Source organism: Patella vulgata, chromosome 5 (assembly GCF_932274485.2).
Source record: "Patella vulgata chromosome 5, xgPatVulg1.2, whole genome shotgun sequence".
NCBI lineage: Eukaryota > Metazoa > Mollusca > Gastropoda > Patellidae > Patella > Patella vulgata.
The window spans coordinates 54,111,106-54,255,284 of record NC_065883.2 but is presented as its reverse complement, the minus strand read 5'-3'; the positions used below and the strand labels follow the sequence as shown (position 1 = coordinate 54,255,284).

The 144,179-nt window shown below is 36.1% G+C and overlaps 1 protein-coding gene across 1 annotated transcript; it reads left to right on the top strand.

Moving 5' to 3' along the window:
• The first annotated feature begins 82,013 nt into the window (after positions 1-82,013).
• LOC126821277 (neuropeptide prohormone-4) lies at positions 82,014-143,639 on the top strand. The gene is made up of 5 exons (XM_050549674.2): positions 82,014-82,332; positions 130,184-130,328; positions 139,007-139,138; positions 140,443-140,556; positions 142,250-143,639. Exons 2-5 carry the CDS (start codon positions 130,184-130,186, stop codon positions 142,441-142,443), a joined length of 585 nt encoding a protein of 194 aa, XP_050405631.1. The 5' UTR covers positions 82,014-82,332; the 3' UTR covers positions 142,444-143,639.
• The last annotated feature ends 540 nt before the right edge of the window (positions 143,640-144,179 follow it).

Here is a 144,179-nt window from a genome sequence, read left to right as displayed (position 1 = left end):
GCCAAATAGAAAACCTAGGGTTAATTCACTATATGTTGCACGTAATGTTTTGCTATCACAACTTATTGACAGGCTTATCACTGAGCTAATGGATTTGTAAACAAAATCTCACTTGCAGCCCCCTATATGTATCGTATGGAACCTAAATTAGAAGCACTGTGTAGAGCATGTAGGCTAATTCGGCGCCCAAGTTCAATTGACTCCACACCATTAAATAGTGAACCGCTGATTAAATTTCGAGATTAGTATTTTAAAACATCTTCTTTTATAACAAATCTGTGAATCTTTAAGAATATGAGATTTTTGTTACATAAATGCAATATTGATGTAGAATGACAAGAGTTCAAACTTTCTAATGACCCAACGCGAATGATCCGATAATTATTGTTCTCTAATCGCTGATTTGTGACAATGTTTCCGTAATAAGTATGCATATTATTATTTTCAAAGAATGTATATCCATTTTATCTGCAATATATTACTTTGATAGAGTAAATCCCCATATTATCTGCAATAAATGTTAAGTTTCCATATATTTGTAGTGGTTAAGTGTTTGCAATTGTCTTTTATGAAACCCTCTGGTCGTGACGTGGTAATGCGTCGCAAACAATCACGGATCAGTAGTTCTTGTAACAATCCAGTGTAGAACCAAACACTTTTATAGCCCATATGCTAATTCATTGACGATTGAAAAATACTATCTTTTTGAACAGATACGCCATATTTGAAAGGATACGCAATTACAACAACGATTACGTCAGACAGGCAGATTGAATGGAAATGCGTTACATGAGATACAAACAAGTCGCAGATATACAATTTTATCTGCAATTTTATTTTATACGACCACAGTTCAGTGAGGGCATATTATATCGTCACCCTGCCCGTCGGTTACTCTCAACAAGTAGATCTATATGCGATAGGGGCTAGTGTTTTGTTTGTTTTATCAAATAATGTGTGAAGCATTGGGGTCATGGGAGCACGAGTCCTGTTGATATTCAGCGTTCTACAACCTGTTCCAGAGTTACTTTATATACTACACAAACATGGTTATTTTAAAATTATGTCTGGAATCAGTTTAACCTATAGTATTGCATAAAATAGGTTGAGGGCAACGTTGTCCTTTAAACTGGTTTTCCGTGTTATAGTTCGCTTGAAATGTTTACACAAAGACACACGCATGATCAATCTAACTTTGTTTAACAATCCCATTCACGTAAATTATTATTACTATACACTGTTCTATAATAAGCACAGGCATTACTACATGTAAACTGTAGTATAAAATTAACAGTTTAAAATAAATATAGCAATAGTTCATCTATTTTTGCCATTCTAAATATATATATACACCTGTCATGAAATAATAAATGTTTCTATAACCAAATCCCGAACATAAGCCATTGTCTCATTTTGAATTACTGGGAATACGAATCCTCCAATAATATATAGGGGGGCAACAAACAGACAGTGGATGGGCGTTGGGTGAAGTGTAAAAAGATGTTATTTGCCCAAGTTGCGGGGGCGAAAACAGATACAAATTGGCAGTGGGAGTGGTTCCTGGTCATTAACACTATGGGAGATAAAAATATTTCTTCATCTGTTCATAATCTTCTGGAAATGAAGTTTATGGCAGCGTGGCCCACACAACCCGAATTGACTCTGATAATAATTGAACTTACTACTGTAAATGATAGTCCCCCAAGTGACCATACGACAAAGACGCAGCACGTGGATAATCTGCAGCGCGGGATATTATCTACACAACTATGAAATAACAAAAGCCCCAATATAAAAATTCTTCATGTTAACGATTACGAATATGTTTGTTACACAGGCACTTGAAGGGATTAAAATAAAAATTCTTACTACTGTATACTACAATAACAACAAAGTCCATCACCCGCCAAATTGTTTTTCTTCGTTTAAGAGATTTCGTCTGCTATCATCTCACAATACTCACTAATTCTAACACTTGCCGTCATTTTGATTGCCAACAAGACTGTTTGATTATTATACACCTTACAATGTAATTAAATTAGTCATTTTACAGCGTTATTAATTACAAATCACTTGGCGATAATCAGCTTAGTCGGACCGGAAGTAACACGAAATGAGGTCAAAAGAATTCAGTTTTGTTTTTGTTAGTAACAGTCTGTATCACCCAGTCCCTTCATTAACATATCCGTTATGCAAAATTTGCCTAGGGACTGGATGATCCGAACAGCACTAAACACAACCACGCGTGTTTGTCGGGTGAAAATGAAAATGTCCCTAGTATTAACTCCAGAGCAAAGTCAGGCTTTTGAAGTTATAAAAACGGGACACAATAGGTCACGAAACATAACTAAAACCCGAAAGGGCTGTTTAAAAGGGAAATAAAAGCATGTTGAATTTAAACGATTTCTGACCCAAAAGGGCTGTTTAAAAAGGGAAATAAAAGCACGTTGAATTTAAACGATTTCTGACCTAGTTTTTAGCGTTATGTCACTATTACATATTTTTTTTAAATGGTCATATCATTTTAAAGGCAGGGTTATCTAAACTTGGTAACATTATAGTGACACATTGTTACAAAACTGGGTTAACACTTTAGATGCTACAATCAAAATTCGATGTTGTGTTGGCTGGTAGATAAGGAGAAACATAAAGCGCTGTGATTTATATCGATTTTGGGGGGGGGGGGGTAACGTCTAGAGTTATGACCCTTTGTTATGAGACATTGTTTCAAAGCTGTGTTAACACTTTATTATATAGCTGCTACAATCATAATTCCTTATGTTGTATAGGTTGGTAGATAAGGAGAAAAATGAAGCTCTGGTATTTATAATTTATATCGATTTTTCTTTTGGGGGGGGGGGGGTAACTTCTAGAGTTATGATCCTTTGTTCTAGATCACAGCATTATATGATATTTCAAAACTTTCTTAGTTTGCTTAGTCACAGAATAAAAAGTCGATTTGCAGATTTAAACCAATTACCTTTGTGTATACGTCATATAAGATATGATCACTATTTTTAAGCACAAAACTATTTATTTATTCATTGGTTACGTTTGACCATAAACAGATACTAATATTGCGTAGTCCTGTATATAACACGATTTTAAGGTCGATCTCTTAAAACCAATAGATATTATATATATTTTAATTATGTTAACAATACTATTTGATGTATGCAATTTAAAAAGTAAAATAGATTATCTAAATCGAGTTGATGGATATACATTCTATATACGCATTTCTACAACAATGGTTCTTACAGTGAAATATTTAACATTTTAAACAATGTACAGTTATACAGACAAAAGTCTTATTCCTACTTGTCAATTTAAATCATAATGAGAATTTGCTGTCAACATCTAACTATAGATCTCGAAGAATATTTTACATGAAATTTTTTTTCTTTTTCTTTGGAAAAAAGATTCAATTTCAGAAAGGGGAATGGCGTTTCTTCTTCACAAAACACTGCATTCATTGTGAATTGAACACTTGTCATTGTATCTGCCGTCTTATTATTTACAATTATGATGGTACAGATTTCGTACCTTGGGTATCTCCTACGTTTAGAATGGTTAAAGAACTTGATAGTTTGAATTATGAAGTATTTTGTACTGAAAATGACAATGAAAATAATCATTAGTTATATATATATATATAAAGCTAATGATTAGTACCAAAGCGATTCTTTAATAATTTCTATCAAAGGTAAATTTGGTACACAAAAGGTTGTACCGCTGGTTGTTTCTTTTATTGACGTTTATAGACCACAAAGTATGGAAGCGTATACGGGCTATAGTGCGACAAATATTGCGATATTAAAAAAGTAATGTCTACATATTGTGATTGATGCGATGATTTTAACCCTCAAACGAAGTTTTTGACTAATTAATTGGATGTACGTGCTATGATGTATGTCGCCATTTCGTTATAGATGCGCACGTTTGCGTTAAGAGATTGCTATTCTGAAGCTTTGTCAGATATTCTATTTCGCTCGAGTATAAGTTGAAAGCTTCAGGATAGCAATATTAAATAGCATTTAAAATGGAATGACTACATACACCATGAACACGTCTATGTTATACAAGAGTTATTTTAATTTCTAGTCAACTGTAATACAAATTACAAATAATATAATTATAATATTCCTTATAATACTGTTTTGTAATAAAAACCTTGTTGGTGTATAATTGTGTGATAGAAGTATTTACTGTTTTTACTAGCACTTAAACAATAAGGTGATTCCATTAAATATTTACATACTCGTTCAACGGGTGGGTGTTTTAAAAGATTATTGCTAACATGATCTAGATAATTTGTCGATTTAAATTAAATGACAAACACTATTGTGACATGGAGATATATTTCATATCTCATTGGGGCGTGGGGTTGAACTTCTTCTTGTAATATTGCTAAATTGATATTGACAACTTTTATATAAAAAAAACATTAGCATTAAGCCTTTTAGCGGCGGCATATCGTAAATCGTCATAAAGTAACCCACGGATCAGATATGGAATACTTTCACTTGACAATATATACACTATTTCTGAAAGTGATAATGGACTCATGATGATAAGAATAATAAACTGTGATTTATTGGGGGTTTTTAAGCTTTGTCAGAAATTGTTCAATTGTCATTTTTGCTAAATTTGATTACACTGGAAAAATATCAACGGTCAAAACTCCCAAATCCACCAGACCTCAATTAGTCTATATACATAGAACTAGTTGACTATATAAACAGAACTGCTTTCTAGGAATGAATGTATTGGAGACGTCAATTCCGATTATCTTTAAAGGAATTCAGTAATTTGATTCTGATAATTGAATGAAATGGAAAATCAAAAAAATATGGTGAAGATCTTTGTCCGAATAATTACATTTTGTACATGATTTTTAATTCTAATACGAAGAGGTGAAAAGCGGGATTTTTGAGATTGCTATAAAGATTTATTTTGAAAAAGGGTGATAGTTTCCTAACGAGTTTCGCAAAGAAAGTAATTCGACTTATTTAGAATGGTATTTTTATATTAAAGATACATTATGGGAGATTCGATAACGAGTTGGCAGTTCTCACTGTCATAGTTAAAAACTTGATAATGTAAAGGCAATTTGCTGAATATTTCATTCAAAGTTGATCCACTATGAACCGAGAAATAAGCGATTGAAATTTCGGCCTAGCCTCGATCATCTTTACTTAAGTCAGTGCGATAAACAGCATGGTCTCGATTATCCAATTAATCGTGAAGCAAAGTTATGCAGTAAATCGGCTCATAATCCACTAAAGATCACAGGCTAGCGATGCCATTTAGAGTTGATTATGGTCTGGATGATAGGTTAATTAATGTCTAATTAATAATTTAGATAACATTTCAGGCCTTAAGAAAGACCTGCAATAGACAGATTTAGTTCTTGCATAATGTATGTTTAAGTTGTGGCATTTTCTAAGTATGATTTCAAAGTCATTTCGGGTGTATTGTAATTGGAACAACGTTTAGATACTGAGGACTATAGTTATTAAGGAATTTACAAAAATAAACAAAATAATGTCTGCGTTTGAATAGTGGTTGCCAACCTAGCTCGACATATTTTCTTGGAGGATTTCGACATAGACCCACAGACCTGTTGTAAGTCTTCCTGGTTCTGTTTGGATATTCTCTAATAAACAAGTATCTTTGTAAATACATTTATTCCAGTTATTTTTTCACCATTATCAATTATAAAACTATAAATGAGGCAGCACGTCCCAGTAAAAAGGCCGTTGTTTCCCATTGTCGGTGGTGCAGTGCAGATGGCATTAAGGGAGTTATGACTAAATTACAAGAACTATGTTTCTGTTAAATTTTCAGAATCACAGTGGACATGTTTTGTTATGTGCATGAAAAACACTGAAAATTTTTCAGTTTACAAATGGCTATTGTTTTAAGACCCACTTTTGATCAATGTTTGAAATATTGTAGCATCATGGCAGTCATGAATCACATGTTAAAAGTTAGGGCATTAAAAAGCTCAAAAGGGCAAGATGACTAATCTGTAGTTTTTAATTTACAATAAAAAATGTGATCTTCAGTAATATTATACTTTTGAATGTGCAATTTTAAAATCTTAAAAGTTGATTTTTTTTCACTTTTTAAAGGTTACTGACACTACATTTATTGTTACCCTGTTGTTGTGTCCGTAACAATACGGTGATTAAAAAGCTTCACGAACGTGTATTTTTAACAGCCGCTGAAGCGAAAAAAGTATAAATTTTAATGACGAAAACATTGACCTATTGATACTTAGAATTGCAAGTAAATTTATTTTTTTACCCTGTTGAGTGATGAGACACTTTTGTCCACAAATACTGTGATTTAGCCGATAGTAATTTACACGACTTATTTCTTAATTATTGAAGTTTGAATTTTCGCAACCGAAAGTAGTGTAACTCCAAAACCGGATGTGGTAGTCTATCGCCACAAGACCTATGTTACTCCCGGTCCGAGCTACCCCTATACACTAAATGTCAGCCCCAGGACTTATTTCTTAATTATTGAAGGTTGAATTTTCGCAACCGAAAGTAGTGTAACTCCAAAACCGGATGTGGTAGTCTATCGCCACAAGACCTATGTTATTCCCGGTCCGAGCTACCCCTATACACTAAATGTCAGCCCCAGGATAGCTCCAGTGTAGCCGCCAACCCTGAACATATTAATATAGATTTAAGCAGATTAATCTATTTAGTTTCGTAAACATTTTGACATCTCACACATGGCCCAAGACGCGGTATAACAACAAAATGGATATTTTAGATAATGCCATACACAAAGCCGGATATATTTACTTTCACTTGAAATTTATGATGTATCTTACATACAGTTTTAACATAATTGATGTAATGAATAAAATTGCACGACACGACGGTTTCAATATTTTCCTGAAAGAAATAAAATCTGCTCGTAAAGGTGGTTTTCTTAAGGAACAACGCTATGCTTTCGTGACACTTCGTCCCTACGTAAACAGATGGATGGTGTAGGTCTAATAGGCTTCCCAGCCCCCATTTAAAGCTGCCGGGTGATTTTGCAAGATAAATACAAAAGACATTCCGCAAAATAATTCGTCCGCCATCATGCTTGAAGGACGACTCCTAAAAGACTGTGGTCGTATGTCCTTGACACTCTCTAAATGTCCATTCTATTCACCCCGTATGTATATGATGTAAGTGGTAGTGTAGGCCCGTAGGGTTCCAAATCCGGTGCTAAAACTCGCGGGTGATCTTACAAGACTATTGACCGACATTCGTGGTATATACCTGAAGACAATTCTACGTCCGTGACATTTCTTAAATGTCCAATGGCCTTGCTCTTATACTTTGAATGGTGGTGTCTCTGGGATTCATCAAAATACTCACAAGTGACCTTACGCAGCAACACAGGGAACTAATAAAAGCCAGTCTAAGTGCGATCTTCGCAAGACGGTTTGAAAAATCATTGTCCGACGTCCCTGGTCTACTTACACGGCAAATCCGAATGCCGAATGGGTTCGCCCCTCCTCGTAAGTACAACTTACGGCATACATTTGTCTTGGGAAACACATTCATTTGTTTTACTGACCACTCAACAATACATGTATATTCATCACAATATAATAGTTAAAATTATTTCGTTTCCGGGTGATAATATAAGATATAAGTGGAACAAGCTGCAGTTTTACACGTGTTAATAGACAGTTTACCCCCTAGTCGTTCGGATGTGACTAAACTGAGTTCTTGTGTATATCGTGTTTATCGAAATAAATGTAGACGATGCCGGCAAAATTTCACTCCTATGTTATGTTTATTGAATTTGATATAGCGCTCATTATTACATCTTTGATGTATTCAATGGCGCTTTGCATGAACTATATAATGCATACCCCCCCCCCCCACACACACACACACACACATAAATTAAATTAAATAAAAACATAATAAGAATTGTTATTTGCAGAATGTTCTTTGAAATAGATATGTTTTTAAAGTCTTCTTAAAACTTTCTAAAGAAGGACGCTCTTTTAGATTTCGCGGTAATGTATTCCATAATTTTGGTCATGCAACACTCAAGGATCTATCAGCAAAGGTTTTATATTTTGTTTTTGGAACATGTAAATCCTGGGCAGTCGATGATCGTGTGGAATATCGATTCGGGTTATATGTTAAAAGATCACAAAGGTAATCTGGAGCATTATTGTTCAAACATTTATATACCATCAGTAGGGTTTTATATTCAGCACGGACATGTATTGGAAGAAAATGGGGTTGTTTTAGAGCATCAGATGAACTGGAGAATTTGGATTGTCCAAGAATCATTTTGGCCGTAAGGTTTTGCACTCGCTGAAGGGGGACAAGTGTTGTTTTTGGTAAATTCACAAAAAGACCGTTACAGTAGTCTAAATGTGAAAATATGAGAGCGTTGGCCAGCTTTAAACACGTCGATTTGTCCAAATAGTGTCTTATTTTCATAATGTTGAATAGAGATAGCGACGCAGCACGTGTCTTGGCTGCGATATGGGACTTCAGGGTTAGATTCTGATCCATGGTTACTCCAAAAACTCTAACACATTTGGGTGCAACACATTCGGATAGAGCCCGTGAACTGCCAAATACAATGAACTCTGACTTGTCGTTGTTCATCTTGGGCCTATTCATCAGCATACACTGCTTTATGTCGTCCATTGTTGCTGAGAAATCCAAAATGGCCTGCCCCTCGGACGCATGATCACCAGCTTTAAAACAACGGTAGATGTTGTGATCACAAAGGTAATCTGGAGCATTATTGTTCAAACATTTATATACCATCAGTAGGGTTTTATATTCAGCACGGACATGTATTGGAAGAAAATGGGGTTGTTTTAGAGCATCAGATGAACTGGAGAATTTGGATTGTCCAAGAATCATTTTGGCCGTAAGGTTTTGCACTCGCTGAAGAGGGACAAGTGTTGTTTTTGGTAAATTCACAAAAAGACCGTTACAGTAGTCTAAATGTGAAAATATGAGAGCGTTGGCCAGCTTTAAACACGTCGATTTGTCCAAATAGTGTCTTATTTTCATAATGTTGAATAGAGATAGCGACGCAGCACGTGTCTTGGCTGCGATATGGGACTTCAGGGTTAGATTCTGATCCATGGTTACTCCAAAAACTCTAACACATTTGGGTGCAACACATTCGGATAGAGCCCGTGAACTGCCAAATACAATGAACTCTGACTTGTCGTTGTTCATCTTGGGCCTATTCATCAGCATACACTGCTTTATGTCGTCCATTGTTGCTGAGAAATCCAAAATGGCCTGCCCCTCGGACGCATGATCACCAGCTTTAAAACAACGGTAGATGTTGTGATCGTCAGCATAACCAACCAAAGTTAGATCGTTACCCATAAAATACTGTAAAGTGCTGGAATAGCACGTAAAGAAGATAGGGCCATTTATGCTACCCTGGGGCACGGAATAACTGATATTCACTGGATCTGAATATGTGTCTGCAATCTTGACTTTGAAGTTACGATCACTCAGATAAGAGTGTGTCCATTTTGCAGCCGTTTCGCGCATGCCAAAGCACTTTTCCAGGACATCAAGAAGTAGTTGGTGATTGACGGTGTCAAAAGCTGTACTTAAGTCAATCGCAACGAAAGGAGATAAAAGCTGATGTTCCATGTTGTGCAGAAGATCATTGTAAATCTTCAACGTAAAATTCTTGGTCCTGTAATTAGTACGATACACACTCTGATAAGGCGGGAGTAGTTGATGCTGATTCCTGTGTTGTGTAAAGCTATTCATGGACGCTTTCTCGACCAATTTAGACAAGAATGACAGGTTGCTCACTGGACGATAGTTCTTTTTTTATAAGGTCAAGATTTTGTTTTTTCAACAAAGGATTTATAATAGCTTGTTTCCTATCATTGTGGAATACACCAATCGATAGTGAAACATTTATCACGTTTTGGATTGCTGGGGCGAGGATATCACAATGTTCCTTCACCAACATGGATGGGATTGGGTCAAAGCTACAGGTAGTTGGTTTTGCATTGCGGATCAATATTAAGTCAAGTTTGTTACCAGAAATATGGGTTGGGTCGCACACAACTTGGTTTAGTGAAAATGAATCTAATAGCCCATTGAATTTCTCTGTATCAACATGGGATGCTTTATTAACATATATGTTGAAATCCCCACAAAATAAGGATCTGTTAGAATTCAACAGTACGACACTTGCATATTGTTCAAATTCAGAAAGGAATTTAGTAACAGATATTGGATGCTACTGGGAGTCTATACATGCCCACTACTGTAATAGTGAACGACATGATCTTTACTTCAACTTGCACGTATTCGAAAGACGTTGTTTCTCCAAATAAGAGGATTTTGACCAACCTATTATTACTTTCAAATTTGTTTAAGTCATAGCCATGTTGTCCCAATTCTGCTATAGTTCCTCGATCGTGACCCTTTAACCACGTCTCTGTGATTATACAAAAGTCAATAGACTCGATCTGACTGTAATGCAGGAATCGATCGACTTTATTTCGAAGTGACGGCGCATTGACTAAGCCAAATTTAAAGTGGTCAGTTTTAGTATATTCAGTTTCTGGCGATAAGCTACGCAGTAATTCTGAATGTACTCTATTATTGTAATCTCGGGAATTCTGCCATTTTTCAGTTCTTAGATGCTTTGAGAATTGACCCCGTTTCCGCCTGTACGTTTCCGGCTGGCGCACAAAATAATATGTTGACACCATTTCATTTCCGTTTTGATCTTATAGCCCGGCAGCATGTCGACAAACCTGGAAATATAGTCCACCTAATGTTTTTTGATGAATTATATATCTTCAGTATGTGTAGATTCAGAATCCGGATGATGCCACCCTGGCACCCTTGGGAAAATTTAAATATTCAAGAAGGCCGCCATGAGGCATTTTCTAGTTCTTTAGAGGGGTAAAATATGTGACAGATTCTCTCTGACTTCGGTTTGAAGATTGTTTCAATAAGAATTCGACCCACTGAATCAAATGAGCTTGGGTATTCCTCCTAAAAGTGACGGCTAATTCCGCTAGGGGGACAAATTCAAAATGGCTTATTTTGGTAGGAAACATATAAAGTTCCCTAAAAACGTGTGTAAATATATTGAAATGTAGATATTCGGTAAATTATATATGTTCAATATGTGTAGCTTCAGAATTCGGATGATGCAACCTTGGGGAAATTAAAATATTCAAGATGGCTGTCATGAGGTTTTTTCTGGTTATTTACTTTAATTAATGGGGTACAATTCGGGACAAATTCACTCGGACCTCGGTATGAAGGTGGTTTCTGTAAGAATTTAACCAACTGAATCTGTTGAGATAGGGTATACCTCCTAAAAGTGACGGCTAATTCCACAAGGCGGCCAAATTCACAATAGTGGTTCGTTTTTAGGAAACCTCATAATGCTCCCTAATACGGTGTGTGATATATTGAAATATAGGGTTTCGTTGTCAATTTCTTCAGATATAAACATAAAAACATATTCTACACGGTCAAAAACAATCAACTATCGGACCATCGTCAGTTGAAAGCAAACGTTTCTAATAAATAGCTAACTGGGGCTCACATATTTGTCTTGTGCAACCTCGGGTATTTGTCTAACTCACCCTCTCTTGAATCACTGGAATACTCGCAATCGGTAGAACAGTCTGATTCTCCCCATTCCATCGTCTCCTGCAACGAGGATGACATTTGTCTTGCAAGTTATTTGATTATTCATACGCGCCGGTAAAGCTGGGGTTTCTATCACGCTGACAAAAGTTTCCATCCATTATTCCACTGTTTTCTATCAGAGGTGACACGGGCGGGTGTCATAATTTATGCTTGACAATTCGCTCTCCGTAGCTTCGGTTCGTATGGCCCTGTAATTTGTGCTCTTAGTCCTGTGATACATAAGTTTTTACATTAACGGTTCTATTATCCTTCATGGTCTACTAAATGTAGTTATTTTGTTGAATTTAGGAACCATATTGGCGTTTCGTTCGGTCATAGCACATTTCGTCATTCCGGTATGAATTCGGCGAACCCGAAAACCTATAGTTAATACATTACTAATATCGTTATGTCTTGACAAATATGGCCAACATTTTGAATATGAGCTCAACCTGGAATACTTTTTGGTCGTAACATGTTTTTATGTTTATATCAGAAGTAATTGACGCCGAAAATCTATAATTTAATATATTGCACAGCTTTATTTGTGGACTTGATGACTTCCCCCCCCCCCCCCAACAAAAAAATGGGCCTCCATTTTGAATTTGGCCCCCTAGTGGAATTAGCCATGACGGCCATCTTGAATGTTTTAATTTCCTCAAGGATGCCAGGGTGGCATCATCCGGATTCTGTAACCACACATATTGAAGATATATAATACACCAAAAACCTCTATTACAATATATTACACACCTTTTTAGAGAACTTTATAAGTTTCCTGTCACCATTTTGAATTTGGCCCCCAAGCGGAATTAACCGTCATTTTTACGAGGAATACCCAAGCTCGTTGGGTTCAGTGGGTCGAATTCTTATGAACCCATCTTCAAACCGAGGTCCGAGAGAATCTGTCACATATTTTACCCCACAAAATAGCCAGAAAATTCCTCATGGTGGCCATCTTGAATATTTAAATTTCCCCAAGGGTGCCAGGGTGGCATCATCCGGATTCTTAATCTACACATGTTGAAGATATATAATCCACCATAAACATTAGGTGGACTATATTTCCACGTTAAGGCTTTAGATGGGGTTTGGCAACTGGACTATTACTGAACTGGAAAGGGAACTATGTTATTATGGACAATTGGTATTTTATTAATGTCGATCACGGATATGGTTATCATTACTGCACATAAAGTAATCATTTAAACATTTCAACTTACATACGTACGTGTTAAACAGATACAAAAAATAATATTTACAATAATATTACTCGTTACATTAACAGGATAGATTATGTATGTTTGTTATTATAATCATAATATGTTGTTTTTAATCTAAATCGAAAATACACAACCCATCTCTTAATAAATTAGAAGATGACATAACATTAATTCTTCATTGACTGAGACAGAGAGTTGGAGAGAGAGATGGGGTTTAAGTCAAATCGATACAAACTAGGTCATTTCGGAACTAACACATGGTTCAATTTTATTTCAATAATTTGCTTGCGCGTAGGTCTATAGAAGTGGGAGGAAACCGGAGGACCTGAAGAAAACCCACGAGGTTGGACAGGCGACCCTACTTCTTATCACGTACAACCGGGGATTCGAAACCACGCCAGTTGACTCAATGACAGGCCTTATGATACAGCGCGCATGTGCTAACCATTCGGCCATCCGACCCCCCTATAGATGAAATAATAATCCACAATGTTGTACTATGAGATCAAGTCGTGGTTTAATGTATAAGCTAAACACGATCAGTCCGAGGACGGACCCGTTGGGGTAAACCGGAAGCCACAACATAAAGGCTAGAAGTAAAGGTCTAGGGAAAAGATACAATTTCGCGGAAAAAATCTTGATTTCGCCGATTTTCGAACCTTTGTAAAAAAAACCAACTGGAATCACTTCTGTAGCTTTATAATATAATAATTAACTAGGAAACAACATTTATCACAAAAATAAAAAAAAAAATGGCACAAAACCAGACCCAACTTTTCTACAGTACTTTTTTGAGTGGTAGTCAGTCCGCCGTTGGGTGTTTTCGAGATATTTGGGGTCGAGGGTTGAAAGTGAATACGCAGCCATTCTGGTATCATGAAACATGTTGAAAATGATCAAAATAATCACTCTTTCAATAAAAATGTAAACTTGCTAAATTCACCTTTGTTCTTTGTGATCACGGGGATCAAAAGGTCAAGTTTTTTTTTAAATTTTCAAGCGAGGTAACACCCAGAAAGGTCTGGACACAGCGATGTCAGCTGGTCTCCATCAAACCACTTTTCTTTTTGTTCGGAGCATTTCGGGTTATCTGCGTACGATCGTGATCCTGCTCGATTGAAGAAACTGGGATACGAAAACCCAAGAGCGAAACTCAAGTCAGATACCGTGCCACATTGTTCCCGGGGAAAACGTTTGTTAATTTCGACAGTGTAACCGAGGTAGGTAGTCGGCCCTGGCCTAAGTACTAAAGTCCACTGACCAGTGAAATTTTAATAATATTATTATGGCGATCAAGATATAACAGTTATGTTACCTTTCTATGTTAAAACCGTGCATAGTCCTGTGGTGTGGTGAAACCGACACGCTTTCAAAATCTAGCAATAGAAATGACGGATGTAACCATAGCAACGACATATAAACAACACAGCTGGGTAGTCTATAATACTAATGTGAATTAATATCCCTTTTTTAAGCTTCTTCCGCGTCAGTAGTAGGTGTAGGGTTATATCGATAATTTTTTAGTCGATCATAGATAGTCAGGTTTAACTAGGTAAATGAGATTGATAGAATTCTTTCTCGGCGATAGGCCTATTTAATGGCTATTATACGTGACCCTCGTTTTTCAAGGGTTTAGAGGTCAGATGATTCTGTAATTTGTTGAAACTCGCCTGTCCTTTTAAATCACGGTGGGTGCACATCTTTATCAGAAATTTAGGCTTAGATCAACATATAATATATTTCATTTTCAAACCAGCGGTTGCCAGGCAAGATACGCCCACATTTTTGCAAGCGATGGATAGAGAACAGTCTAAAAAAGGCGATTTTTCGTACATCCGGGGCCATAATCCAGGAAGTTATGGTCTGAAATGCGCGAATATCGAAATGGACTGAGATATTTTGGATATAAAGATATATTTTAAGTTTCATCAAAATCGGATAAAAATTGTGACTTCGAGAGTGACATTACATACTTTTACACTATTTGCATACAAGGAGCGGCCATTTTATCTGTCAGTTTGGGGCAGATTTTTACGAAATTAGAACATAACCTTCATTGGTGTGTAACGGTGATGAATTTAAACGTTTTTTAAAATTGAATACAAATTGTGACCACAAGCTAAAAACGCAATTTGTCGTACAATCAAGGACCATAATTCAGGAAGTTACGATCCGATATGCTCGAATATTGAAAGGAACCATGATCTTTGTGCTATACACATGCATACATGCATTTTAAGTTGCATCAAAACCAGGTGAAAATTGTGACCTCTAGAGTGTCCACAAGCTAAAACCGTCATATTTCGTACAATCAGGGGCCATGCCATAATCTATGAAGTTTCGATCCCATATATGCCAATATCGAACGGAGCCGAGATCTGTTGGACATAAACCTATATTTCATGTTTCGTCAAAATCGTAAAAGACGGACAAGGGCGACAATATTATACGTCCATATGAAAATGTGGGCGTATAAAAACATATAATCATTTATGGATTCGAATCCCTTAATATTGGTCGCTCGTGTAGTCACTAACATACATTAACCTATACATGTACATGGTTAATATATTAAATTACATATTGAATATAAATATTCATACTGATCATTCTGAAATATTTATAATCGAGAAGAAATTCTCTATCGTAGGTCTATCATTATATGAAATTGGAATAAGGAGAGTTTGACACTAATCGCTTCTGTGTTCTCGATACATAAGTACTTAATGTTTGTTCCGTTTCTCAGCTGCATGATGGATAGCAACTTGTCGTTTCAATGTTCTGATCTTTTAAATAGAAGCCGTACAATATACGATTGATTACATTGAAAAGAATGCGTGTTTGTTTACCTTGTGAGAATGATCACTTCGATATGCTTAAGCATCTAATAATGATACTAGTCGGATTTTCTACTATTGTGTAACTGGACTCGCTAGCACTGAATAGTCCGAGAAAGTTCATCCAGATTTTCCGGCGTGGTTCCCCCTTGTCAGTGTTGCAAGACAGCTGCCTAGTCGTTCGTGTGGTACGAAAAACCGAGATGTAAAAGATCCCTTGAGAGTTGGAATTCGATATAGGAGTAGACCGTAGTGCCGCTAACCGGGAAAAATTTCCCTCAGACCACACCGTATGGCGTATGCCCGTCTTCATTAACCCAGTTCGGAGGCCACTTGACACAAAGTTGGACAGACGACCCTACTCCTTGTCATGTACACACTTGGGATCCAACTCACGCCCCGACGATCCGACGTGGCATACTCCTAATGAGACGTCTAAGGTCATTTTGGTCCAGATTGTCCCATTCCTGTTGCAACGCAGCAGCAAGTTCTTGGACATTGGCAGGACGTTGTTGACGTTGACGTAACCTCTGTCCAAGCATGTCCCAGACATGCTCGATGGGGGAGAGGTCGGGACTCAGTGCTGGCCAAGGTAATGTGGTGTGGTGATGTTCTGTTGTTGGAGGTAACCTGTAACGATCCTGGCCCTGTGACATCTTGCGTTGTCATCCTGGAAGATGAAACGGCGGCCATGACGTCGTGCGAACGGCACAACATGGACTGCCAAGATGTTGTCCCGGTAGTACTGGCCTGTAACACGCCCTGCAACAACATGTAAAGCCGTTCTTCCAGCAACAGTGATGCCTCCCCACACCATAACAGAACCACCCCCAAATCGATCATGTCTGATGACGTTAACGTCTTGGAAGCGCTCGTTTCGACGACGCCACACCCTCCTACGTCTGTCCAAAAAATCAACAGTGAACCTTGACTCATCTGAAAACATCACATTGCTCCAGCGTCGATTATCCCAGTGTTGACGATCCCTACACCAACGACGTCTTGCCTGAATGTGATGATCTCTAAAACAAGGGATCACGCGAGGACGTCGGGCGCGAAGGTGACCCCTATGCAGTCGATTCCGAATCGTCTGGCCACTCACTCTCACACCAGTGTCTGTTTGAAGACGAGCGCTGATCTGATTTGCTGTGATGACACGATTTCTCAAGGCCAAGGTACGGATAAATCGATCATGGGCTTGAGTTGTCCTGTACAGATTGTGTATCACGGTATCTGGACCATAGCCTGCTTATGACAGACTGAGAAACATTCATCGTCCGCGCCACAACCGCCTGTGTTGTGCCGATCTGTAGCATGCCAAGGGCACGTAACCTTTCATTTTGGGTAAGCCGACGCATATCAAAATTTGTTTTCTGGTCACTAAAACAATTAAACTGATGTTTCCACCCTGGAATTCAATGCCACAATGACTGTAACATTCAAAGTCAGAGTCGTGCAAATCTTGGGTTGGACTCCCATGATGATCCCAAGCATCACCTGCATTCCATGCGGTAGCTATTGGTGCGTTTGGGCGTCACATGTAACTGGAAATGTTTCTTCTGTTAGGTTCTATAGTGACTTTTTTCGTAGTCATTTGCATATTTTAGTATTATGCCCCCAAAATCAAATATCCCCTACTTTTTTTTAATAGTATATATACTGGGAAAATAAAGTATCAGGTGATTTTAAATTCCATCCATCTATTTCGCAGTAAAAGTTAACACATAAAAATACAATATTACACCTCCTGCAAGCACAAATTATATGAAGATTTTTTTCTTACTTTCTGTTATAAATCTTTAGAAATTTTCTCACATTGAAATCTGATTGATGATCTGTATTATTTTAAAATGTCATTTGTAGTGTTTCGTGTATAAAATTCTCGTTATGTTATGTCATGCGACCATGGGTTATACGGTATTTGTCGATTTTCAAACGAATTAAGAGGTGATCTTTTAGAGGCATTTAGTAACTGGATAGAGCAATAAACTATAACACATACTTATGGAAGAACAATTACTGATTTATTTAGGCGACGTTTCGAAGAGTATTATCTCAACGTTTTCAAGCAAGTACAGTAACAAATGTGTAGAGCAATTATATATAGACAAGCAATAACAACAATCTATATATAATTGTTTATATATAATTGCTCTGCACATTTGTTACTGTACTTGCTTGAAAACGTTGAGAGAATACTCTTCGAAACGTCGCCTAAATAAATCAGTAATTGTTCTTCCATAAGTATGTGTTATAGTTTATTGAATTAAGAGGTGGTATCAGTGTTTTTGGAGTCGTATTATATGCCCCCCCCCCCCAATTGTTTTAGTTATTTAAATTTTAAAATTGTATTAGAAGTTGTATCAGTTCTTTTGATAACGGTAGTACACCTTGCCTATAGGAACGATACCCGTTCACAACGTGGTTTTCAGACAATCCGAAACATCTGAAAGAATTTTCATGGCACTAATTTTCGATCTCAATGTAATTAAATCGTCTGTGCAGTTCAATAAACCCAGCATCTTTTTAAATTCTAGCGCAGATGTTTTACATTTTGTCATCAAGGTATAACAATTATAATATTAGAGAACAGTTCTTTAAATCATTGGAGAATTTTATAAAAGAATGTATCCAAATATTACACTCACTCTGTTCTTTCGTGCACTCTTATATTAACTCCCCAGATACTATACTTTAGTTATACAAATTAAGAGCTAAATGGCTAATATTTGGGACCTAGAAATTGACACAAATGGGTCGCAATGCATATAAAAATGTAATATGAATGAATATAAAGTGATTTACATTCAATCCTTTCCGTTTTTACTCTAATTTCAAATCAGTTATATTCGGCGAAATACGCCAGAAGTCTCAATCGAATGGCAATCTTTAGCGTCTGGTTAATCCAGTCCACACCGATATTTATTTATTGCGCATGCTCTCCAGATAAGAATATGACGTCACCGTTTGACATGACTTGTGGAATATGTCTAGCCTCGTTCTAAAATGTCCCTTGTTACAAATGGCGCTGAATATTGCGCATGCTCTCCAGATAAGAATATGACGTCACCGTTTGACATGACTTGTGGAATATGTCTAGCCTCGTTCTAAAATGTCCCTTGTTACAAATGGCGCTGAAACGCATTATGATACACGATTCGTGTACCAATAGAAAAATGTTTATTTTTTCTTAAATATTAGATATCAGAAGCTCATCTTTTCCCGGTAAGATTACAACATCAATGTTGATATATATTGACAAATATATTGGATGTTATTGAGTTAGAGACTTAGCTACTTTACCTGAAATGAAATGAAATGGGATTTAATGTCCTATTTTCTGCACCGATTGGGCTAATGAAGACGGGCCTACGCCATACAGTTTGCTATGGGGAAAATATTATTGCCCGGACAGTGGCGCGGTGGGCATTTCTTTATTGCGAATTCCAACTGTCCCGCGTTCCTTTACGGGTAACCTAATGTGTAAACGGTTTTTCGTCCCATCCGAAATCCAAACGACCATGCATTGTCCATTTCCAGATCTCTGTCCTGCACCACTGACCGGGGCACAACACAATCCCAAGGAACTTTCTCGGCCATTATTTATCTTTTTAGCAGAAGGAAATCACGCTGACGCTTTTATACTTGTATATTTATATCTCTGATATAAACATGTCATTGTCGGACAAGTTGGTGCCATGCTGTTTCTGTTGCGGGATTTTTAAAGATTATAAATGTATGTTCAATGGAGCGATAATCTCGACCTCTATATTCATTGCTTCGCCTCACACTTAACGAGCCAGGGCACAGGAGAGACTAAGATACTCATGACTCATGGGGTAGTATTTTTGTGATTACAATGTTTTGAGAGGGATTTGAAACAATATTTTGATAGATTAGTTTAAATATTTTTAGTCAAAATATATCATAAAATTACAGTGTGTACGCGAGAAGGCATATTTAAGTCGGAAACTGATCAGTCTGTTGTTTAAGGTCAACACACGAACTACTGTAGTCTACTGGAAATTTGAACCCATTTTTGGCATCTCGATGACGTAAAGCCGTATGAAAATACACCTTTAAGCACTAAATATTGATGTTGCTTTATATTTTAGCTTTTCTAGATCCTTCTTTGAAGTTTTCGTACCGGTTTTTTTTTCTTTTTTTCTTTTGTGTTCAGGAACGTGAAATCGTTTATAGAATATATCTTCTTATTCCGCCAGACAATTATCTTTAGTTATTAATGTTGTTTCTAATATCTTATTACAGCTATAATGGTGGTCCTAATGTGATACAGTTTTAGTCTGATCTCAATTATTAATGGATTACTTATAACATATTGGGCTATAACTGTATCATTGCGAAATTACAGAGTTTGAATATCAGTCTTTACAAATTGCGCCCAGTGATCTGTTTATAAACTTTATGAAGGCTCATTTATAACGGATCGGCCATGAGCGGTATAAACGGCGGACGTTATGGATAAAGCCTACGTATGTAGTATATAAAATCAAAACCATAATGACGAAACTAACCATAGATATAATTTAAATTAGATGGGGTCCAATTATTATTCTCGACATCCATAGATTTCTATATTTTAGTCATTATAATTTGAGTAGCTGTTTTTTGAAAAATGAATTATGCCATAGCGTTGTATTTGGCATTTTCATTCCTACATTGTTATATATCTTTCAGTCTCGGGACTGTATAGTGTGTATTTTTAATCCATTAGATATTAATTATCCATGTGTTTTCGGTCTAATGATTATCCATTATATAGTTAATTCGTGGTCATTTTTTTCTTGTTACCAACAAATAAGGAAACATCCTCATGTAAATTACGTTTGTGGATCTCGTAGGAATTGTAATTCGATACTATGACTTAATTCAGTTTATTAAATTAGAAACATTTTAGTTTGTTTTTACTTCAATAATGAGATTATTCAAACAAGCCGAAATCCCAAAATAAATAGATGACACATTTTAATTAATCACACATTCATTTTTTTTTCAAAAATATCGAGCAATCAAACTATACACTAAGTTCCATCACTCTCTATTAGATAGAATCAAGATTATCTTGCCCCAAACCATCGACCAATAAAATTGATTAGCTCTGCTTAGCTTTAGCCTACATCAAGTTTGAACATTCTAGCTCAATTAAAAGGAGAGTTATTATGTTCCAAAGTCTCAGACAATCAAATTGCGTATCGCTCTGCTTACCCTCAACAGAAAATATTCATTATCGAACTTAGTCAAGATATTGATGTAATAAAGCTATAGACCACTTGTCCTCACTATCATTTAATTAGAACTAAAGTTATCGTGTCCCAAATCATCAACCAATCAAATTGCTTATCTCTGCATACCAAGGCATCGACCTACCTACCCTAAGCAGAAAATGCTTATCTTCGAACTCCATCACAAAGTATCACACAGATGCCTGAATATATACACTACAAACATCAAGACTTCAAATTTTGAAAACTATCTTTGTTTTATCTCAACAATTCCATATAATCAAATTTCTTTTTAAAATATGTTCCATTTTTTTCAAGGGACTACTTTCAGTATGGAGTACCATCATAAACATCATCTGGATGAAATATTTCGGGTCTATATTGCAAATACTAAATACTGCATCAAGATTCCTTTAAACTGCTTTGGTTTTCAGCTATTTTTATAGGCCTAATGAATACACATTGCTAACATTCTTAATTCGCCCATCGAAACTTTTTGCCTGTAAACACAAATGAAATGAAATGGGGTTTAACGTCCTACTGGTCTGCTCCGAATTGGGCTAATGAAGGCGGGCATACGCCATACAGTGTGCTTTGAGGGAAATTTTGCCCGGACAGCAGCACTACGGCCTACTCTTATTTCGAATTCCAACTGAGAAGGGATCCTTTACGTGCGCGCCTATGTGTACACGGGATCTCGGTATTTCGTCCCATCCGAACGACTAGACAGATGTCCTTGCCAGGCCCTCCGTCCTGCATCACTGACAAGGGGAACCACGCCGGAAAATCTGCATGAACTTTCTCGGGCAATGCAGGGATCGAACACCTGACCCACCGCCTGGAAGCCTAAAGATACACTGACAATTAAACATTGAACATATAGATTTACCTGGAAGGATGAAGATACACGGACAATTAAACATTGGACATATGTATTTACTAAGTTTACATTAAAATATTGTGTAATACATTTTTTTCAACGTTTGTTCACGTTGTTTAATCTTGTTAAATTGTACACCAATAGTCCAGCTGAATGTAGATATGTCCAACTGAATGTTGGATAGGAACATATGATGTGTTGCAAATGGTACTCCATAGAAAAGAATTTGCTATACAAAAAATTATATTTAGGTAACAAATCCTATACCAAATCCTCAAAATGCTTATTATTCTAACATAATGAATAATAATCGATCCAAAATTTAGAAACGGTCTTTTTTGTTAACATTTACCAACACTTGACAACAGCTGACATGATAGCTTAGATTTTGTTTTTATCAATTTATAGAATGCTCCATGTGAATAATGTTGATATTAAATTATGTGACAGTTCTTGCAAATATGGCCAATAGTCTATAATATTACGACTTAACACCTGATTTATCGATAATTGTGATAGCATAAGTCAAAAAGTATTTACTGCATCTTTATTTACCTGTCTGTGTCGAATTATCGCCCAACGGAAGTGCTATATGACATAAATGACACATGTATTCAGATATGAATTAATTTTATTCCGCAATTGTTGAAATTCAAAATATAAAAATTTGTAATTAAAATTAACACTTTGCTCATTGATATTAGCAGAAGGTGTAGGATGTTAGACGTTCGGACGCGAAGGTAGAAATCGTTCATAATGTTTACTTTTATAAAACGGTGAAGTGTTTTATTACTAAACGGAATAGGGCATAATTGTGTGTATGATGGGGTAAAAAAATGAAACCTTTACATATCGATATAATTTTCCAGTAAACGCAGTCGATTTAACGAGTATTCGCATCGCTCGTTTAAAGACATGGAGGGTCATTTTCAAGATTGAAAAAAAAAATAATAGCGGACTCTAAACGCATGGAAGCAAGGACATGGAAATCTCACACTTCATGGAAACGGGAAAGCAACTCGAAAATCTAAGGTACTCCTGAAAATTTATGGGGTGGGGTCAAAAGTCACGGTTGATCAATCAGAAAGAAAAACCAGTCAATATCTCAAAAACTATCAATGTTAGACCTCATAAATGTATTATCAACATCGCATACAAAATTTCTACTATGCTAGATGAATGGACAGCGGTGTCCGATTCTCTGAACCTTGATTCTTAATTTGCGGGTCACCTTCCCATGGGAAGGGGGGGGGGTGTCTAACAAAACGTTGAAATTTCAAGTTTAATTCGAATTTTGCGTACAGCAATCAACTTTCGTGCATAAGTCGACCATCTTCAGATATCGCCAAAAACACTGCTTAAGTAGACCCCGACCCTTCCTCCCTTAAGAACACTCCCTTGAGAGAGGATTTAATTCGACTTCCGTGTACAACATTAATTTTTTCGTTAAAAGTTTCACTATAATAATAATAATAATTTATTTTTGATAAAGCGATTTACATTAAAACAAAATCTAAACCGCTATACACAAATAAAATTTGACTTTTAAGCTTTAAAAATTTACAATAGAATTGTTAAAAATACATGCAACAAATTGAACTTTAAGAATATATACTATTAAAATTTGTAAATGAAAAAAAAATAGACTACAACTACTGTATATTAGAGATACAAATTTAACTTTAAGGTTTACCTTTAAAACTATATAAAATTATAAATTGTAACAGAAACTAACAAGTAAAACTTCACAATAAATATTTTCTAAAAAGATAGGTTTTAAGGGCACGTTTAAAAGAATTCAAATTGTCAATTATTCTCAATGAAGATGGTATGCTGTTCCATATTTTACGTGTAAATATGCTAAAGGATCGATCACCATAAGCTTGCGACGGTTGAGGACGGACAATTGGGTAAGTAAGTTTTGTGCCATCACCACGGCGAAGTCTCCGAACAGGTTGATCAATATTGATAAGTTCCAGAAGATAGGCTGGGGCGGTTTCACAGTTATTGATTAGCTTGAAAATGATACACATAACTTTGAATTCAACACGGGCCTCAACTGGTAACCAGTGTAGTTCCTGTAGGATTGGCGTCATATCAGTGTTACGTGGAGGTGATCTTCTTATTACTAAACGTGCAGCCGAATTCTGAATGTGTTGAAGCTTTTTAAATTGGTACCCATAACTGCCGTAGAACAAGCTACTGCAGTAATCTAATCTAGATGATACAATTGCGCGAATTAGTTTCTCGGTATTGCCTTGCATAAACTGGTGATATGGGTGTCCATTGTTTCAGTCGAGTCCATCATAACACCCCGATTCCTGACAGAGTTAGCTGCAGTAACAAGCACATCACCAATCCGCACAGCACAATTAGATGGAGGGATGTTGATCTTTAAACATCGAAGAGAAACATACTATTTCTGTCTTGTTGTCATTGAGAGACAGCATATTTGCACCCATCCAACTGCGTATCTCATCAACACACTGTTCAATAGAGTTTAGCACAGAATAGTCAATTTGAGAGTCACGGGCAATGTATAGCTGGGTGTCATCTGCGTAGATAACAGAGTTCAAACCGTGTTTCACGATGATGTCTTCTAAAGGAGCCATATACAGAGAGAAAAGTACTAGTCCTAATACCGATCCTTGCGGAACACCGTAAACGAGTATGTGCTCTTCTGAAAGAAAAGAACCCACAGCCACTTTTTGTGTTCGTCCAGTGAGATACGAGGTCAGCTATTTCAAGCATTGCCTGTTATTCCAATATATGACTTTAATCTACTGATCAATATGGAGTGGTCGATAGTGTCGAAAGCGCTGATAAATCAAGGAGTATTAGAATAAGATCATGTTTTTATCCAGAGCTCGAAGTGTGTCATTCACCACTCTCAAGAGGGCAGTTTCTGCAATGTGTCCTTCTCGATAGCCAGACTGGAATTTACCATATAGGAGATTTTCCTTAAAGTAGTAGTGCATCTTTGTCAAAGCAGCTTTTTCAAGATATTTATCCAGGAAAGTACAGTTTGAAACAGGTCAATAATCCTTTAAAGTTTCTTTGTCTAGGCCTACATTCTTAATCAAAGGTCGAACAATAGCCTGCTTGCAGGTTTCAGGAAATACGCCCGTTTGGAAGGATGTGTTAACAATGCATAACAATGTAGGTGCTAGAACATCAATGCATTCTTTTACTAGATCTGTTGGCATAGGGTCTATTGAGCACGTTTTGGATGGCATTTTACGAACAAGAGCAATAACATCGCCTACACACAATGGACGAAAAGAATGAAAATTCGATGGTAGTGACATTTAGGAGATAAACACTTCCTGTTACGTATTTAGAGGGGGATTATTGTCCATTTAACCATGCTTGAATCATTAGAATACGAGAGGCGACAGCGAATTGTTCTAATGGATAATTCAAGCATGGTTAATGGACAATAAACCCCCTCTAAATACGTAACAGGAACGTGTTTATCGATATTGGAGCTTAAATATTTAAGGATTTTCTTCGGAACTACTTAGAAAACATTTTTACACCCGCCATTTTAAAAAGTCGTTATTTGTCCCCGTGCTGACGTTCATTTTAAAAAACATATTCTCAATAGATTTATGCCGTCCTCGCTTTCCTGCAAATTTAAAATGCTTGAGATTCAAATCACTGGTATATGAACTATGGAAGAAATGTTATTGGAATATCGGCAAAAAGGTATTTTCTAACGTTTGAAGAGTTTTAACAGAATAGGAAAATAGTCTTATAGTGGTATTTTGGGCCGGCCGCGGTGCGAGCGCGATATTTCCGACTTGCTAACCAAGACTAAAGAGGGGTAACTCTAGGCAACAAAAATGACTTCACTTCGAAGATTTCGTGTAACATTGGGTGAGTTTTTAGCCTTTATTACATTATTTGCAGATCGTTATCACAATTCTATAGTTAGTTCTTGTTCAGAAAATTGCAGTTCGTGCTTACATGATCAAAAATACCCTATAAACAATGTGATATCTAGGATTCTATCGGTTGCTATGTATACCATTCTGACGTTTTGTCAGTTTTGGCATAGAATTCCTGTTTATTAGGCCCAGTTCAGCTACTATTTTCGACTCGCTCATTATATTTTCAAGCTATTTCTTGTAAAAATTGGTGAGTGAAGCTAGCCTATCAAAAAAGAAAACAAATTTGTCTATTATGTCACTGCCTAGTTACGAATATATTTGGATAGCTGAAAACGGTTTTTATTAATTTATGACAAATTTTCTACTGTTTTATGTATTTCAGAAATGTGATTTCATAAAAGATGATGTTTGAAAATGGTGTGATAGTCATGTGTGCAGAATTTCTTGAAGATATTTTGCCAATAAAGATTTGAGTTGAGGAAGATCATATTGAGCACAAAATTGAAAAAAAAGTACACTGTAATATTTATATGCAGAAATTCGCCTTGATAATTTAGAGGGGGTTTATTGTCCATTCGACCCCAATTTTCGACCAATCAGAATCAAGGAAATTTCTAATTTGTGCTACAATTGAAATTCATGACCTGAATTGATATCTGAGATGTAGGAATATGAAGAGAATTTGATCGAATTGTCTCTATCTTATTGATAAAAAAAAAGTTTGCAAACAAATCAGGCAATAGAGTGGGATCTGTGTCTGGTAAAACCGAGGAAGTAGATTTCTTGTTACCTGATAGATCATCAACTATAGCAAATAGTTTCTTTGAATCGGCCTCTGCGATTTGATTTTGGTGAAAATTGGTTTTAACGGTACAAAGTCTTTTGTTGTAAGCACGACTAGCCGCTTTGAAGAGGTCTTTGTCTATTATTAATCTAAATGCCAACACCTGTCTTTCGAGTTTTCTCAACAGCTTTCGTTCCTCAATGAGCTCCATAGTCAGCCAGCCAGCACGTGGTTTAACCACGACAGACTTCAATCGCATTGGGGCGTGTTCTTCTATGGCCAAATTGAGTGCAGAATTATAATCTTCAGTTATCTTGTTTACGTCATCACTAGCATTTTGATCAGATAGCGTCGATGCAATTGAATCCCTTCAGTGATGCGTCGATGCAATTGAATCCTTCAGTGATGTAATGTCCAGATCTATGAGAGAACGATGTTGTTTACAAATCTTTGTCAAAGGCGGCCTATGAACAGTTGATGAGAGGTGTACTCCAGCATGATCAGATGGCAAAGATCGATCTATACTCAGCCAAATTAAAAACTTGACACTCGGGATTTTTGGAACTAGATTTTTAATATTTGGTTTAAGGCAACTATTTTAGTGTTATGTTGTGCACAGACGACCTTGGCATCAATAGAAAGCAAGAATACGTCTCGCCGAAAGTCCTTGACATTGATAACGTTCGTGATGTCACAGTACCCCCCAAAATGAAACTCACAGACTTGGAGAACAATCGGAATAAGGTGTTTAGTAACGGTTGTGGCCTCCTCTAGCGTCTCGTACTGCCACACAACGTCTTCTCATGGATCTCAGAACATTAGTAAACACTACCCGAGGAAGACGTCGCCACTGCTCAGCAAGAGCATGTTGAAGGTCCTGCAACGTCAGTGGTGAATTCACTTGCTGGCGAACACGTCGACCCAGTTCGTCCCAGATGTGTTCAATAGGATTAAGGTCGGGGTTAAGCGACGGCCAATCCAGGACTTGGACACCGGCATTTCTTAAAAAATTCTGGGTAGCAATTGCTGTATGGGGTCGAGCATTGTCTTGTTGAAACGTTAGTCAAGGCCCATGTCTCTGCATAAACGGAAGAACAGGTTGCAAAATCTGATCCCTGTACTGGACAGCATTTAAGTTCCCTTGGACAACAACAAGAGGGGAACGTCCATGTGCACAAAAAGAACCCCAAACCATGACGCTGCCGCCACCAAATCGGTCAACTTCTCTGACGCATACTTGAGCGTAACGTTCACCTCGTCTGCGGTACACTCGGACCCTGCCATCGGCAAATCTCAAAGTGAATCGAGATTCGTCACTAAAGACAACCGAATTCCACTGTCTTTGAGTAAATCTTATGTGTCTTGTGGCCCACACAAATCGGTTACGTAGATGAAGAGGTGTCAATATTGGTCCATTATAGGACCTCCGAGCTCGAAGACCAGCGCCCTACAAGCGATTTCGAAGTTTGTGCAGTTACTTTCCACCAAACATCACTCTACTTGTGGAGGTTGCAGTGACAAATCTGTTTCTAAGATGACGTAATCGTATTGCTTGATCGTCCTGGAGTGACGTCACACGTGGCGCCCCCGCCCATGGGCGGTCGGCAATAGTTCCAGTTTGAAGCACTCTCATTCTACGATTAATTATTGTCTGGCTTGAACAATTAAAGGCTCTTGCAACAGTGACCACAGACTGACCAGCATAGAGCCTACCTATAGCACGTAGACGTTCTACATTTGAAAGGCGCGGCATTTTCTAACAAAGATGAAAATAACAATTTTAATTTGTTTTTCCAGTTCAAGTTACGTGTGCGTGTTCAGTTTAAGCAAACTTGCATGATTGAGTTTGTGTTTGCACGTGTTTTTCAGGTTTTTCATCTTTATATGCTCAAAAGTCACGTGATCCACGTGACTTTACAATTTTATGAAATTAAAGGCTTCTTTCTACTTACTATCGTTAGAAACACTTTAAAATTTATTTGACTTATCAGAAAAAATAATTTGTTGAAATTTATCAGTGTCAAGTTTTTAATTTTGCTGAGTATATTACTATATTGGTAACACACAAGTCTTCTGCTCGAGTAAATAAACGGTCGAGTGTATGACACTTAGAATGAGTAATATCTTCAACATGTTGTGCGAGTCCTAAAGAAGTATAAAGGCTAGTGAATTGTCTGGCATCTATATTAATCATATCAACAACATGAATATTAAGATCACCGGCCACAATTAAGCGACCTGCTGAGGTCATAGCGGATTCCATAAGAGAACCGAATTCAGATAAGAACATTTTCACAGTCACTTTATGGGATTTGGAGTAGGGGGGTCGATAACACTAACTTAAGAATGCGAAATCCCCTTCTATCACGGATAAGAACGACAAAACGGGGGGCCCATGGGTGACATGACCAAAATGAGGCTTTAATTCGACTTTTGCCCACAACGAACAACATTCGTGCACACGTCGACCAACCTCAGATATCATCAAAAACACTGCTTTAGAAGACCCACGACCCTTCCTTTCTCCCTTAAGAACACCCCCTTTACCCCCCGGAGTTAATTTGACTTCTCGTACAACATTAATTTTTTTCGTTAAAAGTTTCACTATTGGTCTGCTAGAACAGAACACTAACTTAAAAACGCGAAACCCCCTTCTATCCCGGATAAGAACGACAAAATGGGTGATTTGCGTACAACGCTCAACTTTAGTGCATATGTCGACCAACATCAGATGCCATCAAAAACACTGCTTAAGAAGACCCTCCCTTAAGCCTACAAATATCATCCTTCCTGCCTATGTAAACTTACCTCTGCTTAAGTAGATCCCCGACCCATTCTTCACCCCTTAAGAACGCCCCCCCCCCCCCTTAGCTCCATCGGAGATTGGTTAATTCGTTAAACGTTTCACTATTAGTCTGCAGGTTAGTACAGGTTTTATATAGTTGAGGACTCTAAAAGCTCCTGACCTCCATTCTGTTTCACCTAAATACAATCTGTAGGATTTGTCATACACATGATATTCCTAGTTCTTCCAGACATAGTGATATTTTTTTATTAAGGACTCCAATGAATTGCTCTCGTACGGTGTTGTCGACCTATTCACTAATGTGCCAAGAGAAGACGCCTTGATTTTAAAGGTCTTGAAATCCGTATTCAACAACTTTCTACACCACTGGATACATCACTACAAGTTGATACCATTATTCATTTGATCAAGCAGTGCCTGGAATCCACATATACTAAGCGCCATGGAAAACGCATCACTTAGTTTTTCGTATAACAAAATGATCCTGTAAATATATCTTATTTATTTTGCTTCTTATTGTGAACAATATTCAAATGGGAACACATCAATAACAACACATTTGTACACTTACGGATGTTTAATCTGTAATTAACGGTACAAAGTCAGAGGGGTCAAAACCAAAAGTACGACACAGATGTCGGTAGCGCGTGTGTCCTCCACGGGCTCTTACGCACGATGTGCAGTGACGTCGCATGGAATTTACCAATGTTTGAAAGAAGGCCTGGGCTAAATTGTTCCAAGACATTGATGTTGTTAGCAGCCAGGTAGTCCATACTAAAACGGGCGGTATGCGGACGTGCATTATCCTGTTGGAAGTGCTGAAGTTGTGGGTGCGCTCGAAACATCCGAACAATTGGTTGCAAGACATCATCACGGTAGGCTACAGCATTAACGCGACCCCTGCGGTCGGTGATGAAATGTGAAGCCTCCCCACACCATTACACTTCCCCCACCCCATCGATTCGTTTCGAAGACGCAGCAGTCTGCAAGACTGGGTTATAAACTTACATTAAGGGCCATAATTCAGGAAGTTACGGTCCGATATGCGCGAATGTCGAAAGGAACTGAGATCTTTGTGTTATAAACTTACAATTTCAAGTTTCAACAAAATCTAATAAAAATTGTGACCTCTATAGGGTCCACAACCTTGATATACCATAGTTTTACGCTATTTGAGAACTAAGGGCGGCCATTTTTAGTCCGATTTTCATGAAATTCGAACTCCGTCGTACTTGGGGCGTAACGGTGATATAATAATACGTTTTTTTAAATCGGATAAAAATTATGACCTTTATAGGGTCCACAAGCTAAATACGCGATTTTTCGTACAATCAGGGGCCATAATTCAGGAAGTTACGGTCCGATATGCGCGAATATCGAAAGGAACCGAGATCTTTGGGTTATAAACTTACATTTCAAGTTTCAACAAAATCGGATAAAAATTGTGACCTATATAGGGTCCACAACCTTGAAATACCCAATTTGTACGCTATTTGTCTGTCAATTTTGGGCCGATTTTCACGAAATTCGAACTCAGTCGTCCTTATGGTGTAACGGTGATATTAATACGGTTTTTAAAATCGGATAAATATTATGACCTCTATAGGGTCCACAAGCTAAAAACGCGATTTTTCGTACAATCAGGGGCCATAATTCAGGAAGTTACGGTCCGATATGCGCGAATATCGACAGGAACCGAGATCTTTGGGTTATAAACTTACATTTCAAGATTCAACAAAATCGGATAAAAATTGTGACCTCTATAGGGTCCACAACCTTGATATACCATATTTTTACGCTATTTGAGAACGAACGGTCGCCATTTGGTGTGTCAGTTTTGGGCCGATTTTCACGAAATTCGAACTCGACCGTACTTAGGGTTTAACGGTGATATAATAATACGGTTTTTTAAATCGGACAAACATTATGACCTCTATAGGGTCCACAAGCCGAAAAACGCGTTTTTACGTACAATCAGGGGCCATAATTCAGGAAGTTACGGTCCGATATGCGCGAATATCGAAAGGAACCGAGATCTTTGGGTTATAAACTTACATTTCAAGTTTCAACAAAATCGGATAAAAATTGTGACCTCTACAGTGTTCACAAGCCAAAAACGTGATTTTTCGTACAATCAGGGGCCATAATCCATGAAGTTACGGTCCGATAAATGCCAATATCGAAAGGAACCGAGATCTTAGGGTGATAAACATATATTTCAAGTTTCATTGAAATCGGATAAAAATTGTGACCTGTAGACTGTTCACAAACAATTGTGGACGGACGGACGGACAGAGGCGACGACAATATACGTCCACATGAAAATGTGGGCGTATAAAAAAAGGGGATTTGTACCCGTGTCCGGTAGGATTATAATTATATGCTTAATTGCAGTTTTGTGGCAGAAATATTATAAATAACAATAATCAATCGTTTTTTTGATGAAAAATATTGTCAATTTTGTTTACTAATGCCGGATGCGAATCGCTCCCGCATTTGCTACGTTGAAGTTAATAGGACAAACGCGTATCTCGAAACACGGAGGGTTGAGAGATGAGGTTTGTTATCTAATGGTAAACAAGTACATCAAAGCCACATTATCGAACCTATCAAAACTTGATAAACCAAAATATCATACACCTCTAACCAATTTAGAAGGTTATTTAAAACAGAAGCAGGCATAGAAACCACATTCCTCAAAGACGCACCAACTAAGGAGTTAGTAAATGCTAATGGCAAGTTAAACCTCGCAAAGTCTACCTTCCGGAAAGGCTGTGTCTACCAAATTAACTGTAGAAAATATTACATTGGTGAATTCAAACGTCCTAGACCTCCAAAGTAAGGAGCATGTGTTCAAAGCCTCCACAAATGTCTTTGCTAGCTCCCTTACTATAATCTTACCTAATGCTCCTTTTTTTTAAAAAAAAGAAAAAAGAATTGAGTTAAACGTTCCGTCGACACATTACCTGTGATTGGTAGGTTTTCTGATTGGTAGACCTTGACCTTTGACCCCGCCCCCCAAATTTCCCCAAGCGATCATGATGGGACATTTTTTTTTCTTGAATACATACGGACCCCACCTTTCATTTGAGACCAAATTTGCTTTGATGGGACTTTGTTTTTTAGGAAATAATCTAAATTCGGCAGACTAAGTATCAATAGAGAGATAATATTATCCCCAACTTTTTATCTGTGGGTGTAACCGCGATTGGGCAAGAGAGAGAGAAATGGGGTTTAACGTCCACTCGACAAAAACTAGGTCATTTCGGGACTAACATATGGTTTAATTTTATTTCAATAATTCGCTTGCGCGTAGGGGTCGTTAGCAGTGGGAGGAAACCGGAGAAAACCCTCGAGGTTGGACAGGCGACCCTACTCCTTGTCACGTACAACCGGAGATTCGAAACCACGCCACTTGACTCAATGACAGACTTTATGATACAGCGCGCACACGCTAACCATTCAGCCATCCAACCCCTCGCAAGAAAGTTATAAAATTGAAATGTTCTTTTACATGATAACACGCGCTTGTACGATTTAAAGGGGTATTGACAGTCAAATAGTGTATTGTGAGTAATATAGTTTATTTTGGGCTTTTGTATCCAAGGGCCACTATTCTGTGTTGGAAAATATGTTCAGTCTTGTTGGTGTCCGAGACTAGTTTGCAACAAGATGGTGTCACTTTACCTTGCCCTTAGAAACGGTGAACATGTTGTTCGTCTCCACGTGTTTGTTCATATTTTGGTCATTACCCATTGTTTACATTGTTCGCGTTTTCGATAGCCTCGTTTGTCACACAATTAGTTTTTCTGCAATGCACTGGTTAGTCCAGCATAATACATTTCGTGAGTAATAACGTAATGTAAACATATGTGGAGCTCTGTTTAAACCCGAATGATTTTGTTACTCTGTAATGTATTGGTTGTTGACCAGTCACATTTTGGAACAGAAGAAATTTGCGGTTATTACAGCAGTGTCTGAGTTTGATAGGTCTAACAAACGAAACACTGCGAGGAGTATGGGCAGCTGCAGACAAGATAATCCGTATTAATCTTATTATCTACAAAAAGTAAAACAACAACGGTTGCTTGCATGCAAAATTCGCCCACATTTTGCAAGAGATGGACAGAGAACAACCAAATTGTTTATCGCTACTCAGCCTAGGCAGACAATTCTCATCATCGAATTTAGTCAAGGTGTTGGTATAATAAATTTATAATCTGAGTTCCATAGCCCTCACCCAATTAGAACCAAAGTTATCGTTTTTCAAAGTCACCAGCTATTAAATTGCTTAGCCTAAGTGGAAAATGCATGATCGAATTCTATCAAGGCATTCACCTAATAAACACCTACCTGAATTATAAGGAGAGTTATTGTGTTCCCAAGTCCCGACCAATCAGGTTGAAGTATCTGCTTAGCAAAATTCTCATCATTGAACTTGGTCAACGCAGTAACCTAATAGACACCTACACTAATTTTGAACATTCTACCTCAATTAGGAGAGTTACTGTGTTCCATAGTCTCAACCTATCAGATTGAAGTCTCCATTTTGCCTATGCAGAAAATGCGCAGCATTGAACTTTGTTAAGGTATTGATGTAATGAAACTATACACGACGTTTCACCACATTCACTCTGCTTACCCCGAGCCAAAAAGGCTCCGTATCCAACATAGTTAAGGTATTGATGCGGTGAAACTATACATCAAATTTCATCACCCTGACGTAATTAGAACCAAAGTTATTATGTCCCAAAGCATCAACCAATCTAGTTACTTTAGTAACATATATGTATCGGCTCTGCACTCTAGTACAACGTTACTGACGAGTTGTCTATACAACTAATATGAAAATAAGGCTTTTCCCCCATCTCAGTTCTAAGGCTATTTTGGAATCCTTACCGTCTATTTTTCACCGTGATTCTTCTTTGATCGCCTAAATGAATCATTTCGTACCCCATCGCGGCATTCACCAAATGAACGCCTACACCAAGTTTGGACATTTCGAAGAAGAGTTATTGTGTTTTGAAGTCTCGACCAATCAAATTGCTTATCGCTCTGCTTACCCTGTGCAGGAAATGTTCATTATCCAACTCCGGTAGATTACTGATATAATGAAACTATACACCAAGTTTCATCACTCTCACTTAATTAGAACTAAATTTATGGTGTCCTAAATCATCAAATAGATCATATTGCTTATTTCTGCTTACCCTAAGCAGAAAATGCTCGTCTTCGAACTCTCACACAAATGCCTGAATATATACACCACAAACACCAAGGCTTCAAATTTTGAAAACTATCTTTGTTTAAGCTCAACAATTCATCACTCTCACTTAATTAAAACTAAATTTATCGTGACCCAAAGCATTAACCAATCAAATTTCTGATATCTGCTTACCCTAAGCTGAAAGTGCTGATGTCCCCCGCCAAATTCCAAAATAAAAAGATGACACATATTAATTAATTGCACATTTATTTTTTCAAATGTATAGGGTAACCAAATGTTTACGCACAAACTATACACCAAGATCCATTGCTCTCCATCAATTAAAATCAAAGTTATCTTGTCCCAAAGCATCAACGGTAAATTTTAATCATTGAACTCAGTCAAGACATTCACCTAAGGAACATCTATCTCTCAATAAAAGCAGAGTTGTTATGCTCCAAAGTCTTGACCAATCAAATTGCTTATCGCCACTTAGCCTAAGCAGGAAATTCTCATCATCGAACTTAGTCAAGGTTTGAACTCAGTCAAGACATTCACCTAAGGAACATCTATCTCTCAATTAAAAGCAGAGTTATGCTCCAAAGTCTTGACCAATCAAATTGCTTATCGGCAATTAGCCTAAGCAGAAAATTCTCATCATCGAACTTAGTCAAGGTATTGATGTAATGAAACTATACATAACGTATTACCACTCGACCATTATTCAAATTATCGTGTCCCAAAGCATCAAACAATCAATTTGCCATATTCCTGAAGCAATGGTCCGAGAAATCCCTCTCTAGCCATTGCTGGATTGGCTTCGAATATTTGAGCTTTTGAGGGAATGTGTCTATTTTTCCAGTTCAATCAAATCTATCTCAAGTACAGCAACATGACAGCCCTTCTTTTAATCTGGGGTATTCCCTAAAACTTTGGACAGTGATTTAAGGCATTACACATGTAAAATATTGTTTCGTCTCCAAACGATAATATACATTGTATCCGTGTTGATAGTCTCGTTTGTCACGCAATTAGTTTTTCTGAAATATTCTGCTACGCACTGGTTATTTGGGCATTATAAAATCGTGATTCATGACGTAACGTTATGTAAACATATTTGGTCCAGTTTGGAGTTATGTTTAAAGCGTAATGATATTGTTACGCAGTTAGCTATTGGGTGTTAATCGGACTATTGATCAGTCATAATTTGGAACAGAAATTTGCTTCCTTTACAGTTAAGTGGGATTAGCTCTAATCAAACGAAACACTGCGAGGAGTATGTCAATTTGCTTATCTCTTGCAAGCTAAAAACGCAATTTTTCGTACAACCAGTGGCCATAATCCATGGAGTTACGGTCCAATATTCGCGAATATCATGGGATATAGACATACATGTACATGTTTAATTTCATCAAAATCGGATCCACAACCTTGGTATTACATACTTTTACAGTATTTGCGTAAGAGGAGCGGCCATTGTATGACCGATTTTCACGAAATTCAAACTCAAACTGAAAATTGTGACCTATAAGTGGTTCCACAACCTTTGTATTACATACTTTTACACCACCATAAGGGTGTAACGGTAATATATTTGAACGGCTGACCACAAAGCTAGAACGTGATTTTTCGTACAATCAGGGGCTATAATCCACGAAGTTACGGTCCGATACAAGCCAATATCGAAACGAACCGAAATATACTCTTGAAAAAAGTAGGGGATATTGAAATGAAAATACCTATGCAGGTTGTGATATGATAAACAGTCATGGACACTTTACATGCTTTGAGAGTATGTTCACAGATGAAAAACTCATCGCCCCAACAGAACCACTGAGCTGCATGTGCGACACGCAATAGCGCCGTACACGTGGGAGGGGTTCATTATCAAATTTGACACTTCAAGGAAGAGTTGATGAAAACAGCCGCGTGCTGGTTTATCCTATCCATGTTAGCGTATCTTTGCTTTAGTGTGTTACGTTTAATTTGCAATGAGAGATACACTGTCAAAAGTGAAAATGGACGTTTTTGATTTTTGTCCTAATAATGAGTATTTGCTCCACCAATCCTCAGATATTCAGAAATTCGTGGTGGCGTGCTCCTAATCACGATTTGGGGCAATCTGACTCACTCCTCTTGCAGTGTTGTCCGTTGAAGAACACGTCTCCCGATCATATCCCAGACATGCTCTATAGGGTAAAGGTCAGAACTCATGGCTGGCTAAGGCATATTGACAATATGGTGACGCTGGGGGTAGTCATTCAAGACACGAGCGCGGTGGGTACGGGCATTATCATCTTGAAAGATGAAACGTCGACCTGCAAGTTGAGCAGAACTATCGGTGCCAGGATGTGGTCACGGTAGTACATACCAGTGACCCTTCCTTGAACAATATGCAAGTCCGTTCTGCCAGTCATGGTGATTCCTCCCCACACCATAAACTACCCACGCCCGAATTTGTCATGCTGTCTAGAGTTAACGATAGCATTACGCTCATTTACACGCCTCCAAATGCGAGCAAGCCTATCGGAGAAATCCAGAGTAAAGCCATCGACGATTACCCCAATTTCTACACTGCCTACACATTTGACGCCTGTTTGCCATGTGCTGGCTTGTTAATGGAGGCACAACACGCGGTCGTCGCGCATGCAAATGGGCTGCATGTAGCCGATCTCTAATCGATTGGGGTGTAACTCGAATTCCCGTAACTTGGTACAAGTTTACAGAAAGCTGATTCGCCGTTTGTCCTCGATTTCGCAGGACCCGTGTACGAATGTATCGATCGTGGCCTTGTGTAGCGGGTCTAGGACGACCTGAAAGAGGTCTATCATCAACATTGTGTGTTTGTTAGTACCGGTCCCACAGTCTGCTGATCACAGACTGTGACACATTAAGCATGTTGGCTACTGCTCGCTGTGTAGAACCCAATTGAAGCATGTCAATAGCAAGTAGAGGGTGCATGAGGTGTTTTAGAACGAGTAAGCCTACGCAACCGATCTCAACTAAGAGCCAGGCGTTGATTTCAGAAGCAGGAACTATACTCTCCACCGAGCGTACGAAACTTTGTCCCAACATACCGCAGGTTTGATAAAGAATATTACACAAATGTGCAGATCAATTCTGCAATACAGCTGGATACGCTTTAAGTTTGCAATTACATTTTTATATGCCCACATTTATGGTCATTTAAATTGACCAGATTATGCCCCGAAGGATATGATCTTCTGTTGTGAAAAAAAAAAATCCTCAGTAAATGTATGTCAAGATCTGAAGATGCCATTTTATTTCCCAATATCTACCCGCCTGTTTACTTATCATTTATGACCATAGTCTTTAACATTTTTCTTATTTTATATTTACCAAATCAGACATTTCTTATTACATAATAAAATGTCTTCAATTTCCACAGAACTGATATTACTTAGACGTAATTTTAAATTTGAAATGATTTATATTCTAAAGATATTAGAATTCATGAAAAATGGCGAAGTAATTTAGAAAATAAACACCTTAAATGGCAAACCTCACATCTTTGTAAATTATCTTACATATTAAGTACCAGTTGAGTTCTTAGGGCTATGCCTACATTTTAGTAAACCGCCAGACGACGATGGATGACACCAATCATTCAAGCCAAAACCAAATGACTGAATGTGCTAAATAAGTGAATATACATGTATCATTTCTCGGGGATGATGATGATGATATTATTCTTCAAAGTCAAAAATTTCCATACATTTTTCTTTATCTAGACGAAATGGACACAGATTTCGACCGAAAACTAACATGTTCGGATTCTCATTCAGATGGCCAGAGAAAAGTGATTATAAACATGTTGGTGATTCGGAATCCGAAGACAGTACTGATCATAAATCTACGGTTGGAAAAACGAACAGATTAAAAAGAGTGACCGGGTATTTAGTTTAGTAACAAGCACAGTTCCCTGTATTGTGTGCTGGTTTGTAAACCAGTTGACATCTATAAATGAAGTGAGGTTTAACGTCCCATCGTTCTGCGCCGACTGGGCTAATAAAGACGGAGACATCTATAAAGGAAATATCAAATTTAATTGCGATGAAACTGAAGAATGAAGTAAGACAATGTCAGTAACGTTAAGTTTCAGATAAATAAGGAAATCACAACATGGAAGTGAGAATTGCTGATAAAGGGGAAAGTATGCCCGTGAGGGCAGCTGATCACTCTGTCTAAACAGAGATATAGATGTGTAGCTGGGGTTAATAACATCGAACGTAAAGGAAGCTGAAGAACCAAAAGTAGATTGATGGGACGTTATGACAGGACACCCAACCATCGCGTAAAGACGTTTTTATAACCGTGGTTCGGGATGAATGCGGTAAAGTTGCAATTAGAGATCTGTTGATTGTAGGGGGGGTGGATGGCTGAATGGTTAGCGTGCGCGCGCTGTATCATAAAGTCTGTCATTGAGTCGACTGGCGTGGTTTCGAATCCCTGGTTGTACGTGGCAAGGAGTAGGGGCGCCTGTCCAACCTCGTGGGTTTTCTCCGGGTCCTCCGGTTTCCTTCCACTGCTAAAGACCCCTAGGCGCAAGCGAATTATGGAAATCAAATTAAATCATATGTTAGTCTCGAAATGACCTAGTTTGTGTCGAGTGGACGTTAAACCCCATTTCTCTCTCTGTTGATTGTAGTGGTAGGAAACACGTGACTCGGGCAAAGCCTTAAAACAAACCGAGGAGAGCAAACTAACTACAGCAGTGCCCGTAGGAGGTCAGCAGCCCGCCTTTTAATGTAACTAAGGAAAATCAATAAAAATAAAGAAGTGTGAATTAATTATTAAGCCCAGCAATGTTTGAGACTGAAATTGAAGGTACTGTTAAAGTTGGGGACCGAGTAGAGACAATTTTAGACAAACCATAAAGAGTATTGAAGTTGGGTCATAACGTTCAGAAACTGGCGAACATCAAGAAAACGAATGGTAAAATTTCTAAAAATGATGTACAGGTGACAGAAGCAAAGAGTTTGAGCAACCTATTGAAGACAACTTGGAATGTCTGCCGCAACACTGAATGAATTTAATTCAACATGGTGGTATCTTTACCAAGAGGAGGAAAGACACGAAGTGACACTGTCCCTGCCAATACAGGAATATCGAACGCGAGGCGAAATAATCCGTGGTGGGTAAGTCTCACAACCTATTCGAAGAGCCATGGGGGGGGGGGGGGGTCGCGAGGAGACTTTGTGGTGTACATGTGGTCTAAGAAGCCGCCGTCCATTTCAACCTGGACTGAAACTAGCTATTACCATCTGATTCCTGGCTACAGGGAATAGTTACATGTCACATATCCCAGGAATACAGAGATTAACTATTTAGCATTCCTGAGACTGCCAAAATATATTATGACTATGTTTTCCACACTCTAGATCTATCATCTTTGTGTAGGAGCCATTGACGGAAAACACATCCATTTTAAGACGCCCGAGAAGAGTGGCTCAGAATACTACAATTTCAAAGCATTCTTTTCGATAATACTCTTGTAGATGCCCAATACTTGTTCTTGTGGGACGAGTTTTGGTGTCAATGCGTCGGAATGCGGGATCTTCAACAGATCAAGCCCTTCTCCTCCAGAACCAAACATCTTACACCATTAGAGTGAACTTTGCAAACGGGGTAGGAAGGAACCCGTCGTGATTCCTGATATGTATATATTTGTCAGTCAGTATTGTGCACAGACCGGTCCGAATGACTCTTAACAACATAGCAATTGTATTGTACGACCTGCTGACAGAAAGCAATACACTTTCGTGTAAATCGCCCGTTATTTACGTGATTGACGGTCACGTGAACATTTGTAACATGCATCGTCGACTCGATGGTCCAAATTGTGATATTGCGACTGGTTTTGATCTCACCTTTCGTCCGTATTGTGTTTTTCACTTCTGTATCAATTGGTAGAGAATACATTTCAAAAGAGTTATTTGCCCCTGAATTTGATAATGACGCGTACGAACATGGACCTAATATAATTTATGCATTACACTAAGTTACAACTTAATCTTATATTAAATAGAGATTTTCCACGTTACATGCGCCTGTGATACACCCTTATCTTGTGTAATTTGAATCCGTTAGATACATAATATACTAAGCAGCATAAGGTTGGTATGTTACTCTGAATAGACGCACTGCATAAACCTTGCCAAATGTTTTATTGTATATTTGTGACCACATCTCCAACTTTACCTGAGCAATAAGGCTCCTTCTCAAACACAGAAATGAACCCAGGAAATGTTCTCAAAAACGCAACCTGACTTCTGAGATGGTAATGTGTTCTCCATGATTTTCATGTAACTCATACACAGGCATCTGAGACAGCGGGAACACACGGAAGACCCATCAGTACCGATACAGTGCGCCGACGTCTCACCAGAGAGAAGATCCATTGCCGTAGGCCTTACCGTGGAATGATCCTCACCCAACGCCATCGACGTGAACGTATACAGTTTGCCCAACAACACCAGAACTGGCTACACAGAGAACATTTCTCTGTTCACAGATGAGAGTCGGTATTGAGTATCAACTGCAGATGGCAGGACCAGAATATGGCGTCGTCGTGGCCAGCCTTATTCTGACTAATGTGTGTGGAACGAGACTCGTGGTGATCAGCCTGTGTGGTCTTGGTCCAGGGAGAGGAGTCGACATCACAGTTACTCGGGACTTTCTACGGCAGAACGGTGTCAACGTTATGCTTTGGCCAGCCCTTAGTCCGGACTTCAACACGATTCAACATCTTTGGGATAAAATTCAGAGGAGACTTAATAACGTCGTCCCGTCTTCATTAGCCCAGTCGGAGCAAAGCAGTAGGACGTTAAACCCCATTTCATTTAATAACATCGTACCGACACCAAAAACAGCCGATAGATTGCGCCAGTCTTTTCTGAGAGTGTGGTTCCAGGTGCCAATGGCGTTCATCAATCGTCTGGTCCACTCCATGTACAGACACTGCGCTGCTGTTATTGATACTCGCAGTGGACACATCAGATACTGATGTATAGACTGTACAGACTCTAAACCTTCTCGTAATGTCTTGGAATTGTGATGAATTAATCACTGATGTGTCAACATACTGTTCACAAAAAATTGCTTTGATCCATTTAGTAAGTCGTTTTCTAGAATGATTTGATTAAAGTGCCTCTCTGATTTTGAAATCGTACTGACGTATTTTTGGCTGTGTAGTATATTTTAAAAGTTTTCGGTGGAATGATTTTCAACGTAGATAATTCGTGATTTATTTTTTTGTCTATATTTGTAGCTAATAAAGTGAAAAAACTAAGGTAAATTACTTTTTTAGATATCTTAGGAATTGGTATTATAGTTTTGATTAAAAATCATTTCCTTAAAGATGCATTATGTAAAAATTTAATATGCATGTCTTTTTGTTTGGCTTGAAATGTTATATACGTTATTAATTATGCATTTATTCGGTAATCAACTCTGGTCGTGATATTGAATAGATAATCGACACTTTGTTGTCTTCCGTCTTTCAAAGAAAGCAGGGGATTATTAAAATGGGTATGTGTGTCTGCTTTGCACACTTTTAGAGACACAATAGCTCTCCTTCAAATTGAGCTAGAATGTTCAAACTTGGTGTAGGTGTTTATTAGGTCTATGCCAAGATGAGCACTTTCAGCTTAGGGTAAGCAGAGATAAGAAATTTGATTGGTTAATGCTTTGGGACACCGTAATTAAGTCAGAGTGATGAAACTTGCTGTATAGTTTCATTACATCAGTAACTTGACTTGAGTTCCATAATGTGATCATTTCCTGCACAGGGTAAGCAGAGCGATAAGCAATTTGATTGGTCGAGACTTCGGAACACAATAACTCTCTTTCGAATTGAGGTAGAAGGTGAACGCCTTGATGGAGTTAAAAGATAAGCATTTTCTTCTTGGAGCAAGCAGAGATAAGCAATTTGATTGGTTGATGCTTTGAGAGATAATAACTTTGGTTCTAATTACGTGAGGGTGATGAAACTTGTGTATAGTTTCATCAGATCAATACCTTAACTAAGTTGGATACGGAGCATTTTCGGCTATTTGATTGGTCGAAGCTTTGGAGCTTGACAACTTGGATTCTAATTCAGTGATAGTGGTGAAACGTCGTGTATAGTTTCATTACATCAATACCTTAAAGTTCGATGCTGAGCATTTTCTGATTAGGTAAAGTAGGGGCTTCAGTCTTATTGGTGGAGACTATGGAACACACAAATAAAGAAATTCCCCATTAGGTATGGTCATCTAACAGTTTTTCTCTAATTTTCATTGAGTGATAAAGATATTTTCCAAGATTAAGCAGTTTTATATTATTATCGCTGTGATTCATGAGGTTTTTTAGTTTGTGATGAAGAGATGGAAAAGACCAAAGATATCGCGAAAAATATAAACGGGACAGCACAGTAAAAAGTGAAATTCATCTTCAACAGCTTTCATATTACAACATTTGCATAATCTTTTATATCTTTCGATTTTATTATATCGCCCGGTTTCAATGCTTAGTTGGAGAAGATCACAACGAAAATGTCTTTATATAACAGTTTTATACTTTACATGAATATTCGATTTCAGGTAAGTTTCTGGTTCATGGATAGTTTTATATAATTTATATAACCGTAGTTTACTTGAGTCTTCTACTATGGCGAACCGTGTCTGTTAGAATTGATCTTTTATACGAATTTCTATTTGTGATAAAATTGATATATCAAAAGCGTTTTGATGATCCCATATTATATAGGAAAACCCCACGTCAATTAAAACCAATTTTATTTCAGCTGCCCAGTTTAAAGAACCACGTAGCGAATCATTATATAAAAGAGTATATACATTAGATAATAATCAATTATTTTCCTTCAATAATTTGAACCAAGATCTTATTATTCTTATCTGACGCTTAATTATAGCTGGGAACATTCCTAATTCGCCTAGCATAGCAGCAACAGGACAGTGTTTACCTACTTATAAAATATATCTGATAAAATCATTTTGTACTTTATCAATTGACTTGGCGGTATGAAAACCTCAAATTTCACAGGCATGGTTAAAAACATACGAAACCATGGTATTAAATAATTGACAGTAAACAATTGTTCCAATTGCTTTTCTGCCCAAGTGGCGATAAGCCATTTAATTGGTCAAGACATTGGAACATAAGAACTCTGCTTTTCTTGTGTACCTCAGGTGTATGTCTTAAAATTTAGTGTTGATGCCTTGGGACAAGATAATTTTGATTTTCACTGATGGAGAGTGATGAAACTTAGTGTATAATTTGAGCATGAACATTTTATGCTTAGACTAAGCATGGCTAAGCAGTTTGATTGCCCTATACATTTGAAAACAATAAATGTGCAATTAATTAATATATGGGTCATCTTTTTATTTTGGAATTTCGGCGGGGAACATCAGCCTCGCGGTTAGCATGTTTATTATTATAGCAATGGTACTTGATAATTGGTACTTCATCATTTGTGCTTGATAACGATAAGAGAATACTTGTCGAAACGTCGTGCTATACTTATAAACCAGTGATTGTATTTCCATATAAACGTGTTGTGTTTTTAATGGTACTTGATAATTGAGGCTGTTGTGTTGTCAAATTTCGAACACTGGTAACTTCGCTCAAAAATAAAACGATTTTACTGAAACTTGCATTATCTATTTTTGAACTATTATAGAAAGAGCGGCCAGCTCTTTATCCAAATTTTACACAACGTATCTTTGTGTAATACCACATTTATAATAGGCATAATCTTAAGTGCAATAGGAAATCCTACGCCCATACGTGTACACTCTGACGTGCAGGTAAAAGTATTTCGCAATTTGACAGGTAGCGTCTGCTACCTAGCATTGAGCAAGTGGCTATAGAAAAAACAAATAACCGTATATTTGTGTCAAAATGACCCACTTGCACCCTACTCGATGATTTAAAGGCTCAATACCACTCTTGTTGTAACTGAATAATATGTCCCAATCTTTATTGTGGTCAACAAATTGTACTATTTTAGAATATTTCAATTAATTGATGATACAAATTTCATCTTAACACACCTTATTTAAAAATTTTGAAAAATTCAACATAATTGTTTGAAACGTCTAACGTAAACCTTTTTAAATGAAACTTCGATTTAAAAATATTTTCGAACCCTCTGGACAAGTAAAATAGGATGTAATGGATAATTTACACAACAGGTAGGACACTTAAACATCTAGTACTTAGATAGAGATATTATTTATTTTCTGGAGCTTTCAAGCCAGCAAGAGTGTTATTGTCCCTTTAATGGAGCTAAGTAGTCCTATCTACTTTTGAAAATCAGATAGGGTGAGTGACCTAATTTAGTCTTATTTTTTAGTTATTAATTTTAGTTAACTAAAAATATTTGCATCACTAATCGCAAGAATATTGAGAAAATCAAGATCACTGATCCTAACCGTCTTTTTAAAGAGCGGTCATATTTCATTTTGTGGAGAAAAGATCATAACTATTAACATTATTACTAGTATGGATTCAATAAAAACAGCAGGACGTTATAACTCATTTCGTTTCATTTCATTTATTTTAAAATAGGAAAGCACCATTATACATTCAATATATCAGTGGGGTATGATTCATCGTTATTTTGAAAATTCGTATGCTCTGTTACCCACAGCTGAAAAAAGAAAAGTTCAATAGTACTTCACGTATTCCATCCAATGTTATAAGGATTTTCCCCAAGGCTAAAATGTAAACTATGAAACAAGAACAAACGTAAGATAATTCATATTCCCAGGGCAAACACACAAATATTGATATATATCCTTTATACTCTCTATTAAAAGTTTTCAAGACAATGAGATGCGTCACCAACCTTACTCCGTTAAACAACACCCTTCATTCAGCATATATGCCCAGGAAAAGATTAGCCCGGATGTTACGAAGCTGGCTCTAAGAGTAAAATCTGTTTTCCCAGAAAGCAGCCCGGATGTCGCTTTCCGCTTGCCAACGATTGGCTTCCGGTAGTTTTATTGGGCTGTTGCATGTATTTAGCGATCAATAAATAAGTTGTGGAATTTATGTCAAACAACTCTTATTTTCAACAACAATATATACCTATACTAAACTTGTGTTAAATTATGCAATGTTTGCTCATGGATGCTTTACCCGCTAAGATCGAAAACAAATATTTACTATTTACCAGAAAGTATTCCTTTGGCGTCGAGCAAAATTCATGATCTGTTGACGACTATGTAAAAGAATGTTGGATGCGATGGCGAAACAGGTGGTGGGTGTGACAAAGTGCTCGATACCTTTTATCAACTTTAGACTATATTTTATATATACTAACATTTCTTTGGGGGGGCTGATCCCCGCGTTATTGATAATATACGATATAAGCACATATTTGTTTTGTTTTAATTACAGACTTATTATAACAAATCCCACGTTAGTGACAATATCATTTCTTAAATGGAATTCACACCGGGCAGCTAATCCCATATGAAAACGTGGTATACAATGATGACCTTGAGTTTTGAGACAGTTCCTTATAAGATGTGCGTATCCAGTTTCCCTCCTGTTTGAAGATATATAAGATCCAGTATTTTTCCTGCAGTTTAGAGACTTGATTGAGCAGAGCTGAAACGAGCAGGGTCAAGCTTATGGACCGCCCAAGTTAAGTTTATGGTTTGGCAGAGGGTCAGAATGGTTGCTTTAAAGGAGTTCAGCAATCAATGCACAGTGTTTATGTTCTTATTTATTTTTCTGTCTATTTATATTCCAGTTTCATATTCCGTTCTCGATGTAAATAAATACTATATTTACTAAACTGATATTGTTGACAGTGTTACCTGGGATTATATGTTTTCACTGATTCTACACAATGATGAATTATAAACTACTGACAGTGACGAATTATAAACCAAATTTCACTACGTTATATGGTTTTATTAATGGGTTAATTGTTATCACGACAGTACATATCGAATAAGCTCCTTTAAATAATCAATTAGCATGTACTAGCCATGGTAATTGACATTTCAGATACCATACACATTTGTAATCCATTGGAAGGGAAATCAGGGAACGGAACAAATATATAGAATAAATCCCATTAAGGTAATTTAACAATGTTCATTGATAAATTTCATTCGACGGGACGTTGTTGTCTTGACGCTGAGTGGTTTCACATAGTTGAAGTAAAGGGTGGGCGTGATCCACAGTTCTTTCCGCAGTGCAGCCTGAAGAAGGTAATGCGGGTAATATTGTGAACTAAAATCTATGGCATGTTTCTTAAAAGCATACTCAGAATATTTTAGCACTAATCCAAGGCAGCTATAAAAGGACACGTCGTCAGTTGCCAAACAACTGAAAGTGTGCTGAACGACACTGTGCCATAACAGTAACAAAGATAGCCACGCTAAACGCGGAAATACACCACACATCAGCTATGTCTTAGAAAAAAGATAGCCATATAGTCACAGCAGCTTATTCGACAGGAAAACTTGAGTGTATATGTGGTAAGCATGCCTTCAAGACATCTGATCTCGATCGTGTTCACGTAATATATACTATTCAAAAAAAGTAGGGGATATTTGATTTTTAAGTGTTATTAAAGTCACCTAATGAAACTGACGAAGAAACAAATGACAAAATGAAATGAAGTTCACATTCATCGATTTATTCCAAATGATCGTTCGACTAAGTAAGGCACAGACTGACCATTATAAGGGTAAAATGATACCCGGGGTCAAACAGCAAAGTTACCACAGCATCACAACCAAGTCAGTAACGGGTAAATCCTCCTCTGTTTGCCAAACAAGCATTGATCCGACGTGGCATACTCCTAATGAGACGTCTAAGGTCATTTTGGTCCAGATTTTCCCATTCCTGTTGCAACGCAGCAGCCAGTTCTTGGACATTGGCAGGACGTTGTTGACGTTGACGTAACCTCTGTCCAAGCATGTCCCAGACATGCTCGATGAGGGAGAGGTCGGGACTCAGTGCTGGCCAAGGTAATGTGGTGATGTTCTGTTGTTGGAGGTAACCTGTAACGATCCTGGCCCTGTGACATCTTGCGTTGTCATCCTGGAAGATGAAACGGCGGCCATGACGTCGTGCGAACGGCACAACATGGACTGCCAAGATGTTGTCCCGGTAGTACTGGCCTGTAACACGCCCTGCAACAACATGTAAAGCCGTTCTTCCAGCAACAGTGATGCCTCCCCACACCATAACAGAACCACCCCCAAATCGATCATGTCTGATGACGTTAACGTCTTGGAAACGCTCGTTTCGACGACGCCACACCCTCCTACGTCTGTCCATAAAATCAACAGTGAACCTTGACTCATCTGAAAACATCACATTGCTCCAGCGTCGATTATCCCAGTGTTGACGATCCCTACACCAACGACGTCTTGCTTGAATGTGATGATCTCTTAAACAAGGGATCACGCGAGGACGTCGGGCGCGAAGGTGACCCCTATGCAGTCGATTCCGAATCGTCTGGCCACTCACTCTCACACCAGTGTCTGTTTGAAGACGAGCGCTGATCTGATTTGCTGTGATGACACGATTTCTCAAGGCCAAGGTACGGATAAATCGATCCTGGGCTTGAGTTGTCGCCCTTGGTCGACCTGAGCGTGGTCTGTCCTGTACAGATTGTGTATCACGGTATCTGGACCATAGCCTGCTTATGACAGACTGAGAAACATTCATCGTCCGCGCCACAACCGCCTGTGTTGTGCCGATCTGTAGCATGCCAAGGGCACGTAACCTTTCATTTTGGGTAAGCCGACGCATATCAAAATTTGTTTTCTGGTCACTAAAACAATTAAACTGATGTTTCCACCCTGGAATTCAATGCCACAATGACTGTAACATTCAAAGTCAGAGTCGTGCAAATCTCGGGTTGGACCCCCATGATGATCCCAAGCATCACCTGCATTCCATGCGGTAGCTATTGGTGCGTTTGGAAATGTTTCTTTTGTTAGGGTCTATAGTGACTTTTTTCGTAGTCATTTGCATATTTTACTATTATGCCCCCAAAATCAAATATCCCCTACTTTTTTTGAATAGTATATCTCTGGAACAACTCCTGTAAGCGCAATAGAGGCTACACTTTATAAAATTGTTAGAGGTTGTCTATACAATAGGGCAAAATAGGTTCTATCAATATTCGTACAATTGTGACCACCAGTTTCAGAGGTAACAAGATTTCATAACAGTGGAACACATTTCTAGCATCTAGTAACTATGATTTCGCAACATACATAACCTTTTTGTATATTTGCACATACATTTGTATGGACTATGGAGGGCTTTACTCCTACTTAACTTGGATTTGCTCCCATCATTTTGTCGACACAGAGGTTATGCTGCCGATTTCAAGTATGTAAACTCACTCTAACAATAGCGACTCACATCATCGAAAAGAAACTAATTAAACAAACAGCACGGAATGATCAGGGAATTTTAAAAATGACAATTTCGTTAAATCCTACTATTTATTATGATAATGTAATTTGTAAAAATGTAAAAATGACAATTTCGTTAAATCCTACTATTTATTATGATAATGTAATTTGCTTTGAACGGTGGGTTCGACTGAATATGTACCCGATAGTCGCGAAAAGATATTTATTGTGACAATAACATCTTATAGTTATTACCGTAACGATACATAATCAATTTCTATGAAATATATAGAAAGTTATAGTATCTACAATTATTTGCCCATCTCGAACACCCGATGCCACTTCTAATCTCAGGAGTCCACATAGCTTGTTGCTATACGCTTTAATTAGAGGGCGTTCAATTTTCTTCTTTTTGAAGTCGTGAAAGTCATCGAGGAGTTCACATAGTGAACAGCTTTTGTTGTATTTGCATTTTTGTGAAGCTAAAAAAGCGGGAACTAACCACAAGGACCGGGGTGTTTTACGTACGATATTAACTACTTTATATGTCGTTTTATTGTAAACAAGACCACAAAAACATGCATTCGCCGACATTAAAATATATTTTGAAATAAATTTCAATAAAGAAGGAAATGATAAAAAAAATCCCCATTTTATTAACGAAATGGCATTCAGGGTAATATGAAATATTCATGCAGTGTCAATGCAAATACGGTTATATATCCCACGGGGGATAATGAACAAAGTAATATTGATGTAGTAAAAGCTTGGGTTCCTCTGCTTGGTCTCTCTTAAATAGAAACAAATCTTTACATTAAATGCGACTAATAACAGTACAAATATTGGATAGTTTATCGCAATTTGATAAATAAATAATGTAAATGGACATCAAAGATTAAATAAACATAGATATTTGTGATTCCCGGGTTTGTAATCAATAATGCCATATTACATTCATGAAATACAAAATATACATAATATTTGTCCCATTCGAAAAAAAATATCAGTTCTGTAAAGAATGTTAAAATCTTTCAACTTGTGTGTACATGAAGTTGGCAATGATCATTATATATTGTAGATTAAAATAATCCGGATATTGGAAACAACCCCCCGTGTAAACATTAAGCAAGTCATAAACAAAGGTAAATACATGATTAAAACTATGTGCAAAGAATGGGTCTGAATGGTGAAGCAATTTCCTCAATGGTATTCTAGCAAAAGCAAATGTTACAAACTACATTAAATGCAAGATTAGACACTAGTGTAAAGAAAAGAGTCGGTCTAAGTGATTTGCAGTATTGTATAGTATTAATCTGAATGATAACCTTATTTCCTCAGATGTTAGATTAGCCCCAATGTGTTTCTTTCTGAAAGCGCTTGAAATTTGGTATTTTAAAAGATAGCCACGCTTATGCGAAAGAAAAACTTGGATGTTGACCAAATTTTATAGCCACGGCTTATGCGAAAGAAAAACTTGGATGTTGACCAAATTTGATATTTCGACAAAGGGCATACTGAAAGTCTCAGAATGCTGAATATCGATAGGGTTCGTCGTCTCACGGCCACAATGTTTCACACCAAGTTTCATCACTCTCACTTAATTAGAACTAAAGTTATCGTGTCCAAAAGCATCAACCGATCAAATTGCTTATCTCTGCTTACCCTAAGCAGAAAATGTTCATCTTCGAACTCCATCACGGCATTGATCTAATAAACACCTACACCAAGTTTGAAGATTCTAGGTCAATTAAAAGGAGAGTTATTGTGTTCCAAGTTCTCGACCAATCAAATTACTTATCGCTCTGCTTACCCTGAGCAGAAAATGCTCATTATTGAACTTAGTCAAGGTATTGATGTAATGAAACTACATGTATACACCAAGTTTCATCACTCTCGCTTAATTAGAACTAAAGTTATCGTGTCCCAAAGCATCATTGATCAACCAATCAAATCCTTATCTCTGCTTACCCTAAGCCGAAAATGCTCATCTTCGAACTCCATCAAGGCATTGACCTCATAAACACCTACGCCAAGTTTGAACATTGGAGCTCAATTAGAAAGAGAGTGTGGCGGACGGACAGACGAACCCATTTTAATAGTCCCCTGCTTTCTTCGAAAGACGGGGGACAAAAAGTGTCCACAACTATGGCAGGGTATCGCTGCCAATATTAAATGCTCTGATACAATGTCTTTTCCATTGATTATAATATGAAGTACAATGTACAAAGTCCCAATACCGGTAATGGTAAAGTCAAAATACTTAAATGTGAAACGTTAAGTGTTAAATGTTTTTTGGGAAAATGCTTTTTTTGACGTGTCTACATTTCTCTCATACAGTGTTTCAATATGTCTTCGGAGAGTTAAGGTCTAAATATGGTGATTATGCTCCAATTTATACAGATGGTTCCAAAGATGGCGATCGGGTAGCTTCGGCTACTGTCACGCCGTCTGGGACCATTTCTGTTCGTCTTCCTCCTGCTGCTTCCATATTTACTGCTGAACTCCAGGCCATCTTTCAGGCTTTGGAGTTCATTAAATCCCCTTCATCTTTAAAACACCTTAAATTTACTGATTCTTTGTCCTCTTTACGGGCAATAAAAGATAAGCAGCTTGTACACCCTTTAGTAGCAGACATGTATGGTCTGCTACTATGACACGAGTTTAACGACAAGGACACCGTCCTTTGCTGGCTCCCCAGTCATGTTGATATTAAAGGGAATGATCAAGCAGACTTCGCTACCAAGTCTGCATTAGATCTTCCCATATCACAATTTCTTTTAGCTTTCACCGATTTTAAATCGTCCATTAATTTTTTTTATATATGACCACTGGAAACGGTCTTGGGATCTTGCAGATACAAACAAACTTCATCACATTAAGCCTCTTTTAGGAGACTGGCCAAGTTCCTATAGAACCAACAGGAGGGATGAAGTTGTTTTGTGTCGCTCTCGCATTGATCATACCTTTTTAACTCATATTTTCATTTTGAAGCGAGAGCCTCAACCAGAATGTGCTCACTGTCATGTTCCTTTGACAGTAAAACACATCTTGATTGAATGCAATCATCTCAAGTATATTAGAACTAAGTATTACCGTTGCCAGTCAGCACGTCAGTTATTTGCTCAACCGGAGCTATATAATAAAGTGCTAGCATTTTTAAAAGGGACAAATTTTTATTCAAAATTTTAATTGTATATATTTATCATATATTGCGTTTTAAATATTTATATATGTTAGGGAATTGATATATATATATTTTAATTATATTGTCTGTGATATTTGTTTTTATTTACATATATGAATACATCCCTGTGATATTGTTTTAATTTGTCTCATTAAATTCATCATATGTCTGGCGCAATATAGCCCGGTTGGAGCTGACGTGCCATAAAACAACATTTCATTTCATAAAATTTTACATTTGCTCTCTGTCACACCCCATTTTGTCCTTCACGCATTCTACATAGCAGGTTTCGCATCGCATCAACTTTCATATGAAAATATAGGAAATCACGTGACTTATTAAAATATACGGAAACCTATCACACTATAAGCCAGAACAAGGATATTCACGACACTAGCACACAATAAAACTTTGCTTACCGTGACACTTTGAATAGTACTTTACCATGATTACGGGGTGTGGGGGATGTTCAATGTCCAAATACGAAATTCCAGGTATCACGTTACATATTAGTGAAAAACACGTTCATTTCTGTTTGTAAATATATAAATAGTTTTCTGGTACAATCGTATTTTCATAATTCAAATCGAATAAATATCAAACTATTAAACGGCTATTCAAGTAAAAATACATGTCTAAATACGAAATTCCAGATACCATGTTACGTATCACTGATTGCTCTTTTTAAATATTCAAATAATTTTCTGGCACATTCATATTTGCTTAAAGATGGGTTCCCGGAAAAGTATTTATCGGCAATTTTGGTATTATTATATGGAAAGGAGAGATATCCAATCTTGCTAGAAAAATACTGGATTCCCCGAAAAACACTCCTGGAGCGTATACAGGACAAAAATGTAAGGGTTCCCCATATCGACATCCCGACGATTAGGAATTTCTGTACGCGTGATGTCAAATGTCACACGCGAACATTGAGCGCTTGATGTACAAGTCGATGAACTTTATGAAGTGTTAGACGTACAACACTTTCTGAGATAAAATGACGAAAAAAGACGCGGGCAGTGGATAATCCGAGAATTTAATTAGGATTCAATATTTGTAATAAATAGTAAGCCATTAAAGACAACGTCGTCTTATGTATCCAATGAATTCTCTTCTGACTTCCAAGAGAGGTAAAGTCACGTGACGTAAACATGACCTGGTTCGATCGAATTTTTTATAGCAGGGCATTCCTTCGCAATTATAATGTTTGAGAAGGATTTGAAGCAAGATTATGACAAATTAATTAGTTTGAATATGTTTTTAGTCCATATATACCATTAAATCACCCAGTTTGTACGCGGGAATGTATCTTAACTTTACAAAATAAGATTAAAGTTGAAGTGAAGGAAGTAGGGGGGGGGGGAAACTAAACTAAAATAAAGATACGGGGCTTAATGTCCATAGTCATTTCTCTCTTTAAATATATTATTTATATACTGTTTTTTTAATGGATCAAAGTTAATTAAGCTGTACTCATTTCTGTTTATAGAGAGACCGGAAAGAGTGGAGGGAGGTAAAATAACAAAATACGGGTATTTATACGAAATTCCAGTTATTGTGTTATAAAATACTGGAAAGTATGTTTCTTTGGCTGTTTGAATCTATCAATTATTTCCTGGCACATTCATGATTACGCACGGTCGTCTGTCATCATGCGGTGAATATCCTTATAGTGTGCTGGGTTTCCGTATATGTTAATAAGTCACGCGATATCCTACATTTGCATATGAAAGTTGATGCTGTGCAAAGTTGCTATGTAGAAAGCGTGAAGGACAAATGGGATGTGCCAGAGCCCAAATGTAATGAGAGAAATGTAAAATGTAGACACGTCAAAAAAAGCATTTTCATGATTCCCGTCGTGGTACTGAACAACTCCAAAGCTGTTTTAGGTGGTACAAACTTCATCTAATCTAGACTAGTTGTGGTCTGGAAAATAGATAACTCTTGTCAGGGATACTCCACCACTACAAATGTCTGGTAATTACATAGCTCTGTCGGGGTACTCCACCACTAGAAATGTCCCAGAGCGTTTTTGTAATACCTGCAGATGTACGGTACACTGCTGTACGATTTTCATGTGGTACACTTTTGAGCTAATCTAGCCTAGTTGGGGGGCATTGCATTTTGGGCGTGGAATACCACACCCACCACCAGAAACCTGGCAGATTTACATTCTGATGATACTAGATGTACATGGATTGATATGATATAGGAGAAAATTGGTACACTGTCAAGCTAAATATGTGATATTTCGTACAAACTGGGGCCATAATGCGGGAAGTTATGGCAGATATGTGCAAATATCCAAGGAACTGAGATCTTTGGGATATAATCATATATTTCAAGTTTCATCAAAATCGGACAAAAATTGTGACTTTTAAACAATTTGCGTTCAAGGAGCGGCCGTTTTGTCCATCACAATCATCATCAGGGTGTAACAATGATATATTTAAACGATATTTAAAATCGGATAAAAATTGTGGCATCCTGGGGTTCAAAAAGTTAAAATCGCGATCTTTTCGTACAATAGGGGCCATAATCCAAGTTACGGTCGCATATGCGCGAATATCGAAGAGAACCATAATCTTTTGGATATTAACAGTTTATGTTCCTTCAAAATCGGATATAAAGTTTGATTTCTAGATCGCCCACAATCTTGTGGGCGGCCATTTTATCGGGTAGTTTCGGCCCGATTACACGAAATTCGAAATAAATCGCCATTATGGAGTAACGGTGATATATTTGAAATTTTTGTTAAAGTCGGATAAAAAATTGTGAACTCTAGAGTGTCCACAAGCTAAGAACGCGATTTGTCGTAGAATCAGGGGTCATAATCCAGGAAGTTACTTTCCGATATGCGCGAATATCGAGATTAATCAAGATCTTTGAGATATAAACAAATACTTTCAGTTTCATTAAAATCGGATAAAAAAAGGTGACCTCTAGAGGGTCCACAAGCTAAAAATGCGATTTTTCGTACAATTATTTTCGGGCAATGAAAAATTCGACCTTTTTTTTCTATTAACGTTTAGAGAAAAAATATAACTAACTTATTTCTATGAGATCCACACTGCCCGAAAAGTATTTTCTCGTCTTTTTCTTGTCCACTGCATGCCCGAAGCTCTCTTATGATATGTTTGCCCGAAAAAACGGTATGGATTTCGGGCAATTTTCTCTTATGCCCCCCTGAATTACTTTGAGCTCCTACGCCTATGATCAGGGGCCATAATCCACGAAGTTACATGCCAATATAAACCCATATTTCAAATTAAGTCAAAATCTGATGACAATTGGGACCTGTAGAGTGTCCACAATCAAAATATGAACGGACGGACTGGATTGACGACAATATACATCCACATAAAAATGTGGACGTATAAAAAAAACCTGTGCATTCTAGACGACAGTGTGATATATACTAAGACAAGCGAATAAGAGAATTAGCAGCTTCAACCACAATACGAGAGAAGACCTTCCATAAATGTGTTCATGGTGAGGCTGGCGCTCACCGCCCTGATAGCAAACAGATATCCAAAACAAATCGAAACTCACCAATTGCTTGCACATTTATTTAATATAAAGCATAGAGCAATCAAACTGCTTATCCTGAGCAGAAATTGCACACTGTCGAACTTAAAGTATTCATGCAATACACCAAGTTTAATCTCTCTTCAGAATTAAAGTTTGCTTTTTCCAAATCGAATTGCTTATACTTGTTAAGATACGTAGAATGGTACCAGACTCTGTTGGGGTATTCCCCTAGCATACCTCTACACTAAGTTTAAACAATTTACCTTAATGAAAAATACTTCTTAGCCTAAATAGAAAATGCGGATCATCTCGCTCGGTCAATACATTCACCCGAAGAACACAATATGCACCACCGCCCCAACTGAACAATTCCACCTACATAAACAAACAGAGTTATTGTGTTCCGTAAGGTATTAGCATTTTGGAATATGAATGGTCTCTTTAAGAAGGACATTTTCATCTAAAGAAGTAAATTTGTAGAATGCTGAGTTTACGAAACATCTCGATTCAGACAGACGTTTTCGACATTCCCTAGCCACACACCAATTTATGTGGCACCAATTACCTTAAAAGGATATTATTCTAAATCAAACTGACGCCCACTAAGAGCAAGTAAACTAAGAACAAGTGGAGGCGTTTGCAGAAAGGCACAAAAGCTATTGCCGATAATACTTTTTCTGATCTACGGTGGGTGAAATTAGATAAACCCATATTTGGCTTTTCAAAATGATGGTAAATAGATCGATCTATTTGTTTGGATCGAGAGGCGACCGGATGTAACTTATTTTTGGGTAGCAACTTCCATATGAGAAGATGATAGAGGGGGGCTATTAACGTTCAGATGACCATGAAATACAACAACTGTTGTCAGGTTAACTGTTATTGTCAGTATGGCGCCAATAGTCCGGTCGAGGTAGAAAATTTGTGGGAAGAAATTCCTACCCAAATGATTTCTTCATTTTCTGAAACAACTATGTCCCTAGTGTTCCAGAAAAATTTTCCCCGCCGACCGGAGTTGAGCAAAATTTTTTACAGCATTTTGAAATTTTGACCCCCTGGGTCAACATAATGAAACTGAAAACCATTTATAACTTCAAAAATATCAATTTTACAGCCTAGAAATGTATTATCAACATAAAGGAAAGTGATACCAAGGATTCCAGAAATGATGTAAAAAGTAATGTACGACGTCACCGTGACGTCAGAATACAAAATGGCGGAACTGTGACGTCACTGTGATGTCAAAATTCAAATAAAAAAATTTGAATAAAAAGCCTGGCGGTACGGAGAAAGCTTGACACGCCTAGCTTCCATGAAATATGAAATACATAAGTGTTTAGATAACCGATGGTATATTAATAAGTCACGCGTTACAATTACGTATCGCGTTTCCCCAGTAAATATTAAAGATGCATTACGTAAGACCTAATTCTCCCCATTATAGGTTTTCATTTTGGCTTTAAATGTTATATAATTACTATTCAGACATTTATTTACATGAAAAGCCTATAATCAACTCTCTAGCTCACCGGGTGGCGCAGATGAACAAATGGATTAAAATACGATTGCCATTTAATGATATAATTCAAAAATGGGGTAGCAAGACTGGGTCTCGATTAACAAGTAACGTTGCTAGGATAATGAAGACTTAAATGTTGAAAAATAAGAATATGTTAGATATATATATATATATAAAATGAAATGAAATGAAATGGGGTTTAACGTCTTACTGTTCTGCTCCTAACCTGGGCTAATGAAGACGGGCATACGCCATACAGTGTGCTATGAGGGAAATTTTGCCCCGACAGCGGCACTACGGCCTATTCTTATATCGAATTCCAACTGCCAAGGGATCTTTTACGTGCACGCCAATGTGTACACGGGACCTCGGTTTTTCGTCCCATCCGAACGACTAGACAGCTTTCCTTGTCATATATATATATATAAACAGGATTACAATTTTAAATGGCACTTTTACTATAGATGCATTAATATATGCACATTTATTAGATAAAGTGCTGTTAGTTCTTACTATAATAGTTAAGAACTAGATAATGTAAATGAAATTTCAGTCAACTTGAATTAATCAGAAGCAACAGACCGGGTTCTAATCCAGTAAATATCGCAGGCTAGCGATGACATCGAGCGTTGATTATGGTCAAGCCAAGTGATCTAAATACCGACTTTATCGTCTTGATAACTTTAAACATCATTTACTCAAATTATATTGGAACCAAGATTTCTATAAATTAGTGTAGTAGGAAGTGATTCAGGTTGTCGAAATGGATTATTATTATCTTTATATATGTTTGGTTGGTTGGGTGCAAGATGGAGGGCCATAGATTGTGAATGATCCAAGTATACATGGATTAATAATTCAGAAAGTCATAATAGAATTTCGCTTTTGAAAATATTTAGATCAGTAAATGTTACTTTAAATATTAAAGGGACTTTTCCGATTTGAACAGATCGTCTCAAAAATAAAAGTCTGAGTACGATTGAAATTTAAGCTCCAAAATATAGAGGAATGGTGTGTTTACCTCGTCTCAAACATTCAGCTCACAATATTTAGTCGTTTGGACGTGAACTTCACAAATGCTTATCCGGACACGTAACCCTTTTAAGATTTCTGGTCATTTTTTCGTTGGGTGACCTGATAATCGATTCCCATTCCTTTAGAGGTCTATACAATGAATGACCCATGTGCTGTACTTGATAACCGAAGGTAAATTTCACCTACACAGTATTTTTATAAAGTAAAGGTCTGGTTTATCCATAAGCCACATAATAGAGTTTGGGACACCGGTCTCCATTTCCAGATGAAGACTGACAGGTTAAATTGTCTGAAAACGTATCACAAATATTGAGTTAGTTGCTCGGCCCTTTGGTGGAGGATTTTAGGGGATTTTAACACAAAATTAAGCAGTTTTATTCTCCTACATATTATTGGGATTGGCCCTTTAACATATTTCGAGGAATAGACACATAGGGGATTAACTTAATTTACTTGAAATTTGGACTTTTAAGCCCTCCAGATAATATACTTGGTGTTCTGTTTCATTGTGTAATATTTTATGTCAGGACAGGTTTGATATGTATAGGAGAGATTCACGTAACTGTTATTTAAATTTGAATTATATTATATTTCACTAAAGTAAATATATCTAGTTAAACAGGCTTGCAATTTCCGAGAAATGTCCCTCTTGTGTAAAAGTTCGTGTCCGGGTATCTTGAACGAAACTATTATTTATTTAAACTAAATTATATTATATTTCACTATTGTTAATTCTTTTATATATTGTATTGTCCTTCTTGATCAACGAATCCGTATTTTATTATTTTATCAAAACTGTATCCATTATTGGTTATATATCATAACAAGATTATATATTGAAATATTGTTTAAACTTATGTTATATAATTTAATTTTATTTTATTTAAATTTCAACATTCAGAAACAAACATAATACGAATCAATATGCCTATATACAGGCACAGATTAAGATTAAAACAAACAAAAAACTAGTCGGGGGGCAGGGGGGACCCTATCGAAATTCAAACGCCATACAGTGTTCTATGAAGAAAAAATTTCCCGGACAGGCGCCCACAGGCCTACTCTTATATTTAATTCAAACTGTCAGGGTTCTTAAACGTGCGCGCAAATGTGTCCACTAGGCAAAACCTAGTAACTCACTTTTTTTTTTTTTTTATCAAAATTGAGTTAGGACCAAATTTGTAGTTACTAATGTGTGTGCTTCCTGTTGTTGTACTAGATATTCCAATCTTTTCATTTTGTAAGCAGTTACACCCATGGCACAACCTAGCAACTTCCTTCATTTCCCTAGTATGCCACAGTAAAACCTAGTAACTCAATTGTCCAATCAGATTGCTTGAAACAAAGATGGCAGCCCCCGTTGTTTCAATTTATTATTAGAATATGTTTAGTTTTCTTTGAATATACATAAATTACATTATGTTTTCGACAAATCGGGGGAGGAAGTTAGTACAACTGGCCTTGGAAAATGCAAAATAAGTATTTTTTAAGACCCTATTTATTTATAGTGAGAATCAATAGACTGCTTGGGTCCTGGCTTAGGCCTAGAAAAGTAGAACGTGGTCTATGCATGGCTGATAAATAATTGAATGCAGTGCCCAATACATGACAATGTGCATGCAGAAGGTGACAGGTCTGTGCTATGACACATAACCAGCCGGTTTATGTATGGTGTAGGCCCTGCATGTTTGTTTGTTATGGGAAAGGCCTCAATATAGGCCTAAAGCCTTTTGTTTATCTACTAAGTTATCTTGGTTGGTGTATAAACTGCCTATCTTCTCTAGCGTATATTCAGTCTTGGTACTATATAAAGAGAATACCCTTTGACATATAATAATGTTTTTGATCCCCACCTTTCTTTTCACCCGCCAGTCTGTCCGATCAAATGTACGGTGGAAAGTTTGGGACACAATAACTCTTTATTCACAACACGTCTCCGCCATTTTGAATTTTGACATCACAGTGACGTCACAGTTCCGCCATTTTGTATTCTGACGTCACACATTACTTTTTACATCATTTCTGGAATCCTTGGTATCACTTTCCTATATGTTGATAATACATTTCTAGGCTGTAAAATTGATATTTTTGAAGTTATAAATGGTTTTCAGTTTCATTATGTTGACCCAGAGGGTCAAAATTTCAAAATGCTGTAAATAAATTTGCTCAACTCCGGTCGGCGGGGAAAATTTTTCTGGAACACTAGGGACATAGTTGTTTCAGAAAATGAAGAAATCATTTGGGTAGGAATTTCTTCCCACAAAGCTGGATTTGTCACCTTCTCCAACCAGCCTACAAGTACATAAGATACGGTGCCGAGTAGTTACTTTAGTAATGGATTCATATCGGACTCTGACCTCTCTATCCGTTACTGGCTGATCCTATATATACAACTAACATAAAAATAAGGGTTTTCCCTCACCTTGGAATCCCTACCGTCTATTTTTTACTGAGTCTTCTTTGTTCGCCAAAAGGAATCATTTCTTGCCACATCCGATTTAAATTTATAATAATTCAACACTATTTTCACGTAGAATTTAGCGATCCAAAAACACAAACAAGATTCGTTTGAATTGATCACCAAAGTAAAAACGTTCCTATAGCACATATATAATACCAATTCTGTTTAGAATTTCAAGAGCCATCTTTGCGTCTAATTGGTTTGGCAATATGTGGATTATCAAAATAAACTTTATTTTGAGATCATCAAATTATTTTTTTCGCCATTTTAGGTTTCCCAAAGATAAATTAATTTGTTCTTAAAATGAGTAGAAACAGTAACCCACTTTATTTCTGGCAAGGATCTATGTTATACAATCACCCTATAGTGTATTAACTTGTATTCATTAAAATGTTTTGTTGTGTCTTGGTCTTATACATTATTGTAACTGATTTGAGACCAAGTAAATTGTTAAGGGGTATATTCAATTAGGCTGCGTCTGTCCGTCGCAAACGTGTTTCCGGGCATCTTTATGAATCTTTACGGTATTGTGTGTGTTACTTGAAAACAAATCTGACTTAGTTATTTTATACAATTTTCATTCGGGATCATATGATTACATGTATATTGTTAGATCGGACCACGGCATGTTGGGTTATCTATCGAATTATTAAAGGCGGGGGCACGGAAATTCCTGAACTGAACCAAAAAAATATCTTGCCTTTCACCTCTACTGAACCTGATTTTTGCAATAATAATTGAATTTCTTATGATTAATTAAACGAATATTAATTGTCCGATCGAAGACATTTTAAATGTTTGTGTGTTATCATAAGAATGTCAAGAGCCGCGTTAACTTGTCAACCTTGATTTAGATTCAACTCGTCAAATAAATTATGTATCGAGTAGTTGTTCAACATGACTTGTATAATATAATATACCGTGTAAAATTCCTTTTATAGGGCGGAATTCTTAACAGATTGTTTTGAAACTTTGCATAGTTATTCCTTATACTCCAAGGTTGATCCCTTTTGTTATTGGTTCATCTCCGACCCCGAGGGACAGAGCCCCGCGTGCGAGTCTGTCGTAATTCTTAACGGATCGTCTTGAAATTTTGCATACTTATTCCTTATACCCTACCTAAGGGATGACTGGTTTTCCTTTTGGGGCATGCCCGACCCCCAGTGGCAGAGCCACGATTAATTTTTGTGTTTATCGTATACCGACTGAATGGATCATCGTGGAACCTGGTATGTATTCTTTATAGCCCAAGGGTGGCAAATATTGATTTTGGTGCACTCCCGGACTCCCAGGGGCAGAACAACGCCCCATTTTTGTGTTTAGCGCTTGAAGGTCACACTTCTGGATAGATTATCTTTGAACTTGGTTTACTATTCCTTAGACCCTAAGGGCGGCAACTATTGATTTTGGTGCGTAATCCGACCCCCGTGGGCTGTACCACACCCACTTTTTGTCTGAATATTCTACAGGTTGCAATTATTAACAGATTTTGTCCCATTTCGGCATAAACCATTATAGGATTGTACCTATTTCTATTGCTCCATTCCAACCCCAGGGGCAGAGCCACGCCCATTTTTTGTCTACAGGCTGGAATTCTGACTGTACCATCGTGGAATTCGGCATATGTATTCCTTATGCCGTACGAATGGCAACAGAAGGACGTTAAACCCCAATTAAATTAATTTTATTTCATATCAATCAAAGCAGGAATGTGGACGTATATTGCAGTGGTAGCGATGCTCTTGTTTAATAGTAAGTACAGGACGTCAAACAATTTTAACAATAAGGCTGATAATCCAGATAGAATCTGAGAAAACGCCGAAATAATAGGTGTGTAATTAGTAGGGTTTTTTTTCTACACCTGTGTGTTACAGTCACCACAACTGCGCTTTTTTATATGAACAATATTTGATGTATTATTAAACGCTGGTATGTGTAGTAAGCAAATACAAAATCAATATTTTATGTATGTTTTTTTCAAAATAAGTTCTTGTCTTCACAAGTCAGTACAGGGGTAAAGTGTTGAGGTAGCCTGATTCCTGGGAGTATTAAAACACATTTAAAATCGTAACACATCAGATGTTATTGCGATGTAATGTTCTAATCAAAATATACATAAATTGAGCAAGTTGTATAGTTACATTTTTTTATTGTCCCCCGCCTTTCGAAGAAAGCAGGGGACTATTAAAATGGGTTCGTCCGTCTGTCTGCCCGTCACACAATAACTCTCTTTCTAATTGAGCTAGAATGTTCAAACTTGGTGTAGGTGTTTATTAGGTCAATACCTTGATGGAGTTTGAAGATGGGCATTTTCCGCTTAGGGTAAGCGGAGATAAGCAATTTGATTGGTTGATGCTTTGGGACACGATAACTTTAATTCTATTTAAGTGAGAGTGATGAAACTTGGTGTTGAGTTTCATTACATCAATACCTTGACTAAGTTTGATAATAAGCATTTTCGGCTCAGGGTAAGCAGAGCGATATTCAATTTGATTGGCCAAGATTTTGGAACACAATAACTCTCCTAATTGAGCTAGAATGTTCAAACATGGGTGTAGGTGTTTATTAGGTCAATGCCTTGATGGAGTTCGAAGATGAACATTTTCTGCTCAGGGTAATAGAGATAAGCAGTTTGATTGGTTGATGCTTTGGGACACGATAACTTTAGTTCTATTTAAGTGAAAGTGAGGACACTCGGTGTATAGCTTTATTACATCAATACCTTGAATAAGTTCGATAATGAACATTTTCTGCTGAGGGTAAGCAGAGCGATTTGATTGGCCGAAACTTTGGAACACAATAACTCTTTTTCTAATTGAGGTAGAATGTTCAAACTTGGTGTAGGCATTCATTAGGGGAATCCCTTGATGGAGTTCGATGATGGACATTATCTGCTTACTTAAAGCAGAGATAAGCAATCTGATTGGATGATGCTTTAGGAGCAGGATAACTTTGGTTATAATGAAGTGAGAGCGATGAAACTCTGAATATAGATTCATTTTATCATTACCTTGACTAAGTTCGATTGTGCGAATTTTCTGCCTGGGCTAGGAGCGATAAGCAATTTGATTGGTCAAGACTTTGGAACATGAAAACTCTGCTTTTAATCGAGGTAGAATGTTTAAACCTAATGTAGATGTTCATTAGGTGAATGTCTTGACTGATTTCAATGATTAACATTTCAAGCTAAAGCTAAGCAGAGCTAATCAATTTCATTTGTCGATGCTTTGGGACAAGATAATCTTGATTCTATCTGATAGAGAGTGATGAAACTTAGTGTGTAGTTTGATTGCTCGATACTTTTGAAAAAAATAAATGTGCGATTAATTAATATGTCATCTATTTATTTTGGGATTTCGGCGGGGGACATCGGCCTCACTGTTGGCTTGCATTTATATAAAACACGTCATTGAATGGAACAATTTAAAATTACAGGATTTCATATCTGTTCCCTCATCTAGATCGATAACATTTCTATTGATTGCAAATCATCATTGCTTCTGGTTTGTTTTCATTCCACGGCCATTTACTTATGATGGAACGAGTCACACGTTGATTGAATTATCCATTGTAAACAATTACTTGACAAAACTCCACCTGTAATCAACAAGGCAAAATTAGAAGTTAATTTTCGCGAATAAACACTACAATGAGACAGTGTCAACCTTGTTTAATAATGCACAGCCTGTCAACACCGTATCCTATAACGATTGAACGTTTTAACACTGTTAATGAGTAAAATATGTACAGCCCCTTTTATTTTATTTTTTACAGTATTCCGTAAAAATCATAGGGATTTCTCAAGCCTGGTCTCCACTTGTCAGGTGAGTGGCGCTAGAGACTAAAAAGGAAAATATGCCTAACCGTTCCAACAATAAAAAAAACCCTACAGACGTGCACCAAATATAAGAAATGTAGGCGGAAACGCCGCTATCTGGGCTAAATTGTCCTATCTAGTATGTCACCTGTAATCATAGAAATATATAAATTACCATTAGTTCTCTCAGAATAGCAGAATTGTTGTGCCGTCGTGACATTAACCCATATTTCATCCCATAACAAGTTGATATTTTGCATCTAACACGATGACATTTGTTAGGCTCTATGCAATGATGGTACCCTTAAAGTTTCTCACAATATACCTGCTGGGATTGTTAATCTTTCATGGTAAATGATCTTTAGAGTATTCAAGAAAAAGAAAAACGTAATTTATCTTAGATCATGTTAAGCGTTATAAAATATTGAAAATCTTCCCCAACAAAGTTTTTCATTATTTTCATTAATATGAAAATAAATATCCGAAAAGGTTAAGTCGCTGTGTATATTTCCATATTAGTGGTTCTTGATGAATGTTTCATTTTCAGGCATTCATGTAAACAGATCCTTTACCATAATGTAATATATATATGGACTATGAAATGACATGCTTATGTATTTATAAATAGAACAGACATAGCGGTATACATAAGATATGATCATGAAGCCATTATAGTTTTATTATTTCGTTCCGTAAAAGTAGTAGTTTGACTAGAAATAGAAAATGTTGATGTAATCAAAGAATTCCACACACATAGACCAATGGTTTGCTCTTTCAGGAGTGGAAGTCATATTGATGAGCAAATTGTTTATCATTGTACGCAGTGTGTTCAGGAATAAAAACTAGAAAGTCATTAATATTACATGCAGTGAGTAATGTGAAAAGTTCATTATCAATAATCCTTTATGAAAAATATCCTTGCATGCATATAGTATCATTATCTTGTAACCTTATATTTTAATACAAAAAATACGCGAAAGTGTAACTATTTATGATTTTAAAACTTCAATTTACCAGACAGATAGTGTTCTTTGGGTAGTATCTACACAATCAAAACAAAAAAACAAGGTTAGATGCTATGGAAGGGTATCGCTGCCAATATTAAATGCTCTGCGACAATGTCGTTTCCATTAACTATATGTAAAAAGTACAATGTAAAAAGTCCTAATACCGATAATGATCAAGTCAAAATGTTAAGTGTTAAATGACAAATGTTTTGTGGGGAAATGCTTTTTTTGACGTGTCTACATTTTACATTTCTCTCATTACATTTTACATTTGCGCTCTGCCACTTCCCATTTGTCCTTCACGCTTTCTACATGGCAACTTTCGCACAGCATCAACTTCCATATGTAAATGTAGGATATCACGTGACCCATTAACATATACGGAAACCCGGCACAATATAAACCAGCACACTATAAGGATATTCACCGCACCATAAACTATCTAGACGACCGTGCGTATTCATGAATGTGCCAGGAAATAATTCATAGATTCAAACAGCCAAAGAGAATATACCTTCTAGTAATTTATAAAACAATAACTGGAATTTCGTATTAATACCCGTATTTTGATATTAAAAACAACCCACTCTTTCCGGTCTCTCTATAAACAGAGTTGATCCATTAAAAAAACACAATATACATCTATAAGCATTGTGGCCAACAAATAAATAATATATTTAAAGAGAGTCGAATGACTATACATTCTTTAGTATGGACATAGAGAATTTTTGATTAAGCCCCGCATCTTTAGTTTAGTTTAGCCCCCCCCCCCCCTTCACTTCAACTTTAATCCTATTGTAAAGTTAAGCAAATATGAATGTGCCAGAAAATTATTTGCATATTTGAAAAGAGCAATCAGTGATACGTAACATGGTATCTGGAATTTCGTGTTTAGACATGTATTTTTACTTGAATACCCCTTTAATAGTGTGATATTTATTGGATTTGAATTATGAAAATACGATTGTACCAGAAAACTATTTACATATTTACAAACAGAAATAAACCTGCTTTTCACTAATATGTAACATGATACCTGGAATTTCGTATTTGGTCATTGCACAGCCCCCACCCCCACCCCCCGTAATTATGGTAAAGTACCATCCAAAGTGTCAAGGTAAGTAAATTTTTATTGTGTGCTAGGCCGATTTCCTGTTATAGTGTCGTGAATATCCTTGTTCTGGCTCATAGTGTGCCAGGTTTCCGTATATGTTAATGAGTCACGTGATATCCTATATTTGCATATGGAAGTTGATGCTGTGCGAAAGTTGCCATGTCGAAAGCGTGAAGGACAAATGGGATGTGGCAGAGCGCAAATGTAAAATGTAGTGAGAGAAATGTAAAATGTAGACACGTCAAAAAAAGCATTTTCCCACAAAACATTTTTCATTTAACACTTAACATTTGACGTTTTACATTTAACTCTTGCCTTAGAGGTATTTTGACTTTATCATTACCGGTATTAGGACTTTGTACATTGTACTTTTTACATATAATCAATGGAAAAGACATTGTCGCAGAGCATTTAATATTGGCAGTGATACCCTTCCATAAGATGCTACCTTGAATTCGATGATCATGGACATAAATGACCTATCATTCAGGTGTAGGCTAACGATCTTAGAAACAATGTGTTGGCGGTATGAAATCAATATAATAGTAATGAGAAAGAAAATGACATGTTTCGCAGTGAAATGGCAATAAGAAGTCTATAGGCCAGATAACAAATGCAAAGTGGTATATATTGCAGAAAAATAGATTAGCTTTGGGCGGGGGATATTTAAAAACTGGAACATGCAACAGAATGCTGTCGGTTTGAAATCCACATTCCTTTCTCCGGGCGCTAAAAAACCAAGTATTTTATGCCCGATATTATGCTGTGGGGCCCATCCTTGCATGTATTTCGACAATGCTGATGTGTTTTTTGTGTGTACAATAGACGTCTGAATGAAAACTGTGAACAACATCGCAAACAATCAATGTTGGCGACTGATCCAACCCTTTTCTGATCTTAATTAGCCCACTGAAATATGTTTGCCAATACCAAAAGCTATGAATATATACTGAGACGCAATAAAGACGCACCACATTTATAACCAAATGATTGGATACAATGGCACTACCATCATGAGACTTGCCATCATTTCCAGCAGACACGGTCCAGAAGAGACATGCCATGAACTACGGCCACGCCTAAACAAGACCATCACATTATCCGGCAACATATTCTCTATAGCAGGCTGCCAGTACTTCTACTACTGTGAGGGGTCCACATGAGTTGATTAGTGCTGACTGACACTGTTTGTTGTCGACTACACTCTACTTGCCTTATCTTGGGCAGATTCTGACTCGACGTCATAAAACCCTGTACGCGTTTCAGTATGATACAGTAAGTATCTACATGGAATTATTGGACCAACACGTGGCAGTGCCCGAATGACCAGATGTCTCTCGCCAATTGGTTATCTGTGCGAAATATTCGACCTCGTTGTCTCTTCTGGGGCTACCTGTTCCCCATTCGGCGACGTTGCAGGGCGTGTCTGGCGTCTAGAGGTAGGCCCACACATTCATAGACCTATATGTCAATCTATAGCCAAGTTATTATGGCCTGTGCGGGTTGCTGATTCTTTTTTTGTCAGTAAATTATGTCAAAAATCCCTGCCAAAAGTCACATTTCAACAGCATTTTCAATTCCAGTCAGATCAGTGGTGCTTTTTCACTTCGGCTTACTGTATCTTTAAGATTTCTTAATCAGTACCATCAGCGCATAAATTACCCTACTTCAGTTTGATTGGTACGTATATCTATCCCTTCTATTAAAGTCCTGTTATCGGCCTGTTCATACCGTATAACGAATTTCAACAGACAAGGCCCGGGGTCATTAAGGTTAACTGATATTTTAAGGTGTTTCAGCGCCTCGCCAAGTTTATGTGCATCCAGATTACTTAAAATTCACAAATACAATTAATAACCAGTCAAGGAGGAGGGGGGGGGGGTATTATATTCCGAACCACCTTTAGCATTGTAACAATAAATACACACTGCTACCATCCTTTGACTTCATTCTGCTGTTTACATTAATTAAGTTTCATTCAACAGGGAAGACACTGTAACCTACATCACGACAATACATGTATTCAACTCCATGTACTTATTTGTGGCCGAAAATGTATCGGGGATGACCACCGAGTTTACAGTTGTTTGAACAGGTGGATTCTCGATTATCGTGTACTGCTGACCTGACGTTCTCCATGTTAGCCCAAACTTTCTATATGTATGTTTTGCTCACTATATAACGATAATTTATCCCCCGCCAAACTATAACCATATTCAACCCTGATATGCCACAGATCTTAATCTTGCACAATTGTTATCTCAGCAATTTATGAAACGGGGGTCCAAATTTAACATTCACTGTACAATAGTACAAATACTAAAATTGGATCAGTTATAAATATCTCTTCTAAATTATATAGCTTAGACATAAACATTTCTAGTAAATAACATACTTTGCAATGTCATACACAAGCATTATTGTGCAAACAGTAATCGCCCCATCCATTTAGAATCTTGAAATAATCAGCTTCATTGATAATTTGTGCTATTCATGATTTAGCATCTTCGATATGAAAGAGTTTTTAATTCATCAAGAAAAGTAGTGTTAAATCCTACTATTTTGTGTAATTCGTAAGAGTTGTTAACTAACATACTTGTCACCATGGAATCATTGGGGTTTTTTTTGGCATCCGCATCCATTCTATATGTTGGATAAATATTAAACTGAAAATTTTAAAAAAATTGCCGCCCATATTAGCACAAAAAATTTCACGATATAAAGATCTCAAGAAATATCTATCCTGTAACTACAAACAAATGCATTGATTTCCATACCAAAATATTTTGTTCAAATCACAACATCCTAAAAATAATATCACGATGTTGCTTAAAGATAAAATCTTCTCGAATATTTAACATAAATCGCAAGTTTCATAATCATTTCTCGCTTACAGCCTGCAATTGGATTTGAATGGTCAATTACATATGGAAACTTATATAGGTGTCATTAGCGCGATAGATACCGCCATATTAAAAAGGTAATATATCAACATTGTGATCGTTGTAGTGATTTTACCCCGTAATAGACAAGTTTTGCCGAGTTAAGTGAATCAAAGCACTATGTTGTATGTCATTTCGTTTTACGTGCACACGTTTGCGCCAAGATAATGGTCTGTCAACATATTCCATTTCGCCTTATATATCGACATAGCTCATGACAATATTTTACGAACATGTCAACATGTAAAATAACGAAAAGAAATATGTTGACGCAAACGTGCACAGTTAAAAGGAAATTGCGACATACAATATAGCCCGTTAATTTAATTAAGTCGGCAAAAAAATTTTTTTTTTTAGGGGTAAAATCGGTTCAACGATCACAATTATCACCAATTACTGTCGCGGTTTCTATCACGCCATTGACCCCTATATGCTTCCATACTTAACGCAAACATGAACAGTTAAAACGAAATAAGATACAACATACCGATTTGATTCAATTAATTAATTCGGCAAAAATTGTCTTTTCAGAGGTAAAATCGTCGTAACGATCACAATATATTGACAAATTACCTACTGATCCCTATACGCTTCCAAACCTCCAGGTGAAAATAATGCACAGAGTTATGTTAATCTGAAATGTAATTGTCATTAGAGATTGGGCAAGCTGCATATCTCAAAATTCCTATAATCTACAGATTTACACTCATTTTGGATACAAATCAAAGACATAATGTCATTTAAATATACTTTGAACATATAGTTTGAACATATCCTGCTCCATGCACCCGTATCCACGTATTACAAAGGCTGATAAACTGATTCTACAATAATGGTTGCCAGATAAGGGAGGCCCAAATTTCTGGCAAATAGAAATGATTTTGGAAAGCTTAACAACCTAGAAATTTTTTCTAATGCTCTATTTCTTAGACCAGTCCATGAACAGGCATGCCGGAAAACCCCAACAAAATAGCTTGACAAACTATTTTATCCAACAACAAAGATCTTTTAAATATGTAATTACACTCATGAATGTGGTAAACAAAATGGGAATGAGATTGTATGTGTGGGGCTTGACTTTAGACAGTAAATGTCGATGCGATGGGGAAGAAAAAGTACCAAGTCATCTATCTCAAGCACTATCGTTTTCTTATGCCATTTACATCAACGTCGCTTACATTAAAAACTATATATAATGCTACATCTCATTTTTTCACCTTTTGAAGCACAAGAAAAGATTTTTGTAGGATTACAATAAAAACAAAGCAGAGCGAATAAACTCGGATATTTAGGTCAACCGAAAATTTATGTTGACATTACATCTAAATTTTGATTTGCAAATATTTGCTTTTTATCTGTAAAAGTGTTTATTTAATATTGATCTTACGGATTTTTCTTTTTCATTGATCTGATGGCAGGATTGCGGGTGCTGCATTTTTATTTTTTTTTGGATACTTCGCTTTTTAAAGTCAAGTGTAAGGGTGGCCTTATCGGTTTAAACTGGTTTGATAGATTAAACAGCTTGGAACCCCTTTGGGAACCTTTTCGCTTTCAAAAACATTTTGCAACTGGACCAGACAGAACCACTTCTGATACTTAATACATATATAGCAGCCAATAAATTCAAGGGGGGTTGGATGGCCGAATGGTTAGCACGTGCGCGCTGTATCATAAGGCCTGTCATTGAGTCAACTGGCGTGGTTTCCAATCCCCGGTTGTACAGTAGGGTCGGCTGTTCAATCTCGTGGGTTTTCTCCGGGACCTCCGGTTTCCTCCCACTGCTAAAGACTCCTACGCGCAAGCGAATTATTGAAATAAAATTAAACTATATGTTAGTCCCGAAATGACCTAGTTTGTGTCGAGTGGACGTTAAACCCCATCTCTCTCTCTCTCTCTCTCTCCAATAAATTCTACACTGACATGAGGCAACAGCTGGGGTTGGTGTTAAGAACGTTCTATCGTTCACTGTCTGCCAAAATGTGGGCCAGGAAAATACGAGGATTATGTTTCGGGATATGACGATCCAGTAAAGATCTTGTGGGAAACTCATCCGGCTGCTTTGTCGGGGTTTATTTTTTTTTACTTCCGTAAATAACGATTCCGTGCTTCTATGAAGATGTTAGAATAATGTTGTCGATAATAGCACGACACAGTGTAGTCTACTTTAATATTATGCACGTTGTGTTGGGGACATAATGCAGCTTTAAATATTACTTATTATTTAGACTTTGATTCACAACTCTCTAGGCTATCGGTGGTGTAAATATTTATTAGATTAAGCCCGTTTTCCGTGTGTGCGTTTTCACCGGTTACATGGAAAATGTCCCATACATTTGCAGTAGACCGATTTTTTCGCCGGCGTAAACGTCTCAAAAAAACGCCCATAGAAAACGGACCTTCGAACCCTCTCGCCATTTAAAATTTAACAATAAAATGGATAATTTGTTTATTATAATAGCAAAAGAACTTGAAAATCTAGACTATTTTGTTAAAACTTCTAACCCTCAGAACTCAGAGAATTGTAATTTGACTGGAATTTTCAATATATTCATTTATCATTATCTATTTTTAACAAGAACGACCATCTCTTTTCCTAAATGTTACATAATACATCTATAAGTATCTAGGGGATAATAAATATTGTATTATTGATATAATAGTATCTCCAATTTTATTAATTATCTCGTCTATGTATCTAAGTAACATAATGTTACCGGCGATTGACTGAACTTTGAAGAGGTCTGGTAAAAGAAAAATATCGCGTACATTAAGGAATATATACACAACTAACCATGTATATAGTTTTGTATATACATGTATATATATTCCATCATCTTAGGTTCGCGTGGGCGAAAAGCCATCTTTGTAACTTTTGTCTTAGGAAAAAATAAGAAGGCGAAGACCTACATAGAATAATTCACAAGGATGCTTATTGCTGGACGGATTTGTTTAAAGTGAACTGAAGGACAGGTAGAAAACAAAAGGTGTACTCCATTTATACGCATCTTGATCACGAAGACACGAAAATCAGTATATATTTAAGAGCTTGAATCGTCGCAAATGTAAATAATTTTGCTTGTTGTTGTCACTTGTCATTCTTTTAACTAAATGTCGGTCTTTAAAAACAGTGGTTCTAATGGCTTTCATCTGATATTATTTCCAGTAACCTGGGATTGAACCAAAGAAAAAAAACCCACTTATTTTCAGCTTTCAAAATTAACGCTTTTAAATTCCTTTTAAATCTTTTCGCCCTGATGTTTGATTCGATTTTGAATAAAAAAAAATGCCATATTATTATTTTACCTTGAAGAACTTGTGACAGATCTAATCTGCTTATCAAAGAATTGTTTCCATATGAAACATGTTCAATACAGAAGATGTGATGTTCTAACACAAAGCGGCCATAATGTAATTTTGTATTTAGTGTTTCCAGTATATCTCAAATAGCAAATAAACCCCAGTAATTCAAATTTCAAGGGAGCCTTATTACACCATTTCTGAGATCCTACACACATCAGTGGTATGATTGTTTTGGATAACTGAATTCGCAAATGATATGTTCTATAAACCCCTTTCTGCCATTAAAGCTAGAACAGACGAGAGAGAGAAATGTGGTTTAATGTAAACTCGACACAAACTAGGTAATTTCGGCACTAACATATGGTTTAATTTTATTTCAATAACCCACGAGGTTGGACAGGCGACCCTACCCCTTGTCACGTACAACCGGGGATTCGAAACCATGCCAGTTGACTCAATGAAAGGCCTTAAGATACAGCGCACACGTGCTAACCATTCCGCCACCAACCCCCCCCCCCCCCTCCATAACAAACGGGAGACATTCCCAACTAAGTAATCTGAACAAGACTGTAACTAGGAGGTGGACCCATGTTCCATGCATATATTGTTACGAATTAATACAGTCGCATTGCGATAACATTCCTATTCAATTTAAGCGGCTTGAACCCGTTCTTCTAAAGCGGGAGACACATTAGGCGAATTTAGGCGCCGAATCATTCGACCGCATCAATCGCCGCCAAATTCTCTTCATATTAACTGCCATTTTCATCAAAACAGAAATGTCGACGTATCGTTCAGCGCTAGCATTGCTCGTGTTAAGTCTATTTTTAGTAACAGAGGATTATGGTAAAACAATATTAATTTTCGAATCATTGCCCCTTTATACTACTAGTGGCCATAATTTAAGACAGGTGCCAAAAAATTGCCGAAACACAGCTGTATTGAATCTAATTTGCAAGTTTGAAGAGTGCTTAAATTTGGAATATTAGAGGACCGTGGTATTATATAAAATAACAATTGTGACCTCTACATGGACCGCAAGCTAAAAACGCGATTTTTCGTACAACCAGAGGCCATAATTCGGGACGTTACAATGCGATATGCGCGAATATTAAAAGAAACCGAGATCTTTGGGTTATAAACTTGCATTTCAAGTTTCATCAAAATTTTGGCCTCTGGAGGGTCCACAACTTGGATATACCAGATGTTTACACTATTTTCGTACGCGGGGCGGCCATTTTGTCTGGCAATTTTGGTCCGATTTTCATGAAACTCAACCTCTGGCAAAATTACGATGTAACGGTGATATAGCACCATACAGTGTGCTATGAGGGAAATTTTGCCCGGGCAGCGGCACTATCGCCCACTCTTATATCGAATTCCAACTGCCAAGGGATCTTTTACGTGCATTCCAATGTATACACGGAACCTCGGTTTTTCGTCTCACCCGAAGGACTAGACAGCTGTTCTTGTCAGGCCCTCCGTTCTGCGCCACTGACAAAGGGAAACCACGTCGGAAAATCCAGATGAACCTTCTCGGCCAATTGACCTCTAGAGGGACCACAAGCTAAAAACGCGATTTTTCGTACAATCAGAGGCCATAATTTAGGAAGTTACGATTCGATATGCACGAAAATAGATATGGACTAAGATATTTGGGTTATAAACATGCATTTCCAATTTCATCAAAATCAGATAAAAATTGTGACCTCCAGAGAGTATCCACAACCCTGATACACAATATTTTGACACTATTTGCGAACGAGGGGAGGCCACTTTCTCGGTCAGTTTTGGTCCGATTTTTACGAAATTCGGACTTAACCATCCTTAGGGTATAACAGTGATATATTCAAACGGGTTTGTAAATCGGAAAAAAATTGTGACCTCTATGGGGTCCACAAGCTAAAAATGCGATTTTCGTACAATCAGTGGCCATAATTCAGGAAATTATGGTCCGATATGCGCGAATATCGACAGGAACCGAGATCTGTGGGTTATAAACATGCATTTCAAGTTTTATCAAAATCAGATAAAAATCGTGACCTCCAGAAGGTCCACAACCCTGATACGCAATATTTTGACACTATTTGCGAACGAGGGGCGGCCATTTTGTCCGTCAGTTTCTGCCCGATTTTTACGAAATTTGAACTCAACCATTCTTAGGGTGTAACGGTGATGTATTCACACGGTTTCTTCAATCGGATAAAAATTGTGACCTCTATGGGGTCTACAAGTAAAAAACACGATTTTTCGTACAATCAGGGGCCATAATTCAGGACGTTATGGTCCGATATGCGCGAATATCGAAAGATCTGTGGGCTATAAACATACATTTCAAGTTTAAACCAAATCGGATAAAAATTGTGACCTGTACAGTGTTCACAAGCTAAAAACGTAATTTTTCGTTCAATCAGGGGCCATAATCCATGAAGTTACAGTCCGATACATGCCAATGTCGAAAGGAACCGAGATTTTAGCGTGATAAACCTATATTTCAATTTTCATTGACATTGGATAAAAAATGTGAACTGTAGAGTGTTCACGAATTGTGGGCGGACGGACGGACAGGGGCGACGACAATATACGTCCACATGAAAATGTGGGCGTATAAAAATGTTGTCATATACCAAGATGCACTTGTTCGACGATAGCCGCTGTTGATACTTTATTACGATGCTATCCGAATGGCTTTAGCTGGCTGGCTTTAATAAATCTCGACTATATTTCAATAGAGTGTCTATCATTACCGTATTAACGAGGTCATGTCGTGAAAATTACACCTTAAATTGTGATTTATCTTTTGTAAAAACTGTCATCGGGATGAAAATCCTCAATCGAGAGTAGTGAATAATAGTCACTTATCTTAATCAAACAGTCATTTAACAAACAAGGAATTGTTTTTAAGAAAGTCTGGTTTATGGTCGCATTTAGTGAATCAATCTAATCAGTATCAATATCGAAAAATTTCGTTTCTAAAAGGGTTATTTGTTGCCAATATTTTGTTTGCCACAATGATAAAAAGTAAACTGCGTTCGTAAATGTTAACTTTATTTAGGAAAGCGGGCTCATCAAATATATGTGTTCTTCCAGTTAATGTGTTTTGCTCAGATGTTTGTGCGCGGGTGCTTTCTGTAGACCCAGGGGCTGGGCCACAGAACTGAAGGGTGGGGCGTGAAAACATGATTAAGATACAGCTTTCCCTTAATTAGATTTTTTGGTATTTAACCCTATCCATCTACAATTTGTTTAACTTCATTTATACATTATGAGAAGCAATGTAAAGGACATGGTCGCTGTCGTCAACCGGGTCTTCTCATTTTCGTTCAGCTGGCATTGTTTAAATGATATCCTTGCTAATTTGAGCGACCACAATGTCCTCCTATTACTTTTCATTAATAATACCAGTTCCCATGAGGCGGTAACAAGCGACAGCTGTTAAGTGGGTAGCGTGTTATTTTCGCTTTACTAACTATTGGTCGTAGATCAATGATTATCTGTCCTGGGTGGATCAATACACCTTTCTGTTGCTTTGACACATGTTTGACGCTTAAATTTCGCCATCTAGTGAAATCTCACAGTAAAGGAATTCTTCTCGGCTTATCTTACCAATCACTGATGCGTGAACTGTAGATTTTCAATCACCTTACTTTACCCAATTAATTTACACAGTGATTATAAGACGATATTATGTGTGAAGACTTGATCAGAATAAACATTGTTGGTCGTTGTACGATTTTTTTTATATATTCATAAATTTTCTGAAGAACTGGATTTTGTCAAATTTACTGTAGGATTCCACCGCCGGGATAGTTTGTGGAATAACATTTAATGGTTTATTAACATATCATTTGCTTGACAAGGACGAGGGTATCATCGTCAAATCATTAAGACGGGAGTAACATCGCCGAAACGTTATATGTTTATGAACCAGTAATCGTTTTTCTATAAATAGTTTTTTTTTAGGGTGTTACTGTTCAATTACAAAAATGGCGTTCAAAAAAGAACTTATCAGTGTTGTTGCTATTTTGTGGATGTGATTTTAATTCACAAGATTTAAGTCAGTTAATATTTTGAGAAATTAGGAATAGTAGAAAATAGATGGCGTGTTATTGATTGCTTTTACCCTGCATATATTTGCGTTGCAGGTAACTAGAGGATTGTTTTATAACTAAGAACGGTTGAAAGGCAAGGGGCTTGAGGGAATATATTGGTAATTATTTTATCGCCCAATTCATTAATTAGTACGAGAGATAAATCAGGATATAGTTATCGATAGTTACTGATATCATATTAATTTAGAAAGGTATGATGAACCGGGAGATAATAGTCTTTGAAAACATCAATAACTGAATGAGTTATATAAAACGCATCTTTAGACTTCCTGGAAAATGTAATCTACCTAATCGATCTGTACATTTCTATAACAAGTTTTGTTTGCGAATTATTATGTCAGGATAAGGAAGATTATTCTTCAACCATTTTATATAATGTATTCTTTCGTTAGGTTATTTTGTTTTTTTACAAAAGTAAAGTTAATTCTTTTTTTTTAATATTACAGAGAATTCGTCCCCACTTAACCTGTTTTAGGCATTTTGTCATATTATATTTCTTAGATTGGTTTATTGTTATCTTTAGATTGTCTGGAAATATGTATACATCATTTTGTATACTAACGGCAATGTGCTGTCAGTTCACAAAGTTATACTGTTGGATTAATTAACGCATGCGAGTCGCAGACTTTATTTGAATGATCGCTGACGTTGCAGACGAAACAATAAGATGCGAAGGTGTGTCTTCCTAATAATATGTATGTGTAAAGACAATTAATGTACAGCATGGGCAGATACGGAACCTTTTATTGGATTTAAAGAATTTGTACGCTGCTCTTTTGTGTTTTGGATCTGTAAAAAAGAAAAAAAAATCGGCAGCAACATTTACCGGGTTTTTTTTAACAAACAATTTCTGTTAGGTCACAGCAGCATATGTTTCTGTTGAAAAAACGGTAAATTTACAGCAAAATATTCTGGCTATTCTGTTGCCAGAATATTTTCTGTTCTTTAACATAATTATTTTCGTTAAATATAAAACAATCATTATCAGTAATAAAAAATATATTTATTTTCTGTGAATGTAATGTTTCAGTAGTGAATTTACAAAAGTATTAAAATGGACAGAAATTAAGAGCAAGACATGTCACATGACATTGTGTCATGGATTCAGAGTTCGTGATTTACTACTATCTCTCGTATCTTCTACTTATTGCAATTTTTATCTTCAATACAAACCTGAAATAAAATGATTAAGCACATACAGAAACATGCAATTAAAAGGTTGTAAATTTCCTGCTATGCGATAGAGTATCCTTGGTAAATTTTCTACTATGCCATAGAGTATCCTATCAACGAAATATTGCCAAGGCAGTGGACATACAATGTCAACAGCACCCAAACTGAACGAATTCCACCCCGCACCATTGACAAGGAAGGACAAGCTGTAGCTTTCTTGGCCAATGGTTAATGAGCTAGCATCATATATCACTGAAACCATGGTGTCTCTGACACATATTGTTTACTTGGCCGAATTCAAATATGTCTACGATGAAAACATACATTTCCATGGATTCCATAGTATATTGTTCGCAGGAGTGCAGGCTGTTTCGTACTTAGTTCATTCGTACCTCAAATTGATTCGTACCTTTTCCTATGTTGTTGAAAGAAATTGAATATGCCGAACCAGAATTAGAATATGCCCGAGATTTGTACCTCAAATTGATCTGCCCATGCTAAACATTAATTGTCTTTACACATACATATTTTAGGAAGACTCACCTTCACATCTTATTGTTTTATACACCCACATTTTTATGTGAACGTATATTGTCGTCGCCCCTGTCCGTCCACAATTTGTTTGTGGACACTCTGCAGGTCACAATGTTTATCTGATTTTGATGAAATTTAAAACTTGTGTTTATATCCCAAAGATCTTAGTTCCTTTCAATATCCGACTATAAATATCGTTTAAATAATATATCATTGTTACACCCTGATGATGTTTGAGTTCGAATTTGGTAAAAATCGGACCAAAACTGTCCGACAAAGTGGCCGTTCCTTGAACGCAAATTGTGTAAAAGTATGTAATACCAAGGTTGAAGACCCGCTAGAGGTCACAGCATAAAATATATGTTTATATCCCAAACTGTCCGACAAAGTGGCCGTTCCTTGAACGCAAATTGTGTAAAAGTATGTAATACCAAGCTTGAAGACCCGCTAGAGGCCACAACATAAAATATATGTTTATATCCTAAAGATCCCGCACCTTTGGATATTCGAACCAGACTATAATATCCTGGATTACGGACTCTGATTGTACGAAAAATAACATTTTTAGCCTGTGGATGTCACAATTTTTATTCGAATTAGAAAACGTTTAAATATATCACCGTTCCACCATAATGAAGGATGAGTTCGGATTTCGAGAAAATCGAAACGAAACTGCCCGACAAAATGTACGCAAGTTGTGCAAAAGTATGTTATACGAAGGTAAACTGTCAATGATCTAAACGCATCTTTAAAATTCATTTGAACAAGATATGATATATAGATCAAGACGGGGGAGAGAAAGAAACGGTCGATATATCTACTAAAGAACAATTATGTTTTCTGGAATTTAACAAATTAGATTAAATTTCCTTATAAATATATATTTTTTTAAAAAAAAAAACCTTTCCATTTCTCCCCCCAACACTGATAATATTCAACCAACGAGGTATGTGATGCCTGCGTCGGCCGAGAAAGTTCATCCATATTTTCCGGCGTGGTTCTCCCTTGTCAGTGATGCAGGACGGGGGACCTGACAAGGACAGCTGTCAAGTTGTTCGGATGGGACGAAAAACCGAGGCCCCGTGTAGACATTGGCGTGCATGTAAAAGATCCCTTGATAGTTGGAATTCGATATAAGAGTAGGCCGTAGTGCCGCTGTCCGAGCAAAATTTCCCTCATAGCACACTGTATGGCGTATGCCCGTCTTCATTAGCCCAGTTCTGAGCAAAACAGTAGGACGTTAAACCCCATTTCATTTCATTTCCAGTACCAAGGGGTCTGTCTAATATATGAACAAAATCATGCTCAAGGTTGTCAGCCCTAATGAATTTTCAAATCAATAGAATGGCAAATTACCCGTCGGAGTTCTTTCTGTTATGCCATATTCGTCGGTTTTATGCCATGATATATTTAGATAAATGTAAAAAGCCCAGTAATATAACATACATTATCTAGATTAAATCTCGTGAATAACAGTAATATAAATGAAAACACACATCTTTTGTCTGGAAACAAGTAAAGGCGGAAGTATTCAAATACTAAATTAAGATTGGTCTTTTAGCTCATTTTCTCTCGTACTTGCTGCGCATATGGACCACAGTTTGTGTTAGGGATCATAGATTAAGCTTTAATTACACCAAGGTGATTAATACTACATGTACGTAAAATGATTTGCTACACAATTGTTTTTATAACTCCAACGAAATTGGCAACGACTAATAGATCTGACACATTACGTCGTTTGTCATGTACGCCATTAATTAGTAACTGTTATACTTAAAACAAATAAATTGGATTAAGATACCTACGTCGGCCAGCAACTTATTGAGACCAGATCATAACTAAAGCCTTAAAGATTTCGCAAGAACTGCGAATAACACTAAAATTTGTTGAACATCAACAGGCTTCTTCCTTATAACAAGATAGACAGCTAAATTAAATTTTATACAGATCGGATAGGGCCCTTAAATAACTCATTATGTTCCAAATGGGTCGATATGTGTAATAAAGATAATACGATTGACAGCCAATATACAATGACTAACAGACTTTCCTAACTAAGGAACAAAACCTCTGGAGGCGGTTATCAAAAACATTTGAAATCCAAAAACCTTCTTCATTTCACGAACGCAGACAACACAATCAATATTAACAAGCCAACAATGAGCCTGATGCCTCACACCCAAACCCCCAAATATATAGACAACACATATTAATTAAATACACATTGATCATTAAATATAGTCCATATTATGCTACACTGAGTTTCATCACGCCCATCCAATTAGAATCAAAATTATCGTGTTCCGAAGTCACAACCAATAAAATTGTTTATCTCTGCTTAGCCTTAGTAAAAATTGCTCATCATCCCACCCTGTCAAGGCATTCACCTTTTAAACACCTACACAAATGCTGATCATTGAATTTAGTCAAGGTATTGACACAACACAACACACCAATTTTCAACATTCGCACTCAATTAGAATCAAAGTTACCTTGCTCAGAAGTCTCGGCCAATCACTTTGCTTATCAGGAAATGCTCATTATCGAATTCAATCTCTCCATTACCGTGTCCCAAAGCACTGCAAATCAAATTGCAGATAACAAAGCCGAAATGCTCATCTTCGAACTACACCAAGGCATTCAGCTAATAAATACCTCAATTTGTTTCTCGAGAAGTGTGACGGCCAGACCGACGAACAGACAGACAACCACATCCATTCAAATATTCCCCTGTTTTCTACGAAAGTCGGGGGCAAAATCGTGTGGGTTATTATAGACTCTAATATACCAGCAAGTAATTGGAACCATAGACGGGCGGGCGGACAATGATGATGGCAAGGCAATATACAACCACATTGAAATGTGGGTGTATAAAAAGGTTAGAATACACCTGATATTCGTAGTCGTTTGTCAATGAATCAAGCAGTGTAACTATTTCCACAAGTCATGCGTTCCTTGGCAAACCCTAATTAAATTGTCATAGTTTAGTGCGAACGCTTCGGATTTAAATGAGAATGCAAAACTAATTCCAAATATCGCCCTTGTTCCATTATCGCGTATTCATGCGCCGTAACGAATAAAAACGGAGTTATTGGTTTACGACACAACTAGGCGGTTGTTTAATAATAAACTAAATAAAACCACCAGCATTAAGGTATTGATTCGGACCGAGAACATAATATTATCAATTATATAAACTGCAGGCTATATAATATCACTGCAAATGGATAAATACTTGCTTACAACCAATATAGCCGCTTTGAATGTTTTAATCGCTTTAACACCCAAGAGACGTCTGTAATTTATGTCTCTCACGTGGGCGCTGCCACGAAAGACATGCGCGAGTGACGAGGACGTCGTCTCATCTCATCATCATATATAGATAAACCAAGTCTCTTCAATTCTCGTGAACACCGTTACTCGCGCTGCCCAGCATCTCCCTATTCAATTCTAGTAAAGGAATTCCAGAACCAAAAACGAAGAAACAAGCAGCGTGTAGTAGTTGGACTGTGAAATTAAGACTCGGAAAACGGAGTGTGGAAAGAAAGCAGTGATATTTATTTATTTATTTTTCTTTTTTTTCAAAAATACGGGACTTGCAGAATTTGAGAGGTAAGGAAACGTATTAAAAGTAGAGCAACGCACAACTTTTTTTTAAGTCCTTCAAACGTTTGCTAAAAGTTTATTAACGTTTTCTTTAAACACTGACATATTTCGTTTTATCTAATATCATGAAATAAATAATACGATGCTCTTCTTTCTAGCTATATAATATCTAGAAAAAATTTTGTGCACTTTTCATTCCTTCCTTTTGTGTAGCACTAAATTACAGTATCATTGATTTTGTATTGTCATTTCATATTTTTTAACCGACAAACGGTTAATAATAGATGTTTGTAATTAAATTAACATTCGTAGACACCAAATACGTCAATTAAGGCCACACTTTTTCTGTACTTTGAACTTCGGCCTTTCGGTTGCTGACTTCCAGTTTTACAAACCGAGGAAACTCGATTTCTTTGAAAATAACGTATTTCTATAAGGAGGACCATAACTAAGATATCTGATATGCACATAATTAACCCAGGGGATTTTGAATGTCCAATTCATTAATTCTCAAGGTAACTAAATACAAAGCATAATAATACATTGATACAATTATTAATTCTCAAGGTAACTAAATACAAAGTATATAATACATTGATACAATTAGACATTGTAAATTATTTTAAATGAAATTAAATAGTTCAATCAACTGGCTAGTAATCCAATTTTAAGAATTTTGAAATGCGATATTGTTTTCCGAAGGTATTGCCTTCAAATAATCCGTGTACATTTTGTGTAGATTTTGATAATGTATTCTGTTCATGACGATAGTACAACACAAGGAATATAAATTTATTTCTGAAACTACGTTCCTTAAATCCGACAATTGCACGTCTTCAATGAGCATGATGCCTTCTTTTGAAATCCGGGTTTTATTGCTAACTTACTTTTGTATAATAGCTGATTGGAGACTAACTGTGAATTAGATTTTGAGAGTTACAGATTTAGAGCTCAGATTTATCTGAAACTATATTTGTAATGTCCATGAAAAATTAAATTGTCTAATATTGCCACAATATTATTCCCAAGATATATTAAATAGGTTTACTATTGCACAGTCATACGTTGCCCTGTAATGCCAGCGCACGTTCATTTATCGTCTTCAAAGTGTACTGTATAATGGTCGATATCGTGTGGAAGCGGGCGTTAAATAATGTTATTTACATGCGGTCTTTGAAGTATTTCGAAAGATATTACAAATATAAAATGAAATGGGGTTTAACGTCCTACATGTTTGCACCACCAAGGCTAATACACTGTGCTATGATAGAAATTTGACTCTTCGTTGAATTCTAACCGCCAAAGTCTTTTTTACGCATATGTTAACGAGTACTCTAGTGGACTTCGTTCTTTTTGTCCTATCCGGACGCCTAGACACATTTTCTTTCTCAGATTCTCCGCCTTGCACCACTGACAAGAAGGAAACCAGACTAGAACTATCTTGGCTAATACCGGGATTGCATCCGGAACTCCTGGTTAGTGAGGAAGCGTCCTACCGAGTCATCTGGGCTCGAAATATAAACTTTCCTTGTAGTTCGGATATGTTTTCCAAATTAATTATTGCGTATTTAGGATTGCGACATTCGACAAAACATCTGTTATTGAATTTAGTATATTATTTTAGAACCATTGAATAGGACTGTTTTAAAGACGAATTAAACATAAATCACAACATACCATTACCGGAAATAAAACAGTAAATGTATATCCAAGACGTTTGATTTAAAAACCTTAACAATATAATAATACAGTTTATACTCGAGAACTATCGATTTTTTAATATGATGGGTTTTAGTTTTCCAAAATGAGAAATTCAGAGCAATATAAGTTCATTTGTGTAATGCAATCCCATGCTATACAATTGCGTAGAGGTTTTTTTCTGAATACGAGGGCACCCAGGACACTATTCCGTATCCGTTGTAGTAATACCACTATATTCACCATCAAGATGTTATAATTACCGTTAAATCCAGCTCAGTGGTAATATAGACCAATAACCTCGATCCCAAGGGAATGGGGGTTGTGTTTTATTTCTAAATCAGCAACTGATACGCTTTTAAAGGTACGATGCAAAGCAACACGTACATGAAATTTTAGCATTACATAAGGAATGGCGACCCCTGAAAGAACACCTTTCTGAATTATTGTGGTGAACTAAAAGCCTTAACTAAAATATTCACGCACCTAGTTTCCAATTGATGATATCGGAAAATACAAAACAAAGTGTTCGAAACACCAAATTTGAAAAAGCAATTCATGTGACCCGAACGATTTCCTAGCACAAAGTTATGTTACAGATAGCTGTGTGTACTTTCTGTATATCTTCAGGTCATATTTAAAGAAACCTGGTTTTGACGGAAACAATTGGGTGTTTCTGTGGGTAGACCGACGTGTCATGCAAAGAGGTTAAATAGGTTCGAATTTTAAAAACTTCTGTGGCCAAAATTCGTGTCCATGTGCATTTGCAAAGATGTTAAATTAACGCACGAGTCTCTAAATAAAGTTAGTAATAACACAACATGGGATACAAAATAATTAAATTATATTTTATACACATGTATTTAGAATTTGGTCCAGTTTAAAAACTACTTGTTGATGTTTCACAAGCCACATTCTGGTTTTATTCACCATCACGTTTCTCAGCAGCTATTGGCGGGATTAAACGGTGTACATAACCTAGCAGCCTAAAAAAGAATAATAACCCTTTACACAGTTATGTTACGACCCACACATAATTCAATCCAAGGGTTGTATTTCTCAGATTGAAAAACTTTAGGATCTATTGTTGTTGATTTTCTTTAAAGCAATTCTCATGTGCGATGATACACGCTTCCCGCGCTGTATGCGAAGTCATTTCTACCATATGTAAAAAAAAACCAACAACAAAAAACATTTTGTCATAATTATGAAGAATCGCTGCAATTGGTCGATATATTAACTTGATATTTTTGTGTAGCCAGGTTCTATTTTGGCTTGTTATGCTATCTCCCATGTTCGAGTCGAAACATTAAATGTACAGCCATGGATGGCAAAGATGAGACTGTTATCATTACTATATTTGTATAAGAAATAAACATGTGGGAGTAAAATCAATGTAGACTTAAAATAACAATAACATAATTGATCGATTTGGAAAATTTTTGGACCAAAAGTACGGTTGATTGTGGGTCGTCTTAAACCTTAATTCTGGCAAGTTGGGTCTTAAAATAAGGACATAAATAGATCTAGGTTACTGGCGTGTTAAAGGGCGTAAAGCATTACCTCAATAGTATCCACAGTCGTCGACATTACAAACAGGGATTATTGGTCCATTTCAATCAATAGTGATGTTAAATTACAGTGAAATACGGACTCCTGATAGACAATAATTAAAACACAATGAACAATTATATAATCAGTCGGCGACGTCTTGTACTCTATGCTCTTGAGCGCCATTTGTAACCAGGCCACACCTCAGTACATCACTGAAATGTCAAACAGTACTCCATTGTAGATTGGACTAACCAGACGCGAGGGACTGCCATTCAATTTGGACTGCTCATGTATTTTGACGAATAGAGCTGATTAGAAATTACGCCAAAAAAAAAATTACGCCAAAAAATATAAAGTCAATGTAAATCAGTTTACATACTACAATAATATGTCTTGAGCTTTTTGATCCATTTTCGGTTCCAAAGAATAAAGATTTAGCTGCTTTAATGCAATGATTGTGAACATATAGAAATGGTTTTCAAGGTGAGATAATGATTATAGGGTTATCTGGAATACTTGATTGAGTTAGGTCGAGGCTTTTTCTTCGGTTGATTTAGTTAGAAATATAAAAGCCTGCAAATAAATAAATATTACGATTTCCATATAAAAATTATAGCACGCGAAAGTCCCATTTTTATGCATAGTTTGAATAAAATACCAAAAGAAAATAAGATGACGTGTTTTAATGAATGAATAGATGGCTTTCTCCTGTCAATATTTTTAGATGAAATTTCTACAAAAGGAATACGTGGGTGTATTTTTATCTTTGTAAAAATAGAAGCAGTTTTTTTTTTGGTAAATATTAATAATAAGAGATGTGGTTGTATAGGAGGGTGAGAATACTAATGCTAATCCTCAAGATAACAACAAACATATTTTTATAAAACATATCTAAAAAATCTCCCTTTGATTCCGAATGGGGACAGGTAAGGTTTTCTTTTGTTAAAAGGGGTAGTCATATTATGTATGATATGTTGTGAAAACATGCATTAGTTTTTGTAGCTGCACAACAAATAGATGTATTAGTCGAGTACATATATCAAGCCATATTCAGCTTAAAAATTTAACCACAGATAGCTTCCTGAAAGGAGCTAAATCGCTAGAAAATGACACAAATGGGTCGCAACGCATATAATAATGTTATATGAATGTATATAAACTGATTTACGATCAATAATTTCCGTTTTTACTCTTAATTTCAAATCAGAAGCCTCAATCGAATAGCAATCTCTAGCGTCTGGTTATTCCAGTCTACACCGATAGTATTTATTGCGCATGCTCTCCAGATAAGAATATGACGTCACCGTTTGATATGACTCTTGGAATATGTCTAGCCTCGTCCTTCGAGTCCCTTGTTACAAATGGCGCTGAAACGCATTATGATACACTATTCGTGTACCAATGTTAAAGTGTTTATTTTGTCTTAAATATTGGATATCAGAAGCCCATCTTTTCCCGGTAAGATCACAACATCAATGTTGATTTAAACTGACACATAATTCGTGTTTTCAATGTCGATGAGTTAGGGACTTAGCTATTTTAATTTATTTACTCCATATCTGAGTTGATAAGAGAGAATCATCAGTCAATGGTTCCATAAATACATTTCGAACTTTTACGATTAAAGCAATTAGAAAGCCATATTTCTACCAATTTACTGACACGGCACGGCTACTAATTCACTACTTTAAATATTTAAGAGGCGATATCTATTGTTATGAAGTTGGTGCCAAAAGGAAACATGCAAGATAAACGGACTATTCGTGAATTCGTGAAAAAAAAGATCGAAACATTCACTAGCGTGGCACGCGTGAGGGGAACAACAGATACTGGCCTATTTAATATAAAATGATTTTATATCTTATCGCTGGCAAAGAATTCCCTGGCTGCATTTATTATTTATATTTTATTACTTGCATTATTTTGTTTATGCCGCCCTGATCGATGACAAAATATAGGTATATTGTCATGTATGTGCTAGAGAATAAAGCTCTTTGTTCCAACAAAGAACATCACATTGTCCGATATGACTTAATACGTCTGTTCTTATTCTGGTGTGACCAATGATGGTCAAAGGTTCCATGAATGCACTTCATTACATTAATACTTATTGGACATACCGTTATTTCATTAATGATATAGGAATTGGATCGTAATAAACCAACGGGCTATTTATTTAATTATGGATACAGTGTATGAATGTTAACATAACATTAATTGATAAACAAGGAGGTTGGGGCTTTCTTTCCCGTAAACTATATGGAGTGGTTAATAATAATCTCGGAGATTCATGGACACGCTTCCATATAAGTTATATGATTTTGTTAATGCTAGGTTCCCACAGTCGTGCGATGCGTTGCGATATGATTTCCCCTATTGAGTCCACGATACGGTACGTGCAGATACGTTCGGATACGTCTCTATAGTAGTATACGATCAACACGATTGCTACCAATGACCTCAATATATTATAAGACCTGATAGGATCACCACGATTACTCCTCGATTAAAACCACGATTTCAATCGCAGCACGACTCTTGATAGTGGGAACCTAGCATTAAGGATTAGCTCACCGATAATTCCTTTGATGACGAAAAGTTGTTATATGAGACTGTGACAGAATATCTGTTCGAATCTGACAATTCATATAAAGAATTGACTGTCACGAGATAATTCTCTACTTCTGTTACGTTGGTCATAAATCGCAATTTGGTATACGTTCTAAAAAGGTAATTAGGCAGTCTATATCAAATACTGCATTCATATAAATTCTTATCCGACCTATTAAAGATACTATCCAGCATACGAACTGTGCGATTTGATGATATAGTTGGACTAAAACATATTCAAACTAATCAATCTATCAAAATTTTTCTTCAATTCCCTTTTAAAACTTTGTATTCGCCAGGGATACCTATAGCTATAAATAAACTGTTGTTAGACGCAATGTCTGTCACCTGTTTAATTTGATACCGTATAATGTGGGGAGGGATAGCGGCAACGAAGCGTGATGGGCGAACCTACATACACATCTTTGATTTTAGATAACTCGTGTTTCTCTTTTTGCGTCACTTTCTATCTCTTCAAATATTTGTTACTGATCAACCATAACACAGAATATGTGTTAAAATTGGATTTGGAATGATCAACCATAACACAGAATATGTGTTAAAATTGGATTTGGAATGATCAACCATAACACAGAATATGTGTTAAAATTGGATTTGGAATGGGTTTAACCAGTTCTATCACAAATGTAATATCGGCTGACACCAACATTGTCCTTTATTAGTTTTACTCTCTCGCAACCCTACCTGTTTTAGTAGCGTTCATCGCAATAGAAACGAGCTTGAGTTATCCTAAGTTTACCCTAGGTGTCCAAAAGATCCCAAATTTACGTTGAGTGTCCAAAGGCGGCAGGTACTGGTAACTGGAAACCTTTGGAATAAATTGACACCCGAAGCAGTTACTAAACCCCACTGACCCGAAATGGTTTTAAGGAATTACAGTGCGATAATTACTGATCATGTTTGGTTTTTCGATCCTAATATTTTAGTATTATTTTTACCACAGACGTGCGGTTCAACTATTCTTCTACAATGGACTGTCAAGCGATAACTGCTGAATAATTAAAGTAGCTCCCATTAGGTTGAAATTAGATTGTGCTTCTACAGCCGAATGTTGAATGAATGGGTGATTTGATAAACTCGGCGTTCCGGTGATAAATCTTTTAACCTATTTTTTAACAGTGAGTTTATTATAATCAATAACTTTTTCTTGTTGGTGATTTATGGGTGATGTTTGGAGAGGGAGAGAGAGATGGGGTTTAACGTCCACGCAACACAAACTAGGTCATTTCGGGACTAAGACATGAGTCAATTTTATTTCAATAATTCGCTTGCGCGTAGGGGTCTTTAGCAGTGGGAGGAAACTGGAGGACCCGGAGAAAACCATCGAAGTTGGACAGGCAACTCTACTCCTTGTCACATACAACCGGGAAATCGAAAGCACGCCAGTTGACTCAATGACAGACCTTATAATACAGCGGGCACGTCCTAACCATTCGGCCATCCACCGCCCCCTGAAATTTATAAAATCATATCTTCATTATCTTGCATACAGTGGGTGGTGTTGTTTTACACAAGGAATTCGATCTAATTACACAGCACTGCCTTTAGAACTTTTGATTTAACTGGGAAAGCACTTTTATGGAGTTTGTGTTTATACTCAGCTTTTGTGTAAATGAATATGAATTCAGAATCCGCAAGTATAAATACCATTTAAACTAAAAGACCCGTTAATGCGATATTTGAATTAACGGCTCTTAGCTGTGACATAACCAAGCACCTTGCCGGAAATAAAGAAGTAATTTATCAATATGAAGTGATGCTGTTACCCCCGTGGCAAAACACGTAATGCAGCAGATATGTTGGATTGATTCGTCTGTAAGGATATTTTGTCACATTTGACTACCGGGTGCTTTAATTATTGGCTCCGTCATCAACCGACTAAGCCATATTTAATACGTACGCAATAAACCAGATGTAAATTCACGATTGTTGTCATGTGTCTTCTGACAACCGGATATCTTTAAAGTAATTCCCAAAAGCGATGTTAGGTAAAATGAGAAGCCATTTTTAATCGGCAAAAGAGCTTCCGTTCATCCATTTAGAATCTAATTAAACTTGGATCTTCATTTCGTTTTGGGGTTTTTATATGTGTTGGCCCACACACAATGAGGAACAAGCATCTTTATTGTGAAAGTTCTGTGTTTGACACTGGTTTAATCAATTATCGTTCGTTCAATGCACACTTACCCATGTCGTTGGCTATAAAAGGTTGTGTCACCTGAGAACATGCTTTGCAAAGGACGCCCATCAAACAGGGTAACCAGCATATTTCATTTGACGAGTTCACATGGTTAACAAACTTACGTTGTATTTGAGCTGAAACATAATAATATAATTTGACTAATTCGTTTGATCACAGCGTCATATGTCATATTATAACCAGGCCTATTTAAGGTGATTTGGTAATTATGTGTTCTTGGCTTTATACACATTTTTTAATGCATCAACTCCACACACCCACACCCAATTTTTTAAAAAGATGATAATTTGAAAAGACTTGGACCAGAAGTCTGAAAAACCCAGCGAAAGAAATACATCATCTTATTTGGGACAATCTGGATGCGCATATTATGAAATATGCTACACAGAAAGAACACCTTGTCATAAATATGTTGTATCAAGTTACAGTGTAAACATTTTTGTATCGGGAAAGAGATGTTTTTTTTCTGCAACATACTTCAGAGAAACATTTACAAGTTTGGTAAATAAAATTCGTGTTTGATCGGTTGACAGTCATTCTGCCTTCAGTAGAAGATAAATCAAATGTTACTAATCAAATTAGTGTCTATTGTTCCTGAGTTGGGATTTTCAAGCTGTCTCTTGACGGCTCGAAATGAAATTAATATGAGAACGAGAAATAGTACAATCCCACAGGAATTGTATGAACAGCGCAGAGTATGGTCGTAGTATTTATGTATTGAGGTCGGATACCGAGTCCACTTTTCTTTGATTTCAAGAATAAGATTACAAGATTTCTTCTACTTCCCAGACAAATTACTTTTCTTGCCTTGATTTAAAGTCATGCTAACGATGAAAAGTGTGACTTGTTAACATTATTAATAAGATTAGGTTCACCTTATACTGCTTAAGAGTGATTGAATGGCCTGCCCATTGAAGAAGAAAAAGTCTTGTACTCTTGGTCGTTGAAAGGAAATGAACCTAAATACACTTTCGGTGTTAAAAGGGTGACATTTAGATTATATTGCATACTGACACTAAATAATATTATAAGTTATTAAATATATAACCATAATATACAAGGATCAGATAAGGTTGTGGGAAATGGGAGCAGAAAATTAAGGACTATACTTTGAGGATGGGGTGAAAGTAGCTCTGTATGGCGAAAGCAACCGCATGCTAAATAAAACAACATGAGTAGTTTTAAAGCTATTCCTGTCATTTTTCACCAAGTCATGGACAATAGCTCTGCCAAAAATTCGACGAATCAGGTTCAAATTCCAACTTCTCTGGGATATCAAGTTTCATTTGCAAATGGAGGTAAAATGTAGACTACCGCGTTCACAGACTATTTTTGATCAGACCAAGGACAGTAACTCGTTTGAAAATCATTGGCGATGAATTGAATATAAGACCACACATCATTAGAAATTCTAAGTCGTCTTTGGTCATCCATTTTAAGGATTTCAATTCATGACTGACTTTGTCGGCGGCTCCGTATAAATTTCGGATGATTTAGAATAAGATTCCGAAAACTACAAGATCGTACAACGGTCATTGCCGATGGGCTATAGTTGTTAGTCTGTATTTTGTTTGATGTTGATTATTTAATTGAATGTTTTCAGTCTATAACGGAAGTGGCTTTTCGATTAGTCTTGCACGACATCTGTAAAGACCGTGACGTATATTTTTAGCGCTTTTAAACCAATTACGGCATGGTAAACAGCTGTCCATGTAACACTACACCAATTTGGACATTTTATAATTTAATGGAACTATTGTTTCCAACTGCAGTGGTGACAAATTATAAGTATTTACACTGAAAATGTCTATTATTAGAGATAATTAAGCATCCAGGACAGCTATTCTCAAGGGTTCGCGTTTCATCCTAGACTAGGACGTAGAAGAGTTAGATAAGCACTAGAATTGAGTTACCACCCTCCCCCCGGTATTCGTTACTTGGCTCCGAGCCGACTGATTGTAACCAGGACGTCATGGCATGTCGATTCTGTTAACAAATTACCAATAAAAGGTGAAATCGGATATTAGTAGCTATGAAATATTAACTAATATTTTATGCCAAACTTTATATCAGGCTATAGAATTGGATAAAGCAATTTTCCCTCTGTCCAAATTTTCCAATTATTGAACAACCATCCAGTTCCATAATCTCGTTGAGAGCTATAAATGATTAATATTAAGACATGAATATAGTTTGCTATATTCTGATATAAAACTCGATTCAGATAAGAATTTGTTTATTATAGATTCGTTTGATATACTTTTCAATCTGCGTAGTTTAAATTTTCTAAAGACCGATTACATTATTTTGCATGACTCAGAAAATGCTTCACTTGTCTCGGGTCTGTATTAGAAAATGAATATTAGGCCATATAAATTTACAGTAGTCATATGTACTTCTGAACTAATATAATGTTGTCAATGGCCGAGAAAGCTCCCGGGATTTTCCGGTTAGTCTAGTTGTTCGGATCGTCCAGTGTAGACGCAAGAAATTCCCGGTACTTGAAATTTGATGTCCGGCAACATGTCCCTCATAGCACAAAGCATGACGTATACAAGTAGTTATTAACCCGACCGGTGTATAACGTTTATCCCTATTTAATTTTTGTAATGAAATAATGTATTATTATAATAATGTATGTATTAAACACCCATTCCAAACCAATGGTGGTGTTACATTTTGTATCTAAAAATAAGCAAAATAAATACATTGATAACAAACCAACAGGAAATATTTCACCAACATGAAACAATAGTATTCGTTTATAGCGACGATACCTTAAACAAATTGGTTGATGTGTAAAAGGCTTACTTGCAATGCCAACATGGCCGAAAGTCTGCAATCTAATTACAAAAAGATTATTCGTTCGAGGTTGGTCTTCTCTACATAAAGTATAAACTGCTCCTTTGGCATCTGTATGTTCTCTTTGAAGCCAGTTTCAGCCAGTGAGATAGACTAAAACCATTATTGCGAATGGCCATTTGAATACAAACTTCTTTAAATTTTATTAGAGAGAGAGAGAGAGAAATGGGGTTTAACGTCCACTCGACACAGACTAGGTCATTTCGGGACTAACATATGGTTTAATTTTATTTCAATAATTCGCTTGCGCGTAGGAGTCTTTAGCAGTGGGGGGAAACCGGAGGACCCGGAAAAAACCCACGAGGTTGGACAGGAACCTTACTCCTTGTCACGTACAACCAGGGATTCGAAACCACGCCAGTTGACTCAATAACAGGCCTCGTGATACAGCGCGCGCGTGCTTACCATTCGGCCATCCAACCCCCTTAAATTTTATTAGACAGTCCTGTTGTGTAAATATAAACGGCATAAAATCAAATAGAAGCGAGCGTAGTACAAAAGTTTCGATGGTAAGGATCAGAACGTACGTGAGATGAAATCAATTTACAATAACTATTACACCATTAGCCGTCCCTTTTTCCGCTATTACGTCAATAGCAGGACATTACTTCATCAGTATTATTTGGCTCCTTTAGAAAGAAACCAAAAACATCCGGCTAGCGCTTAGTGGACACGAGCTTTGAATCCTCATTAGCACGGAGTGGCTCAGACATTAAATTGTTAATATAAGTTGTGGGGATTCATTTCAATTTCCTGGCTTGTACAAGTGCATTTTTTGTCGCTACGGATTGACTTCTCTTTAATATTATTTTATGGAAGTCATGAAATGTTATCAGAGAATTTCTCATTATCAAGCGAAAATAATGCATCTTGTTCAAGAAGAATCAATTTTACATTTTCGCACGTTGTGTTCACGTTTGCCGGCGAACTTGTCCATTTACTGGTCGCCGTACGGTCGCTGCAGCGCAGAAAGGACGCCACCCTGGTCTGACGGGGACATTACAACTTCCCAGGTTAGATTGCACAGCCTTGGCGTTTGTTTTGAACATGCTTAAAACAAACGCCGTGACTCAGCGATCATTCACGACCATGGAGACCACAGTACGATATCTGGCGTTTCCACCATACTTTTACCGCGCTTATGGCGATCTTGACGCGCTCTGAGGCCATTTTCCATCGCCGTAGCGTCGCAGTACGGACGCCACCCCAGTCTGACGGGGGTATTAGATATTCGACTAATAAAACAAAAACGGTGACTAAATACCATTATATTAACTAATTAAACGGCCATGTGATCAGGTCGTGTCCCCTGGGGGTATCATTTGAAGGATGGCCAGGTCAGTGTTCAGCAATATCATCAAACAAGAGCATCGCACACTCGTTACAAAAATAAATACACATCATCGATAAGCTGCCAAACATCAAAAGGGGAAGCCATGATAGAAAGCCACAGGTTAAAATGGCGAAGCCCTGCAATGTTGGTCAGGAAGTTTAAATATCTAAAGCTCTAGACTGTTACACAGTGTGTCTGTACGGTATCCATAGCAGGATAACTGTCGGATCGTGTCTTAAGTTGTCTTTCACAGATGTTTGTTCATCTTTTTCTGGCTAAACCGTCGGTCATTTTGTCTATTACAATGGTACCGCCGCTAGCCATGTAACCAGGTTTGTTTACATTGGTAATGATACAGTAAGAATTAAGGCGTCTTGGATGACATTTCCAGATAACATTCTACGAACAGGTATTACAATTACACTCCAGAAATATCCGATATTCCTAATTATAGTTCCATGGCAGTGAATTAAAGAAATATCATAACACCATTAAGTAGTAATTAACCTCTTCATTCGGTGGGGTTTTGTTTTAGCTACCAGACATATTGTTATAATTGAGGAAGAACTAACGTAATTATGTGACACACCCTTCATGCATATCTAAATATAACCTTGTATATTGTTTTAACACCCTAGTATATCACACGCCTTTTTGGAGGAATTGGATAGACAAGTGGGCTAGCTCGTGAGTTATCGCCCTCTCCGCTACCGACTCGTAAACGTAAGTTATTTACTGAAATAATTTTTTTTTTGACCATTGGATGTTTTTAAACTATAATTAAAACAGGAGACTGGTGACTTTAGAGATAGTAATACCATCGATCCTAAAGTGCACTAAAAATACAGAAACCTGTTGTTCTAAGAGGTAAAACACAATTACGTGGACTTCCGGTAACCAATATCCCATCAATGAAATATTTTGAAAACAGCTGCTAACAAATCCTTTCAATAGCGAGATATGCCAACTTGGTGGTATAAAGCAGGGAGTTGAAACTTGTGTAACCCAAGTGTTGGGCGGTTGGTCTTAGTTGCTACCATCTTCGATTTGCAAAAGAAAATGGTAAATGTGGGTCTATCTTAATGGGGTTTTTTTGGAAACAAATATATTTTCCCCGGTAATTTGAATATAATTGATATATAACGCCAAATATAATGGTTATATCTTTAAGCTCGGTGGACAAAAGAATGAGTAAATCTAGTTAATCAAAAGTAAATTTCTTTTTTGAATATCCAGACCTGATTAATAATATGAAAGTGGGAATTTTGTAATGAATACAACCCTTTGACATCGTGCCAAGATAATTATTCGCGTTGCGCTAACATGGGAATGATCTGAAAATGTTATCAGGGGTCCAAGTCTAGTAATAGGTGAATATTTGATCTGTGTCAGAGGTGTTATTTTTTATATCCTAACCATTTACCTCTTATTTATCCTCAGTGGCCGAAACGCTGATCTGCCGAATAAAGAATGGGTTTCACCTTTTCGAACCACGTTCATTCTTGTCGGAAAATATATTTGTAATGAATTGGGAACAAATAAATTGTATACTCATATTGTGTAATAAGCCCATAACGACTTTAAATTAAAAAAGCTAAATATTACACACTGTCAACCACTGTTTGGATTTCTGTTTATTAGAGCATCCTGATATCCCGCGTTTATTTTAATAATTACGATCTGTGTCTCATTTATAATGGCAATCATAGTATCTTGTAGTATGTATTTACCAATGAATATATTTTCGATGAACTTTATCCTTGATCTTTCTAGATGTTTTAAACCGCGCTAATTTCAATTAAAACGTCTTTTACGAACCGACATACGAATTCCCAGTCTTTATCTAATACTTAAGAATGTTAACTCTCGAAATAACCCTATTGATTAATTTGGTCCAGTCAGTGTTACGGAATCCAAAATTCAATAATTTCTCTTGTCTTTCTAAATTAAATTATCACTATTTGACATTTTAGAAAAGTAACGGACAATAGTACAATTTACCTATATTGTGTAAAATATATGTTCATTTATCAGTCTACACGCAAACAATTTATTTATCAAATGTATTTATACCTTAGTGTCGGGTAATTTCTTAATGGTCCACATTGGTAAGCTAAAAGTACTTTTGTATACTTTAGAATGTTGATTATGAGCTTGTATGAATAAATTTCTAAATAATATTTGATAGAGATGTAGCTCTTACATAATGCATCATTAATAAATTCGATGCATACGAATAAAGGGGCTTTAGACTCAGTAGAAAATAGAAATGGAGAAAAAAAAACTATTTGTCCTTTTGTACTTGTCAGTATTCATAATTAGCACAGTCAGTCATCCGTAGATATAAACCCTGTCGAAATGAATGCTCATTTAAGTTCAATTCTATGGTATTGATTCGTAATTGGAGCAAATATAGAATCTTTTTGTTCGAGAAAACAAAACGGACTAAAGATCAATTAATGAGTTCTGCTATAAAAGGCCCAAACTGGGGTTGAATCTACAAAACACATGGTCCAGATCAAAATACAGCTGGATTTCTTCTTGATAATTGCTTTAAAGAGATGGAATGTTTGCACTCATTGTAGAATTGAGTGGTCAAGGGTATGAGTCGGCAACAACTGACCATAGTTAGTATTTCATTAGTGTAATGTACTCAAGTGGAGATCGCATGTCATTAGATGTCAAATTATTCGCCACTTTTCTCTCATTGCTATCGATTTGTTACGCCAAACCCACACGTTATGTCATTAAAGAATAGCTGTACGCTCCGTGAAGGAGAATGGGGGTTGAGTAAATCCAAGCAAATTCAATTCTTGCCGACAAAATGACACCAAATTAGGCGAATTAATTTTATGATTCAGATGGCATACATGTCTGGTAGCCATTAGGTGACAAGAAGAAGTATGGGAATATTTAATATGTACCAATCGGAATATTTTACGCCATTTTTATTACATTATGTCTACTCTTTTGCATTTTTTATCTTTTGTAGTGCGGACGTTGTTTAAAAATATATTTCTTTTAGCATTCGACCTCCTAATTACATAACCATCGTTAAGCGATTAAATCCAAGTGAAAACTGTACTTATAGATGTAAACACCATGACTTACAACTTTAGATGGGGATATCATATTCTATTTTAAATTTCCAATTCCCGTCTTCATTAGCCCGGGTGGAGCAGATTAATAGGACGTTAAACCCCCATTTCATTTCATCAACTCGCCTGTTTCACATTTCCAAACCGTTTGAGCTAACATTAATCATATAATATATTATAAATCGTATATATCGACAGCATGCAATTACAGTTGATTTAACACGAAACAGAAAACCCCGAAGGTCTGACTTATTGAGAAGGTTGCAGTGCAAGGGGGGTTTAATTAAGGAAATTTGGATTACTTCAGTTCTTTTGAAATGTAGTTCAAGATTAATTTCCGAACAGTTAATTCTATTTCAGGAAAAAATTGTATTAAGGAATGTATTCAACAGATGTCGTGGATTTTTCCTTTGATTCTTTCATGGATTACTGATGAGACGAAAAAGTCTTGTTCTGTTGAAAGGCCAGGCAAACCGTATTTAGAACACAGTTTTTCTTTAGTTTGCTTTTAACAGATTCCGATTCAAATTAAGGACCATGTGTTGTCTATAGTCATGTTTATTAAGATTACACAGATTAAAGCAAATATACCCCTGTAAACAACTGAAATACGCTTTTGTGGTCCTTTCTTCTACAGTAGTTGATACCAGGGCTTTTTTTGTTTTGTTTTGTTTTAAAGGGGGACCCTTTTAAATCAATAAATAAATATATAGTCCCCACTTACAGTTAAAATACAAAGTCTGATAGTTGTCTGGTGTAGACTAAAATATCTTCAATTTCCAGTAAACCATAACACCGACAGTAATTGTACCGGGGGGGGGGGCTGTATCATAAGGTCTGTCATTGAGTCAACTGGCCTGGTTTTGATTCCCCGGTTGTATGTGACAAATAGTAGGGTTGCATGTCCAACCTCGTGGGTCCATCGGTTTCCTCCCACTGCTAAAGACCCCTACGCGCAAGCGACTTATTGAAATAAAATTAAGCCATGTTAGTCCCTAGTTTGTATCGCGTGGACGTTAAATCCCCATCTCTCCCTCTATTGTACCCTTTTCCTATGGAAACAGTCATGAAATATCTCTTCTTTGCTCAGTACCATTTCTTAAATTCTATATAAACAAAGGAAGATGTTCTTCACAAACAAATAACAGTTTTACGATATGTTTTGTTGGCGAGAATGTTGACAATCTCCCTCTATTGTACCCTTTTCCTAAGCAAACATGTATGAAATATCACTTCTTTGCTCCGTACCATTTCTTAAATTCTATATAAACAAAGGAAGATGTTCTTCACAAACAAATAACAGTTTTACGATATGTTTTGTTGGCGAAAATGTTGACAATAGTCGCGCTCTACTCGAGGGAACAACAGCCCCGAGAACAGTTAACAAATCATGGCCTACAGTATTGCCACTGTAATGATGACTAATGAAAACCTTGCCACCTCAGGTAATTCTGGGGGCTTAAATGTCGTATTATTAAACGGAAGCCCATGGCGTCAGGTCACCATGTTCTCATACGATTGTAATTGTAGTTACACACGTAGAAGTTTGCGTAAACTACAGAATGTGTTGTAAAAGCAAAAGCGGTTTCGTAATTGTAGTAAAGACAACTATTATTATATCATCAACCAATGCATAACGTTTTATATCAAATTTGATTATTCCCTAACGGTTTTAGATTTTGTACAAAATTGAAATTATTCTTTTCGTGTTATTAATTGCATTCTTAATGTGCGGATCAATATCCCAAGAGGAAAGTCGTGACCGGAAGAAAATCCTTTCTTTTAAATGTATAGACCTCTATAGTATATCTATCAGTCATATTTTCATATCTTGTAAGTTTTTGATCAATAAGTTGTTTAGCGTAGGATCCAATTGGTTTGAAGCACAGCCAAGGGTTTTGAGCGTGTTTGGGTTGTCTCCCAATGGACCCGTTATACAAGAATGTTGCAACCATAAAAAAGATCAGACATCGATGAGTAATACAGTGTTCCATTATAGCCAGAACTATCCATGGGGGGCATAAAGGGCTCTCTTTACCTATTAATGGTTCTAGCTAAGATTAAGTTCATGAAGTGCATAAAAAAGGACTTTCTTCTGAATTGCTTTTTTATTATAAATTACTAGAAGTATTCTACCTTTATTGCTATTAGATTTTCGTCTCCCGGTTTGTTCTCGTAATGATGGTAATGACATTTAATATCGACTTCCGTTTTGATAATATGGCATCGTAAGTGGGTATATCGTCTGGTACCTTTATCCATTGCCCGTGGAATATTTAAGTAGGTCAGTTGTATGGGTTTTCCGGGCTAATATTCATAGTTTTAGGGTTGACTACAAAGAACCAAGGGCATAATTACCACTGACACACGAAACAACTTCATACGCCGAGTGCTAGGAGCAATGCCATTAATCTAAACTCGTTGAACTACCACTATCCTGCTTACTAGAAGAATACTGTAATCGCAGAAAAGCAATAATTAATCGGAATATTAATTGGTCGTGTAATAATTTGAGTTAGATTACACGATACGACAAATCGCATTTTGGCTTGTGGACACTCTAGAGGTCACAATTTTAATCCGATTTTAACAATTTAGTTGGAATTTCGTGAAATGTGTGTTTATAACCCAAACATTTGGTTCCTTTCGATATTCAAACATATAGGACCGTAACTTCCTGGATTATGGCCCCTGATTGTACGAAAAATCACGTATTTAGCTTGTGGTCCCTTTAGAGGTCACAATTTTTATCGGATTTAAAAATAAACGTTTAAATATATAAAAAAAAAACGGACCGAAACTGCCAGATAAAATGACCGCACCTCGAACGCAAATAGTATAAAAGAATGTCACATCAAGGTTGTGAACCCTCTAGAGGTCACAGTTTTCATCAGATTTTGATGAAACTTTAACTTTATGCTTGTATCACAAAGATCTCAGTCCCTTTCGATAATATCATGCATTTTGGAGCGTAACTTCCCGGATTTCGGCACCTGATTTTTCTAAAAATCACGCCTTTAGCTTGTGGACCCTCTAGAAGTCACAATTTGGATTCGATTTTAAAAACCGTTAAATATATATATATATATATATATATCACCGTTACAGCTCAATGAAGGTTGAGCTTAAATTTCATAAAAAATCTGACCGAAACTGCCGAACAAATCGGCCGCTTCTCGTACGCAAATAGTCTAAAAGTATGTAATTCCAAGGTTGCAGACCCTCTAGAAGAAGTCACAATTTTTTATCCCATCTTGATGATACTTAAAATAGATGATTATATCCAAGAGATCTCGGTTCCTTTCGATATTCATGCATATCGGGTCTTAACTTGATTATTGCCCCCTAATTGTACAAAAAAAATCGCGTTATTGTTTAGCTTGTTCTCTGTCCATCTCTTGCAAAATGTGGGCGTATCTTGCCTGGCAACCGCTGGTTTAAAATAAATAGTTCGATATGAATGCAATGGCCACTTTTCAACCTAAGTTCAGTGATTGCCCGTGCTTGTAAAATGAACGTATGAATTGAAAGCTCTTGGTAAAAAGACCAACCATCTGTCATTCGCTGGATTACTTTTTAAAAAATTATCCGAGAATCGTTATACCTCTACTTATAACGTTGTAAGGAAACCGACCACGTGGATCAATATGCACAAACTATCCAGATAATTAGATTTGTATTACTTCCATACTAACACCCAAAAGGTTAAAAAATGTGGTTGTAATTTGTATCAAATGAGAAAATTTTTGGAGTAAAATCAACCGGGATATTTAGTAATTTTGTTCATGATCCTATACACATCTAAACTATACAATCACTTAAAATGATGTATATCCGATTAAGCAAACAAACGAAATAGCAAATGATTATACAGCTGTCATACTTGTTCGCATTGAATAGCTAATAAATACGAAGAAATTTGACGTCTCGGTTCTAAGTGGGGTTTTTTTTCTTTCTTTGGGGGGGGGGGGGTCAGATATCGACTTATGATTGTTAATATTTCATAATCCAAATTTCATCATTTCACTCCAGAGTTCACGTTTGGAAATGTCTCTGGAGACTTACAGATTTTATGTCTTTATACATGATGTTGTTCGCATCATGAACATGAAAACATGGTCTTTTTTATTTGATAGGGATACATAAAACGTAGACAGAAATTATGCACGTTCCTATCACACAAACATCTGTTATTCCTAACGCTGAATCAATTATTTATTTTAGATTTACAGATTCCATTTAATGCATTAAGAAAATGAGCGGTTGCTTTTGAACTATATCGTATTCGGAACGCAGAAAAAAAGGAGGTAGCGTTGGCAAGAAACCGTTAATACTGCATGGCATCCTGGATTATCTAGATCCTAGGAAACCGCGGATTGACGAGTGTACATATTAGAGGACACATAAAATAACGCACGAAATATCGAAGGTAGGTAGGTAAATAAGAAGAAAGGCCAAGATTCGCACGAAATTCCTTTTTTTCTCCAGCATTTCGTTACGTAAATATAAAATGGTCAGTCTATTGTATTTTCGAGAAGTCGTGTTGTTTTATATCAGCTTCCATTCCCTTGTAATTAAAGACGTAACTAGTAGACCTGGTGGTTAAAGTAAAATGTCAAATGGCCGTTTGCTTGTTATTTGTCATCTGAATAAAACTTATTTTATTTATGAGCCAATATTTGTCACATTATCGTTAAATCATAGTTAATCCTTTCAATTCTTCTGTGTAAATATTTTCCGTGGGGTAATTGCGATAAAATTGAAATTGTAACTTAGCGAGATACAGAGACAATACTTTGATATATGAAAGATTGAATGTGATGTGCGTTGTAAGTATATGATGATAACTACATTGTACTAGATTATTTATTATGGATTATGATTCACTTGAGATAAACAGTCAAGGTCATATTGTTTGTGCTGTGCAGGATATTTTGACCTAATTGTTCATGTGTCGCTTAGTATATAAATGCATTGATATAAAAAAAAGAAGATTGAAAGGTAAAGTCGTGGTATTGCCCCGAATCTGCAGGCTTATTTGAAATGTGGATTTAAGATTAAAGCATCTTCTATAGAAGGTTTGATCTCGCTTTAACTACGTACATCTTATCAAGGCCTTCACGTAATACCCTACATATACTCAGCCAAATTAAAAACTTGACACTCGGGAATTTTTGGGACTAGATTTTTAATATTTGGTTTAAGGCAACTATTTTAGTGTTATGTTGTGCACAGACGGCCTTGACATCAACAGAAAGCAAGAATACGTCTCGCCGAAAGTCCTTGACATTGATAACGTTCGTAATGTCACAGTACCGAACAATCGGAATAAAGTGTTTAGTAACGGTTGTGGCCTCCTCTAGCGTCTCGTACTGCCACACAAAGTCTTCTCATGGATCTCAGAACATTAGTAAACACTACCCGAGGAAGAGCATGAGCATGTTGAAGGTCCTGCAACGTCAGTGGTGGATTCACTTGCTGACGAACACGTCGACCCAGATGTGTTCAATAGGATTAAGGTCGGGGCTAAGAGACGGCCAATCCAGGACTTGGACACCGGCATTTCCAAAAAAATCTGGGTAGCAATTGCTGTATGGGGTCGAGCATTGTCTTGTTGAAACGTTAGTCCATACCCATGTCTCTGCATAAACGGAAGAAGAACACGTTGCAAAATCTGATCCCTGTACTGGACAGCATTTAAGTTCCCTTGGACAACAACAAAAGGAGAACGTCCATGTGCACAAAGAGAACCCCAAACCATGACGCTGCCGCCACCAAATCGGTCAATTTACCTGACGCATACTTGAGCGTAACGTTCACCTCGTCTGCGGTACACTCGGACCCTGCCATCGGCAAATCTCAAAGTGAATCGAGATTCGTCACTAAAGACAACCGAATTCCACTGTCTTTGAGTAAATCTTATGTGTCTTGTGGCCCACACAAGTCGGTTACGGCGATGAAGAGGTGTCAATATTGGTCCATTATAGGGCCTCCGAGCTCGAAGACCAGCAGCCTGCAAGCGATTTCGAACAGTTTGTGCAGTTACACTTCCATCAAACATCTCTCTACTTGTGGAGGTTGCAGTGACAAATCTAAGATGACGTAATCGTATTGCTTGATCTTCCTGGAGTGACGTCACACGTGGCGCTCCCGCCCTTGGGCGGTCGGCAATAGTTCCATTTTGAAGCACTCTTATTCTAAGATTAATTATTTTCTGGCGTGAACAATTAAAGGCTCTTACAACAGTGACCACAGACTGACCAGCATAGAGTCTACCTATAGCACGTAGACGTTCTACATTTGAAAGGCGCGGCATTTTCTAACAAAGATGAAAATAACAATTTTAATTTGTTTTTCCAGTTCAAGTTACGTGTGCGTGTTTAGTTTAAGCAAACTTGCATCGATTGTAATAATCTTTAAGTGGCATTTAGTGATTGGGGTACACAATAACAGAACACAATTTTTATGGGAAACAATCACTGGTTTTATTCTAATAGCACGACGTTTCGACAAGTATCCTCTTATCGTTATCAAGCACAATGACATTTAGTAAACTTGGATTTAATATATAAGAGTTCATGATGAAGCCATTTACAAAAATTAAATAATAATAACATTAAGAAGTAAAAGATTAAGCAAAAACAACACAATATAATAGACCCACGGTCCAACCAAAGGATAATGTTGACTAACAATGAATGCCTTCAAAGGGAGCCATTGGGTGAAACCATATTGCAGTTAATGAGGTGATCAAGATGAGACCATTCACCAAGAAATACAAACACAACATAACCCTACATCCATTGTCTAAATAAACATGAAAAATATATGCGTACTAATTAAGCAATCCAGGAAATAAATGATGTTAAACAAATGTAAACCATAACAAAATATGAAAAAAAACAATAAATAATAGGAATAAGTAAGCAATATGAGGTGATTAAACATGTATAGGTTGGCAGGCTGATTGTGAGAAACCAGTAGAGTGATATATTAAGTAATGTAGACAGTTTGTAATATTGAGGTAACGACGTAAAGTAAAGCCGCTGAGTTGAGGAATAAGAACCCTTTAAGTGGTATTATTTATCCTGATAACGTGATCATATGCCCTTGAAATGTGAAGCCCTGCGTCCCTGTTCAGTTCTGGTGAGTATCTTCTAATGTTAATTGCTTCTAGGATTTTCCTGGTTTTCTTGTTCTGTTGGTTGGATGTAAGAATCTGCACATCGTTCCATTCAACTCTATGCTGCGGGTGGTTTCGAAGATGCTCTGCTATGGCTGAGTTGTTGGTAGCAGCTTTGGATCTGTGTTCCGATATTCGTTTATCTAGGGGTCGTTTACTTTCGCCAATGTATGAGAAATCACAAGAGCAGTTGACTTAGTAGACGACTCCCTTAGGCTGAATAGGTAGGCTTGGCTTTAGTTTGCCATTCGCTTTCAGTATCTGTTTTAATGTGGTAGGGACAGAGAATGTGGTATCAATGTTGGACTTCTTGAGTAGGTTGCTGACTTGGTATGATAGGTTGCCATAAAATGGTAAAATTATTCTAATCATCTCTTTGGGCGTTTTTTGTTGGCTTTTTTTGATGTTGCACGTGTTTTTCAGGTTTTCAGGATCACGTGATCCACGTGACTTTACAATTTTATTAAATTAAAGGCTTCTTACTACTTACTATCGTTAGAAACACTTTAAAATTTATTTGACTTACCAGAAAAAAAAATTTGTTGAAATTCATCAGTGTCAAGTTTTTAATTTGGCTGAGTATATTTCAGCACCAATTTCGATTGGGTACAAGCCCAACTTTTTTGGCTTGTACCCAATCAGATTCCTCGATCGTCGCGAATACCAAGTCTTGGTGTTTCAAGCTAAAATATCTACCTGTGATAATAGAGTTGCAAAATTCAAGGTTCATTCAATGTTAAGGTTTCCGTGGAGGTCGCGATGTCACAACCTCTAATTGGACGCTACTGCTCACGTGTCTGTAGATAACATAGCTATAAGTTCGGAAATTGTGAAGTAAACAAGCAAAAGCCAGATGTTGTGAAACTTGCAGTCGTTGCCTTAGGAACATGAGACTAACGGGGCCAAACCGCTTCGATTTTGTTCCAACTAAAGTAATGAATTCTTCACAAGAATACAGTATTTATCAGCGATTCGTGCTTTTAAATTTATGTTCAGTGGTGACGTGAACACTGTACGTTGTTTGGTAATCTTTACTCTCATCTGGTACCCTGGCAATTTGTTGCACTTCTGTTTTAAGCAACTTGGCTTTGGGATAGTTTCAAATATTTGGCACAAACTACATCGCCATTTATCTATAAGTACATGGTATGCATTTTTTGTTGATTAACTTTCTTCCGTGCAAACATCGGGGATGTAAACCATTCTAAAATCCAAAATAGGACGTGGGGTATTCTTACTGATTATAGATGACGGCCTGTTGAACTTTGGTATATATGGATATAGTTTTAACTTACCAAAGTCATAATTTGGAAGAAAGAGGTATCTTATTCAGAACTGTCGCCCCTGGAACCCAAATCGTTACTCTCCGCCACATTTTCGTTGCAAATTTACTTAGAAAATATTGGCAAGAGGCATAATCCTTTTTATTATTTTTACATTCAAAACAACCCAGAGGCTCGCCTTGTTCTCTATTCGTTCATAGAAATAGTGAAAAGTCACAAACTTTTACGTCAAATCTAAACTTATAGTTTTACCAATTTAAAGACCCAATCGCTTCCATGGATGTTACAAAATGTAATGCAGCTATATATGTAAACGAGAATGTTTGTTTGGTATAGAATGCATTGTATTAAAATCAGTACATCATAACGATTGCGTGCAGACAACTTTCAGAGAAAGGAAGAATATGAGCAATTAGTCAAATTGAAATTCTAATTTGTCAATGTCTTCATTTGTTCTTATCATATATATGAATTTGACATTTATTATTTAAGTGTCATGAATATTTATTCGCCAACGTTGTAGGAAGTGTTAAAGATATTTTTAATCACAACTGAATAAAACCTGTATCAAAACCCACTTCACGTCACTTAATTGTTGTAACACCCAATATACCATACGTGGTTTGTTTTTACTCCCGAGTTCGGCAGCAGGATACTTCATTTACTTAGATAACACTTTGATAATTCCCTCAACGTCACTAGCAGCCTATCACTGCTGCGAATTGATTATCCAGTCTTTTGTTGTAATAGGTCTGCATTTAAGATGACATTGTTCTTTGGCTTGTTGCTTCTGGGCTATCGTTCTGAAATTGATGACTGAATAAAATTTGCCACCAAGGATCTGAATGTGCGGCGATTGTAAATTGCCTTCTTCTTAGGTTAAGCAGGAATTTCAATTCCGTTGGGTAGCTAATATGACAAAGAAGTTTTATATGCCATGTTGATTTATTTTTGACTTTGCTATCGAGATATTACCATTAAAAATATGGGTTATTATTGCCTTGCGAGGAAATTGCATAAAGAATGGAATGGGGTTTCAAGTCCCAACAAAAAAGTTTCTGTGCTTAAATGTAAAATACAAAGCGGTAGAATTTGGCAGACAGTGATGTGTCCGACTACTCATCTAGGAATTCCAGCTGTCAAGGATTCTAACAATCTGTTTTACAGACCTAATGCGACATCCGTCTTTTATCTCTGTCCAAGATGACTGACCTTTAAAAGGTCAGACCGCTGTAGTTCTAAGGGTGACGTCACATCACAATGTTTACCAACAAAGCAAGATGGCATCGATAACGCCAAAAAAGATTACTTCTGTGGCTTGTTTTTGTTGTTTTAAAACAAACACGAGCAGGTCAATCAGATTAGACGGTAAAAAATGTACTTCTGAAAGAATTCAGAGTAAACAAACAGAAAAAAACGTCAAATTGATGGTCACACGTGCGTTGTTTACATTGAACGTAGTAATATGAACTGGTACGGGCAAAATTATATCGTTTTACCCATTTTACGCCTCCGCGTACTATTTTCTGTACCTATTTACGCTAAATATGGAATATTTTTTATCAAGATATACTTCAAACACCTTTATTTATTTTTCTAATACTAAAAAAAAAATGTTTCAGAATTCAATTTGTCGAAAGAAAAAAGTTAATATTTTGTAGTCATTAAGTCGCATCAATGTCATCCTTATCAGTGATTGTAGCGGCCAAGCGAATATTCACTGCGGATCAGTGTGGGATTCTAAGTGCATACTTTTCATCCATGCCAGCCCCGAAGGCGATATTCCTGACAAACAGTCAAGGCATTTTAACTCAATTCTGCATCATCCCGGGCAGTTACCACAATAAAAATGCCGACTACGATTTATGGTCGGTCTAGACGTATATCATCACCATAAGAAAGGACCAGTCTGAGATCCGTGTCAAATTGGCCAAAATTCACAATGGTCACCGGTTTGGGCTGGAAAATGTCAATATTTATTTAATTATCATCATACATAATATGATGGAGTTTTGTTTCAAAATATGCGTTTTCTAGAAAGCAGAATCCATTTTCACACAAATTTTGATGATTATTTAACCTGCGGAGTCAATATTCGTGGTTAATTCAAGATGGTGGTCAATTTTGGCGGGAAAATTCGAATTATACAAAATGATCACAATTGGTTTCAAAATATACGTTCTAGTGAGTTGGTTCTGGACTTGTCATGTGACTAAATCATAATTCTAAAGTCAGAAAAATGGTTTGCTGTAGGCAGATTTAGCTCTTACAAAATACATCAAGACATATCAACAACATATCAAAGCATATTGCGAAATATAAAATATCATAGCTATTTCTATTATCAATCTTCAGATTTTACTGTGGTTGTTATAATTGAGATCACAGCGGAATTATTATTATTATTATTATTACAGCATATTTATAGTGCATCCTTTCATATAACATGTTCAGGGGCACTTTACAAAGTGACAATGTAAATCACACATAAACAACAAGATTATGGGCATGTTAACGATTGTATACAGAGTCAGTTAAAAGCCTGATTAAATAAATGTGTTTTAAGTTGTTTTTTAAAAGAATACAGAGATGTACAACATCTTAAACAAAATGGTAGATTATTCCATAAAACAGGTGCTTGATAACTAAAAGAGCGCTGACCATAGGAGACTAGTTGAACAGTTTTGGGCTTTAAAAGTAGTTTATCTGTGGCCTCTACAGTTACACATTTACGTATTTTACCTATATTTCTAATATTAAAATAGCACAATTTACAAATATTATTTACTTGAGCTCCCATAAGCATAAAACTATCAAAGATAGCGCCAATATTACGAGCAGAATAAGATGAAAATATATCACAATTACCAATTACAACAGGGGGGTTATTTTGTGCAGATTTACTTAATTGATGCCTTGAGCCTAATAACAAATATTCGGTTTTATCATCATTCAATTTTAGAAAGTTCTTTGACATCCATTTTCTAATTTCACTAATACAGTTCTCAAGTTGCAATTTTGATAAATTGAAAGAAGATGGACAATTAGGTGTAAATGAAATATATAATTGAGTATCATCGGCATACAAATGAAAGCTGAGACCATATTTTCTGACAATATCTCCTAATGGTGACGTAGAGAGGGTAAATAAAATCGGACCAAGAACAGAACCTTGGGGAACCCCAGATGACAAAACAGATTCAGACGACGATTTGCAATTAACTAAAATACACTGTTTTCTACCCACAAGATAGCTCTCTAAAAGATTTAATGCAGAGCCACAAATACCGAATTTAAATTGAAGTCTACGTAGAAGAATGGAAGGGTCCACCGTGTCGAAAGCAGCAGATAAATCTAATAAAATTAAAAATGTACATTTTCTATTATCAATTTCCATTAAAATATCATTTGAAACCAGGGTTAAAGCTGTTTCGGTACTGTGAAATTGTTTATAAGCACTTTGAAATGGTTCATACAAACAGTTATCATCTAGATGGGCCTTTATCTGAGAAGCAATACATTTCTCCCATATTTTAGAAATAAAACTTAAGTTAGAGACTGGCCTGTAATTTTTAAAAACATTAGGATCTAGTGTAGACTTTTTAATAAAGGGGTAACATAAGCTCGTTTGAAAACGTTGGGAATAGTAGCGGATGATATACAAGAATTAATAATATTGGTAAAAACTGGAATAACTTCGTCTAGACAGTCCTTAAGAACAGAAGTCGGAACAGGATCTAATGAACAAGATTTAGGAGCAGACGATTTAATTAGCTTTAAAACAAAAGATTCACTAACCAAGTTAAAATTTTCTAAATAAACAGAATTTTCTAACTTATCAAAATCATGAGCGTTAAAGTCAATAGTTTTATTTAAATCATCAAGTTCAGTTCGTATTTTCTGTATTTTTATTTGAAAGAAATCAGAGAATAAATTTGCAAGTTCAGTGTCATTATCATTGTCCGGGAGGATAGTACGCTCAGCATTATGGTCCAAAAGGGAATTCACAACTTTATACAGGTCTTTTTGTCTGTTTTCGCCATTTTCTATTTTATCAGAGTAAAATTTAATTTTAGCATCTTCAATTAATTTATTCACATTGTTTTTTAAAAGATTATAAATCTGTTTATGGACATGTAGATTTGTTTTCCGCCACAGATGTTCAGCCTTATTACGGTCCCTTTTGGCTTCTAAAATAGAATCATTAAACCACTGCGTATTGGGACGAATAGTAAATGTTTTCGTTTGAAGAGGAACAAGCGAGTCCAAAATTTCAGCAAGCTTTGAGTGATATTGGGTTGCCTTCTCTTGTATATCTTGAATACGTTGAATGCCATTGAAATTCGAGTTCACTATTTCCGCTTTAAATTTATTTATGTCAAATGAATGGCTGGCCATATTGAGAGACAATTGCGATATATGGTCGAAGTGTCCAGACAAGTGACGAATAGATTTCAAATCCAATGATTTCAGATGGGTCGACTTTCAAATAATTAGACCTTAGAACATACTCAACAAATCAAGCTCGTTTATTATTGCTTGTAAATCCCATTTGCGAATTTAAAGCAAGACCAGAATCAGTATATAGCCAATAACAGCAGTATTAAACATCTCAGTTTTCCAACGTGTAAAGATTGGCACTATTTGTGGATGTGAAGACTTCTCACTAGGGATTTTAGCCACTATCAATGCGGATTTTTATGGACAAACCATGTCAGAAGATTTCCATTGTCTTAATGCTCGAGACTAAAGGTATTGCCTATAAGGAGTAATAAATTTCAGGTAATTTGATTATCAAGTCGTTTCTATCACCTGAACCGCCTGAGTGATGAAGTTATTTTGACGTTTTTGCCCGATCACCCAGTCTCCCGATCTTATATATTACTTCTTTTTCTTGAAGGAATATTACATGTAACATTCATATAGCATGTCCCATGTGTACGTTCTGAAATCATTTGTCTTAAATAATTTAACAGGAGACGCAGTTTTTATCTGTAGAACGAAATATCTTCCTAGTTCAAAATGGCGACATGCCTGCGCGATGACTTGATGTATACGTTATGTAATTTTAGTATTTCTTATGTAATAATAAAAGAAGTATATCATACTCCTACATGATTGCAAACTTGATATATTAAACTTCCAATAATACTAAAAATAACCCAGGATTGTGTTAAAGTAATTCAAGACAAAAGACATTACATTGTTCTGTTTATTTTCAAAGCAGATTAAAATAGAACATTTTCCAGAAATATATCTTATTGTAGATTTTCAAACGATAATGTTTGGTGATGGTGGCGCAATGACGTGCTTGGATTTATTGCGTCCTATGGAAAAAAAGCATGTGGGTTTCATGTCGTTTCTAATGCTATGATCATGGCCCAAAATTTCACAGCGCCATGAGAGAGAACACCTCGGACCGATATACATATTGGGTTGTGTGTCAACGGGATCGTGTTTCTCCTGCAAAATCAGCGGTCGCTATACGAGAATGCACATTCTAATTCCAGTTTTGGCTTACCGCTGGGATTAGCTAATTTCGAAAATATAAATGTGCAATACTTTGACCGCTAGTTTTGGTCGAGTGATTTTAGAGTACCCAGAATTTGACAACAAAAGAGAAACCCAAACTATCCTGACCAGCAGACAGAAGAAATCTCAATGAACGAATTTGACCAAATCGGGATCCATTCATATAGCAGATACATGTCTCTCTGGAATAAGAGTCGTGGGTATTGTGTTAAATACTTGGAACATAACGATCACTCTTCCAATACTATTTACATGGAATAATTTATCTTTAGGAGACACGAAGGCGTCAGATACATCATTTATTTGTTATCATGAACTATGATGCTAAATGGTTATAATCTGTTGAATTTTTTGAATATTTAATTGTTTAAAGTCTAGTCACGTATTGCTTTTTTTTTTATTAAATTCTGTAGTTGTAGTTTTTATATTTGTTTGTAGGGCCATCACGACAGTCGCGCCTACTACAAAAGAAATATTAAGTCGAACTTTTAAATTTCTATACAAACGCTGGATCTTTTCGATGATTATTTTCCAGTTATTTAGCAATCGGATAAACATTATACTTCTTTTCAAACTGTTTTACTATAGACTGACCAATATATATGATAATCAAATACACGACTTTATTCCCATTTAACTGGCTACAAATCAAACTTGGAAGTAATAAAATATTCCCAACACCCTATCTTAATAAAACTTAGGAATATAATCGATTATTTGTACATATATTGGCGTCATTGCAAATAATTGATTATAAGTTGTTACTAATGTTCTTTCAGGGAAATAAAAACGTAGACATTTCCTGCTAGCGGGAATTCTTTAAAATCAATGCCTAAACATACAATGTATGATCTGAGTAATTACTTAAGTACAATATTAGTTAATTACATATTGGAAATTTTTAACACACCCGAACTAAATTGAACTGAGGTTACAGTATAGTATACGTACATTATTTAATTTACTGTTCTATTTATGAGAAGAATAACTGTTTTAATGAAATCTAAGCACTTTCTGTATTTAGTTTGGTATGTATCAAAATATTATATTTATGATATTTGTTATTATCCAGGGAGTAATGTTATTAGAATAATGGTTTAGCATACAGCAGGATTCTTAGTTATTCATTAACATTATACTGGACAAATAATCGTTTACTGATTAACAATGTCGTACACAGGAAGGGAACATGGAAACATCTTTTTTTAAAAAAAAAATTTGGGATGTTCGTCGAATTGGTTAGAATTTCTAATAGGGTGTGTCCAAAGATCCCGGAAACCTTAATTTATATAGGAAATGAAATGAAATGAAATGAAATGAAATGGAGTTTAACGTCCTACTGTTCTGCTCCTAACCTGGGCTAATGAAGACGGGCATACGCCATACAGTGTGCTATGAGGGAAATTTTGCCCCGACAGCGGCACTACGGCCTACTCTTATATCGAATTCCAACTGCCAAGGGATCTTTTACGTGCACGCCAATGTGTACACGGGACCTCGGTTTTTCGTCCCATCCGAACGACTAGACAGCTTTCCTTGTCAGCCCCTCCGTCCTGCATCACTGACAAGGGAGAACCACGCCGGAAAATCTGGATGAACTTTCTCGGCCAATGCAGGGGTCGAACACCCGACCTCCAGGCTAGCGAGCCAGCGCCTTACCCACCTAGCCACCGTGATCCCCAAAATTTATATAGGAATAATTCCGAATAATTGTATGTGTATAACGTCATGGACAACAGTTCAGTATGTCAAGATTGACTACCCCATTCTAGAACTGGAATTTTAGATAAAATTATAGTATTTTCATAATTTTAGATATAAATCATAATATGTTTGAAATTTTCAATAAATATTAAACTGCTTAGATGTTCTTTATGTAATTATCATTCCAGATATATTTTTCACATAGCTCAGAATTTTTATTGTATTTTTTGTATCTAGAGGAGATCAGCCCAAACCATTACTCCATTATGTGAATATAAAGGGGAATGATCAAGTCAGCTTCAAAGCTTCCTAGATCGCATTTTTGTTACCCGTTTGTAACTCTCTTTTATTCATGACCGCTGGCAAAATTCTGAGGATTTTGCAGACATAACAAAGTCCACCACATTAACCCAGGCCTAACTCATTATGAAACATGGTGTACAGTTTGGATTGGTCAAGACTTGGAACTCAATAATTTTACTTCTAATTCAAACTTGGTATATGTTCATTAGGTGAATGTCTTTTCCGCAAAGAATAGATTGGTCGATGCTTTGGGACATCGTTACTTTGATTCTAATTAAGTGAGAGTGATGATACTTGGTGTATTGTTTGACCACATCAAAACAATGACTAAGTTTAACCATGAGCATTTTCTTCTTAGGCTAATTTGCTCGATGCTTTACAAAATGATAAATTATTTAATATGTGCCATAAGTCTCATTGTTGGGTTGTTATATTTACCCCTACTATGGTATGTATTTTATGAATAAGTTTGTTCCAAAAGTATCACCATACAATATAGCGCTCTTGACGGTAACGGGCCTCAAGACACCAGTTAATTTATTCTATGTAGTTATAACAGTGAGGGCCCATTTAATTTCATTTGTAAATAATGCATACCGCCTACTTCATTTGTTTGTGATCTTTGTTAGTTACACTTACCCATTCGTATAATTTTATATAATCAATGTCCCTAACGTCATGGAGACTAGGATCATCCTATCGAAACAAAACGTTAACCAGAATAGAAAGAATTAATAAAAGTTACTAAACAAAAGCTTTAATCGACGAAATTCTTCTTACAAATAACATTTTACACGGATGGTTAGTCATAGCCAATTATTGATTGGTAATCAAAAATTAATAGATTTGGGAGTTCACTTGAAATTCCGCTTTGTGATGGCATGCCCCTTAGCGGATAAAAGTACTGTACCATTGAATAAATTTTATTAATAAACTGCACAACACTAAAGAAAACCCACATTCAACGTGTGTAACTTGGTGGCTTAAATTCTGGAGCGTATCATGTAACAGGGAGCTAGGTAGAGGAAATCGGCGCACTCGGAGAAAATCGACATGGTTAGTTAGACTAACTAGAAACCACGCCTCTAGCATCGATGGTAAATCTTTAGTCCAGCTCTGAACGTAGGTCTCATTACACTCACCTCTACGTCCAGGGAAGCTAGCATTGAATCGATGTCGAACGTAAACGACCGCCCCAGTCAATTTTACTGGGCAACTTTTTACTGCGAAACGGTCGCGTGTCAGTCCCTGTGAACGCCTGAACAATATAAATGAACATCTTAGTGAGAAAATAAGACCTTGCTTACCTCGCTAGAGTCAGTATGAGCGACACAACACGCTGTTAAAAAATACGTCTCCGTCTTCTTACCGACTTGGCAGACATCATTGAAAGGGTAACGCATAAATTTAGGAACTCGGCCATATAAGATGAAACTAAATTTAAGTAAGCCTGGGAGAAAAAAAAAATGAAATCTTTGAAAAGTTGAGAATCTTCAGTGATTTATTGCTTTGCCTAGCTAAATTAAAATAATTTACAATCAAATTCTTTCAAAAATACTGACTGACACGCGACCGTTTCGCAGTTAAAAGTTGCCCAGTAAAATTGACTGGGCGGTCGTTTACGTTCGACATTGATTCAACGCTAGCTTCCCTGGACGTAGAGGTGAGTGTAACGAGACCTACGTTCAGATCTGGACTAGTAAATCTTCTTGATCTACCCCACCCTCTTATGGAAGGCGTTATGCAGGTAAACTGCACAGACTAAGAAATGGATACACCTTTCAGTTTCCTTCACAAACCCGTGTTGCAAAGAAACAATTTATTTTGACGTCAGTTTTATTAAACGCGTCCTGGTTTTGGTGCTAGAAATAAAATGGAAGTTATTTAGTCTAGGTGAGATTCTTAATATTGTCGTAGATAACGACCAACTTGGTGTAGACGACATTCTTTTGCTTCGTCCTACGGTTTACATTTCGATTGCAATGAATTCACGCGACTAGTTATACGAGCCGTTTATGACTCTAGAAAACTTATCACATTTTCTAGCCTAGATTCCCGTGAGATGAGGGACAGCGTTAAAGGATAATATAACATTCTGGAGGTGAATTAGCCACAATTCCCTAGGTATTCACAACCTGATATACAGTAGGCGAACCTCACTGGCAAGCATTAACATTAATGTTCAAATAGTCTTTGAATTAAATGAAAATAAATAAGCTAGTCAGAATAGAATCTACTAAACTTTTGATTAAGTTGCTTGATCTGATTGGCCTATTTAGCTGATTCGCAGTGCCACTCAATAGAAAAAAGGGAATTCCATGCAAAAGATTATTTAATAAAAGCTATATCTTCTATCGTATTACGTAGCATCAGCAAAATGTTACGGTGATTACACAATCTGTCCATTATGTTTACACGTAAATCATAGAGAACATAATCATATGAAAATTGAAGGTTCTCTTTTTGGTCGCTAACATTAAGGAACTATTTCCCAATGGCATAATTAGATTATCTATTCGACCCTCTAAACTTCTTTTAACTGATATTATGGTATCTGTAATATCAACCAAAAAATCGTACACTCAAATGTCCTGTTGTTACTTACATTGTCCATTAGTAAATGTCACATTTGATACGCAGTCTGTCTAACGGCTGGCCCATGGATCCATTCAATTGATTTGATATTTTTTGTTTATTTCTTCCAATATGTAGTTTGCCTTGCCGCAGGTTTGTCTTGTCGGTTCTGTTTGGCGTGTAGTGCGGTCCTCCGACACCCACTAATAGACGTAGCATAAAACATAACATCAAAATTGAATTCCCCTTGTAACATATTACGTCGAGCATAGTGTGATCATCCGACTCAAAATTTCAGTTTAATTATCACAAAGAGCCTGCTATGGGTGGGACGATTTACCCAATACTACCCAATACCACCTCAATTTCACCACATACTACCCAATACTACAACATAATGATGCAAAATAGACATATCATTTGATTTTTTTTTCAAAAATAGAGAGTTATATCGCGGGACATGTATTTCAAATGCGATACCCATGTCTGGCTCTTCCATTTGCCTCCCTATACCACCCCAAACAAGCCTATAATAACCCAATACTACCAAATATGATCAAATAACAACCTAATATTGTCAAATAACAGCACATTAGTATAATTACTGCAACGAATATTCGATATTTTGCAGAAAATTGAAATGTTTACACAGTTATCTCCATTTACAACCGGTAAATTAATTTTAGATTGCTACTCGGTTTAATCATCTTGTTTGGCTTTGCGGTAGGTTTCCAAGACGACAAACTTAAAATAAGAAAAACAAGTATGACGATATACCATATTTTATTCCCAAAATGGCCCATCTGTCTCTTACCACTTGATGAGGCCGTCTGTCAAACAAGATGTGTTTTCTCGGGTCCCCCGGTTTCATCTCACTGTTAAACACCCCTTCGCGCATGCGAGTTAATGAAATAATATTGAACTATTATGTTAGTCCCGAAAAACAAGTATGACGATATACCATATTTTATTCCCAAAATGACCCATCTTTCTCTTACCACTTAATAATAAGGCCGTCTGTCAAACAAGATGTGTTTTCTCGGGTCCCCCGGTTACATCTCATTGTTAAACACCCCTTCGCACATGCGAGTTAATGAAATTACCTAGTTAGTGTCGATTGTTTGTATTTATTTTAAAATTAATGCTTTAAAGGCTCATTACCACTCTTGTTGTAACTGAATAATATGTCCCAATCTTTATTCTGGTCAACAGATTGTACTATTTTACAATACTCCAATTAATTGATGATCATTAAAATTTGATCTTAACACACCTAATTTAAGAAAAATTCAACTAAATGATTCAAATGTGACTTGGATTTAAAAATATTTTTGAACCCTCTGGACAAGTAAAATAGGATTTAATGGATAATTTACACAACAGGTAGGACACTAACACATATAGTTAATAGAAGGCTATTTTTTATTCTCTGGAGCTGTCAAGCCAGGAAGAGTGTTATTGTCCCTTTAACAAAACAATTGCATAATGTTTATATTCATTTTTTCATGTCAACTATTACGTTATTGCGTATTTACTTTCTGCACGATGTTTTATTTTAAAATTAACGAAATTGCACATGTTTCTTTCCAGTGTGTAATTCTCGACGCGACACTTCTCAGTTCATCAAAACTATCATTTGCGGCCTGTTACAGCTCTGTCGGTTTCTTTCATACTATAAATAACCCAGAACTTGATTACCCAATCAACAATCTTAACCCCATTGATTAATTGGTAAGTCAGGTGGAATGTATATACGATTAGAGCATTACACATTTGTAATAAACATGTGCAATTTCGTTAGTTTTAAAATAAAACATCGTCCATTAAGTATATATGCAATAACTTAATCGTTTACATGAAAAATAAATATAAACATATGCATATGTAGGAGGAAACTGGTGACCGTGTCTATTCATTTAGGTGGTAATGACATCGCCGCGACATCGTCACCCGTGGATTATACCGTAGAATATTTAGAATTTGTTCAATAGTGACGATATTCGAAGAATCGGTGAAATTTTGACAAGAGGGTTTTTTTCAAAGGCGACTGATTGGAACCGGAATCATTTAAAAGACAAAGAAGACGCGTTAATAAGTCATTAAAAGACAGATATAAAGATAAATTCGCGTGCTTTCTTGACATATTATACCCAAATGATTTTTTACAGGAATCTTTGTTAACCTCTTTTAAAACCCTTTTTTGTCTTGGAAACAAACTGTAAAGCCCAACAAGATGATCAATCTGAGTAGCAATTTAAAATCTATTTGTCGGTTGTAAAGGAAGATAACTGCGTAAATATTTTAATTTTCTGTATATTATCGAATATTCGCTGAAATGATTATACTGATGTGCTGCTAATTGACAATATTAGGTTCGTATTTTATAATATTGGGTAGTATTTAATAGTATTTTATAAGTATTTTCATGGACCTTGTATTATAAGGTCCATGGTATTTGGTAGTAATGGGTTATTATTTGCTTGATTTGGGTGATATAGGGAGGCAAATGGAACAGTCAGACATTGGTAATCACATTCAAAGTACATATCTCACTATTTTTGAAAAAAAAATCAAGTTGTATGCTCATTAGGCACTATTATGTTGTAGTATTGGGTAGTATGTGATGACATTGGAGTGGTATTGGGTAAATCGTCCCGCCGGTCTGCTATTGATATCATGATCTTTCAAGTGTACTTTATATTTCAAATCATAAAATAGTATTAGTACGAAATGTTTTTCCCAGTATATTTTTGACTATAATGACTGACCCGGAAACAAAGTTTGGAATTGTAATACTGAAGTTTCAGCTTAGTAACCTACCTGTACATATTATATATTTATGGCTGTGTAGGACAATGGACTTTACAACTAGGATATCACGTTGAGATAATAATCCTTGAAACTTCGCCCAAATTAAAGATACATTATGGGAGATTTTTATAGAGAGTTGGCCATTCTTGCTATAACAGTTCAAAAGTAGATGATGAAAGAAGAATGTATTGAAAATTTCAGTCAAATTACTTTATTCTGAACATAGTTATCATCGTTGTAATATTTGACTAGAAATGGTAGTGAAATGTGCCTTTACCTTGGCCGAATTTTTGATTGACAGGCGTTAACTCCACCTACATATCTCGATTATCAAGTAAAGTTTTCAATGGCATGCGGAAACGCTCTACAGCGGCCTCGCTAAGTATACTCTATCATTTAGCCTCGATCTAACTGACGTATTCTCACCAGGGTGCGCCATATTTGAATTTATCAATAAGTGAAATCCTATTTAAATCCGAGCTGTAGCCGAGCCATCCGTGGGTCTACAGAGTTGATTTTGGGCTTGTTGTTTAAATAAAGATCTAAATTATACCTTCTATAACATCTGAAGCCTAAATTAAGACTTGCAATAATCAGATTTTGCTCTTGCATAATGTATGTTTAAATAGTAACTGTTTTTTTCCATAAGCATGTGTAAAAGTTTATTGCTCTATCTAGTTACTAAATGCCTCTAAAACATTAGGATATCACGAGTTTGAATCCCGGTCTGGGGCGAGAGAAACAAGCCAAGTCCTCGTTTGTCAGGCACGAGATTGACGTACCGAGGAGCTCTTGGTAGTTACAAATCAAGCAGGGTTAGGCGAAAAGGTCATTGTCCTGGCAAAATTCACCCTCGTATTGCATGCGGCTTGTTAGTTTTACTTATGTATAGAAAAAGATGCTCAAACCAAATTAATCTACTTTTTATACGTTAATACGTTGTAGTTATTAAAGGCTACATTTTTCGGGACAAATTTACGAAAAAAAAACGACTACTGTAATCAAGTAATGGGGCAACATGGTGTTTTTAATCATTTATAGTACTATCCTTACTTCGTAAATAGGTAGGATAGTATTCCCTTGTGATCCACCGTCACAATGTCTGGCAAGTTTTACACAATTTAACAGAAATGGTCGACAATCCGGTCGCCCCGACTTAAATAAATCATTTCGGAATTTAGTTTATTGTTATATATATAATATAGACAAATGTACAAAAACAGTGTTGCTAATTAATCTTTGAACCGATGAGTACTGCAAGAAGACACCGTGCTTTTCTATCAATTCCAGTAATGTTTTTACTATTTGTAACAAAATTTCATTACGCTGTTGCTAATAAATGAATACTTGTTTGAAGCAGATTTAAAAAATCTGCAAGAACGCGATATTGAACTGTGTGTTTTTTACTTGTTGGGTATCAACGTCACATGTATTAGTATATATCGTTCATGCTTTTCAGTTTGTAGCAAACATTTACTTTTGGTATTCAGAAACAATTTTTGTAACCCTCACATTATCATATCATGACACCAAGTGAAACATGGAAGGCTGATTAATTGTGTCGATGGGGTTCAGTCATGGTATGTTAATTAAGTCAGTAAACGGACGTGCCTGAAACCTCCGAACTGGTCTAATAAAGACGGGCATACGCCATACAGTGTGTTATGAGGGAAATTTTTCCCGGACAGCGGCACTACGGCCTACTCTTATATCGAATTCTAACTGTCAATGGATTTTTTACGTGCACGCCAATGTGTACACGGGACCTCGTTTTTTGTGCCATCCGAACGACTAGACAGCTGTCCTTGTCAGGCCCTCCGTCCTGTATCACTGAAAGGGGGAACCACGCGGGAAAATCTGGATGAACTTTCTCGGCCAATGCAGGGATCGAACACCCGACCTCCAGACTAGCGAGCCAGCGTCTTAGCCACCTTGATCCCTGCCTGAAACGTGTTAAACCTGGTAAATTGTGAAGTTAGAATGTAAAATACAATAAATGGATGTTTCTCTCGATGAAATAATTCAAAGTTGAAATATGGTTGGACCTCTTGTCTGAATCGACATGTTTACCGCACTATAAAAATAATCAGCCTATAACTAGGGCTGTGACCATTAGATGTATATAGCGCCATTCATTCTTCAATAAGCAAATCAGATCGTTTTAAAGAAATTATATATAGCTCTTGTAGATTGGTTAGTGATTTGTTCGTAAGTAGGTCTTATCGCTGGAACATTTTTCAATCTTCTATCACAATCGGGAAATAACCGACCCTACTTGGTTGACGCTTCCACCCACATAATGTCCGAGAAGTTCCAAATATGCCGTTATTTATGGAATAAAGTCGATGAACTTTAATACATATTATATCCTATAGGTTACTTTTGACCCGTACTATTTAATTGGCTAGGCGGTGCGCACACTGCGTGAACAGTCCTACAGCCCTTCATATTATATTCGCTTTAAAAACGACATTTACGGCATTCATTTGTGAGTCGATATAAAACCTCCTATCTTGTACTGATATCTTTAATTTTTGTAATTCGAATAACGTTATGTTAATATCCTTGTTCTACTTAAATAACGATTACTCTTAATAACATATACTTATTTAAAGGCAGATAGAATTTAAGAAATTCCAAATACATGACCTAACTTGTACCAGAGTAAATTTAAAATAGGTCATAACTTAACTTTGATTCGATCGATTTGAATATTTGAGGTCCCAATTGTTTTTATATATGCATTTGATGGTATATGGTTTATTTTTGCATGTATTGGCTTTGTATGAAATTATACAACGTTGAAATGCATTAAAGATACATTATGGGAGATAAGATAAAGAGATGGCAGTTCTCGCTATAATAGTTAAAAACTAGATAGTGTAAAGGTAATTTGCTGAAAATTTCAGTCAAATTGATCCACTATGAGCCGAGAAAGAAGCGGGTGACATTTTTGCATAGTCTCGGTCATCATTACAAAAATCATTAATATAAACAGCATAGTCTCGATTGTCCACTTTTTTAAAATTTAATTATCAATGGCCGTCAGCGGCATATAGGAATCTAATCCAGCCACCATCGAAGGCTAGCCTTGACATCGAGAGTTTATTATGGTCTGGATAAGTTAATTAATGTCTAATTGATAATTTAGATAACATTTCAGGCCTAAAGAAAGACTTATAATAAGCAGATTTTGCTCTTGCATAATGCATGTTTAAGTGTTTTACGTCAATGTATTAATTGTGAAGAATGGGGTTTCGGCCAATTGTTCCGATAAATATAATGTCTGGTCTGATGTGTGGCTTTATCGGATATAAAAGCTCATTTTATGTTACATGGATTACCTTATTGAAAGTCGATTTGCTATGTTAACAGTCTAGATTCCCTGAATGAAAATCAGACGAACAAAAGCTCACTAACACGTAGAGAACAATCTATATATTTGCATAGCTTATATTGCTAATTTGAGAAAACCAAATGTGAAAAACTTTTAGTGTATCATCAATTTGAATTTGTTGTCAATTTAGCACATGTAATGGATTTGCGTACACCCACTTCAATATAGTATTAATTGGTGTTGCGTGATATAAATTAGGTACTGAAGCATAGTTTCCGGCAATATTCACGCCCTGGTCAAATATATTTATGTTTAAATGTGATGTCAATCATTCAATATGCCAAACATGAACATGGACTGTAATATGTCAGATCAACGATCTCCTTTACCGCTCTTTGTAGCTTATATTTAAAATCTTAAACTGTGGAAACTACCAATTATCATTGATTTCTGCGAGTAATTACCACAAATGATTCATAATTGTTGGGTCGTATACTTTATTTCTTTAAAAGGTGGCTAATCAATTAGTACACAAGACATGTAATACCCAGCAATTAGCAGTTATTTGGTGATAACGGACCTACAGGGACAAGTGGGTGACAAATGCCTTAATAATAACTACGATCCTCTCTAAATTTGATGTAACGGTAGACTGAGATATAACGGCCTCGGTTGATACTATTAGCTCTTGTAGTAGTCAATGATCTGGAGAAAATGTTCAATATCTGGAGCTGGAGGTGTTAAAGTCAGGTTTAGTTTGCACGAAGACATTATTTTCTGATACTGATACTAGACACAATTATGCAAACGTTTAAAGTGACACAACACATCACGCACGCGCACTTGGTCTCCTTTTTCTTTGACATTATATAAAACCAAATTCTGAAAATCCGTGCGTATCCGAAGTTCGAGGCGACGGTAAAGAAGATTTAATTAGTTTTAAAGTTACAATTTCATATTTTCTAAGAAAGTCAAAACATAATTATTTCTATGTCTGTTGCTCAATAGGTTGTCAACTCACTATTATACGATCATAGGTGTCATTCTCACACTTAAAACTCATTTACACCGGAAATAATAACACAATATTAACTCCCCTGTTTTCTATTCTCCACCATTGAGTAGCTATCCTCAAACGTTTAAATTTGAAGAGGAAAATGATATTTTTGCCAATTTCTCAACTGGCAATAGTGAATTATAGGATTATTAGGATTATTCTTTAACAAGGTAGGACTGTTTATGGATACCATCTATTTTAAGGCTTTATTTTAATAAATTTTAAAAATATAACGTAAAAATATGAAATTGCAACTTTAAGTAAGGTAATAGAATTCATTTAATTACAAACGTGCAGTTAATAGGATATAATTAATCACAATAGTACAGTTTATAGGATACATTTAATTACAAAAGTACAGTTAATATGATACATTTAATTACTAGTTTTAAGTAAAGTAATATAATTCATTTAATTACAAACGTGAAGTTAATAGGATACATTTATCTACAACAGTAATGGGATATATTTAATTTTTAAAATACAGTTAATACGATACATTTAATTACTAGTTTTAAGTAAAGTAATAGAATTCATTTAATTACAAACGTGAAGTCAAGTTAATAGGATATAATTAATATATAGGATACATTTACAGTAATGGGATATATTTATTTTTTTAAATACAGTTAATAGAATACATTTAATTACAAAAAGACAGTAACAGAATAGACTAAATTACAACAGTACCGTAATAGGATAGATTTAATTACAAAGGGACAGTAATAGAATTGATCTAATTACAACAGTACCGTAATGATACATTTAATTACAAAAGTACTGTAATAGGATACATTCAATCACAAAAATACAATGCTTGTAACACGAAAATCCCGGTTGTCAAATACCATGAGCAGGGCTTGCTAGGCTGACCCGGATGGTTCCTTGGAACTAAAAACTGTCTGTAACCATAAAATTAAAAAATTATCATATGTTAGTCCCAACATGTACATTCTATTACAAAGTTTAACAAAAATAGCGAGTTGATATTGATATACAAAATCATGAGTAAAACAAATAAGTCGTAAGAAAAATACAAACGATCTAGCTACTAATTATAAATATCGTCGACTGTAGCAGTAGGAGTAAACCCATTAGGTTAGACAGGCTATTCCTTGTTGCGAACAAGCGTGGGATCAAACCACTATACCTGGAAAGATGACAGACCTTGTGATCAAACACAATAGCGTTCAATGACCCGGCCACCAATCCAATAAAACATTTTAAGATTGACAAGCAAGGGGAATAATATTATAATATTAATCCGATTTAAAATCAGCTATTATATATTGTTTCGTATTCTATGTATAATCGCGCAATGGAATTTCAAAGACCATTCCCGACTCTCATATAACAATCTGAACAAACAGAATTAATAGATTTGGTTATTGCATGTAAAATCACTGTTTTATCAAATTGAAGTAAACCATTTTATCAATATTACATTTCAGCTAAGGTATTGGCGAACGAGTTTTATGCCGTTTTGTTGTTATTTAATTACAGTTTACAATCTCAAGCTTGATATTCAGTACACATTTTTCCGCATTGTGCCATTAATCACGTTAACGCATAAAACGTGCGTTAAAACACATACAGGGGGATATAAAACTCAAAGCAAAAGTTTAATTGATACATCATGGCGCATGACAATTGAAGTAAAAATGAAATGTCGCTTAATCTGACACTTCAAACGTGCTTGGTGCTTTATGTGAAATCCTTTCAGCCTAGAATGGGTTTTGTATAAATATTACCACAATCTAAAGTATACCGCCGGGAACTAGCGACCATTAATCTATAGAATATCTCGGTTTGAGACGAAGTTAATACATAGTGCTGGTCGAACCACAAACTTTACTGACAATTTCCGTTCTATTTTCTATATTGTGTTGAACGAATGATTCTAGCGACTGGATTAAACAATAGGCACAATCACAGATATATGCTTACTGAATCGGCACATTTTACCATAGCCATGCAACAACCCGCTAATAGCATAACTCTAATGAAGCGAAGGAAAAAAATACAGAGGATAGCCCTACGGATGAATGATCGTAGTATTATTCACTTTCATGCGGTTACCTTTAATGCCAGCTCTTCAAAACATTCGCATGATTAAATTCGTATTTGTTTTTTTACAAGCTAATAATTATCAGATGAATCTGTCCAGTTGAACGCCCTTCCAAATTAGTCCAATACAAAGGTATCTTTGTTAACCTCTTGTAAATTTCACATCAACTATAAGGTTCACAAAATACGATCTGTAAGGTACGGCTTTTAAATTATCAACCACTAATTGCCACCATTGGTTGGAAGTCGATTTTCGTGAATTATTTGTAGGGAGAATATTAGGTGCATAAAATAACCAGTTTTATTCATTTATTTAAGCATGCATTATTCAAGAGCTAAATCTGCCTATTGCAGGTCTTTCATTAAGCCTGAAATGTTATCTAAATTATTAATTAGACATTAATTAGCTTATCCAGACCATAATCAACACTCGATGTCATCATTAGCCTGCGATATTTAGTGGAATTGAATACCTTTCATGACGGATGATTTAACGTAAAAATGTATAACCGGAACTTTGTTTATTATCGTACAAACGGTAGTTATGACGTTCGAGGCTAGCCTAAAATTGAATTGCTAATATCTCGGTTCAGAGTGTAGCACTGTGACTGAAATATTCAGCATATTCCGTTTACAGTATTGTCTGTTTTAACTATTATAACGAGAACTGTCAGCTGTTTATCTAATCTTTCATAATGCCCTTTTGAATATATATATATATATGTATTACAGTATTATGTAATTTCGGATTTTTATATTCCGTTTCCATCTAGGACTAACCCTTTACTCGGTTTACATTGAGAATTATTTAAATGCTTTTTCTTTTTTGTTGTGGTGTAAAACCCCTAAATACTGTTCTGCCAAGAGGAAAATGTATTGCACTACAATGTCGTAATCTGGACATATTAGAAGAAATGATTTTTATGAGTCGGTCGAAAAGTGATAAACAACACCACAACGATTTTTATCTATGAGATTGGGAAAAGTCAGCATCAACACAGTGGTCATAATCGACTGTTTTCCTAGCCTTATAACTTTGTCTCCGTGTAATGACTTTAACGGAAATGAAATGAAATCCGGTTTCACGCCACACTTTTCTGCACCGACAGGGCTAATGAAGACGGGCATACGAAATGCAGTGTGCTGTGGGGATCTTTTGCAAATTCCTGTTCCAACACCCAAATAATTTGTGAATAATCATCTGTTCTTCAGCTGTTAGAAAATTGAATTACTGTTCAACTGACGATATTGGTGCTACAAAGTCTCTAACTCAATATCATTTAAAATCTTCAACATTGAAAACACGATTTATTTATCAAATTAAATCAGCATTGATATTGTGATCTTACCGGAAAAAGATGGGCTTTTGATATCCAATATTTAAGACAAAATAAACATTTTAACATTGGTACACGAATCGTGTACCATAATGCGCTTCAGCCCAAGTTGTAACAAGAGACTCGAGGGACGAGGCTAGACACATTGCACCAAATCAAACGGCGTATGTAGACAGGAATAACAAGACGCTAGAAATTTGAACTCGATTGAGACTGCTGGCTTATTTCGTCGAACATAACTGATTTGAAATTTGAGTAAAAACGGAAACCATTGAATGTAAATCAGTTTATATACATTCATATTACAGTATTATATGCGCTGCGACCCACTTTTGTCGATTTCTAGGTCCCAAATGTTAGCGATTTAGCTCCTTTAAACTATTTTTTTTTTTTTTTTTTTTTTTTGAAACCTGAATATTTTGTTCCGGGGGTGACATGTACCGAAATAAATAATTATTTTCCATTAAATGTCAGATATATTTGAATAAATAACATGGAAACAATATTATATTGGCATTTTCGTTTTTACTGCAAAATTGATTGAATAATGGGCATGAATATTGATATTTGAGAAGTAACATTTCGTGAGCCGTGTAATGTGTTATAATTCCTGTCCCCAGAGTTATTTGTTTATGGCAACGCTTCACCTTTCACAAAAATATGCTAAAATCCCATCAAAGTGAATTTCCTAAAGGTTATGTAATAATTTTAGTAGTACATTTCAGCGTCGGCTCTGGATTCATTCCACCCGTTTATTTTATAAAATAACCACTTCCAGAAGAAACAGTTTATGTTTTTCATTGGCACTTAGCACTGAACACAATTATCAAAGACCAATTGTATTGAAATGAAGTAGTTTTTAACGCGTCCGACTTTGGTGCATGAGCAGGCCTAATGAAGACGGGCATACATACACGCCAGTGTATACACGAGTGGATTTCGGTTGTTGGCGACATCCAGACAACTAGACGCTTATGTTGCTTGCACCACTAAGGAATGTTCTCGGCAAACACCACTGAGCAATCGGGCAATTATATACAGTCATAGAACATAAAAAAATCGAAAATCTGCGGCTTTAAATTTAGCTTAAAGCAATCAACTCACGCAAACGTTGTAGTTGGTGAAACGACACAACAGAACGATGACGCATTAAGAAAGAAAATTTAATTGGAACGCAGACTTAAATCTAGATGATTGTTAATAACTTACTACGCGCGGAATTGAAAAATAACAGCAACAATATTTCTTTAATTATTCGTTGATCCATTTTCGACATCTACCATTTCGATAATCTTTTGTAAGCAGAGTTCAGGGATATGGGATGTGTGCAATAAATACATCTTCATTTGGTCGACGACAGATATTCAAAATAGCGTATTACAATTTAATGACTTTTATTTGAGGCTGTTCGAAACTGAAAAGATTATCCAAACCCAATATCTAGATAAACTGGCCAAATTGAATTGCGACATTTAAAACTCATTCAGTATGATGCATGTGATATTTATTTTACATGTTAACCTTATATAACCAATTCCCATACCGAACATATAACAAATGGCCACCAAAAATCTGTAACACAATATCTAGATGAAATTAAGCGTTGTATACACAATCACACTAGATGAAATAGGACGTTGGATATAATTGAAGGTAAAATCAAGCCAACAGAAGAGTTGTCGTGTCCCATAAGGTGTGACGGACAGACATACAGCGAGATGGGAGCGGGGAGTAGGTGCAACATTAAAACAATATTCGGGACATTCTCCCGGACAGCATAACAACACAGTCCATTAGCAAACGACACTTTATAAATCTAAAGGAAATAATGAAATAGATTAATACAATCTCGTAGTGCTATTCACGTTCTATTTTGGATACAAATATTAGCCATGTAGTTTTGACATTTGGTGGACTTTTATCATTTGTATTCGGAGTTACATTTTGTTATTGTTGTTCTGCGAGTTATAGTGTGAATACAGATATTATCAGGTGTTGAAACATAAATTTTTTACATCAACTGAATAAATTCCACGTTGATATAATTGGCGCTCTGTATTAAAGAAGGAGAATATCCATAGATAAATCCACTGTTAATGGATTTTTGATAAACTGTCGATAACGGAAGCCCTGCTGTAACCGATAAGCTTTCATTTTTATAAATACAAAACACCGAAGCTTTGTTGTTTTTTGGGGTTGTTTTTTTACAAACACGGGTTTTGATTATGTTTGGGACAAAAAGGAACCTAGGTTTGATTATGATAATGACAAAAAATTAAGGTTTGATAATGATACAAACCTAAGCTTTGATTACGGCAGGGGAAAACAGATACCGAAACTTTGATTATGATAATTTCAAAAAGAAACCTAACCTTTGATTATGCGAAGGGTGGAATAAACCTTACCTTTGATTATGATAAAGACAAAAAGAAACCTAACCTTTGATTATGCGAAGGTTAAAATAAACCTAACCTTTGATTACGATAATTTAAAAAAGAAACACACCAGTAACCCTTGATTACACAAAGGGTAAAATGAACCTTACCTCTGATTATGATAAGGTCAAAGAGAACACAAAGGGTAAAATGAATCTAACCTCTCATTATGATAAGGTCAAAGAGAACCCTGACCTTTGATTATGGGAGGAGTAAAATGAACCTAACCTTTCATTATGATCAGGTCAAAAATGAAACCTAACCATTGATTATGCGAAGGGAAAAATGATTTATAAGGTCAAAAGAAATCTAAGCTTTGATTGTAAAGTTTGATTACGACAAGGTCAACATAAACCTAAGGATTGGCCAAGATAAGGACTCATTTCCCTAATGGCATCTTGAAGTAGGGGCTACTGGGCACAGTGAGCCATTTTTGACACATTTGAATTTCTATCCATTTTGATGTGACACATTATAGGCTTTGTCCCCCGACGCCCGATCTCCCACTCTACCCCCACTACAGTTAAATATTCACAATAAAAAACACACCACAGGGTAATTGATTGTTCTTTACCAATAAATATTGTTAACATCCTTATTACAGCAAAATATCGATACATGAAAAAAGTCACAATAACATAACTGATAAACAGAGACACATTTACATCAAATAGATTTTATATTTGTTCAAAAACTTTTGATGTATGTTATAACACTTGTCAAAACAGGAACCAGTTCCTTCTCTTTGGGAATTTATAGCTAATGAAGATTAATATTCAGTCCCGCATTAACCTGTGATAAACGCATTAAAATAAATATTACAAAGTATTAATGTTGTTTAGATTTTGTATTTTTCAGATGTCATTGACTTGTAGAATAGAATTGGCCGTAGCAGTAGCAGTTGTTATTTGCACGTGTGCGTGTGGGTTGAAAATCGACTTTTCCAGACTATCACATCACAGACGTTCATATATACCACAGAAAAGAGGATCAGAATGTACAGGTTGGTATTTAATAAAACAAAACATGAGCAGTGACTTAATCACACGCAAGCGCTTAACATTTACCATTTGCTCTCTACCCCCATTTAGCCCAAGAAACAAGTATGGCCAACATATTTAGGGTCGGTCGGAAAGTTCTTGTTTTATTTCCTTTTTAGTGGGGTAAAATTGAATATAACTTAATTACATACCACTTCTACTCGTTGCCACTGGCAACCTTTGATAAAACTGTCCTGTTTATTTTCAATACATGCTTCAAAGTATGCGTGTATCAGAATTATACAGAAAGAGTACTGTTCATTTCTGATACACGGATACTTTTATACTGTTTTAGATACCTATCAAGCAATAAGTAGCGGACGTTTAGTCAGACCCAGATCGCAATTGATAACGATGTCTCTATACAATGCACAAGGTTAATGTACATGAAACAACTAGTCAAAATCATAGTAACAAAACAAACCGGGAGGAACTACATGGCAGTTCAAAAACATATACAATGACATTAAATTAACATAACAACATATTACAAAAATCAATTATTATACATATCAATTGGCATCTATTTCATAATTTGGTTTGATTTATATGAATATGTAAAATATATAAATTAGAATGTTGAATAATAATTTTAATTAATTGTGATGATAGAAGGCGCAGTTCTCTTGCTGGACACTTCACAGGCATTGAAAATAAGCAGGATGAAAAAAAAAAACGCCTAGAAAGTCATAAACTTTATTACAAATAAATTTCAACGGAAGAACCATCCGCCGATGCATACTTTCACCAGGAATGACCCACGTTTCGCATTTCCTTTACACTACATTTAATAATATCGCAGTCCTCTACGCCATAGACAAGTTGTTTTGACGATGTGGTCTAAACAAACACGTGATTGTTTTACGCTCAGAGTATCATAGCAAGACGCACGTGTAAATACTACTCAGGTCGTCTCTCCACTGCGAAATCATTCTACCATGAAATGTAACGTGAGGCTCAGAAAGGGATAAATGAAAGAGCAGAAAGTATTTGTCAGTTTTCGGTTGAAACAACTCGATAATAAATACTATTTTTCACATTTTGCTCCACAATACGCGAAAGAAATGTGATGTAAGTAACTTATTAGCACCTTTCCTCGGTGTATCGGTGAATATCAGGACAGTTTTGGTCGGGAGCCGCCTCGGCTCCGCCTCGGCTGGGCCCGTCGACCAAAACTGTCCTGATATTCACCGATACACCTCGGAAAGTGTGCTAATAACTATTACTTACTAGATTAATCTTTTAATAACTTACATACACGTGTATATAGATAATTATATCGAAATTTCAGTGTTGCAATTTGTCGACAGAAAACCGCGTCAAGGCCGAGTTACAGGACTACAAACGAGAACAAAAATTAGGGTAGGCTGTTTAGGCTTAACGAATAGGGTCGGCCTGTTAACTATAAAGGGAGGTTTTTGTTGTTTATGTGGTCGGAGAAGGGATGGGGCTAACCAAAAACAACAAGGAACGATGGTGTCTACACTGTGTATAGAGAGCATATATATATATGATACTTATCCACGTGATGTCAATTTTCTCGAAATGATTTTGTGTCCTTCATTATTGTAGTATTCACGGCATTGACGACTGCGTGGAAATGATATGTAGCGTATGATCTTTTACCGTGTAGGAAAAACCTGTTTAATTCCAATATCCCCCCATGACCAGCATTGTATCCTGGTAGGATGGCTTAAATGAAAATTATAAATGACATAAAGATACATTCTCACGAAGGTATTTATTGGGTGGTTATCAAAAAAAATATGGCAAATTTGGTATATATGGAAAGTAGAGACGCCTAATCTTACTAGAAAAATATTGGATTTGCCGAGAAAAACCCATAGGATATCACTCACTGGCAACCTGACGGCTTATTATCTGCCAGCTTAACTTAGGGAGCGGTTGTTATTTCTAGATCGAATTGTTAGGCGGTTATGAGGGGTGTAAACGTATAACAGGCGGAAAAAGAAGTCGACAGAAAGTAATTCAAGAATTTACGTAGGCCTCAATATGTATAGTAAATGGGCAGTAAGTAATGACAAATACATTCTAACTGGGTCCCCCCTCAAGCATGTTAGGTGACAAACATGGATTCTAAAAATAGATTTTTTTATAGCTTGGGGTATCTCCTCGCGAATACAAAGTTTTGAGAGGGATTGGAAGCAAATATTTGATGATTAATTAGATTGAATATGTTTTTAGTCCGAATATATTATCAAATCAAACAGTTTGTAGGTCTGAAGGTATCTTTAAGAGTTAAAATAACGATGACACATTAATTAGATTTCTCTAGCACGCGAAGTCTTTAAGTTTCAATCCCTGTTTATTTTTTTTTGGCAAACGCACAAAATCCAAATAGATGACACGGTTATAACTATCGCTTGTCTTAAATTCCTTTTCCGTAATCGATTCTAAATGGGAATGCAGTGATTTGAGACCGGGAACAAATTTGAATTTCAGATGGGTTTAAATTTCCACTAAATATGGTTGATTATAATATAATACCTGGCAAACTTGCTCGTGCCTTCTATAGTGGGGTTGATGTCACCAGAAAATGTTTTAACCTAGGTCAAGTGTGTGATGGAGGTTTGGTGTTTGATACAGTGAACAATCTGTCACGACGAGTATCAAGTCGAAGGGGCTCGATACGAAGAGTTCTGAATCCATTCTGTTACACCGCATGCGTCATCACCAAAAGCATGAGTTGTTGTCTTCATTTTATACTTTTGCTGTCAAGAAACGTATAACCTAGATCACACACTAAAACCAATAATTTCTCTTTTTTTGTGAAAAGTAGTCGAAAAGTATTTAGTCTAAACCAAGGATAATTATTATGCATTGCTTCTCGTCGTAGATAGGTATCCACAGGGACACTTTTTTCAGTGACTGGTTCTTAATTAGTATGCGATTATGTGTCCTACTTGTCGTATTAAATTACCATCATACTGGCACACTAATAACATGCTAAAGACCGCTTGACACATGACATCGTGGCATGATACATGGCATTTTCAAATGTACAGTTGTGTTAAACACGGTGTTAAAGATATAATAATGAAATCTAACAGATCAGATGTTGTGTTTACCCATGGTTTTGTACAGATACAAAAAAAGAGTAAACAAGACAGTAATCATTCGAAACTGGCATCTAGACAATTTAATGGACTGTGAAATTGACAAATATTACGTTCAATTTTGAAATTCAGGGCAATTTGGTTTGTAGGCTGGGCGCATAGATAAAATCTTATTAGTCAAATGTCAATAAAAACGATTAAGTCGATTAAGCAGACTTCCCGAACGATTGCTTCATTCATGGGGTTAAAGATCAACTTGTCATAAGGAATAACCATGGGTAGAGTTCGAAGTAATCCAACAGTAGGTATCGTCCTTCCTTTATTGGTGCATTTCCTTTATTTATTTGTTCCTTTTGGATATTTGTAGTAATGTTATAAGCTTGGATCGACGATGCATTGGATAGTAAGACACAACAAAAGCTTTGTTAGCCACATCATTAACTACTCAGTTTGGCGGTCTGTTATCACTCTTTTGAAAGAACAATATTGGTGCCAGTCATTATCACATATTACGTTTCAAATATTATTTTATCACAGAGATCATTGCTACGATAGAGGCGTAATCAATACTTCAACAATCGGAAATGACGAACGCAAAAGGAAAACGCGAGTTATCCCTCTATATAACTGACTGAAGTGACGAGTGATAACAGATACATGGGCGAATATCTGCTCACTAATAATTCCTTCGAAGACCAAAAGATCTTGTCTTTACGTGTCACGATTCTTAAGATAGCCACTTGGTATTGTAAAGATACCTGCACTAATACAAACTGTGCGATATGATTATATTTTGACCATAAAAAGATGTTCCAACTAATCTATCTATCAAAAGTTTGCAGCTTCCTTCAAATCATTCTCAAACTACCCCAAACCGTAGAATTATTTATTTTAAACATCCTTTTTTGTCATGTGACTTGATTAATGGAGGGCACAAAATCAGATTGTGTTTTGTCGTTACTCGCTGCCCATTCACCATAAATACCAAAGCCTAAGTAAATTCTATAATTATCCTCTGCAAACTTCTTTTTTCCACCGTTTAATTACTGAGTCTACGGTACTTTTATGTCTCGATGTTGCCACAACCGCTAGCATTCGATCATCATATACGAAGCGCTCCCTAAGTAACTCAGGCATACAGCAAGCAGACAGGTTGCCAGTTAGCGATACCCTTACATTTTTGTCCTGTGCGCGGCTCATTGTTTTTTCTGGGAATCCAGTATATTTCTATTAAGATTGTGTCTCTCTACTTCCATATTATATCAAATTTCTATACTTTTTATTGGAAATAACTACCTTATACATACTTTCGTATAAATGCTTCTTTAAGGTAGACTAACGTTTAACCCAAAATAATTAAATATGAAAATAGAGGCTCCCAGCTTTTTTTTCTTTTTTTTTTTTGCACTGAAATCTTTAATTGGAGTTTCCACGTTAAGCGTATTTGTAAGCGATCTTGGCATTGCGTGTTAAGCTTCTTATAATAGTCAAGATCACTATTTGATATTTTAATACGCACATAGTCATTTGATATTATACGACAAAGGTAGAACAGTATTCCCAGTGATGTAAATGTGAAAATAAATAATTCATAAGTAATATCAGTTTTAATCTCACGATTTTACTATGTTTTTATTTACCAATTAACGTTAAGCATGTGCAGTTGATCATATCTACCGGTGATATATATTTTACAAATGTAAACAGCATATTCTAAAAATAGTAATTCACGATTAGCATTTCTCCTAGTCTATATGATTGTATGTAAATATTTAAATATCGTTATATAGCCTTCGTTATTACAAATTTGAATTTCTCGTAATCCACTTACTGTAACTAAAGTTTTCAATATCTTATAAAGCCAACATCCAATATGAGAGATTAGCATTAATTTTTCTTAATCCACTTACTATAATTATCAAAGTGTTAGGTAATCAGAGATTAGTCTTTCTCTTAAATTAGTATGTAAAATTTCCAATACCGTGATAATGCTGCCTTCAATATTATACGAGAGCAGTTTTATAGAAAAAGCGATCCTACTAATCACTGACAACAACGGAAAAGAATTTTTGTTTCTTTGTCATTTTCACTTATCCATAATTTTGTCAATTTTTATTTTGAAAACATTTATATTTTGGATTATGATGTATAGAATATATATCTTTGTGCAATACTTTGTGCACTACTGACCAAAACCCCAACATTGTTGGTGATTACTATAGACCTAGAAAAAGATACAATTTAACTAAATGTCAATCTGGAAATAGTCTCCCATGGAATGACATGTATATTATGTTAAACGGATACATGTGCCATAAGGGAAGAGTTTAATGACTTTATAAATGGTTTGATTGCGGTAACACACTGTTTAGAGAAGATATTGTTTCATTTAAGCTGCCGCAGTAAAGTGTTGATATTGAGTTGATTCTTGATGGGAGGGGCTCGATATAATTAAAGTTTAGTTTCGAAAGATTAAGCGAAATCTAGTTTTTTATGACTTTTTCTCCAAATTTTAGTTCCCTTTTCATTTATATCTGAACATTTGCTTTATCTATCAACGACGACAGATTATCACCTCAACACACAACACCCATCGGAATCGACAATTCAATTTTATTTTGACCTAGATAAAAGTGTTTGAAACAATTTCAAAGTTTCGGATTTAGCACACAAAGTGCGCTTATCATTTTATTTTCAAGTTAAAAATGTCGAACGACCAAAAGAGATCGTTCATTTCTCTGGAAATGTCATATGGCAAGAGAAGTAGTAAATTAATATAACATTGCAGGTTGGAGATCATTTGTGAAGTCTTAATTAATTACTCAATTACTCCTGATTGATTCCAATTTCAAAAATTCAATAAACACAACAGCTTTATTGTGCTGCGTTGGTAGATTTTTTTCAATCTTCAAGATGAAATTTAAGTCATTGTTGAAGCATTACGTAACGTACAGTCTCCCTTATTATGTTAAATATTGAGAAGGGAAAACAACAAATGAATAATATATGAACCGAGTAGAAACTTAATATAGTTGGGAGTGTCATTGAGGTAATTTCAGCGCCAGTGGAATAGTTATCCATGCCACTGGATTCGATACTTTCAAAAAGTCATTGTAGTGCATAATTATGTGGGTGTTATGGAGCTTGGAAGGTTTGAGCGTAGGACAAAGCAACAAAAAACATGAGAAGTCGGAAAGTTGACAACAAAGGGATACACTTTTTTTGCAGAGAAACACAGTCTTTTGAAGATATAATGCTTTAAACTGTAGTGACATACAGGAATAATTGATGACATTTTGTGAGTGTCAGGACGAAAGGCGAAAAGATCTTTGCGACGTTACAGACGACAATGTATGAAAGGTTTTATCACGTAACCAATAGCAATAATACTGCCCTGGGCTTTCAACTCGAACTTGTAGATAATTCATTATACATACTTGTCTGTCAGTGTGGTGACATGCAAAAAGATAAGATGCGGACTTTATATACCTTTATTCTGATAATCTAAATCGTCTTCATATAAAGAATTATGATTCTTTTAAGTATTCGATTATTTCGGCTTAGTTAAAATTTCCTTTGGGAAATATCATTATCTTCAAATAGCCTATTATTAATATTGGCGACGACTGTTAGCTTGTAAATCTAATTTAGTTTGAAATATTAAAGAACGAAAGACGCACGTCATAAATTAGATGGTTTAAAATTTGTGAGATGCAAAAAGGGCCTGGTTTAAAGAACGCTTTTAAAATGTCAAAAACTCTTCGATTTTTGAAAAGAACAAACGGTTGATTTCATATATTGATTAGTTTCGCTATAATAACAATCAGTGTTTTTGTGTAAATATTATAGAAAGCCAGTGTTGAGATACAACCGAAAGCCAGAATATAAAAGAGAATTAGTAAAAATCCGACTTCGTTTATATTTCTTATGTTGATTAGTTTCGCTATAACAATCTGTCTTTGCTAAGCATTTTACGTAAAATGTTATAGAAATGAAATGGGGTTTAACGTCCCACCACTCTGTTCCGACTGGAATAATGAAGACGGATATAACTACTATAGATAAAGCTAATGTAAGACATAACAGAAAGCTAAACTTTACAATAATATGAGCAAAAAGCCGACTTTTCGTCTTTATTTCGAAACAAACATTTGATGAATAGAGATTGTCCCATCAGTAATCGAAATAATACATCGGATTACCCCAATTCAGTACTATATTTTGAACTAAATCAAAGAGGTTTAGCTCTGTTTGACCTTGACTGTTGGCGAAATACACATTTGAGTGAACCTTTTATATTCATTTAACATTAATATAGTTTTGTAATACGACCTTTTGTAGGTAATCAACGTGCAGTGGAAATATTATTGTATCGTGGCTACTTTCAATTTAAAATGGTATATATGTCTTACCCAACAATTTTCCCACCCCTATATTGCCACCTCGCATCGTCTCCATACTTAGTATCGTCCATATGTTTCCTGTAATTTATACTTTCCTGATTCCCCGCTATTTCATCCTTAGGGCGCCATTAATTCCCTAACAATGATGTCTCTTTGACATCCTTAACTAAACGCTGAATAAAGATACTTCAGAAAAGTCTTATTACTTTTTAATTGTCCTGTCGTCTGTATGTCGAGGGCCCCCTAAAATGTATATAATATGTTATATGATAATTGGAATTCTATAATATCCACGAACGGATAAAGTAGACTATTTTTCTCAAAGCCATATGTAGTATTAAATATAACTTAATTAATTCTGTCTGCACTGAGAAAGTCTTCCAAAACAGATTAATGTTTCACTTATAGATGAAATATGGATTGTTTTGGGTACGTCTTCTTTTCTGGAAGTAGCAGGCGAAGCTTTGCGATAATTGAGTGCTTAATAACAGACATTCCGCCAAACGTTCAATAAACCCCGAATGTTTATTAATGTTTGCTTTCATTTAACCGTTTATAATGCTGGATTTATTTTAAAAGTGTAACATCTATTTAATATAGCTAAGGGGGGAATAAAACTCCTTCGTTTTTTTGTAAAGAAAATGATTAAATATTGCTGGGATTTCTCAATAAAACGGATTATGAATTTTGAATCCCTCCTTTCTCTGCCGATAGCCCATCTATTTAGGGGTCATTGAATCAACTGTATCCGATATTGGTGGTTTACCGAGGAATGCTAGGGCATAGACAATTATTAAGACAAGAACATTTCTCATATATGAGTTTACTACACCCCGGCATTATAGATTTGGAATTAATTCGATGAAAAAAATAAAATCATCACATTGTTAAATCTATTAATAAACAATGACGCGTTTATTAAACGTCTAATGATGTCTTAGCTGGAATGGAAGCGTTATAGCTGTTATGTTTTATTTTTTTTCCTGGAATTACTTTTATAAACTGCAGATGTTTGGAATATTAATAATCAAAACATTGTATAAGAAACGCATGCACACCCACGCATGTACATGTTTCCTATTATTCTGAGCTCATATATGTTTAAAATTCATTACATCTTTTGATTATGTAGATTGATTCTTTTCATTTTTTTAATTGTAGGTAACCCATGTCCCGCCGATAAACCATTTTTATGTAAATCATCACCTACATGTATTGCTCTCAAATATGTTTGTGATAACACATTCGACTGTGAAGATGGTTTTGATGAAGAAAAAGCTCTTTGTACAGCAGGTGAGTCTTTCCTGAAACACTTCAATAAATTTAATCTGAATTAAACCTTTTAAATCCTCATCGGAAAGGCTCTGACTTTTAGTAACAATAATATATACTGTATAAATGTTTTAATACACGTGCATAATAAAAAAAAAACACCCCTTTTAGTTCTTGTTTACGGGGTACGAGTGAAACCGAATCGGTTACGCTTCCATTTGGTTTCTAGTTGTAATGTGGAACATATTATTAATAATAGACGAGAATTGATTAATCCCGCTGCTTCATAGTTTCGTTCGCTTCACGGAACAATCTACTAAGGCTTTGCAAGAACCTAACTGTGTAGTATTAGTTTAAATCTTGTTATTCTCTTTCTTTATTCTCTTGTAGAATATTGTCTTTTACTCACTATTATTAACATTAGGTACTGTGCTGTGTCATATGCCTACCATTGTACTTGCAAAAATGCCAAGCAAGATTCGGTACCGAGCAAATCCGGTTACCAAATCTAACCGCGAAACTGGCATAAATGTGACTCCCACGCATAACTGATCTCAATGTTAATATTTAATCATTTTGTCGTAAGAAATAAAAAGGATTAATGGGAAAAATAATCTTATCTTGTCCATTAAGCAATCCATTAATGTTATTTCTTATTGATTTACCTAGTTCAACATAAAAAGACTACTCTTTTAAAATCGAAACCACTAATTCGGCGATACACCCGATTGTTTACAAAAAGGAATGTGATTGGTTTTAAAAACAATGTCAAGGTCAATGAAACAGTTATTCTAGAAGATCTGTATCGGTGCTTACATTAATCAAAGTTTGCTGTACTGATTTTTTTTTTTTTTTTTTTTTTTTTTTAAGAAACACGTTTAGATATTATAACTTATTGTAAATATAATTAATTATTAAGTCATTTTAATTGTCGGGCTTCCACTTGATCCAGTACAGTTCGGTCCCCAGGATAATTGAGATTAATGTTCGAGTTTTTTTTTAAAAGAAACACGTTTAGATATTATAATTTATTGTAAATATAATTAATTATTAAGTCATTTTAATTGTTGGGCTTCCACTTGATCCAGTACAGTTCGGTCCCCAGGATAATTGAGATTAATGTTCGAGACTAAATCATGCCAACAGTTTCATAACAGTCTTCCAAGTCAATCAAATATAGAGTTTGGCAACGACTTGAATAAAATTTTAAAAAATACCGTGTTATTAAACTGGTGGAAGCAGACTGGTGATAAGGCCAAGATAAATATTCATACACTGAAGCAATTGAATCTTAATTAATAAATCCAAACGTATTTTCTTTGTAGCATCAAGACCGTCAGTTGAACAGTTATTCAATTTCCTAACAGCTGAAGAACAGTGGATTATTCCCAAATTATTTGGTGGTGTTGAACCTGAATTTGCTGCCCATGGTTTAGCTGGTGAGTAAACTATCCCAATAAGCTATTTTGTTTCTTGCCACAGTAGTTGGGTTAGGATTTATTCCATGGGACTGATAGAGAAATCAAGGATTCATAGACGAGGTGGTTGACACCTGGCCAATTTCATACTGTAAAGTTTCAATCAAATCTAAACGGGCTTTTACTGTCTGTGTTTACTTGTAATAACACAGACAGCAGAATCGGTTAAGATCAATATTAATATTTGTGTATGTATATCTAATAATTATATGTATAAATTTTACGGGATTCAGCAGTTAATAACATGGGCAGTGGTATATAAAAGATAATTTGGATTTCGTGACAGACTTGTTCCTACATAGAACTCGTCGGCGGAAGGATAAAACTGGAATTTCATAAAATATTTCCCTGTATCTTCAAATGGTATCTTGTCTAGAGCTCGCACATTAACATTGTATTTTATCTGAATGGTCATAGATATTTCAAAATGATAGGTCATTGTGATATCGAGATGGGCAATCACTCAAATTTTCAAAATGATTAATAGAAGTATGTGTATATTAAAATAATATAAGTTGCGTAGTAGGTATTGTTAATTATCCAGCGGGACAAACGGGCTAATGTTCACCAGTTTTTGTCGCTGAAAACTATGTAAAAAAATGATAATGTTGACAATGCCCAAAGCCAAGGTTAGAAACAACTCAAATGATTTAAAAGTGTTGAAATCAGGAGAGCCATTCTCTAATCGGAATCATTTAACCTTTAACTTAAACCTATTGATTTTAACGTAAGTAATGGTCGTTTCTAGATTTGGGTTCAGATGTCGAGAAGGAGTAATTGCCTTAATATAATCTGACGTACCTACTGTGTTCACAGACCATATACCTCACCAGACGGTCAATACAATTAAACATGTCTGTCTTTGATTTTGACAGATATCTTGATAAAATACAACCATATATATATATAAAAATGTAAGACAATATCAAAATATCATCTGGAGCAAAACAAACTAGTCCTTATAAAGGTATTGCTTTCTACGAAAAACATAACAATCATTAAGATCATAACAAAGTAGTCATTTTAAGGATATTGAGCTCTAACAAAAATAAAATAATTATTATCAGGAGTATAACAAACCAGTCAATTTAAGGATATTGCATTCTCAAAAACACAATAACCAGTCAACTTAGAGAATAGATAAACACTAGATACACCTTTATGTATTTTGTTTATGGCCTAACAGGTGCGCTGTAGGTAATAATGTCTGTCACTGAGTCAATGGTGTGGTTTCGATCACAAGCTTGTACGTGGCAAGGAATAGGGTCGAATCCCCAGACCCGTGGTCTGTCATTCTCGCTGTTTTTAATAAAAATGTTCCGTCGTCGTCAAGGTTTAATAGAAAAGTATTTGCTATACGCCTTCTGTTTACTCTGTAGATTATTATACCATTATATTATGGCGGACAAATCTATATCTAATCAAATTGATACTACAGGAAACAATGGATGGGATTTGATCAGGGTGTATTGTTACCGTCTATTGAGGATGTATCGCTGATGAATTCTCACAATAGATATTATTAATACAGTGCATGGGAATACTATTCCATATTATTCTCCACAATGTCGGAATTCTCTTGGGTTCATGATTATGCTTTCCAGCCCGGGGTTCGTCATTCACTAATCCGATTATTTTGATATTATATTTTCAGTTGCCAGTGATATTGATGATTTGAGCATGACTCTCGGACTCACGCCTGAAAATGTTAAGAACCTGCATAAAGCATTCCAAGCTGCAATGGAAGGAGATGAGCGACCTTTATTGGCGATGAACATGCCCGAGCGCTCTTGGCACGAAGTACAGTACATGCTTCAACAGCTACTGGACAGCGGCTTCAAGCTCTGAGATCACGCGGTACGTGTTGGCTGTAAAAGCTGTGGATAGAACCATTAATCCCACTAGAATTCCTGCTTTCATCTAAATGTAAAACTCCACTAGAAATCATCGTTTCTGTTTTAACAAGAAGTTCAGAGTAAATACTCTCTCCGTTCCAGTCCAGTTCGACAACATTCAACGATTAGTATTATTTTTTTTTCGTTTCTCGTGTACTTAAGGGACTATTGGCCTCGCGCCTATACAATGACGTCATGTGATAGATGTTGAAGTAGAATTTAAGCCCTTTCAGATGCTGCTGTTTGTAATACTTGTAGTTTCAAATTAAATCTTCTTAATAGCATATTGTTTCATATAGTATCTCAATTATTCTTTGTCTCAATTGTATTACTACGAGTTATTTTCATATCATATTGATTGAAGGTTTTTAAACTGTATTAACCGTCACTATTTACTTTATACGAAGTTCATATCGTTCAAATAGAATCTTAAGTGTTATATTGGCAATATCCCGTTCTTTTTACATTTAAAACTGTTTCCTAGGTGAAATGAAACAAAATAAAGAATTCGGTGTCCTTCATTCTTCCCAATAATAGCCTACGCTTTCGCTTTTGAAGGACATAACACGCAATTAGCAAGAAAATGAAATTGGGCGATAATTCATTCACACAAGCAAAAGTTACGTCACGCCCGATGACGTCAAGGTGCTAAATTTGGCCCAGTATTGCTGCGATGGAAGAGAATTAGCAACAGGGAACAATTAATTATTAAAAGTAATGTCAAAACAAAATCCTATGTAACACTTATAGTTTCTGGCTATTTTTACAAGATATTTTTGGTGTGTATGTCATATTATGTAGATCCTTTTATGTAAGTTATTTTTCGGGTTTGGTTTTCTCTTTTAGTAAGTTATTTCATATACCCTAAAATCAATAAACTAACGGTTTTCCTTAATGGCGTTCTCAAGGAGGTATGTGTCAATGTATGTGATATATTATATATAAATATAAATAAATATAAATATGATAATTATTTATTTCAAAATCGAGAATCAATTGTTTTAACCCTCATAGTACCTTCTGACTGTACATTCATCATGACAAATTATAATAAACATAACATAGTTTCTTAATAGCAAGACTTCTTTTGCATTCTGGATAAAAAGGGGAGAATCAGTGTAAAAAATGAAATAAAGGAATTAAACCAACGCTGATTTTCTGAAAGTAAACTGTATGTCAAACTGAAAGATAACAGAGTGGATATGGAATCAAAAGCACCAAACAGATCGGTTCAAATCATAGACTTGAAATGTTGTCATCCGGAAAGCTTATGGTCTGTTTTCAGTCTGTCTTGTTAAAATTAGATATCCATTTCGTTTCGTATTTTTTCCTGATTTCTACACAATATTATAATGGATCCAACTTTCGATCACCGGCGGGTGAGCGTTATTTATATCAGCAATTACATGGTATAATCCGGGTATTCCCCATCCAAATTGATTTGCCATTCAGTTCAGAGTATCTGAAAACATTTTCAAGGAAAATTTGTCAGATGTTAATAGAGGACAAAATCAAAAATAAATCGAAAGGAAATGGATATGTGTTTTTAATAGATCTGGGAATACTCAATAAAAACTTTCAACGGCCATTAATGCTCTTTTAAACGTACACGATTCATATATAAGCACAGTGCGACAAAGACCACATCCAGTCCGTATTGCTTAAATATGGAATTTAATAATCAAATAT

Excerpts from the sequence above, each read along its gene's own strand:
- LOC126821277 (XM_050549674.2), top strand. The coding sequence starts at position 130,184 with ATGTCATTGACTTGTAGAATAGAATTGGCCGTAGCAGTAGCAGTTGTT. Across the intron at positions 130,329-139,006 it reads AAGAGGATCAGAATGTACAG|GTAACCCATGTCCCGCCGAT; the intron begins GTTGGTATTTAA and ends TTTTAATTGTAG. Across the intron at positions 139,139-140,442 it reads AAAAGCTCTTTGTACAGCAG|CATCAAGACCGTCAGTTGAA; the intron begins GTGAGTCTTTCC and ends TTTTCTTTGTAG.